Below are 144179 nucleotides of genomic sequence, written 5' to 3' on the forward strand. Positions count from 1 at the left end.
AGCTTGTAGCATCTTACCCAAGAAGACTCGAGGCTATAGTCTCTGCCAAAGGAGCTTCAGCAAAGTACTGAGTAAAGGGTCTGAATACTTATGTAAATGTGATATTTCAGTTTTTTATTTAGAATACATTAGCAAAAATGTATAAAAAACTGTTTTTGCTTTGTAATTTATTTGGTATTGTGTGTAGATTGATGAGGGGGAAAAAAACAATTTAATACATTTTAGAATAAGACTGTAACGTTAACAAAATGTGGAAAAAGTCAAGGGGTTTGAATACTTTCCGAATGCATTGTAAGTGCATGTTATGTTTGACTGAGTAGATGATGCAGTGTGTGTGTGTGAGTATGAAGGACCCTGTGAGTGGGCATAGAGACCCCCAAAAAACCCACAAATGTCAGAGTTAAAGCAGTTCTGCATGCAAGAGTGGTACAAAATTCATCAACAGCGATGTGAGAGACTGATCAACAACTACAGGAAGCAATTGGTTGCGGTCATTGTAGCCAAAGGTGGCCAACCAGTTATTGCTTGTGAAGGGGACATTTACTTTTTCACACAGGGGAATTGGGTGTTGCATAACTTTGTTAATTTGTTAATTCAATTTAATAAGGTTCCCTTTATCTAATATTAGGTTTTGGTTGAAGAGCTGCTAACATTCAGTATCGAAAATATGCCAAAATTTGGGAAAATCAGGAAGGGGGCAAATACTTTTCACGGTACTGTACAAGGAAAGGGGAAGTGAGTGATAAAAGTGCTTAAGCTGTCATTTTGTTTTCATGAATTTCACAAATGTGATGTTATTGATGATATATAAAGCCTATACCATGTAAACACATATCAGTGAACAACAGACAATAAAGAACTATCTAATCTAACCACATGTAATAAATAAATGCAAATGGACTGGAATATAGCTGGATGAATGAATTATACATTTACATCTGCAATTGTTAGTTAAGTAACCATTTGTAAGGACATCTCACTATACTGTTTGGCAGTTTTAAAAAAAACTTTTCATGCATCTCCTTGTGCCATCAGGTAACAGTGTGTCTTCTTTGGTTGTTTTCCTTTTTATTAATGTCCTTTTATAATCAGGCAACAGTGTGGTTGATGCTCATACTCTCACAGAAAAATAATTTGGATTACAGGACTGAAATAATGTGAGCTATGAGTGACAACAAGGTAAACAGGTTCGTACATTTATATGTTTCGAAGTACAACTGCTCTTTTTTTATTGTGTCTCTGTGTGATTATACTTGGCTCAAAAAACAGGGACTTTACTGCTAATTATTAGTCTCAACTCTTCCTCTCAGTTAGGTAACCTGTCAGTTCACAGGAAACTGTCAACTCTTCCTCTCAGTTAGGTAACCTGTCAGTTCACAGGAAACTCTCAACTCTTCCTCTCAGTTAGGTAACCTGTCAGTTCACAGGAAACTCTCAACTCTTCCTCTCAGTTGATTTAGGACTCAGATTGCACTTCCTATGGCTTCCACTAGATGTCAACAGTCTTAAGAAATTGTTTCAGGCTTGTATTCTGAAAAATGAGGGAGCAAGACCACTCTGAGTCAGTGGATAGTGGAAAGTCCCCAGACCTGTTTGCCGCGCACGACCGAGAGCGCGCCTTTCTTGTTTTTCTTTTATATTGTCCGGTTGAAATATTATTGATTATTATGACTAAAAACAACCTGAGGATTGATTATGAACATCGTTTTGACATGTTTCTGCGAACTTTACTGATACTTTTGGGATTTTTCGTCTGCATGTTGTGACCGCCTTAGAGCCATTGGATTACTGAACAAAACGTGCCAACAAAACTGAGGTTTTTGGATATAAAGAGGGACTTTATCGAACAAAACAAACATTTATTGTGTAACTGGGAGTCTTGTGAGTGCAACCATATGAAGATCATCAAAGGTAAGTGATTAATTTTATCGCTATTTCTGACTTTTGTTACTCCTTTACTTGTCTGGTTACTGTTTGTAATGTTTTGCGTGCTGAGCGCTGTCCTCAGATAATCGCATGGTTTGCTTTCGCCGTAAAGCCTTTTGAAATCTGTCACAGCGGCTGGATTAACAAGAAGTTCATCTTTAAGCTGATGTATAACACTTGTATGTTTTATACATTTTTATTATGAGTATTTCGTTTTTTGAATTTGGTGCTCTGCAATTTCACCGGATGTTGGCCAGGTGGGACGGTAGCGTCCCACATACCCTAGAGAGGTTTTAAGGCAGTTTATACAACATTACAATACATTCACAGATTTCACAACACACTGTGTGCCCTCAGGCCCCTACTCCACCACTACCACATATCTACAGTACTAAATCCACCACTACCACATATCTACAGTACTGTGTGTGTGTGTACGTATAATTCCTGGCTTGTTTTAAAGAATTCAAAGTTGGGCTGTACAACATGCAAGAAGGTAGGGCGCTTGGGTCTAGAAGCAAATGGAGGGAATAAACTAGCACAGTACAGTAAATTAAAATCCAATGCGGATCTCAAAGTGGAGTCTTACCATGACAGCTTCCTGACAAGATAACTCATCCAAAGAGCTCTGAGTGTGTGAACTTATACGGTTTATTTTTGAGTTTCCAAGGAAACAGTTTATTGTGATTACTGGAGTGACCCTGCACCTTGCTATTCTTGTAATAAATTAACAACATAAAAAGCTTTCTTCTTGAATACAGAGCAAGAGAACTGAACACTTCTTCTTCTGGTACCTGCACAGTGAGGTGTTGGGCTGCCAGTTCTGTTGTTAGCGTATGGCCATGGTGCTGGAGAACTACCTGCTGGGCTGTGGCCATGGTGCTGGAGGCCTCACCTGCTGGGCTGTGTCCGTGGTGCTGGAGGTTATGGTGCTGGGCTGTGGTGCTGGAGGGCCCTACTTGCTGATCTGTGGCCATGGTGCTGAAGGCCTATCTGCCTTGCTGTGTCCGTGGTGCTGGAGGCCTACCTGCTGGGCTGTGGCCGTGGTGCTGGAGTTCTACCTGCTGGGTCATCCAGTGGTGCTGGAAGCCTACCTCCTGGCTGTGCCTGGGGTGATGGAGGCCTACCTGCTGGGCTGTGGTCGTGGTGCTGGATGCCTACCTGCTGGATGTGGTGCTGGAGGTCTACCTGCTGGGCTGTTGTCGTGGTGCTGGAGGCCTACCTGTTGGCTGTGGTGCTGGAGGTCTACCTGCTGGGCTGTTGTCGTGGTGCTGGAGGCCTACCTGTTGGCTGTGGTGCTGGAGGCCTCACCTGCTGGGCTGTGGCCGTGGTGCTGGATACCTACCTGCTGGGCTGTGGCTGTGTTGCTCGAGCAATTTTTTTAATTTATTTCACCTTTATTTAATCAGGTAGTTTAGTTGAGAACAAGTTCTCATTTACAACTGTGACCTGGCCAAGATAAAGCAAAGCAGTGCGACAAAAACAACAACACAGAGTTACACGTGGGATAAACAAAGGTACAGTCAATAACACAATAGAAAATCTGTATACAGTGTGTGCAAATGGAGTAAGGAGGCAAGGCAATAAATAGGCCATTGTGGCGAAGTAATTACAATTTAGCAATTAACACTGGAGTGATGGATGTGCAGATGAGGATGTGCAAGTATAAATACTGGTATAAATATTGGTGTGCAAGAGAGCAGAAAAAAACCAAATATGGCGATGAGGTAGATAGTTGGTTGGATGGGCTATTTACAGATGGACTGTGTACAGCTGCAGCGATCGGTAAACTGCTCTGACAGCCGATGCTTGAAGATAGTGAGGGAGATATAAGACTCCAACTTCAGTGATTTTTGCAATTCGTTCCAGTCATTGGCAGTAGACATCTGGAAGGAAAGGCGGCTAAAGGGGGTGTTGGCTTTGGGGATGACCAGTGAAATATATCTGCTGGAGCGCGTGCTATGGGTGGGTGTTGCTATGGTGACCAGTGAGCTGAGATAAGGCGGAGCTTTACCTAGCAAAGACTTATAGATGACCTGGAGCCAGTAGGTTTGGCGATGAATATGTAGCGAGGACAGCCAACGAGAGCATACAGGTCGCAGTAGTGGGTAGTATATGGGGCTTTGGTGACAAAACGGATGGCACTGTGATAGGCTGCATCCAATTTGCTGAGTAGAGTGTTGGAGGCTATTTTGTAAATGACATCGCCGAAGGGATACCTGCTGGGCCATCCCGTGGTGCTGGAGGCCTACCTGCTGGGCTGTGGCCGTGGTGCTGGAGGCCTACCTGCTGGACTGTGGTAGTGGTGCTGGAGTTCTACCTGCTGGACTGTGGCCGTGGTGCTGGAGGCCTACCTGCTGGGCTGTGGCCGTGGTGCTGGAAGCCTACCTGCTGGGTCATCCCGTGGTGCTGGAATTATACCTCCTGGCTGTGCCTGGGGTGCTGGAGTTCTACCTGCTGGGCTGTGGCCATGGTGCAGGAGGCCTACCTGTTGGCTTTGGCCGTGGTGCTGGAGGCCTCACCTGCTGGCTGTGGTGCTGGAGGCCTACCTTCTGGCCGTGTTGCTGGAGGCCTCACCTGCTGGGCTGTTGTCGTGGTGCTGGAAGGCTACCTGCTGGGCTGTGGCCGTGTTGCTGGAGGACTACCAGCTGGGCCGTGGTGCTGGAGGCCTACCTGCTGGCTGTGGCCATGTTGCTGGAGCCCTACCTGTTGGGCTGTGACCATGGTGCTGGAGCTCTACCTGTTGGGCTGTGACCATGGTGCTGGAGCCCTACCTGTTGGGCTGTGACCATGGTGCTGGAGCCCTACCTGTTGGGCTGTAACCATGGTGCTGGAGGACTCACCTGCTGGGCTGTGACCATGGTGCTGGAGCCCTACCTGTTGGGCTGTGACCATGGTGCTGGAGAACTCACCTGCTGGGCTGTGACCATGGTGCTGGAGACCTACTTGCTGGTCTTTGACCGTGGTGCTGGAGGCCTACCTGCTGTGCTGTGGCCAGGTCATTCTGAGCAGCTTCATGACAGAGAGGTGCAGGCCGTGGAGGCTCTATGTGAGGTGGTCAAGAGACTACCTTGTCCCCCTGACAAGACTGACCTTCCATCCACAGGTGTGGTTCTGAAGTGTTTCTTATTTAATCATTAGTCCTTTTTGATGAACATTTGACTGATCATCTTGCATGTTAACTTTAGACATTTCACCAAATAATAATTCAAGGAATATTACTCAAAAAAATACTTAAATATTCAGTCTCCAATTGAATTGCACGGGTCACAATCATTGATGATGACTTGGTTATCGGTATTGGTAGATGCTAAGTGGGATCGTTGGGAATACCATGCCCTAAACCATAACCTAACCCTAAGTTTTTTGTACACTAGCTTCAAACAGCTGAAAATACAATATTTTTGGTTATTGAACATATACAGTACCAGTCAAAAAGTTTGGACACACCTACTGATTCCAGGTTTTTTCTTTATTTTTACTATTTTCTGCATTGTAGAATGATAGTGAAGACATCAATACTATGAAATAACACATATGGAATCATTTAGTAACCAAAAAAGTGTTATATCAAAATATATTTTATATTTGAGACTCTTCAAAGTATCCACCCTTTGCCTTGATGACAGCTTTGCACACTCTTGGAATTCTCTCAACCAGCCTCATGAGGTAGTCACCTGGAATGCAGTTAAATTAACAGGTGTGCCTTGTAAAAAGTTAATTTGTGGAATTTCTTTCCTTAATCCGTTTGAGCCAATCAGTTGTGTTGTGACAAGGTAGAGGTGGTATACAGAAGATAGCCCTATTTGGTAAATGACCAAGTCCATATTATGGCAAGAACAGCTCAAATAAGCAAAGAGAAACGACAGTCTATCATTACTCCAAGACATGAAGGTCAGTCAATTTTGAAAATGTCAAGAACTTTGAAAGTTTCTTCAAGCGCAGTCGCAAAAACCATCAAGCGCTATGATGGAACTGGCTCTCATGAGGACCGCCACAGGAATGGAAGACCTAGAGTTACCTCTGCTGCAGACGATAAGTTCATTAGAGTTACCAGCCTCCGAAATTGCAGCCCAAATAAATGCTTCATAGAGTTCAAGTAACAGACACATCTCAACATGAACTGTTCAGAGGAGACTCTGTGAATCAGGCCGTCATGGTTGAATTGTTGCAAAGAAACCACTACTAAAGGACACCAATAAGAATAAGAGTCTTGCTTGGGCCAAGAAACACGACCAATGGACATTAGGTGGAAATCTGTCCTTTGGTCTAATGAGTCCACATGTGAGATTTTTGGTTCCAATCGCGTGTCTTTGTGAGACGCAGAGTAGGTGAACGGATGATCTCTGCATATGTGGTTCCCACTGTGAAGCATGGAAGATGAGGTGGGGGTGTTTTGCTGGTGACACTGTCAGTGATTTATTTTGAATTCAAAGCACATTTAACCAGCATGGCTACCACAGCATTCTGCAGCGATACTCCATCCCATCTGGTTTGCGCTTAGTGGGACTATCATTTGTTTTTCAACAGGAAATTACCCAACACACTTCCAGGCTGTGTAAGGGCCATTTGACCAAGAAGGAGAGTGATGGAGTGCTGCATCAGATCACCTGGCCTCCACAATCACCCGACCTCAACCCAATTGAGATGGCTTGAGTTGGACCGCAGAGTGAAGGAAAAGCAGCCAACAAGTGCTCAGAATTTGTGGGAACTCCAAGACCGTTGGAAAAGCATTCCAGGTGAAGCTGGTTGAGAGAATGCCAAGAGTCAGCAAAGCTGTCATCAAGGCAAAGGGTGGCTACTTTGAAGAATCTCAAACATAAAATATATTTTGATTTGTTTAACACTGTTTTTGGTTACTACATGATTCCATGTGTTTTTTCATAGTTTTGATGTCTTCACTAATATTCTACAATGCAGAAAATAGTAAAAATAAAGAAGAACCCTGTAATGAGTAGGTGTGTCCAAACTTTTTACTGGTACTGTATTTCACAGCGGTTTAGATGGTTCAATGTTTCTCTACAGTAACTTGTTTTGTCACGTAAACTGAAATTAGGAAATGGTGGCGCGATTTCTGTATATTGCACCTTTAAATGTTGACTGTAAAGCAGGCCTAGCTGGAGGGCATTTGTTTTGCAAACTCTGCCATCACATGCCTATATTGTACAGTACAGAAATGGTCTGTTGCTCGGTGTGTAATTGAATTAATTTAAAGGGCAACTACACTGGGATAGAAGGATGAGATTCATGGTCCTCTTACTCACTTTTCTAATGTACATCAACAGGTGCAAATCAAATAGTATTTATCCATGGACATAGTAACTGAAGTTACTTTTTTGCTCGTGCATGTTTCAATAGCACAGAACAGGATGTAGACCAATTATACTGTGTATGAAGGATTAAAAAGACTACATAGCAATTATGGACCCTGCCATAACATTATTTTGGACAGCTTAAGTGGGTGAGATCTGTTTTTAATAACATCATTTCTATAGTATGTAATGGCTAGGTTGTTAGAATCTTCTCCATTTCTCTTGTCCAAGTAGCCTTTGCAAAATACCCTGAGTGCACTTTCATCTATGGCAAATTATCATGATAAATGTCCATTTACATCACTTTGTCAGAAGTGAATAATTGTAATAGTCAAGTCCCAGGAGTCTAAAGTAATTTGGCTTAACATCGAAAACCCTCACAAACTTTTACAGATGCACAATTGAAGCATCCTGTCGGGCTGTATCATTGCCTGGTACGGCAAATGCACCGCCCACAACCGCAAAGCTCGCCAGAGGGTGGTGCGGTCTGCCCAAAGCTTTACCAGTGGCAAACTTCCCACCCTCCTGGACACCTACAGCACCCGGTGACATAGGAAGGCCAAAAATATCATCAAGGACATCAACCACCCGAGCCACTGCCTGTTCATCCCGCTATCAACCAGAAGGCGAGGTCAGTACAGGTGCATCAAAGCTAGGACCAAGGGACTGAAAAACAGCTATCTCAAGGCCATCAGACTGCTAAACAGCCATCACTAGCACATCAGAGGTGTCTGCCTATAGACGGGGGGGGGGGGGGGGTATATGTATGTATGTCCATCTTCAATGTTGTGTTCTCTTGCAGAGAGGAACCCACTGCCAATGCCGACACCCATGCTGATGTATCTGCTGCAGTGGCCCGTGGCTAACCTGTTATGACACAGTGCAGCGCCCTCTGGTCCCCCAGGATGGGGGATACTGCAGGGGTAGAGAATGCCCCCAAATCACCCCACGTTTAGGAGGGAAATACTAACTGACACCAGCTCATAGGAATGCCCACTGGAGGCACCCCTCCACTTCCTCCTGATCCCAGTCTGACCTCTGTGAGAGACTTCCTCCTGATCTCAGTCTGACCTCTGTGAGAGACTTCCTCCTGATCTCAGTCTGACCTCTGTGAGAGACTTCCTCCTGATCTCAGTCTGACCTCTGTGAGAGACTTCCTCCTGATCTCAGTCTGACCTCTGTGAGAGACTTCCTCCTGATCTCAGTCTGACCTCTGTGAGAGACTTCTTCCTGATCTCAGTCTGACCTCTGTGAGAGACTTCCTCCTGATCTCAGTCTGACCTCTGTGAGAGACTTCCTCCTGATCTCAGTCTGACCTCTGTGAGAGACTTCCTCCTGATCTGTCTGACCTCTGTGAGAGACTTCCTCCTGATCTCAGTCTGACCTCTGTGAGAGCTCTGCAAGGGAGCGGAGACACATGTATAGGAGATGGAGATGGATACAGACAGTCAGAGAGAGAGTGTGAAAGGACACATTAACTTGAACTATTGTTAATATAGGGGACATAATATATGTCTCATAACATATGAGACAAAAATGTCTCCTCTATTGGAAATAACATAATGATCAGCAAACATCTATCCTGTCTATTGAGACACTAAATATATAGGCATACATTTCTTTGGCGACTATAGAGACTCATTTTGGTTTGGACTATTGCTGATCTTTTGATTTAGCCAACTTTCCCTCTCTCTACTCGCCTCTCTTCTGTCTCCATTTTACAGGGATGTAAAAGATGCTGCCTGGGATCTGCGACATTTGCCCTTTCCCAGCGTGACTGATTTCCTCTGGTGTTCAGAGTGGACTGGGGTTTTCTAGCACCATTTGAAGTCAATTGTGTTGAAAGACATGGCACCTCGTCAGGCAAGATTCGGAGAGGCCTCAGCCATCAAACCGTTCTATAGGAGCTCATGTTATGACAACTCTTCCTAGGGCTAGATGTTCAAATGAATTTACATGTCTTACATTCATTTAAATGGTTTACAGTGCAGTCAACATTTGCATTTTCCTGTTTTATATATGTTTCCACATTATGAAGTTGGAATAACACTGTGAAATTGTAAAAAAAAAAAGATGCCCTTTTAGTGTAAGAGCTGTTTGAAAAGACCACCTGAAATTTCTGCCTGTTTTGGTGGGATGTAGTTTTGGCCTGCCTGGTAACATCACCAGGCTGTAAATTAGCTAAAAGACCAATAAGAGTTCAAAACATCTCTGCCAATATCAGCTTGTTTTTATTTTTCACCTCCCCACTCAGACCGCTCCCAAACAGGCATAGCTAAATTCTTGCTTGAGAAATTGCTCTCGCTAAGAAGCTATTTTTGTATCTTTTTGACCATTTCGATTGAAAACAATTACAGTAAGGTACTTAATTGTTACCCAGAAATGATTTGATATTGAGATAGAAACCGCTGCCTTGGCCCTTTAACGTCTCAACAATTTTGAAGTGGAAAATGAAAACGGAGGGGGTCAAAGCAGAGGGTTTGTGCATGTGAGAGTCTGCATATTTATTTTGTAATAACCTGACTGATTTTATTTCTTTTTTCTTCAATTTGAGGAATACAATGGTGGTATTGACTGCATGTTGTGTTTTTCTTCCAATATGCAGTCCTGTATGTGTTCTATTATATTCTGTCCGGTCCCTGTATGTGGTTCAGGTTCTCACTCAGCCTGTCAGATCACTTTCTCACCCCCCCCTCTATTGACATCTCTCACGAATGCATTTTTTCTGTTACCCTTTGACTAGTGATTGGTTTGGGATTAACAGGGCTGGATTGGGCGCACAGTCTGCGGGTAAATAAGTAGACTGGAACACAGATGGTCTTTCTGGAAATGAGAGAGAATTATTGAGATTCAGGAGAGCGTTTGTCTTCTCTTCCAAAAAAGGGAACCAGGTGCTCCCTGCTGCCTAGCAACCATCACCTCTCTGTGGGTGTCGCAAGAACCCGCTGCCCCTGTAGTGACGGGACCCTGTGGAACTGTTGAGAGAGGAAGTGTCCCTACACTGATCACTGGTGTGAAACGGAGGCGTTTCTCTGATTCCTGTGAAAGAAACCCGGCAGCAATCTGCCCACGCACTAACACAGCCCCACACAGCAGCTGTCATCACCGAATCCAATTGGTAAGGCCAAATCACCCCTATTTCATTTGATAATAAGCACAGGGTTGAATGGGAACAGAACAGCCAAGGATTTGATTCCTGCAGAAGGGAGAGATGAGGGAGTGCGTGATCTCATGCATGATCACTGTGATGTTTATCTTTGTTGCTGTTACCCTGGGTATTTATAGATTACTGACAGATGGATTTGAAATGTCGTAAAATATCGAATAAATTCAACCAAATACAAATGATATGGTGGACTCCACCCCTGTGCCTGTTCAGCTTCACTGTCGATATGAGCACACAGATGTCCTGACAGATGTCCTGGGGGGCAAGGCACAGCCCATCTGAACCAGACACTGCGGCTGACACTGAGCAGGACTACTGGATTTGTGTGTTTCTTTGGGTTTACATGAGTGTGGATACTGTATGTATGAAAGGCTGCACATGTATTGGAACCATATGCATAGTGTGTGGACGTTAAACATATGTTATACCTGTTTATACCTGTAATACCTGCTATACCTGTTATACCTGTTTATACCTGTTTATACCTGCTGTTATACCTGTTATACCTGATATACCTGTTTATACCTGTTTATACCTGTTATACCTGATATACCTGTTTATACCTGATATACCTGATATACCTGTAATACCTGATATACCTGCTATACCTGTTATACCTGATATACCTGATATACCTGTTATACCTGGTTATACCTGATATACCTGTTTATACCTGTTATACCTGTTATACCTGTTATACCTGCTATACCTGCTATACCTGTTATACCTGATATACCTGTTATACCTGTTTATACCTGTTTATACCTGTTTATACCTGATATACCTGTTTATACCTGATATACCTGAAATACCTGTTATACCTGGTTATACCTGATATACCTGTTTATACCTGTTTATACCTGCTATACCTGTTATACCTGATATACCTGATATACCTGTTATACCTGGTTATACCTGATATACCTGTTTATACCTGATATACCTGTTATACCTGTTATACCTGATATACCTGTTTATACCTGATATACCTGTTATACCTGCTATACCTGATATACCTGATATACCTGTTTATACCTGTTATACCTGCTATACCTGTTATACCTGTTTATACCTGTTTATACCTGTTATACCTGATATACCTGTTATACCTGTTATACCTGTTTATACCTGTTATACCTGCTATACCTGCTATACCTGTTTATACCTGTTTATACCTGATATACCTGATATACCTGTTTATACCTGTAATACCTGCTATACCTGTTTGTTTATACCTGTTTATACCTGTTATACCTGATATACCTGTTATACCTGTTATACCTGTTATACCTGTGTATACCTGTTATACCTGTAATACCTGTTATACCTGTTATACCTGTTTATACCTGATATACCTGTTATACCTGATATACCTGTTATACCTGTTATACCTGATATACCTGCTATACCTGTAATACCTGTTTATACCTGTTATACCTGTTTATACCTGATATACCTGTTTATACCTGTTATACCTGATATACCTGATATACCTGCTATACCTGTTATACCTGTTATACCTGTTTATACCTGATATACCTGATATACCTGTTATACCTGTTATACCTGTTTATACCTGATATACCTGTTATACCTGATATACCTGTTATACCTGTTATACCTGATATACCTGCTATACCTGCTATACCTGTTTATACCTGTTATACCTGTTTATACCTGATATACCTGATATACCTGTTATACCTGTTATACCTGTTATACCTGATATACCTGTTATACCTGTTTATACCTGTTTATACCTGATATACCTGATATACCTGATATACCTGTTATACCTGTTATACCTGTTTATACCTGATATACCTGTTATACCTGGTTATACCTGTTTATACCTGATATACCTGTTATACCTGTTAATACCTGATATACCTGTTATACCTGTTATACCTGTTTATACCTGATATACCTGATATACCTGTTTATACCTGATATACCTGATATACCTGATATACCTGTTATACCTGTTTATACCTGTTTATACCTGATATACCTGATATATCTGATATACCTGTTATACCTGTTTATACCTGATATACCTGATATACCTGTAATACCTGATATACCTGATATACCTGATATACCTGTAATACCTGATATACCTGCTATACCTGCTATACCTGCTATACCTGATATACCTGTTATACCTGCTATACCGGTTATACCGGTTATACCTGTTATACTTGCTATACCTGTTATACCTGTTATACCTGTTTATACCTGTTTATACCTGATATACCTGTTATACCTGTTTATACCTGTTATACCTGTTTATACCTGTTTATACCTGATATACCTGTTATACCTGTGTATACCTGTTATACCTGTTTATACCTCTTTATACCTGTTTATACCTGTAATACCTGTTATACCTGATATACCTGTTTATACCTGATATACCTGTTATACCTGTAATACCTGTTATACCTGTTATACCTGATATACCTGTTTATACCTGTTTATACCTGTTTATACCTGATATACCTGATATACCTGATATACCTGATATACCTGTTATACCTGTTTATACCTGGTTATACCTGGTTATACCTGATATACCTGTTATACCTGATATACCTGTTTATACCTGTTTATACCTGGTTATACCTGGTTATACCTGATATACCTGATATACCTGGTTATACCTGATATACCTGATATACCTGGTTATACCTGATATACCTGATATACCTGTTATACCTGTTATACCTGATATACCTGTTATACCTGTAATACCTGTTTATACCTGGTTATACCTGTTATACCTGCTATACCGGTTATACCTGTTATACCTGATATACCTGATATACCTGATATACCTGTTATACCTGTTATACCTGATATACCTGCTATACCTGATATACCTGATATACCTGATATACCTGTTATACCTGATATACCTGTTATACCTGTTATACCTGTTATACCTGTTATACCTGATATACCTGGTTATACCTGATATACCTGCTATACCTGTTATACCTGATATACCTGATATACCTGTTATACCTGTTATACCTGTTACACCTGTTTATACCTGTTATACCTGTTATACCTGTTATACCTGTTATACCTGATATACCTGCTATACCTGTTATACCTGATATACCTGCTATACCTGTTATACCTGCTATACCTGTTATACCTGTTATACCTGATATACCTGTTATACCTGTTATACCTGTTATACCTGATATACCTGTTATACCTGTTATACCTGTTATACCTTAAATACCTCGTTATACCTGATATACCTGTTATACCTGTTATACCTGTAATACCTGTTTATACCTGGTTATACCTGATATACCTGTTATACCTGTTATACCTGATATACCTGTTATACCTGTTATACCTGTTATACCTGTTATACCTGATATACCTGCTATACCTGTTATACCTGATATACCTGATATACCTGTTTATACCTGATATACCTGTTATACCTGTTTATACCTGATATACCTGATATACCTGGTTATACCTGATATACCTGATATACCTGTTATACCTGTTATACCTGATATACCTGTTATACCTGTAATACCTGTTTATACCTGGTTATACCTGATATACCTGATATACCTGGTTATACCTGATATACCTGATATACCTGTTATACCTGTTATACCTGATATACCTGTTATACCTGTAATACCTGTTTATACCTGGTTATACCTGATATACCTGATATACCTGGTTATACCTGATATACCTGATATACCTGTTATACCTGTTATACCTGATATACCTGTTATACCTGTAATACCTGTTTATACCTGGTTATACCTGATATACCTGATATACCTGGTTATACCTGATATACCTGATATACCTGTTATACCTGTTATACCTGATATACCTGTTATACCTGTAATACCTGTTTATACCTGGTTATACCTGATATACCTGTTATACCTGGTTATACCTGATATACCTGGTATACCTGTTATACCTGTTATACCTGATATACCTGTTATACCTGTAATACCTGTTTATACCTGGTTATACCTGATATACCTGATATACCTGGTTATACCTGATATACCTGATATACCTGTTATACCTGTTATACCTGATATACCTGATATACCTGTTATACCTGTAATACCTGTTTATACCTGGTTATACCTGATATACCTGTTATACCTGGTTATACCTGATATACCTGGTATACCTGTTACAGTGAGGGAAAAAAGTATTTGATCCACTGCTGATTTTGTACGTTTGCCCACTGACAAAGAAATGATCAGTCTATAATTTTAATGGTAAGTTTATTTGAACAGTGAGAGACAGAATAACAACAAAAAAATCAAGAAAAACTTCCCTGTGGCTCAGTTGGTAGAGCATGGTGTTTGCAACGCCAGCATGGTGTGTGCAATGCCAGGGTTGTGGGTTTGATTCCCACGGGGGCCCAGAAAAAAAAAAAAAAACAAGGTATGAAATGTATGTATTCAATACTGTAAGTCGCTCTGGATAAGAGTGTCTTCCAAATGACTAAAATGTAAATGTCAAAAATGTTATAAATTGATTTGCATTTTAATGACGGAAATAAGTATTTGACCCCTCTGCAAAACATGACTTAGTACTTGGTGGCAAAACCCTTGTTGGCAATCACAGAGCTCAGACGTTTCTTCTTCATTTATCTCTGTGGGTATCGGATAATCAATACAACACAGCAGTTTTACATAATATCGGCATTATAATTGGATGGAAGCATTATAATTGGATGGAAGCATTATAATTGTGATGCACAGTGTGTGTGTGTGTGTGTGATCAGCTGCTGTCTCTGTGTAGGCTGTTCGGGAAGGAGACAGCAGCTGATCACACACACACACACACACACACACTGTGCATCACAATTATAATGCTTCCATCCAATTATAATGCTTCCATCCAATTATAATGCTTCCATCCAATTATAATGCTTCCATCCAATTATAATGGCGATATTATGTAAAACTGGGAAGGAGACACCTCCAGTCCACACAGCCTCACCCACCAGGTACACACCACTAATGGGGCACATGGGAGGTACAGGAACTGTTTGTTATAGCTAACGGTTGTAGCTAACTGCCTGGGTGAAAGGTAGCCTAGTGGTTTTTTACTTAAGGAACAAAAACTTGAATGTAGATTTTTGGGGTATCTGTACTTTACTTAACTATTTATATTTTTGACAACTTTTACTTTTATTTCACTACATTACTAAATAAAATGATGTACTTTTTAATTCATACGTTTTCCCTGACACCCAAAAGTAGTTTTTACATTTTGAATGCTTAGCAGGACAGGAAAATGGTCTAATTCACACACTTATCAAGAGAACATCCCTGGTCATCCCTACTGCCTCTGATCTGGTGGACTCACTAAACACATGGTTCGTTTGTAAATTATGTCTGAGTGTTGGAGCGTGCCCCTGGCTTTCCGAAAATAAAATAAAATCTCTGGTTTACTTAATATAAGGAATTTGAAATGATTTATACTTTTACTTTTACTGTTAATACTTAAGTATATTTAAAACCAAATACTTTTAGACTTTTACTCATATAGGATTTTACTGGGTGACTTTCCATTTTATTTGAGTCATTTTCAATTAAGGTATCTTTACTTTTATTCAAGTTTGACGGTTAGGTACTTTTCCACCACTGGTTATTCGTATTGTAACAAAATCCCATTGTCAGTGAAATGTGTGTGTAATGGGACAAATCTTCCACTAGAGGGCAGTCTCAGATTATTGAGAGGATTCTGGTTGAGTTGAACTTCATCTGCCAGAAGCCTTCCCTTTAATATGACGAGCAGTACCAAAGATGTTTATAACTAAACCAAGAAAGACGACAGCTTGTCGTTTTCAAATGGGAACAAATGAGTCATAGTGGGCAGAACAAGGAAGGAGGTGGGCAGAACCAAGCACGCGCTAGCGATATCCTATTGTTGCGTTCCAGTATACATCAGCATTTTCCCGTTAGGGAACGCTTACTCTGTGAAGTACGCGTGTGTAATAACTAAATTCGCCTTTGCGCTCCTTCTAAACTTTTGCCAAGTGTAAAGTCGACACAATTTTGCCCGTTCTGTTCATAACATATTGTAATTTTGGGAACAGAAACTGTATTGAGATCAAATGTTTAATTTCATGAGAAGATTTGCAGAATATCAGCCAAAATCCATCTCGCTCCATCTTCTCCCACTGCCAGCCACTGGGCTTCCTATCATCACCATATTTGGTAGTGAGTGGAAACGCCAACCGGATGCTTCACATTTATACATCCAGTGAAATATTTGTCTCATTGTTTTATCTGTGGCAGTACTTTCCTACAAAATTGTATTTTGGTCATTTCTGTTAAGAGTTTTAAAAAGTCATTGTTTTATTTGTGACAATCTGTATTATTCTTTGAGTTTGTCATTAGAAGTGGCACATTCATTTAATCCTTCAGTGCCCAAAATAACAATGACAGTATTTATCAATCAAAATCCCCATATAGTCAAAAGTTGGACACACCTACTCATTCCAGAGTTTTTCTTTATTTTTAGTATTTTCTACATTGTAGAATAATAGAAGACATCACAACTATGAAATAACACATATGGAATCATGTAGTAACCAAAAAAGTGGTAAACAAATCAAAATATTTTATATTTGACATTAGACCAGTGGAAATCTGTCCTTATTTGAGCTGTTCTTGCCATAATATATACTTGGTATTTTGCCTAATAGGGCTATCTTCTATATACCGCCCCTACCTTGTCACAACACAACACACAGCTCAAACGCATTAAGAAGGAAAGAAATTCCACACCTGTTAATTGAAATTCATTCCTGGTGACTACCTCATGAAGCTGGTTGAGAGAATGCCCAGAGTGTGCAAAGCTGTCATCAAGGCAAAGGGTGGCTACTTTGAAGAATTTAAATGTAAAATATTTTGATTTGTTTAACACTTTTTTGGTTACTACATGATTCCATATGTGTTATTTCATAGTTGTGATGTCTTCACTATTATCCTACAATGTGGAAAATAGTAAAAATAAAGAAAAAACCTTGAGTGAGTAGCTGTGTTCAAACTTTTGACTAGTACTGTATACAGCATGTGTGTGCTTATATGGTTGGACGTGGAAGAGTGTGTGAGTGTGTTTGTGCATCCATGGTCTGGAACCTGAAACATGTAAACTCTGCTCTCTCCAGTGACCCCCTGACCTTTGTTATACACACATCATTGAATCCTACTACACACTGGTCCGGTTCTCACGGAGACGGGGCCTCACTAAAGACCAGGGCCCTGATTGTTGGTATGCAGGCCCACAGGTCTAACACATTAAACACTGTCTGATTACAGTCAAACACGATCAGTATGAAAACAAGATACTCTAGATTTCACAACGGTTCATTTTCCCTTTTCATGGCCATGCACCAATCACCTGGACTCCTCCCACAGGTGTTTTTCTAGCAGGTTGATGTTTATTGTCATGAGTCTTGCCCTTGAGGCAGAAATGAAACCCTGAAACCCTACCTCGTCAAAGGGTATCTTAAATAATCCCACAGCATCTCCCTCCCATCCCCTTCTCACCCCAAAATAAAAACTAATGCCTTTCGTGAACTAACACTCTGTCATACGTTTCGTCTTCTGATGAAGAGTACGAAATATTGGACCAATACGCAGCGTGGTAAGTGTCCATACTTACATTTTTATTCATACGTGAACACTGAACCAAAACAAGGCCACGCACACCAGTCCTGTAAGGTAACCTTGCCTATACATAGAACAATCACCCACAAACAAGAGGAAAATAAACCCATATAAATATGGCCCCCAATTAGAAGCAACGACAACCAGCTGCTTCTAATTGGAGGTCGTTCCCAAAACTAACATAGAAATACAAATACTAGAAATACGAACATAGAAATACAAAACATAGAACAATACCCCCCAAAAAAACGACAACACAAAACAAACACACCCCTGCCACGTCCTGACCAAACTACAATAACAAATAACCCCTTATACTGGTCCGGACGTGACTCACTCACACTAAAAATGAGGTTTTTGGTCTTAATTTAAAGTTAGGCATAAGGGAAGCAGTGTTGTTAGGGTTAAGGTTATTTGAGGTTAGGGTTAGCAGTGTGGTTAAAGTTATGGTTATTTAAGGTTATGGTTAGGCATTAGGGTCAGCAGTGTGGTTAAGATTAAGCTTAGTGTTAGGTTTAAAATCTGATGTTATACTATTGTGGCTGTTCCAGCTAGTGACCACTTTGCAGAGCTACCTCCAGTACATGACTCATCCCAATAAATGCCAACCTGCTTTTTTCTCCCAGAGTATAGCTCTGTGAAATTACAGCCTCAAAACCTACAATTTAACATCCCTCTGAACCTGGAACAGGAAGGGAGAGGGAAAGCCAGAGGGATGGCGGGAGGGGGGCGTGTGTGAGGCCATCCATTGTTCATTAACTACTGCCACTGACTACATGGAAGTGTGGAATTCCGACCAGGAAAGCCCTGAGCCCCAGAATCCTTAAAAGACCCTAGATAATACGAGAAAAATAATACATTTTACAGTCCAATGGATTATGTATGGAGTTTGTCTCCTTCGGAGAGAGTTATACATGTTACACCAAAAGAGCAACTTGACCCTCACAAACAAATGTTAAACAGTGAAGTTCCAAAGGTATTGGGGCCGTTGTTTTGGCTCTGTACTCCAGCATTTTGGATTTGAAATGATACAATAACAATGAGGTTAAAGCTTAAAGTTGAGGGTATTTTCATCTATATCGGGTGAACTGTTTAGAAATTATAGCACTTCTTGTACGTAGTCCTCCCATTTTAGGGGACCAAAAGTATTTGTGTATTAAAGTAGTAGAAAGATAAGTATTTAGTGCCAAATTCATAGCACACAATAACTGCATCAAGCTTATGAATATGTTTCTAAACACTTCTACATGAATTCAGGATTATCCATAATCATGGTAGCATCCACATTAATGTAAAAGTGTTTAGAAACATATTCTATTCTGATTTACAATAAAAGGGACTCCAAAATGGCACTATACATTATTTACCATTGATTTCTGTTGGGCACAAAATAATCTGAAACACAACCAAAACAAACAGCTAATTTGTAGAGTTTGTCGAGTTACAAGCTTGATGTAGTCATTGCTTGCTATGAATATGGGACTAAATACTTAACTTTTGACTACTATAATACACATATAAGTGAATTTGTCCCAATACTTTTGGTCCTCTAAAATGGGGGGACTATGTACAAAAAGTGCTGTAACTTCTAAACGGTTCACCCTTTTGGATGATAATACCCTTAAATTAAAGCGGACAGTCTCCAATCACATTTTATTTGTCACATGCGCCGAATACAACAGGTGTAGACCTTACAGTGAAATGCTTAATTACAAGCCCTTAACCAACAATGCAGTTTTAAGAAAATACCCCCCCAAAAAGTAAGAGTAAGAGACAAGAATAAGAAATGATTAAAGAGCAGCAATAAATAACAATAGCGAGGCTATATACATGAGGTACGGGTACAGAGTCAATGTGCGGATGCACCGGTGTCGAGGTAATTGAGGTAATATGTACATGTAGGCAGAGTTATTAAAGTGACTATGTATAGATAATAACAGAGGGTATCAGCAGCGTTCCAGTTGGGGGGGGCAATGGGTAGCCATTTGATTTGCTGTTCAAGAGTCTTATGGATTGGGGGTAGAAGCTGTTTAGGAGCCTCTTAGACCTAGACTTGGTGCTCCGGTACCAATAGCCGTGCGGTAGCAGAGAGAACAGTCTATGACTGGGGTGACTGGAGTCTTTGACAATTTTTAGGACCTTCCTCTGTCACCACCTGATATAGAGGTCCTGGATGGCAGGACGCTTGGCCCCAGTGATGTACTGGTCCGTACACATTATCCTCTGTAGTGCCTTGCGGTCAGAGGCCGAGCAGTTGCCATACCAGGCAGTGATGCAACCAGTCAGGATGCTCTCGATGGTGCAGCTGTAGAACCTTTTGAGGATCTGAGGACCATTGCCAAATCTTTTCAGTCTCCTGAGGGGGAATAGGTTTTGTCATGCCCTCTTTTGCTTGTAAGCAGGAATCAGGAGGATAGAATTATGGTCAGATTTGCCAAATGGAGGGCGAGGGAGAGCTTTGTACGCGTCTCTGTGTGTGGAGTAAAAGTGGTCTAGATTTTTTCCCTCTGGTTGCACATGTTACATGCTGATAGAAATTAGGTAAAACTGATTTAAGTTTCCCTGTATTAAAGTCCCGGCCACTAGGAGCATCGCCTCTGTGATGAGTGTTTTCCTGTTTGCTTATGGCGGTATACAGCTCATTGAGTGGGGTTTTAGTGCCAGCATCAGTCTGTTGTGGTATGTAGACAGCTACGAAAAAATAGGTAGATGGTGTGGTCTACAGCTTATCATGAGATACTCTACATCAGGCGATTAAAACCTTGAGACTTCTTTAGATATCGTGCACCAGCTCTTGTTTACATAAATGCATAGGCCCTCGCCCCGTGTCTTACCAGAGGCTGCAGTTCTGTCCTGCCGATAGAGTGTTCTTAATGTTGTCGTTCAGCCACGACTCGGTGAAACATAAGATATTACAATTTTTAATGTCCGTTGGTAGGATAAACATGCTTTCAGTTCGTCCCATTTATTTTCCAGCGATTGAACGTTAGCTAGCAGGACGGAAGGCATGGACAGATTAGCCACTCGTAGCCTGATCCTCACAAGGCACCCTGATCTCTTTCCGCAAAATCTGTGTTTCCTTCTCCAGCGAATCACGGGGATCTGGGCCTGGTCGGGGGACTGTGTTATATCCCTCCCGTCTGACTCATTGAAGAAGAACTCTTCGTCCAGTTTGAGGTGAACAATCTCAGTTCTGATGTCCAGAAGCTCTTTTCGGTCGTAAGAGACGGTAGCAGCAACATTATGAACAAAACAAGTTACGAACAACGCGAAAAAACTAACAAAATAGCATGGTTGGTCAAGATCCGGTAAAACAGCAGCCTTCCCCTGCGGCGCCATCACCCATAGTCATTGTATCATTTCAAATCCAAAAGTGCTGAAGTTCAGAGCCAAAATAACAAAAAATGTCTCGCTGTCCCAATACTTTTGGAGCTCACTGTAATCATAGATTCCATCCATTCTTTGCCATTACCTGTCACATTAATTATAACAGCCACTGGTCCAGCTCTCTCTCTCTCGGACAGACTCGCTGCTGTGGTGTTGGTGTCATGATGACAGAATCTTCTAGTGGGAGGGAATGCTGGGGCAGGAACTGTATTTTCTGTGATGGGGACAACTCCAATCCCGATACAATAAATCAATACAGTAATGAACAGCAAACTACATATTAGATCCACCACAGTAGCCATACTCCTACCCCCACACAGCATCACCCCCTTAAACAAGAGACTGCCGTCTTGTTCCGTTGCTTGGCAGACATCTGTATCTGGGGGGTTTATCTGCCAGGCAGATGTTGCTGGCATCAGATTATGAGTGTGTTGATGACTTTGGTCAACATCATTCTATACATATGTTAATGTACCTCCATAACAAAAGGCCCAGCAGAACCTACAACAGGCTTACATGAACACACAAAAAAAAGTTCAGAAATTACCTGTAACTTTATTAAGAAGTATTAAGGGAAATTAACTAGGCTTACCACTCCATCTTATAGGCTTACCACTCCATCTTGTAGGCTTACCACTCCATCTTGTAGGCTTACCACTCCATCTTGTAGGCTTACCACTCCATCTTATAGGCTTACCACTCCATCTTATAGGCTTACCACTCCATCTTGTAGGCTTACCACTCCATCTTGTAGGCTTACCACTCCATCTTGTAGGCTTACCACTCCATCTTGTAGGCTTACCACTCCATCTTGTAGGCTTACCACTCCATCTTATAGGCTTACCACTCCATCTTATAGGCTTACCACTCCATCTTATAGGCGTACCACTCCATCTTGTTTCCATTTCTAACCCTTATCTGATCCCACATTTGTAACGACTGGGCAGACACCTGTCCTGAGTCACTGGGGAGGAGTGGGAAATGAATGTTTTGTAAGATTACAGACCAAAAGGCAAATGGAAAAGGAGCAAGTGATTAATTAGTGAAATAACAGTAGTCTAGCTGTAGTTATGGGGCATTACAGTGTGAATCAAACAAACTGAGCCCTTCTTCCTCCAAGTTCAGCTTTGATCTCCCGCACATGAAGGTACAATTCTGTCATCATCTACCAGGCTGTAGGCCAGTCAGTATAGCGTCGCTGTGATGACTACACCTAGCAGAAACCTACCTTGCACCTATATTCTGATAAGCTCTGCTTTCGACTCCTCCCCCCTTTTCTGTACAGGACTGCAGGACAGGCAGTCACCAGAGACTGTACACATGACTCACACATGTGGTCGAGGCGAGCGAGGGAGCAGAGACAGTGGATCAGAGAAGTTGTGAACAGGTGAGGCTGCTGTACTTTTTTACCTTTCGTTTTATCTGTAGTATTAAACTTCACTACACTCTTTTCTTCTCTAACATGTATCGGACATGTATTATAATAACAAATAATTGCTGTTGTGTAGGCTAAACCATTATCCTGACCTGTGTGTTTGCAGAATCAGTCTAATAAACGTGTGGCTAGAGTTATGTGCGTCTACATGCAGATGGGCAGTAGGCACTAGCTTAAAGCACAACAAATAAAGTGATTCAGTTTACTGCAGATAATCAGATATTGTCAATCAGGATCTGTAGTGTTATCTCCTCATCTGTGGTGAAATATTATCCTAGAAGGAACTGGGAGGAAAATAAAGGGAGAAATACTGGTACGCTCCAGCTCTCAATCCCTGGTCTAGTTGGCTGATATTTTAGTAAAGGGAACAGGAGAAATTGAAAAATTAAAGATGACATTTTTGGGGGGTAATTAGTTATGTGTATAATGACATTCATTTAACCTTTTACTGCAGCGGGCTAAGTCATGGTCACACAGAGTGTTTCTTGATGGTCTTAAACAAAAATACTTTGAAACTAAAGTGTACACCTCACACACATGGTTATGGGTTTAAAACAAAGAAGACACTTGTACCATGTCAGATATAGAGATGTATTTAGCCTCATCATTCAGCCTCAGCTCTCCACCCAGTGTGTCAGCACCTGCTGCCTTTGCCTGTTCTACTCTGGGCCGATATTCATAAAACATCTCGGAGTTGGAATGCTGATCTAGCATCTGTCCATATAATCTAAAAAGGCAAATCTGATCCTAGATCAACACTCCTACTCTGAGAGGCTTTGTGTATCCGGGCCCTGGTCTGAGGAGTGAGGTACGGTCGGGTGTGGAGAAGAGGGGCCCCTTCCAAAGCCACAAAACAATAATGTATCTTTGATATTTTATTCTCTATGGGGGGGTTTTCAGACTCACACTCTTGATTGAAATCAGCGCCTTGTTTCGTCCTGACATGGGACTTATTAGTGATTCCCCATTCCCCATTACACCTGGCTTCGGCTTACAGTATGATTCCTGACAGATGTTCAGCTACATTGTAAAGGCATACTTGAAGATCAGAATGTAATGTGACTGAAGAACCCTGGGTCAAATAATGTGAGTGAAGAACCCTGGGTCAAATAATGTGAGTGAAGAACCCTGGGTCAAATAATGTGAGTGAAGAACCCTGGGTCAAATAATGTGAGTGAAGAACCCTGGGTCAAATAATGTGAGTGAAGAACCCTGGGTCAAATAATGCGATTGAAGAACCCTGGGTCAAATAATGTGATTAATGTTGTCTGATTCACAGTTGAGGAGTAGTCTCTCTTTGTGTATTTCAAATGTATTTCTAATCAAAATACGGAAAGTGTAATCTTAACTCTTTGATAAAGTGATCTTCAGGAAATCCATTTAATTATCAGCAAAGTCACAAACCACCCACCCTCTGACGATCTGAGCTGATGCTAATGTTCGGGGAAATGCCTGATTGCATCTGAAATTTATCTCACTAATAACAGGAAACCATTTCAACTTGCGGTAGCACACAGAAATGTATCCTGTTCTCTCCTGTTATTCCCTCCGGTACTTCCCTCCGGTACTTCCCTCCTGTTCTTCCCTCCTGTTCTTCTCTCCTGTTGTTCTCTCCTGTTGTTCTCTCCTGTTCTTCTCTCCTGTTCTTCTCTCCTGTTCTTCTCTCCTGTTCTTCTCTCCTGTTCTTCTCTCCTGTTCTTCTCTCCTGTTCTTCTCTCCTGTTCTTCTCTCCTGTTCTCTCCATTTCTTCTCTCCTGTTCTCTCCAGTTCTTCTCTCCTGTTCTCTCCAGTTCTTCTCTCCTGTTCTCTCCAGTTCTTCTCTCCAGTTCTTCTCTCCAGTTCTTCTCTCCTGTTCTCTCCAGTTCTTCTCTCCTGTTCTCTCCAGTTCTTCTCTCCTGTTCTCTCCAGTTCTTCTCTTGTTCTTTCCCATTCTTCTCTCCTGTTCTTCTCTCCTGCTCCAATTTCACTTCGGTACCGCTCAGTCATGAGCTCTGCCCATGCTCTGCCTAGCATGTTTGATTCCCTTCATCACTGTTCTTTTCATTCTGTTGTATGTATTTAGGTTACCCCACCACTAATATGCAGAGATGTTGAAATGAGTCGACCAAGAAATAGGTTGCAGCCTGTGTAATTGATGACAAGACAGCACATGAGCACATGCTGCAGCAACAGAGATGTTTTGGTTTCTATCCAGGCTATTGTTAATAAACAAAAGGAGTCTAAGTTTGCTACAGTGCTAAAGTTATCTATCAACTGTAAAATGTGAGCGCAACAGAGCCAGTTACGACTGAAGTATCTGATCATTAATAGATTAGAGAAAAGGCTATTTGTTTTTTAACACGGTGACCACATAGCCTATCAGCTACAGTGAGGGAAAAAAGTATTTGATCCCCTGCTTATTTTGTACGTTTGCCCACTGATAAAGAAATGATCAGTCTATAATTTTAATGGTAGGTTTATTTGAACAGTGAGAGACAGAATAGCAACAAAAAAATCCAGAAAAACGCATGTCAAAAATGTTATAAATTGATTTGCATTTTAATGAGGGAAATAAGTATTTGACCCCTCTGCAAAACATGACTTAGTACTTGGTGGCAAAACCCTTGTTGGCAATCCCAGAGGTCAGACGTTTCTTGTAGTTGGCCACCAGGTTTGCACACATCTCAGGAGGGATTTTGTCCCACTCCTCTTTGCAGATCTTTTCCAAGTCATTAAGGTTTCGAGGCTGACGTTTGGCAACTCGAACCTTCAGCTCCCTCCACAGATGTTCTATGGGATTAAGGTCTGGAGACTGGCTAGGCCACTCCATGACCTTAATGTGCTTCTTCTTGAGCCACTCCTTTGTTGCCTTGGCCGTGTGTTTTGGGTCATTGTCATGCTGGAATACCCATCCACGACCCATTTTCAATGCCCTGGCTGAGGGAAGGAGGTTCTCACCCAAGATTTGACGGAACATGGCCCCGTCCATCGTCCCTTTGATGCGGTGAAGTTGTCCTGTCCCCTTAGCAGAAAAACACCCCCAAAGCATAATGTTTCCACCTCCATGTTTGACGGTAGGGAGGGTGTTCTTGGGGTCATAGGCAGCATTCCTCCTCCTCCAAACACAGCGAGTTGAGTTAATGCCAAAGAGCTCCATTTTGGTCTCATCTGACCACAACACTTTCACCCAGTTGTTCTCTGAATCATTCAGATGTTCATTCGCAAACTTCAGACAGGCATGTATATGTGATTTCTTGAGCAGGGGGACCTTGCGGGCGCTGCAGGATTTCAGTCCTTCACGGCGTAGTGTGTTACCAATTGTTTTCTTGGTGACTATGGTCCCAGCTGCCTTGAGATCATTGACAAGATCCTCCCGTGTAGTTCTGGGCTGATTCCTCACCGTTCTCATGATCATTGCAACTCCACGAGGTGAGATCTTGCATGGAGCCCCAGGCCGAGGGAGATTGACAGTTCTTTTGTGTTTCTTCCATTTGCGAATAATCGCACCAAATGTTGTCACCTTCTCACCAAGCTGCTTGGCGATGGTCTTGTAGCCCATTCCAGCCTTGTGTAGGTCTACAATCTTGTCCCTGACATCCTTGGAGAGCTCTTTGGTCTTGGCCATGGTGGAGAGTTTGGAATCTGATTGATTGATTGCTTGCTTCTGTGGACAGGTGTCTTTTATACAGGTAACAAACTGAGATTAGGAGCACTCCCTTTAAGAGTGTGCTCCTAATCTCAGCTCGTTACCTGTAGAAAAGGGGTCAAATACTTATTTCCCTCATTAAAATGCAAATCAATTTATGATATTTTTGACATGCGTTTTTCTGGATTTTTTTGTTGTTATTCTGTCTCTCACTGTTCAAATAAACCTACCATTAAAATTATAGACTGATCATTTCTTTGTCAGTGGGCAAACGTACAAAATCAGCAGGGGATCAAATACTTTTTTCCCTTACTGTAGGTACACTACATGGCCAAAAGTATGTGGACACCTGCTAGTCAAACATATAATTCCAAAATCATGGGCATTAACATGGAGTTGGTCCCCCCTTTGCTGTTATATAGCCTCCACTCTTCTGGGAAGGCTTTCCACCAGATGTTGGAACATTGCTGTGGGGATTTGCTTTTATTCAGCAACAAGAGCATTAGTGAGGTCGGGCACTGATGTTGGGCGATTAGGCCTGGCTCGTAGTCGGCGTTCCACTTCATCTCAAAAGTGGCCGATGGGGTTGAGGTCAGGGCTCTGTGCAGGCCAGTCAAGTTCTTCCACACCAATATCTCAACAAACCATTTCTGTATAGACCTCACTTTGTACACGGTGGTACTGTCATGCTGAAACAGGAAAGGGCCTGTTGCCACAAAGTTTAAAGCACAGAATCGTGTAGAATGTAGCGTTAAGATTTCCTTTCACTGGAACTAGGGGGCTTAGCCAGAACCATGAAAAACAGCCCAAGACCATTATTCCTCCTCCACCAAACGTTACAGTTGGCACAATGCATTGGGGCAGGTAGCATTCTCCTGGCATGCACCAAACCCATATTCGTCTGTCGGACTGCCAGATGGTGAAGCGTGATTCATCACTCCAGAGAACACGTTTCCACTGCTCAAGAGTCCAATGGTGGCGAGCTTTACACCCCTCCAGCCGGCGCTTGGCATTGCGCATGGTGATCTTAGGCTTGTGTGCGGCTACTCGGCCATGGAAACCCATTTCATGAAGCTCCTGACGAACAGTTCTTGTGTTGACGTTGCTTCCAGAGGCAGTTTGGAATTCGGTAGTGAGTGTTGCAACCGAGAACAGATGATTTTTACACACTATGCGCTTCAGCACTCTGCAGCCCCGATCTGTTAGCTTGTGTGGCTTACCACACCACTGCTGAGCCGTTATTGCTCCTAGACGTTTCCACTTCAAAATAACAGCACTTACAGTTGACCCGGGCAGCTCTAGTAGGGCAGAAATTTGACAAACTGACATTGAAAGTCACTGAGGTCTTCAGTAAGGCCATTCTACAGCCAATGTTTGTCTATGGAGATTGCATGGCCGTGTGCTCGGTTTTATACGGTGTGGCTGAAATAATCAAATTTGAAAGGGTGTCCACATACTTTTGGCATTTGTGTTGGTCCTTGTTCAATAGCCTACAATGTTGTTGAAATCTTCAAGATTTTTATGATAGCCTACTTCAAACGTTATTGTGCATTAAGGCCATCTAGCCCCCCCATCTCCTAGCACACTTCTCGTTTTTTTTTTCCTATGAGTGATGAGAGATTTTTTTTGTGCGGAGTGGGGGTACGGATGTTGATCGCTGGAGCACAAAGGAGTGGGATTTCCAACCTAATCAACCTAATCATCTGTTAAAGAGGAGAAATGTGTGTTTTAAAAGTTTGAATTGGGTGCGCCAAAACCTTTTGTTGTATCTCCCGATAATATATTATCTTTCTGATCATACATGTAGTGATTAAAAGTTACAAGTACAATGTGATATTGTTTACTAATTACAACGTGAAGGTAGATCTTCAGAAATGGGTATGACTACCTTGTATTTCCTCATTTATTGAAGAGAGAATTGACTGGCTAATGTAGCGCGTTCAAGCGCATAGTTGATGAATGGTACGGATTGCGGGGTAGTAGCTAACCCTTGGGATATACATGTTCACATCCCCAAAGTATAGTTAATGCATTAAGCTTAAATTCAACAGGTTTAGGTTTAAGGTTTAGTACAGTTATTGAGATTTGTGCTGGTATATATATTCAACTATGTTTATGATCTGAAGATGTTTAGATTGTAATTCATTTCTTTTGAACGTTAAATTATCAGCGTGTGAATTGCCTTGTTTTCATTGGTCAAATGCATTATGGGTAGGTGTGTAAGAACTTTTGTATTCTCATTGTTTGAGAGATAGACAAGGTAAAGTGGGCATGCTGCCAGGTACAGGATGGAAGCCTTCGTTTTCCTTCGCCTTTATTTATCATCCTGTTTATTTGTTTATATTATGATCTTCACGTTTGGTCAGAAAAGTAAAGAACTACTGTTACCTCCTCACTGTAAAATCGGACCGCAACGTCAACTTCACAAGACCAAACTCAGATCACATCTGACAAAATGTATTTCATCTGTATAATTGCAATGAATTATGGCTCTAAAAATTACTACAACGAGTACAGTTTCATGCACACAATAATACAATTATTGTGAATAGTCAGATTTAATATAATAGTTTGATTTAAACGTTGACATGCTTTGCAAGAAGAACGATTTCCCTAATCCTGTTTACATGGACACATCTGAAATCGGGCTACCTGATGGGACTTTGATAAATGCAGAAAATCTTCAATCAAAATATACGGTCTACTGTACCACAGCGATCGTGTTATTTTGGTGAAGCCTACTTGATTCTGATTTCGGAGAAATATATATAAAGTTTGTATGAGAACTATTTCTAAAATGAACACTCTTAAGGTTTTTCCAAAATCACTTGACTCTTGCAAAATAAGGAAGCTTGCGCTGCTCATGCTAGCCCATGCGCAGATGTACTGCCAACGATTGCTCTGAAAACCAGGTGTTTTAATCGGCCTGTGCTCACTTCAATTATGACCTTACACCAATTAAGAAAAGAAGAGTAAGGTGTTTACATGACTACTGCCATAATCAGTTTAATATATCGAATTGTTGGTGTAGATGTATGAGATCGTATGAATCATTCTGTCTGTGGTAGTTGTGTTCTTGATGGGGCAGGTTAGCTCTAAGGTTCTCTACCTGGATACTGTACTGTTTGGTCTTGCCCTGAGGTGAGCACTTTGAAGACTTCAGGTGTCCTGGCGTGTTGGTTTAAAGATTTATTTATGTGATATTTTACCTGCAGCGGCTTAGTTAGCGTGCATGGAGACACTGAATCTAATACAGTTTGGGTGAATGAAAGGACACACACACACACACACTCACTTATACATACACTGTAGAGGGTAGCTGCTATGTACTGTAAGCAGGGGCGAAAATCTGATATCAACTTTGGAGGGGACAATTACATGAAATTTTCTCAAGAGCAATTCCTGCTGTAACACAGCCTACATTGTAATATGGTAAATGTATATTGAGGAACCAAAGAAATAAGGTGTTTGCCGTACTCCTAACTACCGGTACCCAAAACTACACAACTAATCACAACAGCAATACCATTGCCTTTAACAAATCTTAGTTCAGTCACCAGTTTAAGTTGAGAGTGGGGATATCCATGGCATTTTCCAATTATGTTCCTATTTTACAAGTCAAAAAAATTGAGAACCTTTCATAATGTTGCCAAACAAAGACTCAACAAACTTACCTGAGACTCCCTGTCTCTGCCAGTCTGTCCCTGCATATCTGTCCCCAACTCTGCTGTCTGTGTGCCATCTGTTGCCTGCTCTGCCTAATGACATCATTGTGAAACATTTCCATTAGAATTTCATTTCTTTCTTATGAACATTTTATCAACTAGTCTGAGATATTAGGCTACTAGGGTTCTTACTATGCGTTTTGGTGTATTGAAAAATACTCTGATGTCCGTCTTTTATTTTTCTGCCATTTTTCTACCTGGCTGGCTGGCTGGCTACACACACAGTGTGTAGGTTATTTACAGTAGGAGATGGGCTTCTATCATCTTCAATCATTCTATTTGGGCTTCGATCTAAAAGGTAGCTAGCAAATGTGAAACGGATTAAAATGACAAGAGTTGACAGCTGTATGAGTTCACCATTTACACAACATATGCTGCAACCTTTTGTAATTTTAATAGTTTGTTTCATATTGGCTGGCTTCCAACAATAGCTGAATTTGCAAAGCTAGCGAGCACCAATTCCGTTCCAGTGGTGTTTGCTATAATCTTTGCTACCTGGGTTAAATAAAGGTGAAATAAAATAAATAAATAAAAGTTAACTTGCGACAATTTAGCTTTTGCAACGAGACCATTAAATATATTTAAGACAATGGTAGAAGAGAGTGTAGTTCTGTTCAGTTTGGATTTCAGTTTATCGCTAACCTTATCACAGGGACTTTGAAGCACTAACTTACATCATCTGCATGCTGATTCCATCTTTGACGACGCCACATAAATGGAATAGGTACTAGCTAGCTTAATAGTTAATATTTGCGCGCTAGCTCTGCATATTCAGCTAGTGTGTGTGCGCGATTGACTGGATTAACCTCACGTCAGTTACGTGCATTGAGTGCCTTTCAGACAGTAGATACAAACCCTCTGTTACCTTGCCAGCTAAGGAACTGGCAGTGGATCAAACCATTGTGAGGCAAAGGGTGGGGGGGGTTGCAATCTTTTGAAACGTAAAAACGCGCTATTAAGTGTCTATAATCAGGACAATTGCTTTCATTGCGTATTATTAATATTATTTAAATTACATAGTTATGTTTCAGTGATATATTGCGGGGGACAAATCATATTTTTCCCAGGATGGGGGGGGGTCGTGTCCCCCCGTCCCCCCCGGGATTTCCGCCCCTGACTGTAAGTATGGCTGTCTCATTCTGTCTGCATCATTGAAGATCTGGTTCAGTTAGACTACTGCAGAGATCTGCACAGAAAGATATTTCAGATTATTCTGGATTTAAACCCGGACATGTCATTTCATTTCTTGAATGAAAATCCTTTCAGATATCAACGCCCTAACCCTAACCCCCTAACTATCTAACCCTAACCCCTAACCCCCTAACCCTAACCCAACCCCCTAACCCTAACCCCCTAACTATCTAACCCTAACCCCTAACCCTAACCCCCTAACTATCTAACCCTAACCCCTAACCCTAACCCCCTAACTATCTAACCCTAACCCCTAACCCAAACCCCTAACTATCTAACCCTAACTCCTAACTATCTAACCCTAACCCCTAACCCAAACCCCTAACCCAAACCCCTAACCATCTTACCCTAACCCCCTAACCCTAACCCCCAACCCCAAACCCAAACCCCTAATTATCTAACCCTAACCCCTAACCCAAACCCCCTACCCCTAACCCCTAACTATCTAACCCTAACCCAAACCCCTAACCCTACCCCCCTAACTATCTAACCCTATCCCCCTAACCCAAACCCATAACTATCTAACCCTAACCATCTAACCCTAACCCCTAACTATCTAACCCTAACCCCTAACTATCTAACCCTAACCCCTAACTATCTAACCCTAACCCTAACCTCCCTAACTATCTAACCCTAACCCCTAACTATCTAACCCTAGTCCCCTAAACCCTGACCCCCTAACTATCTAACCCTAACCCCTAACCCTGACCCCTAACCCCTCAACTATCTAACCCTGACCCCCTAACCCCTAACCCTACCCCCTAACTATCTAACCCTAACCCCTAACCCTACCCCTAACTATCTAACCCTAACCCAAACCCCTAACCATCTAACCCTAACCCTAACCCCTAACTATCTAACCCTAACCCCTAACCCCAAACCCTAACTATCTAACCCTAACCCCCAACTATCTAACCCTAACCCCCAACTATCTAACCCTAACCCCTAACCATCTAACCCCAACCCTCTAACCATCTAACCCCTAACCCCTAACCATAACCCCTAACCCCCTAACTATCTAACCCTAACCATCTAACCCTAACCCCTAACCCCTAACTATCTAACCCCCTAACCCTGACTATCTAACCCCCTAACTATCTAACCCTAACCCAAACCCCTAACTATCTAACCCTAACCATCTAACCCTAACCCCTAACCTTGACCCCCTAACCCTGACCCCTCAACCATCTAACCCTAACCCCTAACCCAAACTCCTAACCCTAACACCCTAACCATCTAACCCTAACCATCTAACCCTAACCCCCTAACCCAAACCCCTAACCCTAACCCCTAACCCTAACCCCCTAACTATCTAACCCTAACCCAAACCCCTAACCCTAACCCCATAACTATCTAACCCTAACCCCCTAACTATCTAACCCTAATGCCCTAAGCCAAACCCCTAACTATCTAACCCTAACCCTTAACCCCCTAACCCTGACCCCCAACCCTGACCCCCAACCATCTAATCCTGACCCCTAACTATCTAACCCCTAACTATCTAACCCTGACCCCTAACCCTTACTCTAACCCTAACCTCCCTAACCCTGACCCCCTAACCCCGATGCCCTAACTCCTGACCCCTAACTATCTAACCCAACCCCTAACCCCTAACTATCTAACCCTAACCCCTGACCCCTACCCCCTAACTGTCCTACCTAACCTGACCCTATTTCCCCTAACTGGCTAACCCTAACCCCCTAACTATCTAACCCTAACCCCTGACCCCCTAACTATCCTACCCTAACCCCCTGACCCCCTAACCCTGACCCCCTAACTAGCTAACCCTAACCCCCTAACTATCTAACCGTAACCCCCTAACCCTGACCCCCTGACCCCCTAACCCTAATGAAAGCACAATAGAATGTGGCATCCAGAGAGTACATGAAGATTTTGTGTCCTTTGACAGGGATGAGGCTACTGTATATCAGAAGTTCTCAGAGGATTATAAAGGGATTGAAGTGGGTTTTGAATCATTACATATAATATACAGTACCAGTCAATAGTTTGGACACACCTACTCATTCCAGGGTTTTTCTTTATTTTTATTATTTTCTACACTGTAGAATAATAGTGAAGACATCAAAACTAAGAAATAACACTTATAGAATTATGTAGTAACCACAAAAGTGTTAAACAAAGAATGCCAAGAGTGTGCAAAGCTGTCATCAAGGCAAAGGGTGGCTACTTTGAAGAATATCAAATCAAAATATATTTTAACACTTTTTTTTGGTTACTACTTTAGGTGGTCTCCTTCCCATCCATACTGAATCAAAAGGCCTATTTGATCAGGTGGAATCTAGACGAAATAGCGGACAGTTTTTACTTACAGTACAAAGAGTCGAAGTGCAGCAAGTACAAAAAGATTAACAATGACATACAATGTGTAGGCTACTAGTTTATTCAAAGGGCTCACAGAAGTATATTTGGGTGAGTGATGGATAGGAGCACTCAGTGTTAGCGACGGAACGGGGTTGAGATGTCCTAAGGATCATCCAGAGACTAAACATTTTGCTCTCACCAGTTACTCTTTACTTGTTAAAGTTGCATTGACGTTGTTGAATTTGGACCATCTTGTTTGTGGTGGGTTGCCACGCTGAGTCACGTGCCTTTACAAAAAAAAGAGAGAGACACTTCCATGATGATCTAAATGGAAGGTAGCAGCAGCCTGATGTTGTCAAGCTCTGTTATACCTGGCCTTTTACGCCTTTTGTCTGTCAGACATTGCCTCAGCCTGTCCCTCTACCTTTGGTTTGACGGCTGCATACACAATGGATTAGTCTTTGTCATTTATCAAGATCAGGTCAGTTAATAAGAAATAATCCGGATTGACAAAATTAATTCCTATTTTAGACTTTAACCTAAGACCTACTTTCTTTGAATTGTGCCTCATTGAACATTGACTCAGGACAGTGTTATTGAATGGTTGCCTGTAGACTGCTGCTTTTGAAAGGAGAGTATTATGATTTATACATCTCATTCAGTACTGTTCTGAAGCACTATTTGTCCATGAAAATAGTGCTTCAGAACAGCTGGTGTCAATACAAATTAAAATCCCTTTATTCTGTCTACATGATAGATTACGTACTTGTAACAGTGTGGCTTCCGTCCCTCTCCTTACCCCAACCTGGGCTTGAACCAGGGACCCTCTAAACACATGAACCACTGCCTTCCACGAAGCATCGTTAATCTATCGCTCCACAAAAGCCACGGCCATTGCAGAACAATGGAAACAACTACTTCAAGGTCTCAGAGCGAGTGAGTGACGTTACCGATTGAAACGCTACTAGTGCGCACGCTACTAGTGCGCACGCTAACTAGCGAGTCATTTCACACCAGTTACATACACAGTGGGTCTTGCACATACACTGAGTATACCAAACATTAAGAACAACTAATCGCTGTTTATCATCTATGCATAGTCACTTCACCCCTACCTACATTTACAAATTACCACGGCTAAACTGTACCCCCGCACATTGACTCGGTACCGGTACTGTATATAGCCTCTTTATTGTTATTTTAGTGTGTTACTTTTTATTATTTTTTAGTTTATTTGGTAATTATTTTCCTAACTCTTTCTTGAACTGCTCTGTTAGTTAAGGGCTTGTAAGTAAGCGTTTGACAGTAAGGTCTACACCTGTTATATTCGGATGTGACAAATAAAGTTTACATTTACATTCCTAATATTGAGTTGCACCCCCTCCTTTTGCCCTCAGAACAGCCTCAATTTGTCAGGGCATGGACTCAACAAGGTGTCAAAAGCATTCCATAGGAATGCGGGTCCATGTTGACTCCAAGGCTTCCCACAGTTATGTCAAGTTGGCTGGATGTACTTTGGGTGGTGGACCATTCTTGATAAACACGGGAAACTGTTCAACATGAAAAACCCAGCAGCATTGCAGTTCTTGACTCAAACCGATGCGCCTTGTACGTACTACCACACCCCGTTCAAAGGCACATCTTTTCTTTCCCATTCACCCTCTGAATGGCACACATACACAATCCATGTCTCAATGCTCTCAAGGCTTAAAAATCTTTCTTTAACCCGTCTCCTCCTCTTCATCTACACTAATTGAAGTGGATTTAACAAGTGACATCAATAATATGGATATGGAAGCAGGTATTGTTGTCTCCTCATGTTCCTCTATCTGTTATCTGACTTTTACTGAGGAAGCGTAGGGGTGAGCACTGGCCCAACAGCACTTCTCCATTCTATCAAGGGGGTGTGTACGTATGTACGTGCGTGCGTGCGTGCGGTACTCTGAACAGTATTGCCTAGATGTTCTTTTAAGAACCTCTACTTCTCTCCACTCAAATGTAGTCCTGGCCAGAGACCTGAATGTCCCTGTGAGGAACCGGATTAAAATGTCCCTGTGAGGTACCGGATTAAAATGTCCCTGTGAGGTACCGGATTAAAATGTCCCTGTGAGGTACCGGATTAAAATGTCCCTGTGAGGTAGCGGATTAAAATGTCCCTGTGAGGTAGCGGATTAAAATGTCCCTGTGAGGAACCGGATTAAAATGTCCCTGTGAGGTACTGGATTAAAATGTCCCTGTGAGGTACCGGATTAAAATGTCCCTGTGAGGTACCGGATTAAAATGTCCCTGTGTGGTACCGGATTAAAATATCCCTGTAAGGTACCGGATTAAAATATCCCTCTAAGGTACATTTACATCACTTAGCAGACGCTCTTATCCAGAGCGACTTACAAATTGGTGCATTCACCTTATGATATCCAGTGGAACAACCACTTTACAATAGTACATCTATATCTTTATTCCTTAAAGAGGTGGGGTTTCAGGTGTCTCCGGAAGGTGGTGATTGACTCCGCTGTCCTGGCGTCGTGAGGGAGCTTGTTCCACCATTGGGGTGCCAGAGGTGGATGAACGCAGTGCCCTTCTTTGGGTGTAGGGACTGATCAGAGCCTGAAGGTACGGAGGTGCCGTTCCCCTCACAGCTCCGTAGGCAAGCACCATGGTCTTGTAGCAGAACCGGATTAAAATGTCCCTGTGAGGTAGCAGCGGAAAGAATGTGTGGTTTGACGTATTTGATGTGTTTGACGTATTTGACGTGTTTGACCTACTTGGCGTGTTTGACGTACTTGACGTGTTTGACATATTTGACGTGTTGGACATATTTGACGTATTGGACAGTTTGGACATATTTGATGTGTTTGACGTGTGTATACATGTTGGACATATTTGACGTGTTGGACATATTTGACGTGTTGGACATATTTGACGTGTTGGACATATTTGACATGTGTATACATTTTTGATGAGTTTGACGTGTGTATACATTTGAGACGTGTTTGACGTGTTTGACGTGTTTGACGTGTGTATACATTTGACGAATTTGACTTGTTTGACATATTTGAAGTATTTGACGTGTGTATATATATATTTGACGTATCTACATATTTGACGTATTTAACATGTGTATACATATTTGACGTGTTTGACGTATTTGACGTGTTGGACATATTTGAGGTGTGTATACATACTTGACGTGTGTATACATTTGACGTGTTTGACGTATTTAACGTGTGTATACATATTTGACGTGTTTGACATGTTTGAAGTATTTGATGTGTGTATACATATTTGACATGTTTGACGTATTTGACGTATTTGAAGTGTTTGACGTGTATACATATTTGACATGTTTGACATATTTGATGTATTTGACCTGTGTATACATATTTGACGTGTTTGACGTGTTTGACATATTTGACGTATTTGACGTGTATACATATTTGACATGTTTGACGTATTTGATGTGTGTATACATTTTTGACGTATTGGACGTGTTTGACGTGTGTATACATATTTGGCGGATTTGACTTGTTTGACATATTTGAAGTATTTGACATGTTTGACGTGTGTATATATATTTGATGTGTTTGACGTGTATATACATATTTGACGTACTTGACGTGTGTATACATATTTGACGAACTTGACCTGTGTATACATATTTGACGTGTTTGACGGATTGGATGTGTTTGACATATTTGACGTGTTGGACACATTTTACTTATTTGAAGTGTTTGACGTGTGTATACATATTTGACGTCTTTGACATGTGTATACATATTTGACGTGTTTGACGTGTGTATACATATTTGACGGGTTTGACGTGTGTATACTTATTTGACGTGTGTATACTTATTTGACGTGTTTGCCGTATTTGCCGTATTGGACATATTTGAGGTGTGTATACATATTTGACGGGTTTGACGTGTCGGACATATTTGACGTGTGTATGCATATTTGACGTGTTTGACGTGTGTATACATGTTTGATGTGTGTATACATGTTTGACATGTTTGACTTGTTTGACATATTTGACGTGTGTATGCATATTTGACGTGTGTATACATATTTGACATTTTTGACGTGTATACATATTTGACCTGTTTGATGTGTTTGACTTGTGAATACATATTTGACGTGTTTGACGTATTTGATGTATTTGACGTGTTTGAATACATATTTGACGTGTTTAAAAAAAATTGTATTTCACCTTTATTTAACCAGGTAGGCCAGTTGAGAACAAGTTCTCATTTACAACTGTGACCTGGCCAAGATAAAGCAAAGCAGTGCGACAAAAACAACAGTGTTACACAAACAAAACGTACAGTCAATAACACAATAGAAAAAAATCTATGTACAGTGTATGGAAATGTAGGGAGGTAAAGGCAATAAATAGGTCATAGAGGTGAAATAATTACAATTTAGCATTAACACTGGAGTGATAGATAGACATATTTGACATGTGTATTTGACATATTTGACGGAAGGGAGAGTGAGGTCATGTATTGCTCTTCGGTTGACAACCATCATCTCTATCTGATAGGTCACAGATGTGTCTGACTATGAGGAATGTAATCTGTCTCAACTCTCAACCTCCACTCCAGGTTGTTGTTTGGCTGAGGGAGGGGAAATGCTTCCTCTGTCCAGGTTACGTTAGCTCCTCGATTGGGACTCCATCAGGTTACTATTATTTGAATGTCACACATACATTCACAGTGTGATTCATGTTTAAGATCATATTCAACTTGACCATGGCGACCTGTTTATGAGTTCCGTTGATTCTGAATATGTTGCGGTAGCCTTGTCACATGTCGTGCCCCACATTGGGCTCCACCTCAGTGCCCTTTCATAGAGCGGGTCAAAGGTCATGTAACCACAGAGCAGCAAATGTGAGGGCTGCTTTGTTCCGTCATGTGATTTCTGTGGTCTAGCTGGCTGACACACAACCTTACTGCCGGCTCTTACGGAAGTTGAATTATGGCACATGAGAGTCCCTCCCACTTTGTGCACGGAACTGAAAGGATTTCATATTATTGGAAACCTCCACAGTTTCTCTGACTTTGTTATATGTCCACATTATGCTAAAGTGATACAGTTCAACTTTTAAGGTTGCGGGGGCCTCCTGAGTGGTGCAGTGGTCTAAGGTACTGCATCGTAGTGCTAGCGGTGCCACTAGAGATCCTGGTTCGAGTCCAGGCTCTGTAGCAGCAGCCATGACCAGGAGACCCATTTGGCCCAGCGTTGTCCGGGTTAGGGGAGTGTTTGGCCGGCAGGGATGTTCTTGTCCCATTGCGCACTAGTGACTCCTGTGGTGGGCTGGGTGCAATGCACGCTGACATGGTCCCCAGGTGTTTCCTCCAACACATTTGTGCGGCTGGCTTCCGGGTTAACTGGGCATTGTGTCAAGAAGCAGTGCGGCTTGGCTGGGTTGTGTTTCGGAGGACGCACGGCTCTCGACCTTTGCGTCTCCCGAGTCCGTATTGGACAAGATGTAACTACCAATTGGATACCACGAAAAAGGGGTAAAATAAAAAGGTTCTTATTTCATCCAATAGAAATACAGAGAGCTTTAAGGTTCTGGGGCATTATGTGAATTTCGTTATCAATGTTCATAAACTTCAATTAATCTACTCAGTCTGCAACCCAGAGTTTGTAAGATTCTGGTTGAATGAAACAGACGAGAGTCCCAGCTTACAATAGTCAAAATGTTTATTCACGAGGGTACTCTGAATTTCATTATACAAAGACATCCATTTTATAGTTCACTTCCTACCTATGCACATACATCCACACAAACAGTAGATATTCTACGCACATACATACACACGAACAGTAGGTGAGTTGTATCCCTCCCCAGAGTTCTCACCACTGTGTATCACTATCCAGCGCTGTCAGTTACGTTCCCCCGAGATTAGAGGAACCTTGAAAATGACTCCCTGTCCTATCATAAGTTTCTCAGAGTTCTAGCCAGGTCGGGTAATTGTTCTCGGTATTTTCTTAGACACACACATTTATCTCCCTCCCAGTCCAACCTAGTTGGACTTATGTTTAATACTTTAATTATTCCTTATACATGCTACATAAACTATAATCCCTAATGGTTACGTTTCAGGGTAGAATAATTTAATCATTTTCTTTAAACATATACAATCTTTTATCAGGTATCTTCTTTTTTCATCCAATAGAAATACAGAGAGCTTTAAGGTTCTGAGGTATCTTCTTATTTCATCCAATAGAAATGCAGAGAGCTTTAAGGTTCTGAGGTATCTTCTTATTTCATCCAATAGAAATGCAGAGAGCTTTAAGGTTCTGGGGCATCTTCTTATTTCATCCAATAGAAATGCAGAGCGCTTTAAGGTTCTGGGGCATCTTCTTATTTCATCCAATAGAAATGCAGAGCGCTTTAAGGTTCTGGGGCATCTTCTTATTTCATCCAATAGAAATACAGAGCGCTTTAAGGTTCTGGGGCATCTTCTTATTTCATCCAATAGAAATACAGAGAGCTTTAAGGTTCTGGGGCATCTTCTTATTTCATCCAATAGAAATACAGAGAGCTTTAAGGTTCTGGGGCATCTTCTTATTTCATCCAATAGAAATGCAGAGAGCTTTAAGGTTCTGGGGCATCTTCTTATTTCATCCAATAGAAATACAGAGAGCTTTAAGGTTCTGGGGCATCTTCTTATTTCATCCAATAGAAATGCAGAGAGCTCAGGTTTTTTCTTCTTCTCTTGATGGAAGGCCCTGTGTTGTCGGTCTGGTGGTCAGATTGGGTGCTCCTCACTCTGGTGGCAGGTGGGGGGGGGGGGGGCTCTCCCTGCCTGGCTTGGGAAAATCCAACACAGCGCCTGAGGGACCCCACCCCTCCCTCCCTTCCTCCCTCCCTTCCTCCCTCTCTCCTTCCCTCCATCCGAACCCCTGCCCAGAAGAATGGGGCAGTGCATTCCGCCGGCCTAGAGACCATTTTCCCCTTTCAAATAGTGTCTCTCAGAGTGACAGATGAATTTGAATAAGAATCGCTGTACATTCACCCCACTGCCCCGATGACGAAGCCAGGGAGAGACTGGGTGGCCAGCCATACAACCATCTGATTGGCTGATATTATTCAGGCTGTTTTTACATCGCTACAGCCAGTTGTGCTTACAAGTTTTTTTTTAATACACACGCTGAACACACACTCACACACACACCCACAGACACTCTGGAACTGAACCGGCCTGCAGAAAGACTCTCACCAGAGAGGACTGAGTTAAGCTTGCGTGGCTGTGTGAGTACTTAGATCTTATTCATATTATTACTATCCCAGCTAGCACATTTGGTTCCTTGAAAGTTGTTGGAATGTACATTTTTTGGTGTCCCATTGGTTCTGGGAACGAAGCCATACGTCCCCTGACCGGTAAAACTGAACATTTTCGCCTGTTAATGGGAACCTAAATGTTTAGGTTGCAGGGAGGTTTGTTTTACTATGCTTCCCTGAAAGGTTTCCTGGGAGGTTTTATTAACATCCTGAGAACGGAAATTATTGTTTTTTTGAAGGTAATTAAATAACATTCATTTCTTTTTTTAATTTAACCTTCTATTTAACCAGGAAAAGCCCATTGAGACTTTCTGAGAAGATTCTGAGAACATTCTCTAAATTTTGTGAAAGTTTTGAACTAAATGTAAAGGTTATTTGGATGTTTTTGAATAACTTCCTTAAAACTTTCACTGAATGTTTCAGTAAGACTTAATAACACTACTAGCTTAGTTAGAGTTCTGTTTTGAACTCCAAGCACATCTAGGCACATGGACATTTATTTGCTTCAGCATTAATCATGCAAAAACATTAATTTTTCATCATGACACAGCATCAGTGAGACCCAAACCTAGAATCTTCTATTCTCTGTCCATGGAATTAGTCCACTGCGCCACCAGGATGGTGCTAGCATGCCATGTTTTCATAACTCATATAAAGCTGATCATTTTAATCTATTCAAACAGACCCCATTTCAAAGGAAACCAGCACTCATTAAGATCTGGTGTAGCTAATTAGTGGGTGTGGCCAACACACAACATGAGAGGATAGAGAGAATTTTGTTGAAGCTGAGAACGGAATCTATACGTTTTTAAATAACATTATTAGAACATCCTCTTAATGTTACTAATGTTCTCTTGTATTTTTTTATGGAAAGTTTTCTTAAAAGTGAACTATGCAGAAGTCGCGCCACCATTTCCTGGTTGTTAAAATTCGAATAGTTCGCCTAATTTCAGTTTATGTGACAAAATATGCAAGTTATTGTAGAGAATCATTGTACCATCTAAACCGCTGTGAAATATATTTTCCATAACCACAAATATTGTATTTTCAGCTGTTTGAAGCTGGTGTACAAAACCGAAAGTAAAAGATGCAAAAATCAACTTATTTTTATTTAACTAGGCAAGTCAGTTAAGAATAAATTCTTATTTTCAATGATAACCCACTGTTCCTAGGCTAACTGCCTTGTTCAGGGGCAGAACGACAGATTTTTACCTTGTCGGCTCAGGGATTTGATCTTGCTACCTTTCGGTTGCTAGTCCAATGCTCTAACCACTAGACTGTCACCCCGAGAAGCATTGAAATAGTGCACATAAGAGATCTACTGCTTCTTAGACTTGCTTTCAATAAGAATGACAGATCTATAACTCACATTTCAATATGCATTTGGTCAGGTTGCCCAAAAAGTCTGCTTTAATGTTCTGAGAATGGAATTATTCTGTTTTTATTTTTTGTCGTTCCTTAAATATGCTGAGAATATTCCAAAACCAAGGAACTGTTCTGCACCATTCCCAGAACGTTGTGGGAAGGTAGTATGTAAAATAACAACAGGACAGCCTCGCTCTCACCAAACTCAAAACAAAAACATATGGTTCTCAGAACGTTATGTGCTAGCTGGGATGTCTAGATAAATCACTTTTCAGAAGTTTGACCTAACAGATGTGTTGTGTCTGATTGTCTGAAAAGGTTTTAGAACTTTGTCTTTGTGAGTTAACATCTGTGCTACCAGCATGTTACACCCTTTTGCTTTTTTGAAATAGTTGTATGAGTATTTTTTGCATACAGGCACTTTTAGTAAACACATCCTGTCAGACATTTGTATTATTATGTTGTTGAAATGGTGAATTTGAAGGACTTGAGATACTTTTATGGTAGATTTGTTGGACTTTGTGAGATACTGAATTGGCGTTCTGTGATAGTTAAGTGTGTCCTCTGGTAAACTGGTAGATTTCTGTGGCATGTTGTTGTCTTGGTTTTTGTGGTAAACTGTCAGCTGACTTAAATTGACATGATTTTCTGTAAACTGTTCTCCCTGTGGTTGTTTTATGTTGGTGGGAAACTGTGGTGGTGGCATTGTGTTGCAGAGCTGTCCCAGTGTAGGACACTTCAGCAGGGTACAGTGGCTGCAGAGAGGGGCCCCAATCCTCAAGGGTTTCTACCCACAGAGAGACCCACCAGCCAGGCTCCTGCCAGCCAGCCTGCCCCCAGCCCTCAGCCAGCCAGCCCCCCCAGCCCTCAGCCCCCAGCCATTAGCCCCCAGCCAGCCTGCCCTCAGCCCATCTGGCCCAAGCCTGCAGTAGGTAGCGAACCAAGCATCGTACGCTCCCAACAACTGAATGGGTAAACCCAACCTGTTGTTTAAAGTTGAAACAGATTTTTTCCCAGTTCAGTAGCATGCATTTTCTCGTCTTATTCTGCATAGTCACATTATGGAAGAGCCATGCAGGTTTGGTCATTGGCCTTATGAGAACAGCAGAAAGTGGAGTTAACTCTCCCTGTAAAAAGGATATGACATCACTGTGTGATATCAGCGTCCCTCTTCCTCACTGCTTGGCACTTGTTAATCTGTAACAGAGGTAAATGTACAGTTTTGAAGGTTTGTTTGAAGGAATGTTGCCCACTGGGCACAGACGTCACTTCAACGTCTCATTTTGATTTACATTTGGATTTGTTGTCAACTAACGTGAATTCAACGTGAAATTAAAAAATATATATAATCATTGGATTGAGGTTAAAAGTTGGGTAAAAAAATATGAAATGCTCTTACGTTGATGTCTTTTTGCAAATCCAATCAGTTTTCCACATTGATTCAACATCACATACAGTGCATTCGGAAAGTATTCAGACCCCTTGACTTTTTCCACATTAAAGTCTTGGATATGACACTACAAGCTTGGCACACCTGTATTTGGGGAGTTTCTCCCATTCTTCTCTGCAGATCCTCTCAAGCTCTGTCAGGTTGGATGGGTAGCGTTGCTGCACAGCTATTTTCAGGTCTCTCCTGAGATGTTCGATCGGGTTCAAGTCCGGGTTCTGGCTGGGCCACTCAAGAACATTCAGAGACTTGTCCCAAAGCCATTCCTGTGTTGTCTTGGCTGTGTGGTTAGGGTTGTTGTCCTGTTGGAAGGTGAACCTTCGCCCCAGTCTGAGGTCTTGAGCGTTCTGGAGAAGGTTTTCATCAAGGATCTCTCTGTAATTCATCTTTCCCTCGATCCTGACTAGTCTCCCAGTCCCTGCTGCTGAAAAACATCCCCACAGCATGATGTTGCCACCACCATGCTTTACCATAGGGATGGTGCCAGGTTTGCTCCAGATGTGACGCTTGGCTTTCAGGCCAAAGAGTTCAATCTTGGTTTCATCAGACCAGAGAATCTTGCCTTTTGGCAAACTCCAAGCGGGCTGTCATGTGCCTTTTACTGATAAGTAGCTTCCGTCTGGCCACTCTACCATAAAGGCCTGATTGGTGGAGTGCTGCAGAGATGGTTGTCTTTCTGGAAGGTTCTCCCATCTCTACAGAGGCACTCTGGAGCTCTGTCAGAGTGACCATCGGGTTCTTGGTCACCTCCCTGACCAAGGCCCTTGTCGTGGAAATTCAGTACTGAGAGAGACTTGGTCTTGGTCATTTCTTCAAACAATCATCTTTATTTAATATCGATTAATTATTGCAATAATGAGACCGTCAGCCCACCAGTCTTGACTGACAGTTAGGCTGAGAGTCTAGCCTTTACAGACGATGCACGGTTTTTATATAGCTGATACCAAGATTGCTTAGTCAGTCACTTCTAACCTTCCCATAAGCCACCTTGGTTATCTACACAGGATGGTCTTTTACTTAGTTTCCCAGATGCCAGGAAGATGAGACAATGAGGCATTGTTTTTAACTCTTCCAGGCTCTCTCTCGAGTCACACACACCACATCTTGTCTATAGAATGCTAGCTTTTAATCACCAACACAAGTCAATTGTCAGCTTCAAGCCATCTCTAGTAGAACCCATGTCCTCAACAACCAGACTAGCTGCAGGGTGCTAGAGTGGAGATCATCAAACACAGCATTAGCAGGACAGAAATATCTTAATGTTCGTTAAGTAAATAATTGTTACATATCCAACAAATAAGGTGAATACATAATTTTTCCCTCACACCCTTCTCCCCCGATTGCTCAGTTTGTCTGGGCGGCCAGCTCTAGGAAGAGTCTGGGTGGTTCCAAACTTCTTCCATTTAACAATGATGGAGGCCACTGTGTTCTTGGGGACCTTCAATGCTGCAGAAATGTTTTGGTACCCTTCCCCAGATCTGTGCCTCGACACAATCCTGTCTCGGAGCTCTACAGACAATTCCTTTGACCTCATGGCTTGGTTATTGCTCTGACATGCACTGTCAACTGTGGAACTTATATAGACAGGTATGTGCCTTTCCAAATAATATCCAATCAATTGAATTTATCACACGTCAACGCCGATCAAGTTGTAGCTCAATTTCGAGTCTCAAAGCAAAGGGTCTGAATTCTTATGTAAATAAGTTATTTCTGTTTTTTATTTTGCATGAATTTGCAACAATTTCTAAAAACCTGTTTTTGCTTTGTCCTTATGGGGTATTGTGTGTAGATTGAGGAGGACAAATATGTATTTAATCCATTTTACAATAATGTTGTAAAATAACAAAATGTGGAAGAAGTAAAGGGGTCTGAAAACTTTTTGAATGCACTGTAGATTGTTTTGGTTGAAACAACGTTGACTTAACCAGTTTTTTCTCAGTTGGTGGTGAGATTACTGTATGTTAGATTATTTTGCCATGGTAAACCATATTGACAAAAAGTCTTAGAAATGACTTCATTATCATTGGTTGGATTTGGTACTATTTGACAACTTTCATTTGTTTGAGACAAGTCAGATTAGAATAGTTGGACATCACTAATCTGTCTTCCCACGCACACATCTGAAGGAACACATGCTCTGACCCATTTAGCACTTAAAGCTGTGTCTGTGTAGACTGTGTACACACATCTCCTTTCTCTCCACAGTCACATGACACGGTCACAGAGGCACCTCTCTGACCTCTAGGACATCCCATGACTCCCAGAGAGCCAGTGGGTGGAGGGTCACCAGCACGTAGAGACATTTCCAAATAGATATAGGTTACTCCCCGACAAAGGTCATCCTGTCACGATCGTCTAAAGGAGTAGACCAAGGCGCAGCGTGCTTAGAATTCAGCCTTCCCTGTAGCTCAGTTGGTAGAGCATGGTGTTTGCAACACCAGGGTTGTGGGTTCGATTCCCACGGGGGGCCAGCACAGAAAAAAAAATCTATGAAATGTATGCATTCACTGCTGTAAGTCGCTCTGGATAAGAGCGTCTGCTAAAATGACTAAAAATGTAAAAAAATGTAAAAATGTAGAATTCCACATGTTTAATAAATATGAAACTCACCAAACAATACAGACGAAGCGTGACGTTCTGGGCTGCTCACAGGCAGCTACACAAACACAAGATCCCACAAAGCACAGGTGGGAAAAGGCTGCCTAAGTATGATTCCTAATCAGAGACAACGATAGACAGCTGCCTCTGATTAGGAACCCTACTCGGCCCAAAACAAAGAAATACAAAAACATAGAAAAAGGAACATAGAACGCCCACCCATGTAACACCCTGGCCTAACCAAAATAAAGAACAAAAAACCCCTCTCTATGGCCAGGGCGTTACACATCCTGACAAAATGTGTCAGAATTGTAAAAGCTTTGTTCCATTGAACATGCGGAAAACATGTAAAGAATAAAATAAAGCAATTGTCATTATATGAGGAGTGTCTTAGTCCTGCTTGTTGTTTTACTGATATAAATGGCTGGGCCCTCCAGTGTTTCAATGGAGGATCATTGTGGATTATGCTGCAAATTTATTACAACTTTGAAGACCAATTGATGATATTTCACTTTCACAGAGATATTTGTTTGTCTTACTCACTCAAAACGCACACACTCTCTCCCACTCTGTGTTTCAGCCTTCCGGATGACCTTCTGTCAAGGTATACTGACATCCGCCATGGCTGCATATCTGGGCTTCTTCATTTTGGGTGAGTGTAAGTTTCAGTTTTATCCTGCTCTTTGTAAACATTAAGTTTACTGTATTACAGTCTGTTTCTATGGTGATGTATTCTGTCCTCTCACCACTCCCATCCAGAATCACAACACTCTCAGCACAAAAACACTCACATGATGTTAGTGTTTGTCACTCAGAATCAGCTGCTTCCCCTAAACAACAGGATAAATCTCACTATGGGCATATTATGCCACAGAATCCCACACTGGAGGACTATAGTAGTTTGAGGCATCTGGTTTTTGAAAACAGGCCAGGCTTTGATGACCTTGTCTATGGTAGAGCCCCACAACAACTCACTGTTTTCTCTGTTCCTCCATTCTCACTAACCTCTGACCTAACCTAGTCTGTCTCGCTCTGAACCCTGTGTTTCTGGTCCTCGCTCTCACTTGTATCACCCTGGTTCTCAGTCCAAGATCCTAAGGATTTAGCGTTCCTTCATTTGCTGTTCACGCTTAATTTTTTCTGCCAAACATTCTTGGTGAGATTCTATTTCCCAAACAGAAATATTGCTTTTTTGGTTCCCTCTCTCCAGGGCTGGATTGATATCAGACAGTTTAGACCCTGTGGTCTGGAAAATGCTAGTGCACCCTGACATTAAAGTTTGAAGGATTTGATTAATTAACATCCCATATTTATGCAGCCAAACATCAAGGAAGGAAGGGAAAGTAGAAGCGACGGGGTAAGGAGGGTATAACAGGGAAGAGAGGAGGGTATAACAGGGAAGAGAGGAGGGGGACACAGGGAAGAGAGGAGGGGAACACGGAAGAGAGGAGGGGAACACGGAAGAGAGGAGGGGAACACAGGGAAGAGAGGAGGGGAACACAGGGAAGAGAGGAGGGGAATACGGAAGAGAGGAGGGGAACACGGAAGAGAGGAGGGGAACACAGGGAAGAGAGGAGGGGAACACAGGGAAGAGAGGAGGGGGACACAGGGAAGAGAGGAGGGGGACACAGGGAAGAGAGGAGGGGAACACGGAAGAGATAAGAGGAACACAGGGGAGAGATGAGGGGAACACAGGGGAGCGAGGAGGGGAACACAGGGGAGAGAGGAGGGGAAAACAAGGAAGAGAGGAGGGGAACACAGGGGAGAGAGGAGGGGAACACAAGGAAGAGAGGAGGGGAACACAGGGGATGTGAGGAGGAGGGGGAAAACAAGGAAGAGATGAGGGGAAAAACAAGGAAGAGAGGAGGGGAACACAGGGGAAGAGAGGAGGGGAAACACAGGGAAGAGAGGAGGGGAACACAGGGAAGAGAGGAGGGGAACACAGGGAAACAGGGAGAGGAGGGGAACACAGGGAAGAGAGGAGGGGAACACAGGGAAGAGAGGAGGGGAACACAGGGAAGAGAGGAGGGGAACACAGGGAAGAGAGGAGGGGAACACAGGGAAGAGATGAGGGGAAAACAAGGAAGAGATGAGGGGAAAACAAGGAAGAGAGGAGGGGAACACGGGGGAGAGAGGAGGGGAAAAAGAGAGGAGGGTAAATTTATGGAAGAGAGGAGGGGAAAGCCAGGGGAGAGAGGAGGGGACTGAAGAGAGAGGTCAGTCATTTAGTGATGACATGGAGTGAAGAATGAGCAAAGCAAGGGCGTGAGACGAAAAAAAGCTCATTAGTGTCCATATTGGACAGAATGGGCTGATAGAGAAAAAGAGGGTATTAGAGCACAGCTTCATTACCAGCAGTGTGAGAAAGCAGAGAGAGACCTGAGAAGGCAGTCTCTGTGCCCTGCAGCACTTGCACACACAGACATCTGATGCACAAATTTCCTCAGAGGTTACAGGTTATGGCCATGACTGTTCAAACATGTTTTACAGTTGCTGGTCAGTTCTGTTGAAGTCGGATGATTACATATTTCGAAAGCACACTGTAAAACATCCCGCAGTGACACTTTGTCAAATTCCATGGCAAAGGTCCATGGCAAAGGTGCGGGCAGTAATGTAATACTGTGTGCAATGTGTTTGGTTTTGTCACATTGTCTCAGGGTAAAGACTGAGGAGGAGAGTCCATGGGTGTGACTGGCACAGCGACAGCTTCCTTAGAGAGGAGACAGACACAAACCCCACACTTCCCTTCCTCCCCATCACATGATGTTGTTTTACTAGTGTGTTGTAAGGAAGGAGAATCATCTCTCTCTCTCTCTCTCTCTCTCTCTCTCTCTCTCTCTCTCTCTCTCTCTCTCTCTCTCTCTCTCTCTCTCTCTCTCTCTCTCTCTCTCTCTCTCTCTCTCTCTCTCTCTCTCTCTCTCTCTCTCTCTCTTTGTTTATTTCTCCATTTCATACACCATAATCACTGTCTTCCCTCCTAAACCACAGATGTGTGAATGAGGGCAGGTTGGCAGGGCAGGTTGGCAGGGCAGGTTGGCAGGGCAGGTTGGCAGGGCAGGTTGGGTGCAGTGCAGACAGGGGATTGCTTTACTGTGTTGACACCATCGAGCTGCTGGCTGATGATCCTGACTCTGATCTTTCATCAGTCTCTTACTACCAAAGAGGATCCACTCCTCAGACTGTTGTTCAGTCTCTTCCTACCAAAGAGGATCCACTCCTCAGACTGTTGTTCAGTCTCTTCCTACCAAAGAGGATCCACTCCTCAGACTGTTGTTCAGTCTCTAACTACCAAAGAGGATCCACTCCTCAGACTGTTGTTCAGTCTCTTCCTACCAAAGAGGATCCACTCCTCAGACTGTTGTTCAGTCTCTTACTACCAAAGAGGATCCACTCCTCAGACTGTTGTTCAGTCTCTTCCTACCAAAGAGGATCCACTCCTCAGACTGTTGTTCAGTCTCTAACACCAAAGAGGTCCACTCCTCAGACTGTTGTTCAGTCTCTTCCTACCAAAGAGGATCCACTCCTCAGACTGCTGTTCAGTCTCTTACTACCAAAGAGGATCCACTCCTCAGACTGTTGTTCAGTCTCTTCCTACCAAAGAGGATCCACTCCTCAGACTGTTGTTCAGTCTCTTCCTACCAAAGAGGATCCACTCCTCAGACTGCTGTTCAGTCTCTTACTGCCAAAGAGGATCCACTCCTCAGACTGTTGTTCAGTCTCTTACTACCAAAGAGGATCCACTCCTCAGACTGCTGTTCAGTCTCTTACTACCAAAGAGGATCCACTCCTCAGACTGTTGTTCAGGCGAGATCTGATGCAGTTCTATATAGCTTTGCAGCTCCTCTCCCTGGTTTCCGTAACAATATATGAGATAATTGCTTTACAACACACCAGAGAATGGAACCTGAGAATGACAGAATTCTGGTTGATGTCCCTCTGTATGATTGGGTTCCACAACCACAATCTTAAGGATCAGTGTCGCGCTAGAGGGACAACTTCCTGTGAAAGCGTAATTCAAATAAATTCTGATGGTTATTATAGCGGTTAAACATTTAGGTACATATAAGTGTCTTATATCGGCTGAAAGCTTAAATTCTTGTTAATCTAACTGCACTGTCCAATTTACAGTAGCTATTACAGCGAAACATGCCATGCGATTGTTTGAGAATGGCGCCCCACATCATAAAATGTTTTCCCCTGTCACAGGTTTCATACATTCACTGTCACGTCCTGACCAATATTTAGGTATTATTTCTATTATATTTGGTCAGGACGTGGCAGAGGTATATTTGTTTTGAATTATGGGGTTTTGTGTGTGGTGTAGTGGGGTGTATTAGTTTGGTATAGGTTCTAGGTTTGTTTTTCTATGTGTAGTTTTGGGTGCTGGACTCTCAATTGGAGGCAGGTGTTTCTAGTTGCCTCTGATTGGGAGTCCCATAAGTAGGTGTGTGTTTGTTTGGTTTTGGTGGGTAGTTGTTTTTGCACTGCGTGTTGTGTGCCTGCAAAACTGTTCCTGTCGTGTATATGGTTTTCCAGTGGATGCGTTACTCCTTTTTTGAATTAAATCATGAGCATCCATATTCCCGCTGCAGTTTGGTCTATTCAACACGGCTCTTTTTGTGACATTCACATCCCAAAAAATCTGTTTAGGTGGCGCCATCGATTTGAGTAATCCACCTTTCAGAGAAAGGAATCCGAAAATCTACCCCTAAACTTTGTTTCAACAAGTCAAAATATGTTTGTATTCCTCAGACACCCTAAAATGTAATCAAACTATAATAGGAAACCGATTTTAACAGGTGCGCAACTTCATCATGGCGCACCATGACACGGATTTCCAAGACTGTGTCCTCATACAAAGACATATTTCTTATTCGTTTTTGAAGTTGCAAGCCTGAAACTTTGAACATAGACTGCTGATACCCTGTGGAAGCCATAGGAATCGCATCCTGGGAGCTATTTTACAATATGAGCTTTCTCTTGCAAATCTAAGAGGATGGTCTCTCTCAAAAAAACTATTTGGGTTGGTTTTCTTTGGATTTTCTCCTACCATATCTATTGTGTTATATTCTCCTACATTATTTTAACATGTCTACAAACTTCAAAGTGTTTTCTTTCCAATGGTACCAATTATGGGCTTCACCGCAACTGTCGTGCAACAAGCACGTCACCGGACGTGCTTGTTGCACCCTCGACAACTACTATGATTATTATTATTTGACCATCCTGGTCATCTATGAACATTTTAACATCTTGACCATGTTCTGTTATAATATCCACCCGGCACAGCCAGAAGAGGACTGGCCACCCCTCATAGCCTGGTTCCTCTCTAGGTTTCTTCCTAGGTTTTGGCCTTTCTAGGGAGTTTTTCCTAGCCGCCGTGCTTCTTTCACATGCATTGCTTGCTGTTTGGGGTTTTAGGCTGGGTTTCTGTACAGCACTTTGAGATATCAGCTGATGTACGAAGGGCTATATAAATACATTTGATTTGATTTGATTTATATGCATATCCTGTCTTCAGGGCCTGAGCTACAGGCAGTTTGCTTTGGGCACGTCATTCAGGCGGAAATGGAGGAAAAGGGGCCTGATCCCTAAGAAGTATTTAAGATGCCAGAACAATGAGCGCTGAAAGCTTGTTAACCTCTCTAGTCATACAGCACAAGCTTATTATATTAGGTAATCTCGCAGAATAAACGCTAGCTACTTACATCTTTGAAGATTCAGTTGAAAATCTGTTATTTAAATCCAACACAATTTAGGGTATTTCTGGAATGTCTTGCGATCGATGGGTAACGAGCAGCAGCTCTAGTCTCTGTAGGATTGTCAGAATGGGCCTCTGCAGGGCTAATTGGTGACTGAGGTGACACACACACACACACACACACACACACACACACACACACACACACACACACACACACACATCATATGCAACCAGTGAGGTATGAAGTGTGTTCAGCGGACTACTGCCTGTCTGTCCCCCCAGCCCAGGACCCAGGCAGCTGCCCTACTCTCCTCCCCCACCTGGTTGTAATCGTAGCTTTCCCAGGAACTCAGCTCTAATCCAGTTAAAGACAGATTACTGGGTCTCGTGATTTCCTTAAACCCTCCCTCTTCCTCCTTCCCTGGGCGACACTGGCAAAAAGTATAGGTTGCTTGATATTCTGGAATATGTGCCCTTCTCTCATTCACCTGCAGTCTGGAATCTAGGTCATGTTCTCTATGATTGAACATTCACTTCTGTTGTGTGGAAGTGTTACCTTTCACCTTCCATCTGTATCAACTGGTGCATTGCTATGTGCTCTCCTACTGTACAATTAATACAGAACTGAATGGAGACAGTGTTCCTGTTAAACGTTAACCATCAGTGACAATGTTATCTGATTGATTCCATCACACAGTCTGTTGTTATTGGATAAGGGTCAACACTGACAGCTATGAGGGCAGTGATGGGACCCACCATAGACTAGCCTAGGGAGAGATTATCTCAGGGGCAGTGGACCCACCATAGACTAGCCTAGGGAGAGATTATCTCAGGGGCAGTGGACCCACCATAGACTAGCCTAGGGAGAGATTATCTCAGGGGCAGTGGACCCACCATAGACTAGCCTAGGGAGAGATTATCTCAGGGGCAGTGGACCCACCATAGACTAGCCTAGGGAGAGATTATCTCAGGGGCAGTGGACCCACCATAGACTAGCCTAGGGAGAGATTATCTCAGGGCAGTGGACCCACCATAGACTAGCCTAGGGAGAGATTATCTCAGGGGCAGTGGACCCACCATAGACTAGCCTAGGGAGAGATTATCTCAGGGGCAGTGGACCCACCATAGACTAGCCTAGGGAGAGATTATCTCAGGGGCAGTGGACCCACCATAGACTAGCCTAGGGAGAGATTATCTCAGGGGCAGTGGACCCACCATAGACTAGCCTAGGGAGAGATTATCTCAGGGGCAGTGGACCCACCATAGACTAGCCTAGGGAGAGATTATCTCAGGGGCAGTGGACCCACCATAGACTAGCCTAGGGAGAGATTATCTCAGGGCAGTGGACCCACCATAGACTAGCCTAGGGAGAGATTATCTCAGGGCAGTGGACCCACCATAGACTAGCCTAGGGAGAGATTATCTCAGGGGCAGTGGACCCACCATAGACTAGCCTAGGGAGAGATTATCTCAGGGGCAGTGGACCCACCATAGACTAGCCTAGGGAGAGATTATCTCAGGGGCAGTGGACCCACCATAGACTAGCCTAGGGAGAGATTATCTCAGGGCAGTGGACCCACCATAGACTAGCCTAGGGAGAGATTATCTCAGGGCAGTGGACCCACCATAGACTAGCCTAGGGAGAGATTATCTCAGGGCAGTGGACCCACCATAGACTAGCCTAGGGAGAGATTATCTCAGGGGCAGTGGACCCACCATAGACTAGCCTAGGGAGAGATTATCTCAGGGCAGTGGACCCACCATAGACTAGCCTAGGGAGAGATTATCTCAGGGCAGTGAACCCACCATAGACTAGCCTAGGGAGAGATTATCTCAGGGCAGTAAACTGGGTAAATCCAGTAAAAGCAGCATGGGTTGATGAGGCCTAGCTGCTCTGACTGTGTATTCACTGCTGTGCTCAGCTCTCCAGTCCTAGGGCAGAAAACGTCTCAGGAGTTGGATGAAGGCTTGACCTCCAGACGAAAGACAGTTGCGGTGAAGCCCAGGATCCATCGTGCTGTCCAACCCTGTCAGCCTGACAGCCTGAGCCTGGTGCTTCTTTCCCCATGCCAGCCTGCATAGAGATCAGCAGCATGGTGCATGTATGGACGGGCCCTCTACACTCCAACACACACATTCCACCTCCGCACAGGGGCATTGTGGGAGGGGGCGGACTGTTTGGAACTGTCCGTGTCCAACACCTGGAATGTTTTTCTTAATGAATAACATTTTCCCCTTGCGCAGTCTCCCTGCATTCTTGCCATAGCCCCCTGTTCTGAAGAGAGATGGGGCGTGTGTGTGTGTGTGTGTGTGTGTGTGTGTGTGTGTGTGTGTGTGTGTGTGTGTGTGTGTGTGTGTGTGTGTGTGTGTGTGTGTCTCAGTTGGCGGGCAGCGTACAGACACGTGCTTGACCAACGCTCTAATCAGACCGCAAAACCAGCTGGTGTCAACAGCCGTTTTAAAGCCTACAAAAGCCCTGTGTTTTTGTTTCCACACTGGAGTACATTAGCATTAGGACCTGACCTAAAGTAACGTTCTCTAACATGCCAACATGAATTGATATATTCATATATGATACATGTACATTTCATCAGTGATTTTCGGGAGCAGCTGTTCTATAACCTTGTCTACCCTGGGTTCCTAGGTAGGATTTGAAATGTTCTTTGAAATGTGTATCGTTGTTAGTAGATGCTATAACAGAGTAGGTGAAAGCAAGCCCTGTGGTGATTTTACTAGGGCCCTATCCAAATATACTCTTACAAATCACACACACACACACACACACACACACACACACACACACACACACACACACACACACACACACACACACACACACACACACACACACACACACACACACAAAGAGACACTCACAGATGTGGGTGCACACACACACACAAAGCACCGGTCTGCAGTGGTGCCTTGTCATTACCAGCCAAAACCAGGTACATTTCAACATCAGGGAGAAAATAGAACAGCCATCTGATGAGAGGATAGACCTCCAACATAATTTCATTACAGTGAACCATAGTGAGGTGGACAATTCAACACAGTCTGGCCATGGTTCAACCACACAGGGGCTGAGATACACCGGAGACCTGACCGTGTGGTACAAGGACAACAACCTCTCCCTCAACGTAATCAAGACAAAGGAGATGATTGTGGACTACAGGAAAAGGATGGCCGAGCACGCACCCATTCTCATCGACAGGGCTGCAGGGGAGCAGGTTGAGAGCTTCAAGTTCCTTGGCGTCCACATCACCTTGGCATGGGTCTTCAGATCCTCAAAAGGTTCTACAGCTGCACCATCGAGAGCATCCTGAGTGGTTGCATCACTGCCTGGTATGGCAACTGCTTGGCCTCCGACCGCACGGCACTACAGAGGGTAGTGCGACCCAGTACATCACCGGGGCCGGGGCTTCCTGCCATCCAGGACCTCTATACCAGGCGGTGTCAGAGGAAGGCCCTAAAAATTGACAAAGACTCCAGCCACCCCAGTCATCGACTGTTCTCTCTGCTACCACATGGCAAGCAGTACCGGAGCGCCAAGTCTAGGTCCAAAAGAAATCTTAACAGCTTCTATCCCCTAGCCATAAGACTCCTGAACAGCTAACCAAATGGCTACCCAGACTATTTGCTTTGCACCCCCCTCCCCTTCTACGCTGCTGCTACTCTCTGTTGTTATCTATGCATAGTCACTTTAATAACTCTACCTACATGTACATATTACCTCAATTACCTCGACTAACCGGTGCCCCCTCACATTGACTCTGTATCGGTACTCCCAGTATATAGCCTCGCTATTGTTATTTTACTACTGCTCTTTAATTATTTGTTACTTTTATTTCATACATTTTTGGGGGTATTTTCTTAAAACTGCATTGTTGGTAAAGGGCTTGTAAGTAAGCATTCCACTGTAAGGTCTACACCTGTTGTATTCAGCGCATGTGACAATAGGATTTGATTTGATTTGACTAGATCGTCCACTCATGCAACATACACATTGCATCTTAGAAAAGCCATTAGGCGCTGTATCACTGTCAGAGCTAATGCGTACCGGAGAGGGGCCCTAGGAGTCACAACTACAGTCACCCCCACCCCACATCGTTGTCCTTCATCTCTGGCGAGCCACTGGTGTCTCCTGTATGCTTATCATTCTGTTTGCCCAGGGAGAGTCGGATCGGAAGTCTGTTCAGATCAATACTCCAAAGATCAGCCTTTGATTTAACCTGCAGGTTTACTGTACCTGTACTCAGGTGTGTGAGTGGCTGGATGCATCCTACTGGTCTCAGGTGTGTGAGTGGCTGGATGCATCCTACTGGTCTCAGGTGTGTGAGTGGCTGGATGTATCCTACTGGTCTCAGGTGTGTGAGTGGCTGGATGCATCCTACTGGTCTCAGGTGTGTGAGTGGCTGGATGTATCCTACTGGTCTCAGGTGTGTGAGTGGCTGGATGTATCCTACTGGTCTCAGGTGTGTGAGTGGCTGGATGTATCCTACTGGTCTCAGGTGTGTGAGTGGCTGGATGTATCCTACTGGTCTCAGGTGTGTGAGTGGCTGGATGTATCCTACTGGTCTCAGGTGTGTGAGTGGCTGGATGCATCCTACTGATCTCAGGTGTGTGAGTGGCTTGATGTATCCTACTGGTCTCAGGTGTGTGAGTGGCTGGATGTATCCTACTGGTCTCAGGTGTGTGAGTGGCTGGATGCATCCTACTGGTCTCAGGTGTGTGAGTGGCTGGATGTATCCTACTGGTCTCAGGTGTGTGAGTGGCTGGATGCATCCTACTGGTCTCAGGTGTGTGAGTGGCTGGATGTATCCTACTGGTCTCAGGTGTGTGAGTGGCTGGATGTATCCTACTGGTCTCAGGTGTGTGAGTGGCTGGATGTATCCTACTGGTCTCAGGTGTGTGAGTGGCTGGATGTATCCTACTGGTCTCAGGTGTGTGAGTGGCTGGATGTATCCTACTGGTCTCAGGTGTGTGAGTGGCTGGATGTATCCTACTGGTCTCAGGTGTGTGAGTGGCTGGATGTATCCTACTGGTCTCAGGTGTGTGAGTGGCTGGATGTATCCTACTGGTCTCAGGTTAAGGCTCAGTGGTTCACTGCTCCTTCACTGGAATTCAGGGAATCTGCTTCAGTTAAATATTTTACTTGAGCAAGGGCCAAGTCATGTTATATGATCTGTGTATATTTATCGATTAGCCAACGGTACAGGACAAAAGGACATGGTTTCCATTACAGCCTTGCACAATAGCAGCCTGTGAAGCAAGCCAAGGCAAGGCACGCTCGTTAATCTGTCTGTGAAGCAAGCCAAGGCAAGGCACGCTCGTTAATCTGTCTGTGAAGCAAGCCAAGGCAAGGCACGCTCGTTAATCTGTCTGTGAAGCAAGCCAAGGCAAGGCACGCTCGTTAATCTGTCTGTGGATTGGAGCGTGTTTTTATGTGTTCAATTAGAAAAGCTTTGTTGAGCTCTATGTGTTGTCGTCCGCTGATCTAGTGGCCCTATGTTTACTTAGTTCTCTTATAGTGTAACTGACATTTAATAAACATGCCCTAATGACTAGGTGTCTATGGGAAATATGACTATTTCATTTCTCATGGGTAACACAGACTGTTTTTCAATCCACAATCCACATACACTTTCCACCTCCGTCGTGTCCCAACATGCTGTGTGTTTGCTGTTCCTTGGTCCTCTGATGTTGAAAGAGGCCCCAGTGATCTCTGCATCTCTTTCCTCTTCTCTAGCTGCCTCTCTTTCTCCCGCTCTTCTCTAGCTGCCTCTCTCTTTCTCCCGCTCTTCTCTAGCTGCCTCTCTCTTTCTCCCGCTCTTCTCTAGCTGCCTCTCTCGTTCTCCTGCTTTTCAGAAAGTAATCAGTCCCCCTCTTTCTTTTCAGCCCTTTCTGCCTCTTCTCTTTCTCTCTGCCTTGTTTTTATTCTCCTCCCTCAACCACTCTCCTCTCCTCTCCTCCCTCAATCACTCTCCCCTCCTCCCTCAATCACTCTCCCCTCCTCCCTCAATCACTCTCCCCTTCTCCCTCAATCACTCTCCCCTTCTCCCTCAACCACTCTCCCCTTCTCCCTCAACCACTCTCCCCTTCTCCCTCAACCACTCTCCCCTTCTCCCTCAATCACTCTCCCCTTCTCCCTCAATCTCACTCTCCCCTTCTCCCTCAATCACTCTCCCCTTCTCCCTCAATCACTCTCCCCTTCTCCCTCAATCACTCTCCCCTTCTCCCTCAATCACTCTCCCCTTCTCCCTCAACCACTCTCCCCTCCTCCCTCAACTCACTCTCCCCTTCTCCCTCAATCACTCTCCCCTTCTCCCTCAATCACTCTCCCCTCCTCCCTCAATCACTCTCCCCTCCTCCCTCAACCACTCTCCCCTTCTCCCTCAACTACTCTCCCCTTCTCCCTCAATCACTCTCCCCTTCTCCCTCAACCACTCTCCCCTTCTCCCTCAACCATGATGATGTCTTGGTTATTCAGAGTCACTGATGTGGAGAGAACATTTACGTGGGTGAGTGGGACAACAAGGTATAACACTCAAGGCCAAAATAGGGTACAATAGGGCTGTTCTGCAGTGTCCCATGTCACCCTGAACACCCACCTTGAACACGAGGGTCTCCTCCGGGTGCTGAGGTAGCTGTCCACTTCATCATTCACAGATTATGACAGTGCTTCAAAGATGAGGTCACAACAGCTCTATTTATTTATTGTCTAGAACCACTAGAATGTCATAAAGACCAGCTCCAACTTCAGCCTAACGGGACCAGTGATTTCTTTATCTCAATGTTCACCTCTGACTCCTGGGCCTGATCCCTGGCCTGACCCCTGGCCTGACCCCTGGCCTGACCCCTGGCCTGACCCCTGGCCTGAGGACAGTAAAGCAACCTGACCCTTGTCACGTGTCCTATGTAACCTGTTCTGATACCATTATGACCTGTCCTGTGTAACCTGATCTGATACCATTATGACCTGTCCTGTGTAACCTGTTCTGATACCATTATGACCTGTCCTGTGTAACCTGATCTGATACCATTATGACCTGTCCTGTGTAACCTGATCTGATACCATTATGACCTGTCCTGTGTAACCTGATCTGATACCATTATGACCTGTCCTGTGTAACCTGATATGATACCATTATGACCTGTCCTGTGTAACCTGTTCTGATACCATTATGACCTGTCTTTACCTAATCTGATACCATTATGACCTGTCCTGTGTAACCTGATCTGATACCATTATGACCTGTCCTGTGTAACCTGATCTGATACCATTATGACCTGTCCTGTGTAACCTGATCTGACACCATTATGACCTGTCCTGTGTAACCTGATCTGATACCGTGATTAGTTGAACTTGACACTGATTCTATCTGCATTGTCTGTCATGACAATTACTACAGATCTGTAATGGAATACAGTTACTGTTACGCGTTTGCATTGAAAACATGTTATTTCATTACGTGTTGGTCCTTACTCCCCAATGCTGGTAGTAACCCAGTAACCTCTGTAGAATTGTGTACGATGGAAAGGTTTTCCTGTGATATCCCAGTCGTGGTGGTAGCGTAGTGTACGTTGGGTAGCTTACTGGAGTGTCTGTATGCAGAGTGAGCTCATCCTCTGGGCTGACTGAACACTGTGAACACTCTTAGTAAAACAGACATCTGCTCCCGTAGAAAGATAAGCCCATTGCCTTCAATCAAAGAGCAGGAAGTCATGACCTTTAAGTTCTCCTTACAGACGACAAATATAGCATGATACCTGCAAGTATAACTGTGTATAACCTAAGGAATTGTTTCTACTTTATGTCATTTGTCCATGTCTCTTCATCCAGTCTGCATATTATTGAACTATTCGATCCATAATGTTTTTATAAATGATGGAATAACTAATCGTCAGGTATTCTGTGTTCTCTTCCATCCGCTTTCCCCTAAGCTCTCAGTGTGTTGGGACAGAAGCTCCCTTCAAGCCCGCATGGCTGCATGGAGGGAAGCTGTTACCCGGCAACAGGCAACCTGCTGGTTGGCCGAGCCATGAATCTGACCGCTACCTCCACTTGTGGTCTTCATGGGCCAGAACACTACTGTATAGTCAGCCACCTGCAGGTGAGAACACACACAAACACACACACACAAACACACACACACACACACACACACACACACACACACACACACACACACACACACACACACACACACACACACACACAATTGGACTTGAAACTGAACTGTTCAATTTCAGTCCCAGGTATACAGCGCACCCCACCTCCCTCCCTACCTCCATCCTTCCTCTCTCTTCCCACCCCTCCCTCCCTATCTTCATGCTTCCTCTCTCTTCCCACCCCTCCCTCCCTATCTCCATCCTTCCTCTCTCTTCCCACCCCTCCCTCCCTATCTCCATCCTTCCACCCTCTTCCCAACCCTCCCTCCCTCCATCCTTCCTCTCTCTTCCCACCCCTCCCTCCCTCCCTCCATCCTTCCTCTCTCTTCCCACCCCTCCCTCCCCTATCTCCATCCTTCCTCCCTCTTCCCACCCCTCCCTCCCTCCATCCTTCCTCTCTCTTCCCACCCCTCCCTCCCTATCTCCATCCTTCCTCCCTCTTCCCACCCCTCCCTCCCTACCTCCATCCTTCCTCTCTCTTTTCCCACCCCTCCCTCCCTATCTTCATGCTTCCTCTCTCTTCCCACCCCTCCCTCCCTACCTCCATCCTTCCTCTCTCTTCCCACCCCTCCCTCCCTATCTCCATCCTTCCTCTCTCTTCCCACCCCTCCCTCCCTACCTCCATCCTTCCTCTCTCTTCCCACCCCTCCCTCCCTATCTCCATCCTTCCTCTCTCTTCCCACCCCCCTCCCTCCCTCCCTCCATCCTTCCTCTCTCTTCCCACCCCTCCCTCCCTATCTCCATCCTTCCTCCCTCTTCCCACCCCTCCCCTACCTCCATCCTTCCTCTCTCTTCCCACCCCTCCCTCCCCTCCCTCCATCCTTCCTCTCTCTTCCCACCCCTCCCTCCCTCCATCCTTCCTCTCTCTTCCCACCCCTCCCTCCCTATCTCCATCCTTCCTCCCTCTTCCCACCCCTCTCTCCCTCCATCCTTCCTCTCTCTTCCCACCCCTCCCTCCCTATCTCCATCCTTCCTCCCTCTTCCCACCCCTCCCTCCCTACCCCATCATTAAATCCCTCTCCCAACCATTCCTCCCTACCTCCATCCTTCCTTCCTCCCTCCCCCCTCCCTCCCTGACACATGTTGACTTGATGCTCTGCCTGCCAGCGTGTAGGCTATGTGTTCTACCTCATTGCTAACCTGTGGGGAGGAGATAACGCAGCACATCGTTGAGTATAAGGTAACATGATTGACAGGTGGTGACTGTGGAATGGCTCTTAGCTAGCGCAGGGCGGGACATGGTGACTGACAGCCAGTGTAAGGGGCTGGGCCAGGCCCAGGGCCAAAGGCTGATCAGGCCCAGGGCCAAAGGCTGATCTGCAGTAATCTTCCTATGGGCTGTTTGTTGTGACGCTATGTCAGAGGGGCTGGACTGGAACTAAAACTGTAACGCTAGCCCAGCTCTCACTGGGACGAGGACGGGAGGTGGAGTGGAAGAATGGGGGAGGATGTTCCTGTGTCAGTGAAGATCAGTCAACTCTTAGATGAGTGCTGATGTTGCACTGGAAATGCTCAGTTGTAATCTGAGGTTCCTCCATGCTTGACTAATGAGAGATAGATACGTCTGAGATGTGAGGAGAGGGAGAGAGGTTTGTTGATGGAGGATCAGTTTAAGATGGTGGTAACCTAAGCATGAAGAGAGGAATGCCCTTATAAGTCTAGGTCCTGAATGAGGGTGTGAAAAAGAGATTTAGGGGGAGAGTTGGTGTGGCAGGCATGCATGTGTGCCCCAACTAACTATACTGATACTGTACACACTATACAGATACTGAACACACTATCCAGATACTGTGCACACTATACTGATAATGTACACACTATACTGATACTGTACACACTATACTGATACTGTACACACTATACTGATACTGTACACACTATCCAGATACTGTGCACACTATACTGATACTGTACACACTATACTGATACTGTACACACTATACTGATACTGTACACACTATACTGATACTGTACACACTATCCAGATACTGTGCACACTATACTGATACTGTACACACTATACTGATACTGTACACACTATACAGATACTGTACACACTATACAGATACTGTGCACACTATACTGATACTGTACACACTATACTGATACTGTACACACTATACTGATACTGTACACACTATACAGATACTGTACACACTTTACTGATACTGTACACACTATCCAGATACTGTGCACACTATACTGATACTGTACACACTATACTGATACTGTACACACTATACTGTACACACTATACTGATACTGTACACACTATATTGATACTGTACACACTATACAGATACTGTACACACTATACTGATACTGTACACACTATACTGATACTGTACACACTATACAGATACTGTACACACTATACTGATACTGTACACACTACCCGGATACTGTGCACACTATACTGATACTGTACACACTATACTGTACACACTATACTGATACTGTACACACTATCCAGATACTGTACACACTATCCGGATACTGTGCACACTATACCGATAATGTACACACTATACTGTACACACCATACTGATACTGTACACACTATACTGATACTGTACACACTATCCAGATACTGTACACACTATCCGGATACTGTGCACACTATACCGATAATGTACACACTATACTGTACACACCATACTGATACTGTACACACTATACTGATACTGTACACACTATACTGTACACACTATACTGATACTGTACACACTATACTCAAATCAAATGTTATTAGTCACATGCGCCTAATACAACAGGTGTAGACCTTACACTGAAATAATTACTTACGAGCCCCTAACCAACAATGCAGTTTAAAAAAATATGAATAAGAATTAAAAGTAACAAGTAATTAAAGAGCAGCAGTAAAATAACAATAGTGAGACTATATACTGAGGGGTACCGATACAGAGTCAATGTATGGGGGCACCGGTTAGTTGAGGTAATATGTACATGTAGGTAGAGTTATTAAAGTGACTATGCATAGATGATAACAACAGAGAGAAGCAGCGGTGTAAAAGAGGGTGGGTTGGGGGAGTGGGGGTGCAATGCAAATAGTCTGGGTATCCATTTGATTAGATGTTCAGGAGTCTTATGGCTTGGAGGTAGAAGCTGTTTAGAAGCCTCTTGAGTCTGACAATTTTTAGGGCCTTCCTCTGACACCGCCTGGTATAGAGGTCCTGGATGGCAGGAAGCCCGGCCCCGGTGATGTACTGGGTCGCACTACCCTCTGTAGTGCCTTGCAGTTGCCATACCAGGCAGTGATGCAACCAGTCAGGATGCTCTTGATGGTGCAGCTCTAGAATCTTTTGAGGATCTGAGGACCGATGCCAAATCTTTTCAGTCTCCTGAGGGGGAATAGGTTTTATCGTGCCCTCATCACAACTGTCTTGGTGTGTTTGGACCATGTTAGTTTGTTGGTGATGTGGACGCCAAGGAACTTGAAGCGTTCAACCTGCTCCACTGCAGTCCCGTTGATGAGAATGTGGACGTGCTCGGTCCTCTTTTTCCTGTAGTCCACAATCATCTCCTTTGTCTTGATCACGTTGAGGGAGAGGTTGTTGTCCTGGCACCACACGGCCAGGTCTCTGACCTCATCCCTATAGGCTGTCCCATCGTTGTCGGTGATCAGGCCTACCACTGTTGTGTCATTGGCAAGCTTAATGATGGTTTTGGAGTTGTGCCTGGCCGTGCAGTCATAAGTGAACAGGGAGTACAGGAGGGGACTGAGCACGCACCCCTGAGGGGCCCCTGTGTTGAGGATCAGTGTGGCGGATGTGTTGTTACCTACCCTTACCACTTGGGGGGCGGCCCGTGAGGAAGTCCAAGATCCAGTTGCAGAGGGAGGTGTTTAGTCCCAGGGTACTTTGCTTATTGATAAGCGTGGAGGGCACTATGGTATTTAACGCTGAGCTGTAGTCAATGTTGTTGTTGTTGGAGGCTCAACCTAGTTAAGAAACCTGCTCTGGAGTTCCCTGCCAAACCTCCCCTCGTGATATATACCTACTGCTTCTGTCTCCCTGTAGGAATCAGACAAGTGTTTTGCGTGTAACTCTCAGCATCCTTATGACCCGTACAACCACAAAAACAGTCACCGCGTGAAGAACGTCATCCAACTCAAGGACAGCGACGAGGACCTCACCTGGTGGCAGTCTGTCAACGGTGTGTGTGTGTGCGTGTTTATGTGTGTGTGCGTGTTTATGTGTGTGTGTGTGTGCGTGTTTATGTGTGTGTGTGTGCGTGTTAATGTGTGTGTGTGTGCGTTTTTATGTGTGTGCGTGTGTGTGTGTGTGTGTGTGTGTGTGTGTGTGTGTGTGTGTGTGTGTGTGTGTGTGTGTGTGTGTGTGTGTGTGTGTGTGTGTGTGTGTGTGTGTGTGCGTTATGTGTGTGTGTGTGTGTGTGTGCGTTTGTGTGTTTATGTGTGTGTCTGTATGTATGTGTGTATCATCTGCAATAATTCCTCATTGTGTGATTTATTCACTACAGGAGAGGAGGGTGTCAGTATCAGACTGAATCTGGAGGCAGAATTCCACTTCACTCACCTCATCATGAAGTTTAAGGTGAGAGCTGTCTGATGGCTGCTCAGGTATTTGTTGAGTAATATCAAAGAGACACGAATTCAAACTATCTACAAACATTATTACCAATAAAACAGACATGCAGTAAACATCACAGAAATGACTGTGAAAAAGTCCCAGACGTTACTGAATATTGTTCCCGCTACCTTTCCATAGACCTTCCGACCTGCCGCCATGCTGATAGAGCGTTCGGCTGATTTCGGTCGCTCCTGGAGACCATACCGTTATTTTGCCTACAACTGCTCCAAGACGTTCCCCAGAGTGCCCTCCCACGCCCTCCACCATATCAATGATATCATCTGCGAGGAGAGATACTCTGACATCGAGCCCTCCACGGAAGGAGAGGTGATGACATAGACGGAAACTATACCACTATGAGTTATACTCCTTTTTATGAATGTACGATTACAACGATCTGTTCATGAACAGTTAGTTTAAACTCTTCGTTACTTTTTCATCTCTTTCAGGTTATTTATAAAGTGCTCGACCCTGCCATACATGTGAAAGACCCATACAGTCTGGAGATTCAAGGTGAGACGAAATACTTGGGAAATGAGATCAATTCAGAGAACAAGTCAGAGGAAGACTGAAAGTAACCTATAAACTATCAATTCTGTGACACATTGATGTTAACATACCCGTTTGTTGTGTAGAGCTGTTGCGGATCACCAACCTGCGGATCAACTTCACCAAGCTGCACACCCTGGGAGATAACCTGCTGGACCGGCGCTCTGACGTTCTGCAGAAGTACTACTACTCCCTGTATGAGCTGGTGGTGAGGGGCAGCTGCTTCTGCTACGGACACGCCTCCGAGTGTGCCCCCGTACCAGGGGTGGACGCCAGGGACAATGGCATGGTGGGTGGGACATAGGCAGCTCTTTTCACACCATGGTTTATGTCACATGTACCTGTGTGGGAGCCCTTGGTCATTGCATATGAAGATGACTGTGAACAAAATGTCCAAAAGACAATGATAACTGTCATGTTTTCTTTCTGTGCTGTGATTGGTTAGATCCATGGGCAATGTGTTTGTAAACACAACACTGAGGGGTTGAACTGTGAGCACTGCAGAGACCGCCACAACGACCTGCCCTGGAGCCCAGCCGAGGCCGACAACCCTCACACATGCAGAGGTGAGACTACACTCTACTCAGCTGTAGTAGGAAAACAACCCACACTCACTTGTTGATGTAAAGATCCAACACATTGCCATGTGGAGAATTAACACTACACACACAGCTGCAGAAACAACATGGAGGACCATTTCTGATGATTGTTATTTTTTTGCTTCTTTACCCAGAATGCAACTGTAACGGTCACTCCAACCAGTGTCACTTTGACATGGCGGTGTACCTGGCCACAGGCAATGCCAGCGGTGGCGTCTGTGACGACTGTCTCCACAACACCATGGGACGCACCTGTGAGATGTGTAAACCCTTCTATTACCTGAACCCCAGCAGGGACATCAGAGATCCAGGAGTCTGTAGTGGTGAGTAGAGGGGGTCTGGAATAAAATACATCAGAGACCCAGGAGTCTGTAGTGGTGAGTAGAGGGGGTCTGGAATAAAATACATCAGAGATCCAGGAGTCTGTAGTGGTGAGTAGAGGGGGTCTGGAATAAAATACATCAGAGACCCAGGAGTCTGTAGTGGTGAGTAGAGGGGGTCTGGAATAAAATACATCAGAGATCCAGGAGTCTGTAGTGGTGAGTAGAGGGGGTCTGGAATAAAATACATCAGAGACCCAGGAGTCTGTAGTGGTGAGTAGAGGGGGTCTGGAATAAAATACATCAGAGATCCAGGAGTCTGTAGTGGTGAGTAGAGGGGGTCTGGAATAAAATACATCAGAGACCCAGGAGTCTGTAGTGGTGAGTAGAGGGGGTCTGGAATAAAATACATCAGAGATCCAGGAGTCTGTAGTGGTGAGTAGAGGGGGTCTGGAATAAAATACATCAGAGACCCAGGAGTCTGTAGTGGTGAGTAGAGGGGGTCTGGAATAAAATACATCAGAGACCCAGGAGTCTGTAGTGGTGAGTAGAGGGGGTCTGGAATAAAATACATCAGAGACCCAGGAGTCTGTAGTGGTGAGTAGAGGGGGTCTGGAATAAAATACATCAGAGACCCAGGAGTCTGTAGTGGTGAGTAGAGGGGGTCTGGAATAAAATACATCAGAGACCCAGGAGTCTGTAGTGGTGAGTAGAGGGGGTCTGGAATAAAATACATCAGAGATCCAGGAGTCTGTAGTGGTGAGTAGAGGGGGTCTGGAATAAAATACATCAGAGACCCAGGAGTCTGTAGTGGTGAGTAGAGGGGGTCTGGAATAAAATACATCAGAGATCCAGGAGTCTGTAGTGGTGAGTAGAGGGGGTCTGGAATAAAATACATCAGAGACCCAGGAGTCTGTAGTGGTGAGTAGAGGGGGTCTGGAATAAAATACATCAGAGATCCAGGAGTCTGTAGTGGTGAGTAGAGGGGGTCTGGAATAAAATACATCAGAGACCCAGGAGTCTGTAGTGGTGAGTAGAGGGGGTCTGGAATAAAATACATCAGAGATCCAGGAGTCTGTAGTGGTGAGTAGAGGGGGTCTGGAATAAAATACATCAGAGATCCAGGAGTCTGTAGTGGTGAGTAGAGGGGGTCTGGAATAAAATACATCAGAGATCCAGGAGTCTGTAGTGGTGAGTAGAGGGGGTCTGGAATAAAATACATCAGAGACCCAGGAGTCTGTAGTGGTGAGTAGAGGGGGTCTGGAATAAAATACATCAGAGATCCAGGAGTCTGTAGTGGTGAGTAGAGGGGGTCTGGAATAAAATACATCAGAGACCCAGGAGTCTGTAGTGGTGAGTAGAGTGGGTCTGGAATAAAATACATCAGAGATCCAGGAGTCTGTAGTGGTGAGTAGAGGGGGTCTGGAATAAAATACATCAGAGACCCAGGAGTCTGTAGTGGTGAGTAGAGGGGGTCTGGAATAAAATACATCAGAGATCCAGGAGTCTGTAGTGGTGAGTAGAGGGGGTCTGGAATAAAATACATCAGAGACCCAGGAGTCTGTAGTGGTGAGTAGAGGGGGGTCTGGAATAAAATACATCAGAGATCCAGGAGTCTGTAGTGGTGAGTAGAGGGGGTCTGGAATAAAATACATCAGAGATCCAGGAGTCTGTAGTGGTGAGTAGAGGGGGTCTGGAATAAAATACATCAGAGATCCAGGAGTCTGTAGTGGTGAGTAGAGGGGGTCTGGAATAAAATACATCAGAGATCCAGGAGTCTGTAGTGGTGAGTAGAGGGGGTCTGGAATAAAATACATCAGAGACCCAGGAGTCTGTAGTGGTGAGTAGAGGGGGTCTGGAATAAAATACATCAGAGACCCAGGAGTCTGTAGTGGTGAGTAGAGGGGGTCTGGAATAAAATACATCAGAGATCCAGGAGTCTGTAGTGGTGAGTAGAGGGGGTCTGGAATAAAATACATCAGAGACCCAGGAGTCTGTAGTGGTGAGTAGAGGGGGTCTGGAATAAAATACATCAGAGACCCAGGAGTCTGTAGTGGTGAGTAGAGGGGGTCTGGAATAAAATACATCAGAGACCCAGGAGTCTGTAGTGGTGAGTAGAGGGGGTCTGGAATAAAATACATCAGAGACCCAGGAGTCTGTAGTGGTGAGTAGAGGGGGTCTGGAATAAAATACATCAGAGATCCAGGAGTCTGTAGTGGTGAGTAGAGGGGGTCTGGAATAAAATACATCAGAGATCCAGGAGTCTGTAGTGGTGAGTAGAGGGGGTCTGGAATAAAATACATCAGAGACCCAGGAGTCTGTAGTGGTGAGTAGAGGGGGTCTGGAATAAAATACATCAGAGACCCAGGAGTCTGTAGTGGTGAGTAGAGGGGGTCTGGAATAAAATACATCAGAGATCCAGGAGTCTGTAGTGGTGAGTAGAGGGGGGTCTGGAATAAAATACATCAGAGATCCAGGAGTCTGTAGTGGTGAGTAGAGGGGGTCTGGAATAAAATACATCAGAGACCCAGGAGTCTGTAGTGGTGAGTAGAGGGGGTCTGGAATAAAATACATCAGAGATCCAGGAGTCTGTAGTGGTGAGTAGAGGGGGTCTGGAATAAAATACATCAGAGATCCAGGAGTCTGTAGTGGTGAGTAGAGGGGGTCTGGAATAAAATACATCAGAGATCCAGGAGTCTGTAGTGGTGAGTAGAGGGGGTCTGGAATAAAATACATCAGAGACCCAGGAGTCTGTAGTGGTGAGTAGAGGGGGTCTGGAATAAAATACATCAGAGATCCAGGAGTCTGTAGTGGTGAGTAGAGGGGGTCTGGAATAAAATACATCAGAGACCCAGGAGTCTGTAGTGGTGAGTAGAGGGGGTCTGGAATAAAATACATCAGAGATCCAGGAGTCTGTAGTGGTGAGTAGAGGGGGTCTGGAATAAAATACATCAGAGATCCAGGAGTCTGTAGTGGTGAGTAGAGGGGGTCTGGAATAAAATACATCAGAGACCCAGGAGTCTGTAGTGGTGAGTAGAGGGGGTCTGGAATAAAATACATCAGAGACCCAGGAGTCTGTAGTGGTGAGTAGAGGGGGTCTGGAATAAAATACATCAGAGATCCAGGAGTCTGTAATGGTGAGTAGAGGGGGTCTGGAATAAAATACATCAGAGACCCAGGAGTCTGTAATGGTGAGTAGAGGGGGTCTGGAATAAAATACATCAGAGTCCCAGGAGTCTGTAGTGGTGAGTAGAGGGGGTCTGGAATAAAATACATCAGAGATCCAGGAGTCTGTAGTGGTGAGTAGAGGGGGTCTGGAATAAAATATATCAGAGACCCAGGAGTCTGTAGTGGTGAGTAGAGGGGGGTCTGGAATAAAATACATCAGAGATCCAGGAGTCTGTAGTGGTGAGTAGAGGGGGTCTGGAATAAAATACATCAGAGACCCAGGAGTCTGTAGTGGTGAGTAGAGGGGGTCTGGAATAAAATACATCAGAGATCCAGGAGTCTGTAGTGGTGAGTAGAGGGGGTCTGGAATAAAATACATCAGAGACCCAGGAGTCTGTAGTGGTGAGTAGAGAGGGGGTCTGGAATAAAATACATCAGAGATCCAGGAGTCTGTAGTGGTGAGTAGAGGGGGTCTGGAATAAAATACATCAGAGACCCAGGAGTCTGTAGTGGTGAGTAGAGGGGGTCTGGAATAAAATACATCAGAGATCCAGGAGTCTGTAGTGGTGAGTAGAGGGGGTCTGGAATAAAATACATCAGAGACCCAGGAGTCTGTAGTGGTGAGTAGAGGGGGTCTGGAATAAAATACATCAGAGATCCAGGAGTCTGTAGTGGTGAGTAGAGGGGGTCTGGAATAAAATACATCAGAGATCCAGGAGTCTGTAGTGGTGAGTAGAGGGGTCTGGAATAAAATACATCAGAGATCCAGGAGTCTGTAGTGGTGAGTAGAGGGGGTCTGGAATAAAATACATCAGAGATCCAGGAGTCTGTAGTGGTGAGTAGAGGGGGTCTGGAATAAAATACATCAGAGACCCAGGAGTCTGTAGTGGTGAGTAGAGGGGGTCTGGAATAAAATACATCAGAGATCCAGGAGTCTGTAGTGGTGAGTAGAGGGGGTCTGGAATAAAATACATCAGAGATCCAGGAGTCTGTAGTGGTGAGTAGAGGGGGTCTGGAATAAAATACATCAGAGATCCAGGAGTCTGTAGTGGTGAGTAGAGGGGGTCTGGAATAAAATACATCAGAGATCCAGGAGTCTGTAGTGGTGAGTAGAGGGGGTCTGGAATAAAATACATCAGAGATCCAGGAGTCTGTAGTGGTGAGTAGAGGGGGTCTGGAATAAAATACATCAGAGATCCAGGAGTCTGTAGTGGTGAGTAGAGGGGGTCTGGAATAAAATACATCAGAGACCCAGGAGTCTGTAGTGGTGAGTAGAGGGGGTCTGGAATAAAATACATCAGAGAACCAGGAGTCTGTAGTGGTGAGTAGAGGGGGTCTGGAATAAAATACATCAGATATCCAGGAGTCTGTAGTGGTGAGTAGAGGGGGTCTGGAATAAAATACATCAGAGACCCAGGAGTCTGTAGTGGTGAGTAGAGGGGGTCTGGAATAAAATACATCAGAGACCCAGGAGTCTGTAGTGGTGAGTAGAGGGGGTCTGGAATAAAATACATCAGAGACCCAGGAGTCTGTAGTGGTGAGTAGAGGGGGTCTGGAATAAAATACATCAGAGACCCAGGAGTCTGTAGTGGTGAGTAGAGGGGGTCTGGAATAAAATACATCAGAGATCCTGGAGTCTGTAGTGGTGAGTAGAGGGGTCTGGAATAAAATACATCAGAGACCCAGGAGTCTGTAGTGGTGAGTAGAGGGGGTCTGGAATAAAATACATCAGAGATCCAGGAGTCTGTAGTGGTGAGTAGAGGGGGTCTGGAATAAAATACATCAGAGACCCAGGAGTCTGTAGTGGTGAGTAGAGGGGGTCTGGAATAAAATACATCAGAGACCCAGGAGTCTGTAGTGGTGAGTAGAGGGGGTCTGGAATAAAATACATCAGAGATCCAGGAGTCTGTAGTGGTGAGTAGAGGGGGTCTGGAATAAAATACATCAGAGATCCAGGAGTCTGTAGTGGTGAGTAGAGGGGGTCTGGAATAAAATACATCAGAGATCCAGGAGTCTGTAGTGGTGAGTAGAGGGGGTCTGGAATAAAATACATCAGAGATCCAGGAGTCTGTAGTGGTGAGTAGAGGGGGTCTGGAATAAAATACATCAGAGATCCAGGAGTCTGTAGTGGTGAGTAGAGGGGGTCTGGAATAAAATACATCAGAGATCCAGGAGTCTGTAGTGGTGAGTAGAGGGGGTCTGGAATAAAATACATCAGAGATCCAGGAGTCTGTAGTGGTGAGTAGAGGGGGTCTGGAATAAAATACATCAGAGATCCAGGAGTCTGTAGTGGTGAGTAGAGGGGGTCTGGAAAAAAATACATCAGAGATCCAGGAGTCTGTAGTGGTAGGTAGAGGGGGTCTGGAATAAAATACATCAGAGATCCAGGAGTCTGTAGTGGTTAGTAGAGGGGGTCTGGAATAAAATACATCAGAGATCCAGGAGTCTGTAGTGGTGAGTAGAGGGGGTCTGGAATAAAATACATCAGAGACCCAGGAGTCTGTAGTGGTGAGTAGAGGGGGTCTGGAATAAAATACATCAGAGATCCAGGAGTCTGTAGTGGTGAGTAGAGGGCGTCTGGAATAAAATACATCAGAGATCCAGGAGTCTGTAGTGGTGAGTAGAGGGGGTCTGGAATAAAATACATCAGAGACCCAGGAGTCTGTAGTGGTGAGTAGAGGGGGTCTGGAATAAAATACATCAGAGATCCAGGAGTCTGTAGTGGTGAGTAGAGGGGGTCTGGAATAAAATACATCAGAGACCCAGGAGTCTGTAGTGGTGAGTAGAGGGGTCTGGAATAAAATACATCAGAGATCCAGGAGTCTGTAGTGGTGAGTAGAGGGGGTCTGGAATAAAATACATCAGAGATCCAGGAGTCTGTAGTGGTGAGTAGAGGGGGTCTGGAATAAAATACATCAGAGATCCAGGAGTCTGTAGTGGTGAGTAGAGGGGGTCTGGAATAAAATACATCAGAGATCCAGGAGTCTGTAGTGGTGAGTAGAGGGGGTCTGGAATAAAATACATCAGAGACCCAGGAGTCTGTAGTGGTGAGTAGAGGGGGTCTGGAATAAAATACATCAGAGATCCAGGAGTCTGTAGTGGTGAGTAGAGGGGGGTCTGGAATAAAATACATCAGAGATCCAGGAGTCTGTAGTGGTGAGTAGAGGGGGTCTGGAATAAAATACATCAGAGATCCAGGAGTCTGTAGTGGTGAGTAGAGGGGGTCTGGAATAAAATACATCAGAGACCCAGGAGTCTGTAGTGGTGAGTAGAGGGGGTCTGGAATAAAATACATCAGAGATCCAGGAGTCTGTAGTGGTGAGTAGAGGGGGTCTGGAATAAAATACATCAGAGATCCAGGAGTCTGTAGTGGTGAGTAGAGGGGGTCTGGAATAAAATACATCAGAGATCCAGGAGTCTGTAGTGGTGAGTAGAGGGGGTCTGGAATAAAATACATCAGAGATCCAGGAGTCTGTAGTGGTGAGTAGAGGGGGTCTGGAATAAAATACATCAGAGATCCAGGAGTCTGTAGTGGTGAGTAGAGGGGGTCTGGAATAAAATACATCAGAGACCCAGGAGTCTGTAGTGGTGAGTAGAGGGGGTCTGGAATAAAATACATCAGAGATCCAGGAGTCTGTAATGGTGAGTAGAGGGGGTCTGGAATAAAATACATCAGAGACCCAGGAGTCTGTAATGGTGAGTAGAGGGGGTCTGGAATAAAATACATCAGAGATCCAGGAGTCTGTAGTGGTGAGTAGAGGGGGTCTGGAATAAAATACATCAGAGACCCAGGAGTCTGTAGTGATGAGTAGAGGGGGTCTGGAATAAAATACATCAGAGATCCAGGAGTCTGTAGTGGTGTGTAGAGGGGGTCTGGAATAAAATACATCAGAGACCCAGGAGTCTGTAGTGATGAGTAGAGGGGGTCTGGAATAAAATACATCAGAGATCCAGGAGTCTGTAGTGGTGAGTAGAGGGGGTCTGGAATAAAATACATCAGAGACCCAGGAGTCTGTAGTGGTGAGTAGAGGGGGTCTGTAATAAAATACATCAGAGATCCAGGAGTCTGTAGTGGTGAGTAGAGGGGGTCTGGAATAAAATACATCAGAGATCCAGGAGTCTGTAGTGGTGAGTAGAGGGGGTCTGGAATAAAATACATCAGAGATCCAGGAGTCTGTAGTGGTGAGTAGAGGGGGTCTGGAATGAAATACATCAGAGACCCATGAGTCTGTAGTGGTGAGTAGAGGGGGTCTGGAATAAAATACATCAGAGACCCAGGAGTCTGTAGTGGTGAGTAGAGGGGGTCTGGAATAAAATACATCAGAGATCCAGGAGTCTGTAGTGGTGAGTAGAGGGGGTCTGGAATAAAATACATCTGTGTAGTGTTCTATTATTATCTGACCATGCTGGTCATCTATTAACATTTGAACATCTTGTCCATGTGCTGTTATAATCTCCACCCGGCACAGCCAGAAGAGGACTGGCCACCCCTCATAGCCTGGTTCCTCTCTAGGTTTCTTCCTAGGTTCTGGCCTTTCTAGGGAGTTTTTCCTAGTCACCGTGCTTCTACACCTGCATTGCTTGCTGTTTGGGGTTTTAGGCTGGGTTTCTGTACAGCACTTTGAGATATCAGCTGATGTAAGAAGGGCTTTATAAATACATTTGATTTGATTTGATTTGTTCTGCTGTCTGCATACTTCTATGGATACCGCTATCGTGTGTTGTTGGTTAAACAGTGTAGATGGAATACTCACTCTACACCCATCTTGGCCTCTCATCTTCCTATTCACCCTCTTGATCTATCTCTCTGTCTCCAGCGTGCGACTGTGATCCTGTGGGTTCCATGGCGGGAGGTGTGTGTGACAGCCACACAGACCAGGACATGAGTATGATCGCGGGGCAGTGCCGCTGTAAGCTGAACGTGAAGGGCACCCGCTGTGACTATTGCAAGGAGGGATACTATGGTCTGAGCCAGAACGACCCACAGGGATGCCAACGTAAGTGTGTGTGTGCGCGCTTGTGTGTTTGTGTTTTTTATACACTACCAGTCAAAAGTTTGGACACACCTACTCATTCCAGGGTTTTCTTTATTTGTACTATTTTCTACATTGTAGAATAATATTGAAGACATATTGAATCATGTAGTAACCAAAAAAGTGTTAAAGAAATCAAAATATATTTTATATTTTACATTATTCAAAGTAGCCACCCTTTGCCTTGATGACAGCTTTGCACACTTTAGGCATTCTCTTAACCAGCTTCACCTGGAATGCTTTCCAACAGTCTTGAAGGACACAGTCTTGAAGAATTCAACATACTTTAAAATGATTAAAACCAAATCTAAACTGTGTATAAATCATGGATCTTCATTCATACAGTTTATTGACTGGGTCCAGCTCACTAATAATCACTACATTCATACAGTTTATTGACTGGGTCCAGCTCACTAATAATCACTACATTCATACAGTTTATTGACTGGGTCCAGCTCACTAATAATCACTACATTCATACAGTTTATTGACTGGGTCCAGCTCACTAATAATCACTACATTCATACAGTTTATTGACTGGGTCCAGCTCACTAATAATCACTACATTCATACAGTTTATTGACTGGGTCCAGCTCACTAATAATCACTACATTCATACAGTTTATTGACTGGGTCCAGCTCACTAATAATCACTACATTCATACAGTTTATTGACTGGGTCCAGCTCACTAATAATCACTACATTCATACCGTTTATTGACTGGGTCCAGCTCACTAATAATCACTACATTCATACAGTTTATTGACTGGGTCCAGCTCACTAATAATCACTGAAATGAACTCTAGACAGTCAGGGAGCACAGAAAATTCAATTCCAAAAATGATATAAAACATTTTCAGTGTGGCCCTCCGGATCTCGTTGAAGACTGAATGCGGCCCCCAGGGCAAAATTTGTTTGACACCCCTGGTGTAAACAATGTGTGTGTGTTGTAGCAGACAGTGTAAAACGTGTGTGTGTGTGTGTGTGTGTTTGTTACCCTCAGCGTGTAACTGTGACCCTCGTGGGATTATAATGCTGGCAGCACCATGTGATCAGATAAGTGGGAACTGCTCCTGTAAGAGATATATCACAGGCCGCTACTGCAACCAGTGTCTGGTAAGACTGGCCCTGTGCTCTTTATAGACCTTCTCACACACCGTTTGTCCTATGTTATACACTAGTCCTTTCAGATGTTGTCCACAGCGTTTGTCCTATGTTATACACTAGTCCTTTCAGATGCCTCATCTCGCAATTATTGTATTGGAAGTTCTGAGGCTGTGGTCATGATGTTGTGTGTGGGTGTCCTGTCCCCCTTAGCCAGAGTACTGGGGCCTCAGTAATGACCTAGCAGGCTGCAGAGCATGTGACTGTGACTTTGGTGGAGCCTACAGCAACAGGTATGCCTGACGTTGCAGGAGAATTGTTTATCTCTTGTATGTGTGTTTGATTAATGGCACTGAACAGGAAACTGTTCTTTATTATTAGGTGTTACATTAAATCAAATGATCATACTGCACATGTCTACATTTCTTAACTGTTTGTTGACTCATGAGTTGTAAATTATTATTATCATTTTTAAAATATTTTTTATTTTACCTTTATTTAACTAGGCAAGTCGGTTAAGAACAAATTCTTATTTTCAATGATGGTCTAGGAACAATGTGTTAACTGCCTTGTTCAGGGGCAGAACGAGCGATACTATGACGTCTGTGTGTGTGTGTGTGTGTGTGTGTGTCTGTGTATATGCAGGTGTATGGTTGAAAATGGCCAGTGTGACTGTCGGAGGAACCTGACTGGTCGACAGTGTTCTGACGTGGAGCCTGGATACTTCTGTGCCCCGCTGGACTACTACAAATACGAGGCAGAGGACGCCGTTGGCCACTCACCTAGTGACCAAAACCTACCGGTGAGCATACACAGTACTGAGCATACACAGTACAAACAGCTGTCCACTAGGGCACTGTTCATACTGTAGATGACATGTCAGTATAGTCTAGTGTGAATTTAGTCTTAACAAGTATACCAGTGTTTTCTGATCACAGCTCCCACCTGCCACATTGATGAATCTAGAATCCTTAGAAGATGTTTAATCTTTCTCTGCTGATAGTTCAGGACTGTGAAAGGTCTTTCTGTTATCTCCTGTGCTTTAAATAATGTGTCTGAGTAAGCACCTTTCACTGATATACTATACGACTGTGCCATTCTTTATTTAAGAGATGTTTGGTTTCAGACTAAACTTTTCCATGTTTGATCTGGGACACAGGTTGATAACTTCAGGTCATTTCACTGTATTCCTTCCCATTCAAGGTCATTCTCAGTGGATTTGAAACTGTATGTCTGCTTATTCTCTGTGTAGAACTGTATCTGAGGCCTTTCTCTGTACCTGGGTCCTGTTGTGGTGTTAGACTGGGTTTATCTGTACCTGGGTCCTGTTGTGTTTAGACTGGGTTTATCTGTACCTGGGTCCTGTGGTGTTTGACTGGGTTTATCTGTACCTGGGTCCTGTTGTGGTGTTTGACTGGGTTTATCTGTACCTGGGTCCTGTTGTGGTGTTAGACTGGGTTTATCTGTACCTGGGTCCTGTTGTGGTGTTAGACTGGGTTTATCTGTAGAGATGGGTAGCAGACCAGGAGAATGTGGCTCTGTGTGGGCAGAGCCACAGCTCGAGAGAGAGAGAGAGAGAGAGAGAGAGAGAGAGAGAGAGAGAGAGAGAGAGAGAGAGAGAGAGAGAGAGAGAGAGAGAGAGAGAGAGGCTCTCAGATGTAAAGAGGTTTACACTCCTCTCTGTCCCCCAACCCAGGTAAAGAGGTTAACACTCCTCTCTGTCCTCCAACCCAGGTAAAGAGGTTAACACTCCTCTCTGTCCCCTAACCCAGGTAAAGAGGTTAACACTCCTCTCTGTCCCCTAACCCAGGTAAAGAGGTTAACACTCCTCTCTGTCCCCCTAACCCAGGTAAAGGGGTTTACACTCCTCTCTGTCCCCTAACCCAGGTAAAGGGGTTAACTGTCCCCCAACCCAGGTAAAGGGGTTTACACTCCTCTCTGTCCCCCAACCCAGGTAAAGGGGTTTACACTCCTCTCTGTCCCCCAACCCAGGTAAAGGGGTTTACACTCCTCTCTGTCCCCCAACCCAGGTAAAGGGGTTAACACTCCTCTCTGTCCCCCAACCCAGGTAAAGGGGTTTACACTCCTCTCTGTCCCCCAACCCAGGTAAAGGGGTTTACACTCCTCTCTGTCCCCCAACCCAGGTACTGAGGTTAACACTCCTCTCTGTCCTCTAACCCAGGTAAAGGGGTTAACACTCCTCTCTGTCCCCCAACCCAGGTAAAGGGGTTTACACTCCTCTCTGTCCCCCAACCCAGGTAGGGTTCCTCTGCCCCCAACCCAGGTAAAGGGGTTTACACTCTTATCTGTCCCCCAACCCAGGTAAAGGGGTTAACACTCCTCTCTGTCCCCTAACCCAGGTAAAGGGGTTAACTGTCCCCCAACCCAGGTAAAGGGGTTTACACTCCTCTCTGTCCCCTAACCCAGGTAAAGGGGTTAACACTCCTCTCTGTCCCCTAACCCAGGTAAAGGGGTTAACACTCCTCTCTGTCCCCTAACCCAGGTAAAGAGGTTTACACTCCTCTCTGTCCCCTAACACAGGTAAAGGGGTTAACACTCCTCTCTGTCCTCCAACCCAGGTAAAGAGGTTTACACTCCTCTCTGTCCCCCAACCCAGGTAAAGGGGTTTACGCTCCTCTCTGTCCCCTAACCCAGGTAGAGGGTCCTGTCCCCAACCAGGTAAAGGGGTTAACACTCCTCTCTGTCCTCCAACCCAGGTAAAGGGGTTAACACTCCTCTCTGTCCTCCAACCCAGGTAAAGAGGTTAACACTCCTCTCTGTCCCCCAACCCAGGTACTGAGGTTAACACTCCTCTCTGTCCCCCAACCCAGGTAAAGGGGTTTACACTCCTCTCTGTCCCCCAACCCAGGTAAAGAGGTTTACACTCCTCTCTGTCCCCCAACCCATTTGAAAGTAAGATTACTCAATCAGTTTACCTGCTGCATGCATGGTGCTAGAACAGAACAGAACAGAACAGAACGGACACGGACACAACAACAGACACGGAGACAACGGCAGCAGCCCTTTGTTACATTACCTCCTATCTCTTCAACATCCTCTACACAAGGCCACATTAAAAAGAAATGTGAACGCATGAGACGTGCATAAGAGGGTTGTTGGGCTGTGTTGTGTGAAAACATTACAGGGTCAGCTGGGATGGTGGGTCATGCTGTAGCTGGGGTCAAAGGTTAATGTGTTGTCACTTTCAAAATGTTGCACGTTTGAAAACTTGATTTCTGATACTATGGTGTCAAGGGTTATGTGGTGGTCAGGTGGTGCAATCGATCATAATCATATCACTCATGATCATAATGACATCAGTTTTAATTCTAATCATATCAATCATGATCATAATGATATCAATCATAATCCTCATCATATCATTCATGATCATGATGGTATCAATCCTAATCCTAATCATATCATTCATGATCATGATGATATCCATCCTAATTCTAATCATATCATTCATGATCATAATGATATCAATCCCGATGCTAATCATATCAATCATGATCATAATGATATCAATCCTAATCCTAATTATATCATTCATGATCATAATGATATCAATCCTAATCCTAATCATATCAATCAAGATCATAATGATATCAATCCTAATCCTAATCATATCAATCCTAATCCTAATCATATCAATGATAATCATAATGATATCAATCATAATTGTATCTAGCACCACTTTCCCCTCTCTGTCTCTCAAGCTAACAACACTGATTCTACTTCCTCATTTCCTGGAGTAATATCTAACAAGTAATCTAACAAATTCACAACGACTACCTTGTACACACAATGTAAAGGGATGGAATAAGAATATGTACATATAAATATATTGATGGGCGATGGCCGTGCGGCATAGGCAATATGCAATAGATGGTATAAAATACAGTATATACATATGAGATGAGTAATGTAGGATATGTAAACATTATTAAAGTGCCATTATTTAAAGTGACTAGTGAAACCATTATTAAATCCATTTATTGGTGACCAGTGATTTATGACCAGTGATTTGAGTCAGTATGTTGGCAGCAGCCTCCCTATGTTAGGGATGGCTGTTTAACAGTCTGATGGCCTTGAGATAGAAGCTGTTTTTCAGTCTCTCGGTCCCAGCTTTGATGCATCTGTACTGACCTCACCTTCTGGATGATAGCAGGGTGAACAGGCAGTGGCTTGGGTGGTTGTTGTCCTTGATTATCTTTTTGGCCTTCCTGGAGAGCCTTGCGGTTGAGGGCGGTGCAGTTGCCATACAAGCAGCCCGACAGGATGCTCTCGATTGTGCATCTGTAAAAGTTTGTGTGTTTTAGGTGACAAGCCAAATTTCTTCAGCCTCCTGAGGTTGAAGAGGCGCCTTCTTCACCACACTGTCTGTGTGGGTGGACCATTTCAGTTTGTCCGTGATTTGTACACCGAGGAACTTAAACCTTTCCACCTTCTCCACTACTGTCCCGTCGATGTGGATAGGGAGGTTCTCCCTCGGCTGTTTCCTGAAGTCCACGATCATTTCCTTTGTTTTGTTGACGTTGAGTGAGAGGTTATTTTCCTGACACCACACTCCGAGGGCCCTCACCTCCTCCCTGTAGGCTGTCTCGTTGTTGCTGGTAGGCAAGCCTACCATTGTAGTGTCGTCTGCGAACTTGATGATTGAGTTGGAAGCGTGCATGGCATGGTGAACAGGGAGTACAGGAGAGGGCTGAGAACGCACCCTTGTGGGGCCCCAGTGTTGAGGATCAGTGGGGTGGAGATGTTGTTTTCCTACCTTCACCACCTGGGGGCGGACCGTCAGAAAGTCCAGGACCCAGTTGCACAGGGCGGGGTTGAGACCCAGGGTCTCAAGCTTAATGATGAGCTTGGAGGGTGCTATGGTGTTGAATGCTGAGCTGTAGTCAATGAACAGCATTCTTACATAGGTATTCCTCTTGTCCAGATGGGATAGGGCAGTGTGCAGTATGATGGCGATTGCATTGTCTGTGGACCTACTGCGGTAAGCAAATTGAAGTGGGTCTAGGGTATCAGGTAGGGTGGAGGTGATACAATCCTTGACTAGTCTCTCGAAGCATTTCATGATGACAGAAGTGAGTGCTACGGGGCGGTAGTCATTTAGTTCAGTTACCTTAGCTTTCAAGGGAAAAATGGTGGCAATCTTGAAGAATGTTGGGACAACAGACTGGGATAGAGATTGATTGAATATGTCCGTAAACACACAAGCCAGCTGGTCTTCGCATGCTCTGAGGACGCGGTAAGGATGCCATCTGGGCCGGCAGCCTTGCGAGGGTTAACACGTTTAAATGTTTAACTCACGTCGGCCACGGAGAAGGAGAGTCCACAGTCTTTGGTAGCGGGCCGTGTCTGTGGCACTGTATTGTCCTCAAAGCGCGCAAAGAAGTTGTTTAATTTGTTTGTGAGCAAGACGTCGATGTCCACGACGGGGCTGGTTTTCTTTTTGTAATCCGTGATTAGCTGTAGACCCTGCCACATACGTCTCGTGTTTGAGCCTTTGCATTTTGACTCTACTTTGTCTCTATACTGAAGCTTTGCTTGTTTGATTGCCTTGCGGAGGGAATAACTGCACTGTTTGTGTTCGGTCATGTTTCCAGTCACCTTGCCATGATTAAATGCGGTAGTTCGCGCTTTCAGCTTGCGTGAATGCTGCCATCAATCCACGGTTTCTGGTTATTGACAGTTTTAATAGTCCCAGTGGGTACAACATCTCCAATGCACTTCCTAATTAACTTACTCACCGAGTCAGCGTATACGTTGATGTTATTGTCTGAGGCTACCCGGAACATATCCCAGTCCACGTGATCGAAGCAATCTTGAAGCGTGGAATCCGATTGGTCAGACCAGCGTGTGTGTGTGTGTGTCTCTCTGTCTCTCTCTCTCTCTGTCGCTCTCTCTCTCTCTCTCTCTCTGTCGCTCTCTCTCTCTCTCTCTCTCTCTCTCTCTCTCTCTCTCTCTCTCTCTCTCTGAATGTGTTCGTGTGATTTCCTCACTTTCAGCCCAGTCAACGAACACGTGCAGTTGTTCTACTCCAAGCAAGGAAGGGAACACTTCGCCTATTAGTCGGCAGTCAGCAAATCAGTTGACCTAGTCCTCTCCTCCACCTCTCCCCAGGGCAAGGCCAGGCCCCAGGCTGAGGTCGACTGTGTGGAGCACCTCAACAACCAGCTGAGGAGACACAGGCGACATCAACGTATCGCCAACGCCCAGCAGCAGAGGGCAGCACTGAGACGCATCCGCCAGCTGCAGCAAACAGTAACACACTATCTGTTCCTTCCCTCCATAGAAATAAATACATAGAAATAGAATGTATTCATATAATTCTATAATATTCTAATCTATTCATTATATTTCTATGAACAAATATGTTACTGACATCTATGGTTCCCTCTGTCTTCCGTTGCCTTGAACCACGGTTGTGGGCTGTGGGCTGTAGGCTGGGCTGTAGGCTATGGAGTGGGCTGTAGGCTGTGGGCTGTAGGCTGTGGGCTGTAGGCTTTCTGGGTGGGCTGTGGGCTGTAGGCTATGGGGTGGGCTGTAGGCTGTGCTGTGGGCTATGGGGTGTGCTTTGGGCTGGGCTGTGGGGTGGGCTGTGGGCTATGGGGTTTGCTGTGGGCTTTGGGATGGGCTGTAGGCTGTGTGCTGTGGGCTATGGGGTGTGCTTTGGGGTGGGATGTGGGCTGTAGGCTGTGGGCTGTGGGTTGTGGGGTGGGCTATGGGCTGTAGGAAATGGGGTGGGCTGTAGGCTTTGGGGCAGCAGGTAGCCTAGTGGTTAGAGCATTGGGCCAGTAACCAAAAGGTTCAAATCTGTCATTCTGCCCCTGAACAAGGCAGTTAACTGTTCGTAGGCCGTCATTGTAAATAAGAATTTGTTCTTAACTGACTTGCCTAGTTAAATAAAGGTTAAATAAAATAAAAATGGGGTAGGTTGTACTGTAGGCTATGGGGCGGGCTGTGGGGTGGGTTGTGGGTGTGTGTATGTGATGTGTTTAGTATGTTTAGTGTGTTTAGTGTGTTTTGTGTGTCTGTGATGTGTTTTTAGTGTTTTAGTGCGTCTCGTGTGTTTAGTGCGTCTGACGTGTTTAGTGTGTCTGACGTGTTTAGTGTGTCTGTGACGTGTTTTTAGTATGTTTAGTGTGTTTGTTTTTAGTGTGTCGTGCTCATGGGTCTTCCTCTGTGTGTGTTTCAGCCTGATGTGAGGAGTGTCCACAGGGAGCGATCCCAGGGTCACATGATCACTTGGACTGGACCTGGTTTTGCCCAGGTCAAAGACGGAGCTGGACTGGTCTTCACCATAGACAACATCCCCCATGCCATGGACTATGACATCATGATCCGCTATGAGCCAGAGGTACAGTACGCTTCACTCCCTCCAGTCCTCCATGTCTCCCCGCGCATTGTACTACTACTGTAAAACCAGGCAAACCCCACGGACGGTATTACACTTTGGAAGACCCTTAAATAAGTCTGTGTTTGTAACACATTGACGATCACAGAAATGTAAATGTTGTCACTCTCCTCGCTGTCTCTGCCGGAGAGTTGGACATGTGATAACAGTGTGAAACCAATGCCTTTAACACCCTTTAAAACACTGCCTGTTGTGTGTGTGTGTGTGTGTGTGTGTGTGTGTGTAGTCGACAGAGGACTGGGAGGCCATAGTGACTGTCACCTCCCTGCTGCTATCCTCTAGCTCCCGCTGTGGCAACCTGCTGCCTACTGAACAGCTGTATACAGTCACCCTGCCACACCACAGGAGGTACTACTGATAGAACCAATCCTAACCCTAACCCTAACCCTAAACCCAACCCTAACCCCAACCCTAACCCTGAAAGTCCAACCCCAACCCAAACCTCAATCCTAAATCTAACCCCAACCCTAACCCCAACCCTGATAGACTAACCCCAACCCTAACCCTAACCCCAACCCTGATAGACTAACCCCAACCCTAAACCTAAACCTAAACCGAACCCCAACCCTAACCCTAAACCTAAACCTAACCCCAACCCTAACCCCAACCCAACCCCAACCCTAACCCTGATAGACTAACCCCAACCCTAACCCTGATAGACTAACCCCAACCCTAACCCCAACCCCAACCCAACCCCAACCCTAACCCTGATAGACCAACCCTAACCCTGATAGACTAACCCCAACCCTAACCCCAACCCTAACCCCAACCCAACCCCAACCCTGATAGACCAACCCTAACCCCAACCCCAACCCTGATAGACCAACCCTAACCCTGATAGACTAACCCCAACCCTAACCCCAACCCTAACCCCAACCCAACCCCAACCCTGATAGAACCAACCCTAACCCCAACCCTAACCCTGATAGAACCAACCCCAACCCCAACCCTGATAGAACCAACCCCCCAACCCTATCCCCAACCCTGATAGAACCAACCCCAACCCCAACCCTAACCCTGATAGACCAACCCTAACCCCAACCCCAACCCTGATAGACCGACCCTAACCCCAACCCCAACCCTGATAGACCAACCCTAACCCCAACCCCTGATAGAACAACCCTAACCCCAACCCTGATAGAACCAACCCCAACCCTAACCCTGATAGAACCAACCCTAACCCCAACCCTGATAGAACCAACCCCAACCCTAACCCCAACCCTGATAGAACCAACCCCAACCCTAACCCCAACCCTGATAGAACCAACCCCAACCTAACCCCAACCCTGATAGAACCAACCCTAACCCCAACCCTAACCCTGATAGAACCAACCCCAACCCTAACCCTGATAGAACCAACCCTAACCCCAACCCCAACCCTAACCCCAACCCTGATAGAACCAACCCCAACCCCAACCCTGATAGAACCAACCCTAACCCCAACCCCAACCCCAACCCTGATAGAACCAACCCCAACCCCAACCCTAACCCTGACAGAACCAACCCCCCAACCCTATCCCCAACCCTAACCTGCTGCCTACTTAACAGACCACAGGAGTGTGTGTGTGTCTGTGTCTGTGTCTGTGTGTGTGTGTGTGTGTGTGTGTGTGTGTGTGTGTGTGTGTGTGTGTGTGTGTGTGTGTGTGTGTGTGTGTGTGTGTGTGTGTGTGTGTGTGTACCAACCTGTATGTCAGTATGTGTGTGGTCTCTGGAATAATCCCAGGTATAAATCTAACAGTGACTCATATTATATTATCAACCCCTCTACTCTAGCAATATTTACTAACCAACTAAGGATTTATGACATTCTTAAAATGTGTTGGATTTCCCCCTGTTATTATATGATACAGGAATAGAAGCCAGTGTACTGTAGCTTAATTCTGGGTGTGAGAGAACATTCTCCAGATAAGGTCGATAGATAGCGTGTTGACATTGAGAAACCGTGACAACAACCAGTCTAAGGGAGAGAAAGTTACTGTAGGTTAATTGGGTTTGTTTTAGATTGATTGTTATGAGAACATGTACTTTCATTACAGGTTATCTACAATGTTTGCTGTCAACAGTAAACATGTTGTGCTCTTTTCCTTTAACTTTGCTCTGAGAAACACTAATCCTGCCGACAGTCCTCTTTCCAAGGTGTTACTGAGAAACACTAATCCTGCCGACACAGTCCTCTTTACAAGGTGTTACTGAGAAACACTAATCCTGCCGCCACAGTCCTCTTTACAAAGTGTTACTGAGAAACACTAATCATGCTGCCACAGTCCTCTTTACAAGGTGTTACTGAGAAACACTAATCCTGCCGCCACAGTCCTCTTTACAAAGTGTTACTGAGAAACACTAATCCTGCCGCCACAGTCCTCTTTCCAAAGTGTTACTGAGAAACACTAATCCTGCCGACACGGTCCTCTTTACAAAGTGTTACTGAGAAACACTAATCATGCCGCCACAGTCCTCTTTACAAGGTGTTACTGAGAAACACTAGTCCTGCCACCATAGTCCTCTTTACAAGGTGTTACTGAGAAACACTAATCCTGCCGCTTCAGTCCTCTTTACAAGGTGTTACTGAGAAACACTAATCCTGCCGCCACAGTCCTCTTTCCAAGGTGTTACTGAGAAACACTAATCCTGCCGCCACAGTCCTCTTTACAAGGTGTTACTGAGAAACACTAATCCTGCCGCCACAGTCCTCTTTACAAAGTGTTACTGAGAAACATTAATCATGCCGCCACAGTCCTCTTTACAAGGTGTTACTGAGAAACACTAATCCTGCCGCCACAGTCCTCTTTACAAAGTGTTACTGAGAAACACTAATCCTACCGCCACAGTCCTCTTTCGAAAGTGTTACTGAGAAACACTAATCCTGCCGACACAGTCCTCTTTACAAAGTGTTACTGAGAAACACTAATCATGCCGCCACAGTCCTCTTTACAAGGTGTTACTGAGAAACACTAGTCCTGCCACCATAGTCCTCTTTACAAGGTGTTACTGAGAAACACTAATCCTGCCGCTTCAGTCCTCTTTACAAGGTGTTACTGAGAAACACTAGTCCTGCCACCATAGTCCTCTTTCCAAGGTGTTACTGAGAAACACTAATCCTGCCGACACAGTCCTCTTTACAAGGTGTTACTGAGAAACACTAATCCTGCCGCCACAGTCCTCTTTACAAGGTGTTACTGAGAAACACTAGTCCTGCCACCATAGTCCTCTTTCCAAGGTGTTACTGAGAAACACTAATCCTGCCACTTCAGTCCTCTTTACAAGGTGTTACTGAGAAACACTAATCCTGCCGCCATAGTCCTCTTTACAAGGTGTTACTGAGAAACACTAATCCTGCCGCCACAGTCCTCTTTACAAGGTGTTACTGAGAAACACTAATCCTGCCGCCACCGTCCTCTTTCCAAGGTGTTACTGAGAAACACTAGTCCTGCCGCCACAGTCCTCTTTACAAGGTGTTACCTGTTGTGTGTTTGTCCTGCAGCACACTCATTCTCTCACACTGTCAACTATCACTGTGGAGACTTGCCAGCATAAACCTTCCCATCTTTTTCCACCATGCCTACTGATGACTGCCTAGTACAGTCTGTACCCAGGCTATTCTCTGGTCAACCAACCTACACATGTGAAGAAACTTCCCTAGGAAGGAACTTGTGTGTAACAAAGAGTTCCAACGGGCCCAGCCCGGATCTGACTGGTTCACTGGACCCTAGCTCCCCCTGCTGTTCTGTACTGCTCTGTGATTGGTGTCTCAGGCAGAACCAATTAGCAAAGCAACCAACAATACACACAGCGAGTCAGATGTCAGACAGGATGCCAGGGCAGAGGGAGCACACAAGGAGGGCACCAGGCATACAATGACTGTAGACTGGATCACACTCTTCACAATGGCTGTAGACTGGATCACACCCTTCACAATGGCTGTAGACTGGATCACACTCTTTACAATGGCTGTAGACTGGATCACACTCTTTACAATGGCTGTAGACTGGATCACACTCTTTACAATGGCTGTAGACTGGATCACACTCCACTCTTTACAATGGCCAGAGACTGGATCACACTCTTCACAATGGCTGTAGACTAGATCAGACTCTTTACAATGACTGTAGACTGGATCACACTCCTTACAATGGCTGTAGACTGGATCACACTCTTTACAATGGTTGTAGACTAGATCACACTCTTTACAATGACTGTAGACTGGATCACACTCTTCACAATGACTGTAGACTGGATCACACTCTTTACAATGACTGTAGACTGGATCACACTCTTCACAATGGCTGTAGACTGGATCACACTCTTTACAATGACTGTAGACTGGATCACACTCTTTACAATGACTGTAGACTGGATCACACTCTTTACAATGACTGTAGACTGGATCACACTCTTTACAATGACTGTAGACTGGATCACACCCTTCACAATGACTGTAGACTGGATCACACTCTTCACAATGACTGTAGACTGGATCACACTCTTTACAATGACTGTAGACTGGATCACACTCTTTACAATGGCTGTAGACTGGATCACACTCTTTAAAATGGCTGTAGACTGGATCACACTCTATACAACGACTGTAGACTGGATCACACTCTTCACAATGACTGTAGACTGGATCACACTCTTTACAATGACTGTAGACTGGATCACACTCTTTACAATGACTGTAGACTGGATCACATTCTTTACAATGACTGTAGACTGGATCATACTCTTCACAATGACTGTAGACTGGATCACACTCTTCACAATGGCTGTAGACTGGATCACACTCTTTACAATGGCTGTAGACTGGATCACACTCTTTACAATGGCTGTAGACTGGATCACACTCTTCACAATGGCTGTAGACCGGATCACACTCTTTACAATGGCTGTAGACTGGATCACACTCTTTACAATGGCTGTAGACTGGATCACACTCTTCACAATGGCTGTAGACTGGATCACACTCTTTACAATGGCTGTAGACTGGATCACACTCTTCACAATGGCTGTAGACTGGATCACACTCTTCACAATGGCTGTAGACTGGATCACACTCTTTACAATGGCTGTAGACTGGATCACACTCTTCACAATGACTGTAGACTGGATCACACTCTTTACAATGGCTGTAGACTGGATCACACTCTTTACAAATGCTGTAGACTGGATCACACTGTTTGTTGAGAGTAGTGAGACTGGAGAGGTGGCAGAAAGCCTTCCTTCATTTTCTCAAAGACCTGTTAGAAATTAGTTTTGGAATGCAGCCTGTCTAGAAAAATACACAATGGATTGTTGTGTACACACATTTTAGATTATGAATTGTGGTACTGCGTGTGTGTGTGCGTGCGTGTGTGTGTGTGTGTGTGCCTGTCCACCGTTCAGTCTGTTGCCTGTATTGGAGAGCAGAAAGAAAAAGGCCTGGTTCACCTGTTTCTGTTCCAGTCAGACCTGGTTCACCTGTTTCTGTTCCAGTCAGACCTGGTTCACCTGTCTCTGTTCCAGTCAGACCTGGTTCACCTGTCTCTGTTCCAGTCAGACCCGGTTCACCTGTCTCTGTTCCAGTCAGACCTGGTTCACCTGTCTCTGTTCCAGTCAGACCCGGTTCACCTGTCTCTGTTCCAGTCAGACCTGGTTCACCTGTCTCTGTTCCAGTCAGACCTGGTTCACCTGTCTCTGTTCCAGTCAGACCTGGTTCACCTGTCTCTGTTCCAGTCAGACCTGGTTCACCTGTCTCTGTTCCAGTCAGACCTGGTTCACCTGTCTCTGTTCCAGTCAGACCTGGTTCACCTGTCTCTGTTCCAGTCAGACCTGGTTCACCTGTCTCTGTTCCAGTCAGACCTGGTTCACCTGTCTCTGTTCCAGTCAGACCTGGTTCACCTGTCTCTGTTCCAGTCAGACCTGGTTCACCTGTCTCTGTTCCAGTCAGACCCGGTTCACCTGTCTCTGTTCCAGTCAGACCTGGTTCACCTGTCTCTGTTCCAGTCAGACCCGGTTCACCTGTCTCTGTTCCAGTCAGACCCGGTTCACCTGTCTCTGTTCCAGTCAGACCCGGTTCACCTGTCTCTGTTCCAGTCAGACCTGGTTCACCTGTCTCTGTTCCAGTCAGACCTGGTTCACCTGTCTCTGTTCCAGTCAGACCTGGTTCACCTGTCTCTGTTCCAGTCAGACCTGGTTCACCTGTCTCTGTTCCAGTCAGACCTGGTTCACCTGTCTCTGTTCCAGTCAGACCTGGTTCACCTGTCTCTGTTCCAGTCAGACCTGGTTCACCTGTCTCTGTTCCAGTCAGACCTGGTTCACCTGTCTCTGTTCCAGTCAGACCTGGTTCACCTGTCTCTGTTCCAGTCAGACCTGGTTCACCTGTCTCTGTTCCAGTCAGACCTGGTTCACCTGTCTCTGTTCCAGTCAGACCTGGTTCACCTGTCTCTGTTCCAGTCAGACCCGGTTCACCTGTCTCTGTTCCAGTCAGACCTGGTTCACCTGTCTCTGTTCCAGTCAGACCTGGTTCACCTGTCTCTGTTCCAGTCAGACCTGGTTCACCTGTCTCTGTTCCAGTCAGACCTGGTTCACCTGTCTCTGTTCCAGTCAGACCTGGTTCACCTGTCTCTGTTCCAGTCAGACCCGGTTCACCTCTCTCTGTTCCAGTCAGGGGCCCTCTGACAGATATCCGGTTCACCTCTCTCTGTTCCAGTCAGGGGCCCTCTGACAGATATCCGGTTCACCTCTCTCTGTTCCAGTCAGGGGCCCTCTGACAGATATCCGGTTCACCTCTCTCTGTTCCAGTCAGGGATTCCCAGACCTCCATGTTTCATCATGTCCCTGTGTCTGTTCAGCTTTTTGACTGGAGGTGTCTATGCTGGTTTGTGTCTGGGCCAGTGAGGCTCTTCACTCTGTGCGTCATTTGGGGGAAAGGTTTGATTTCTTCCACTTGTATTTTGCTGGTTTCATTTCATTTTAACCTTATAGGGCCATAAGGCTTTCCAACAACGTCATATCAGAATGTTTGACCCAACAGGTTCGTTCAGATGCCCAGTCCTTTCTGCTTTGAGCCCAGTAACCGTTATGTCGTGGCCATCAGACTCCAGCGTCACGGAGTGTCCCAGAGACACCTGACTGCTTTCATCCTTGTAGACTCGGTGAGTCAATCAACTTATTAAACCTGACAGGGCTCTGGAGTACCAACTCTACATAAGAGGGAGTTGAGTTAAAACAGAAAGGCAAACTGACCTTCTCAATGAACTATATATATATATTTTTTTTTTTGTTATTTATTGAACCTTTATTTTAACTAGGCAAGTCAGTTAAAAACAAATTCTTATTTACAAAGACAGCCTACACCGGCCAAACCCGGACGACGCTGGGCCAATTGTGCGCCGCATTATGGGACTCCCAATCACAGCCGGTTGTGATACAGCCTGGAATCGAACCAGGGTGTCTGTAGTGACGCCTCTAGCCCTGAGATGCAGTGCCTTAGACCGCTGTGCCACTCTCAACAGCAATGTGATAACAACTGTTGACCAGATACCACCACCTAGTGGTCCGAAACAAAAGTGCATTTAGGTACCAAATTCACTTTACATTTCAATTCTTTCCACCTCTCACTCACTTTGTTTTACTCCCTCCATTCCTCCTTCCCAGCTGGTGCTGACCCCAAAGTACATGGAGCTGCCTGGTTTCCAGGGTCACGACCCGGCAGCAGAGGAGCGTCGTGATGAGATGGTACGTTACATGTGCCTGGAGTCCTTCTTGGCCACGCCAACGCCCCTGCTGGCAGAGATGTGCACTAAGCTCATCTGCAGCATCTCTGCCATCCTGCACGACGGAGCACTGCGTGAGTCTACCATACGTCATTCACTAGGGGATCAGGGGATCAACGGTCAAAGCCTCCATTAATGCCTTGTTATCCAAAACTGGGTGTCAAATACTTCCTGGTCCAACTATTGAATCATTTTACTTAGCAATAAACTCTAGCAAGCTGCGCTATGATCAGTAATGCATGGTATGAGTTGGATGGAATTGTTACACTCTGTCGTCACCATAGGATATCCTCCGTGACTTGTTTGATTGAAGACTCTCATTTTCCCTGTAGAATGTCAGTGTGACCCCCAGGGGTCTCTCAGTGCTGACTGTGACAGGGTCGGAGGTCAGTGCCGCTGTAAACCTAGCGTGATTGGAAGACGGTGTGACCAGTGTGCACCTGACACTTACGGCTTCGGACCATATGGATGTACTGGTGAATGGGCGCTGGCATCTTTCAGCCAGTCATCACATCTTTATTTCATTGACATTATATAGCAGGTGTGTCATACACTGCGTGACCTCACAAACCCCATCCTAAATACTATCTCCCATGCTCTCTCTCTCTTTCTACCTTCCTCCTTTTATCTCTCTCTCTTCCTCCTCCTCCCTGCCCAGTCTGTGACTGCCACTCCCAGGGCTCTCTTGGAGACCAGTGTGACCCGGTGACGGGGCAGTGCCCGTGCAGACAGGGGGCCAGCGGGCGCCAGTGCTCAGACTGCCAGCCTGGCCAGTGGGGCTTCCCCAGCTGCAGGCCATGCCAGTGTAACGGGCACGCTGATGGCTGCAACCCACAGACAGGGGAGTGCCAGGCCTGCAGGGACTACACTGATGGACAGTTCTGTGAAAGGTGGGCAGGGGGATAAACAGTGATTGGTAAATGGTGTGGGTGACAGCGTTTTGGTGAGTGTTTTGGTGTTGTTGGATCAGCTAGTGATCTCTGATAGTCACAGTAGATAATACTGTGATCGGTGCCGTAATGAAAGAGATGAAATATGTTCTTTCTCTCCCTGCCCAGGTGTGTAAATGGGTTCTTTGGAAACCCAGTGCTGGGGTCTGGGGATCACTGTCGACATTGTCCCTGTCCTGGTAACGCAGAAAGTGGACACTCCAACGGACACTCCTGTCATGCTGACAGCTCATCCAATCAAATCCTATGCAACTGTAAACAGGGCTACATAGGTATAGTCCCAATGATACAGTTTAGCTCACTAAAAAGGAAATCCTTGCTACACTTATTGGCATTTTAACTTCTCAGCTTAAGCCTGACCGCTTTCACTCTCTTTTCCCCACCCTAGGGCCTCGCTGTGATCGGTGTGCCCCTGGTTACTACGGCAACCCCAAGCATCCAGGTGGGCAGTGCCGCCCGTGCCAGTGCAGTGGCAACATCGACACCCAGGACCCCGAGTCATGTGACCCCACGACCGGCCGATGCCTGAGCTGCCTATACAACACGGATGGGCCCTCCTGCTCTGACTGTAAACGTGGTTACTACGGCAACGCCCTGGCCCAGGACTGCAGGCGTGAGTTTCTACGTCGTGATGGCTGGTTGGAATCTCTAATGAGTTCTGTCTCTGGTGATGCCCACTTTAGACAAACTATTGGCATTTGTGATGATATGTGTCACGTTGGACATTGGCTCAATTATATAGCGTGACAGTCTAAGGCACTGCATCTCAGCGCAAGAGGCGTCACTACAGTCCCTGGTTCGAATCCAGGCTGTATCATATCCGCCTGAGATTGGGAGTCCCATAGGGTGGCGCACAATTGGCCCAGCGTTGTCCGGCTTTGGCCGGATTAGGCCGTCATTGGAAATAAGAATTTGTTCTTAACTGACTTGCCTAGTTAAGTAAAGGTTACATTTTTAAAAGAAATGTAAATGACATTCTTGTCTATCTCTGCTGTGTGTGTGGGTGTGTACCGTATGGCGTCTGACAGGTTGATGTTATTCCATCTGTAGGTTGCACATGTGTAACAGCAGGAACACAACAGTCCTCATGCAGCGATGGCCATTGTCACTGTGACAGACAGACAGGAGCATGCCCGTGTCGGGACAACGTGGTCGGGTACAGCTGTGACCAGTGTGCCCCCGACCACTGGAACTATGGCACGGACAGAGGCTGTGAGCAGTGTGGCTGCCACCCTCAGCACGCCAGGGGATCCCACTGCAACATGGTAGGCCTCATAGTTGTGAAAGGCTTTTGTTCAGTGTACTTTTCCTACAGTATGTTAACTACAGTATGTTAACTACAGTATGTTTTAACTGCAGTATATATTAACTACAGTATGTATTAACTGCAGTATGTTTTAACTGCAGTATGTATTAACTACAGTATGTTTTAACTGCAGTATATATTAACTACAGTATGTATTAACTGCAGTATGTTTTAACTGCAGTATGTATTAACTACAGTATGTTTTAACTGCAGTATGTTTTAACTGCAGTATGTATTAACTGCAGTATGTATTAACTACAGTATGTTTTAACTACAGTAGGTATTAACTTGTCTGTCTGTCTGTCTGTCTGTCTGTCTGTCTGTCTGTCTGTCTGTCTGTCTGTCTGTCTGTCTGTCTGTCCCCCTGTCTGTCCCCCCGTCTGTCCACCCGTCTGTCCCCCCGTCTGTCTGTCTGTCTGTCTGTCTGTCTGTCTGTCTGTCTGTCTGTCTGTCTGTCTGTCTGTCTGTCTGTCTGTCTGTCCCCCTGTCCCTCTGTCTGTCCCCCTGTCCCTCTGTCTGTCCCCCTGTCCCTCTGTCTGTCCCCTGTCTCTCTGTCTGTCTGTCTGTCTGTCTGTCTGTCTGTCTGTCTGTCTGTCTGTCTGTCTGTCTGTCTGTCTGTCTGTCTGTCTGTCTGTCTGTCCCTCTGTCTGTGCCTCTGTCCCTCTGTCTGTCCCCCTGTCCCTCTGTCTGTCCCTCTGTCTGTCCCTCTGTCCCCATGTCCCTCTGTCTGTCTGTCTGTCTGTCTGTCTGTCTGTCTGTCTGTCTGTCTGTCTGTCTGTCTGTCTGTCTGTCTGTCTGTCTGTCTGTCTGTCTGTCTGTCTGTAGTTCAGTGGACAGTGTCACTGTCGGCAAGGCTTTGGGGGAAGGCAGTGCACTGAGTGTGAGCAGTTCCATTGGGGAGATCCACGAGTGCAGTGTGAAGGTAATAACATTTTAAAGCCAAGCCTATCTTTAACCTCCCTGGGCCAGTGGGACGCTTGCGTCCCACCTAGTCAACAGCCAGTGGAATCGCGTGGCGCGAAATACAAATACCTCATAAATGCTATAACTTCAATTTCTCAAACATATGACTATTTTACACCATTTTAAAGACAAGACTCTCGTTAATCTAAACACATTGTCCGATTTCAAAAAGGCTTTACAGCGAAAGCAAAACATTAGATTATGTCAGGAGAGTACCCTGCCAAAAATAATCACACAGCCATTTTCAAAGCAAGCATATATGTCACAAAAACCAAAACCACAGCTAAATGCAGCACTAACCTTTGATGATCTTCATCAGATGACACTCCTAGGACATTATGTTATACAATACATGCATGTTTTGTTCAATCAAGTTCATATTTATATAAAAAAACAGCTTTTTACATTAGCATGTGATGTTCAGAACTAGCATACCCACCGCAAACGTCCGGTGAATTTACTTAATTACTCACGATTAACGTTCACAAAATACATAACAATTATTTTAAGAATTATAGATACAGAACTCCTTTATGCAATCGCGGTGTCAGATTTTAAAATAGCTTTTCGGCGAAAGCACATTTTGCAATATTCTGAGTAGATAGCCCGGCCATCACGGCTAGCTAATTTGACACCCACCAAGTTTGGCCCTCACCAAACTCAGATTTACTATAACAAAAATTGGATTACCTTTGCTGTTCTTCGTCAGAATGCACTCCCAGGACTTCTACTTCAACAACAAATGTTGTTTTGGTTCCAAATAATCCATAGTTATATTCAAATAGCTCCGTTTTGTTCGTGCGTTCAGGTCAGTATCCGAAGGGTGACGCGCGAGTGCATTTCGTGACAAAAAAAATCCTAATATTCCATTACCGTACTTCGAAGCATGTCAAACGCTGTTTAAAATAAATTTTGATGCGATTTTTCTCGTAAAATAGCGATAATATTCCGACCGGGCGATGTTGTATTCATTCAAAGAGATAAAGAAAAACATGGAGAATTCACATGAACGCGCATCTCCAGTGTCACTGTTCTCAGCCTGACCACTCACAAAATCTCCTGCTGTTTTTCGCCCAGAGACTGGAGAGACGTCATTCCACTTCCTTGCGCCTTCTGAGAGCCAATGGAAGCCTGTATTTTCGATAGAGATGCCACAGAAGGAGAACAAATTGTCAGACAGGGCATTTCCTGTATGGAATCTTCTCAGGTTTTGGCCTGCCATATGAGTTCTGTTATACTCACAGACACCATTCAAACAGTTTTAGAAACTTTAGAGTGTTTTCTATCCAAATCTACTAATTCTATGCATATTCTCGTTTCTGGGCAAGAGTAGTAACCAGTTTAAATCGGGTATGTTTTTTATCCGGCCGTGCAAATACTGCCCCCTAGCCCCAACAGGTTAAGTGGAACAGGTTGAGAGCTTCAAGTTCCTTGTTGTCCACATCTGTCACGTCCTGACCAGTATAAGGGTTAATTGTTATTGTAGTTTGGTCAGGACGTGGCAGAGGGTATTTGTTTTATGTGGTTCGGGGTGGTGGTTGATTTAGTAGGGCATTTGATTTATGTATTCCGGGGGTTTTGGGCACTGTGTTATGTTTATGTATTTCTATGTTTAGTCTAGTGAATCTGTTTCTATGTTTAGTTAATTGGGGTAGGGACTCTCAATTGAAGGCAGGTGTTGTCTATTTGCCTTTGATTGAGAGTCCTATATATTAGGGTGTGTTTGTAGTTGTGGGAGATTGTTTCTTGTTTAGCGTGTGTGAGCATGACAAGACTGTTTTGTTGATCGTGAGTTCGTTGTGTTTATTATTTTGGTGTTCACTTTTGAGTTAAAATAAACTTCAAGATGAGCATCCACAATCCTGCTGCATTTTGGTCCTCCTTTCCCGACGACAATCTTGACAACATCACCAACAAACTATCATGGTCCAAACACACCAAGACAGTCGTGAAGAGGGCACGACAAACCATATTCCCCCTCAGGAGACTGAAAAGATTTGGCATAGGTCCTTACATCCTCAAAAATTTCTACAGCTGCACCATCAAGAGCATCCTGACTGGTTGCATCACCGCCTGGTATGGCAACTGCTCGGCCTCCGACTACAAAGACTAGTGCGTACGGTCCAGTACATCACCGAGGCCAAGCTTCCTGCCATCTAGGACCTCTATACCAGGCGGTGTCAGAAGAAGGCCCAAAAACATTCCAAAGACTCGGCTACCCTAGTCATAAACTGTTATCTCTGCTACCCCACGGCAAGCTGTACCGGAGTGCCAAGTCTAGGTCCAAAAGGCTTCTTAACAACTTCTACCCCCAAGCCATAAGACTCCTGAACAGCTAATCAAATGGCTACCCGGACTATTTGCATTGTCCCCACCCCACCCCCCATTTTTACGCTGCTGCTATTCTCTGTTTATTATCTATACATAGTCACTTTACCTCTACCTACATGTACATATTACCTCGACTAACCGGTGCCCCCTCACATTGACTCTGTACCGGTACCCTCTGTATAAAGCCTCGCTACTGTTATTTTATTGTTGCTCCTTCATTATAATTTGTTTTTATTTAAATGTTTTTATATATTTTTTACTTCAGTTGATTTCAGTAAATACTTTCTTACCACTTTTTGGTCTTAAAACTGCATTGTTGGTTAAGGCCTTGTAAGTAAGCATTTCACTGTAAGGTCTACACCTGTTGTATTCGGCGCATGTGACAAATAACATTTGATTTAAATTATATGTTCAAAATGACCATCTATACTTTATTAATGTGACCGTCATATCCACTAACTTCATGTGTACCCCCTCTCCATCTCTCTCCATCTCTCTCCCCCTCTCCATCTGTCTCCACCTCTCCATCTCTCTCCCCCTTTCCATCTCTCTCCCTCTCTCCATCTCTCTCCACCTCTCCATCTCTCTCCACCTCTCCATCTCTCTCCATCTCTCCCCATCTCCACCTCTATCTCTCTCCCCCTCTCCATCTCTCTCCATCTCTCTCCCCCATCTCCCCCTCTCCATCTTTCTCCCCCATCTCCCCCTCTCTCTCCCCCATTTCCCCCTCTCTATCTCTCTCCCCATCTCCATCTCTCCCCCCTCTCTATCACTCTCTCCATCTCTCTCCCCCTCTCTATCTCACTCCATCTTTCTCCTTCTCTCTCCATCTCTCTCCCCCTCTCCATCTCTCTCTCCATCTCTATCCCCCTCTCCATCTCTCTCCCCCCTCTCCATCTCTCTATCCCCCTCTCCATCTCTCTCCCCCCTCTCCATCTCTCTCCCCCTCTCCATCTCTCTCGCCCCATCTCCCCCTCTCCATCATCTCCATCTCTCTCCACCTCTCTCCCCCATCTCTCCATCTCTCTCCACCTCTCCATCTCTCTCCCCCATCTCCCCCTCTCCATCTCTCTCCCCATCTCCATCTCTTTCCACCTCTCTCTCCCATCTCCATCTCTCTCCACCTCTCTCCCCCATCTCCCCCTCTCCATCTCTCTCCACCTCTCCATCTCTCTCCCCATCTCCACCTCTCTATCTCTCTCCCCCTCTCCATCTCTCTCCATCTCTCTCCCCCATCTCCCCCTCTCCATCTTTCTCCTCCATCTCCCCCTCTCCATCTCTCTCTCCCCATCTCCCCCTCTCTCTCCCCCATTTCCCCCTCTCTATCTCTCCCCATCTCCATCTCTCCCGCTCTCACTCTCCCATCTCCATCTCTCTCCCCCTCTCTATCTCTCTCCCCCATCTCCTCTCACCATCTCACTCCATCTTTCTCCTTCTCTCTCTTCACCTCCATTCTCTCCTCCCCCTCCATCTCTCTCCCCCTCTCCATCTCTCTCCCCCTCCATCTTTCTCCCCCATCTCCCCCTCTCAATCTCTCTCCCACTCTCAATCGCTCTCCCCCATCTCCCCCTCTCCATCTTCCGTCAGAGTGTAAGTGTGAGCTGCTGGGCTCGGAGATGGCTCAGTGTGACCGTGTGACGGGGGCGTGTGAGTGCAGGGAGGGGACGGCGGGACGGCGGTGTGACGAGTGTGCCCACGGCTTCACCGGGGCCTTCCCTAAGTGTGTCCGGTGCCACCCCTGCTTCGAGCTGTGGGACGACGCGGTGTGTATGATCCGCCGGGACCTGGACCACATCCGTTACGACCTCCAGAGGATCCTGGAGAGCGGAGAGACGCCCGGCGTGGGAGACAAACACACCCATGAGCTGGAGAATAAACTGGCCCAGGTACAGGACCTGATCCTAGACGGAGACCGGGACAGACTACACCAGCTGATTGGCCAGTCCATCGATGACCTGAGGTAACAGCATCATACTAGAGAGTGTTCATTCACCTAAAATATAATCATAATGTATGACATTTAACAGATGCTTTTATGCGTGCATATATTATGTACATATGAGTGGTCCGGGGAATTGAAACCACTATCCTGGTGTTACAAGAGCCATGCTCTACCAACTGAGCTACAGAGGAGCAGTGTAGAACAGCTAAACCCTCTTATGCACATTTTTCAAGAGGGGCAGCTGTGCTTATTGAAACCCAGTCATACAGCAATTATACACATAGAACAGGACAGTGTGTGAAATAACAATACACACTGAGAATTGTACTTAGAGGTCTCTCGTGCTTCTCTGTGGTGTATCCAGGGTGGAGATAGCTCTGACTGACGGCCGTCTGATGGGTGTGACCCACGAGCTGAATTGGACAGCAGTGCAAGACGAGGTACTGAGGAGGAACCTGACCCAGATGGACCGAGAACTCAGGGACCTTAACACCACCCTGGTGCACCGACACCAAGAACGGATGAACAACCTCAGCTTCAGATTCCAAGGTAGCACCCCCCCCTCCTTCACACATTTGTTTTGCCCTGGTCCTCCTCTCCATCCCAGATCAGTTTGACAATGTGAATAAGTTCTACCGTGGGTCCCAGGAGGCTCACCAGAAGTGCAGCGCCTCAGTGTCAGGTCCCTTCAGCCCCGTCGATGAGTCTAAAGCCACACGCTCACACACTGAGGACCTTCTGAACAAGAGGAGGGATGAGTTCCTGCGCACGGCGGCAGCCCAGAAGAAATCACTGTCAGAGCTACAGGACAAAGCCCAGGATGTAGACGAGAAAGTCCACCACCTGAGCCACCAGGTATAAAGGGGCATGTAGGGGGCAATGTAGGGGGCATGTAGGGGACAATGTAGGGGGCATGTAGGGGGCATGTAGGGGGCAATGTAGGGGGCAATATAGGGGGCAATATAGGGTGCATGTAGGGGGCAATATAGGGGGCATGTAGGGGGCAATATAGGGGGCATTATAGGGGGCAATGTAGGGGGCAATATAGGGGGGCAATATAGGGGGGCATGTAGGGGGCAATATAGGGGGCATGTAGGGGGCAATATAAGGGGCATGTAGGGGGCATGTAGGGGGGCAATGTAGGGGGGCAATGTAGGGGGCATGTAGGGGGCAATGTAGGGGTCAATATAGGGGGCATATAGGGGGCATGTAGGGGGCAATAAAGGGGGCATTATAGGGGGCATGTAGGGGGCAATATAGGGGGCATGTAGGGGGCATGTAGGGGGGCAATGTAGGGGGCAATGTAGGGGGGCATGTAGGGGGGCAATATAGGGGGCATGTAGGGGGGCTTGTAGGGGGCAATATAAGGGGCATGTAGGGGGGCATGTAGGGGGCAATATAGGGGGCATGTAGGGGGCAATATAGGGGGCAATGTAGGGGGCAATATAGGGGGCATGTAGGGGGCAATATAGGGGGCATTATAGGGGGCATTATAGGGGGCATGTAGGGGGCAATATAGGGGGCAATATAGGGGGCATGTAGGGGGCAATATAGGGGGCATGTAGGGGGCATTATAGGGGGCATGTAGGGGGCATGTAGGGGGCAATATAAGGGGCATGTAGGGGGCAATATAGGGGGCATGTAGGGGGCATTATAGGGGGCAAATAAGGGGCATGTAGGGGGCATGTAGGGGGCAATATAGGGGGCAATATAGGGGGCAATATGGTGGGGTCTTCTCTGTATTCTTAAGGGAAGCTTGTTTTGGGTCTGAGTAGTTATAGATAGTGCTGATGGCTGCGAGGACAACGCCTAACAGTCAGCAGGAACAATTATCTTGGCTGTGTTGTGTGGTAAAGGGCTGGTTTTATTTTTAAAAAGTATTAGCAAGATGGTCATTCCTGTCTGACGTCTAGTTCTAACTGACAGACATACATGTCGTGATGTGTTGATTTCACCTGTAAATAAATGTTACAGCATCGCTGCCCTGGATGTGTGACCCGTAGCCCTCTGTCTGTGTCGGACACTGACCCTACCTGTTTTATGTGTTTTTCCTCCAAGGTATGTGGTGGCCATTCCAACACCAGCTCCAATGGCACATGTCATGACAGCCCGTGTGGGGGTGCTGGTTGTCGTGACGATAGCGGTCAGCAGGTGTGTGGAGGGGACGGGTGTAAGGGGACTGTGAGCGTCTCCCTAAAGGGACTGAAACACGCCAGTGATGTCACTGACAACCTGACGGCTGTCAGTGAAGACCTCCGGGGCCTGGTGAAGAAGGTATGTCTGCCACTCTCTTTATATGCACTAACTATACCTCTGCATGCATGTGCCTCAGTATAAGCTAAATCACTGACCTGCTGTTCAAGTTACCTGAAAGGGGTTATATTATATATTTGTCAGTGTCTTTGTGAGTCTAAACACAGCATGCTTTGTATTAAAGTGTTCCATATGCAGTGTGTTTTTCAGTAATCCTCTGTGTTATGTTTCCAGCTCCATGACATAGCTATGCTGACCCAGGACGTTGAAAGTCAAGCCATGGACAACTTGGAAAAAGCCAAGAAGAATAAGGACTTCTTTGAAAACTCTAATAAGAAACTCAAGGAATTCATTCAGAAGATCAAAGATTTCCTGACTGGTTTGTTAATTCCATTTTAACCTTCCAGAAAACTTTTCATTAAAACAAAATACATATTTATCTCTCTCTCTCTCTCTCTCTCTCTTGGACACTTCTTATGATATTAATTTGATCATGGTGTGTTGTGTACAGAGGAGGGTGCGGACCCAGAGAGTATAGAGAAGGTGGCTCAGCAGGTGCTGGCTATATCTATGCCTCTGAACAGAACCACTCTGGACACTGTTGTCCAGCAGATCAAAGACAACATCAGCAACCTGACAGATGTACAGGGGATCTTCAACCACACCTCCCAGCAAATCCACCGGGCCAAGGAGCTGCTCAACAGAGCTAAGGATGCCAAGTAAGACAGAGGGAGAAAGAGACAGGAGGCATATTAGACGAAGACATATAGGGCTCCATTTTAACAAACCTAATGCAATAGTAAATCTTAGCGCAGGTGGTAGCAGTATAGATTCTGGGGTGTGTCCGAAAAAAAAAATAAAAATTCACAACCGGAATTATTACCACAGTAGCTGGCGGTGGTGTGAAAGGGCTGGGTTTTGATGAGTAAACAAGTTGTGGGTGTGGTCAATGCTTCGTCCCTCACAGGCCAATCAGAACGTTCTCCATGGCTAAATATGCGGTTGCTTCAAGTTGTACACTAGTGGTCAAAAGTTTTAGAACACATACTCATTCAAGGGTTTTTCTTTATTTTGGCTATTTTCTACATTGTAGAATGATAGTGAAGACATCAAAACTATGAAATATCACATATGGAATAATGTAGTAAACAAAAAAGTGTTAAACAAATCTAAATATATTTTATATTTGAGATTCTTCAAAGTAGCCACCCTTTGCCTTGATGACAGCTTTGCACACTCTTTGCATTCTCTCAACCAGCTTCATGAGGTAGTCACCTGGAATGCATTTCAATTAACAGTTGTGCCTTCTTTAAAGTCAATTTGTGGAATTTCTTCCCTTCTTAATGTGTTTGGGGTGGTATACAGAAGATAGCCCTATTTGGTAAATGACCAAGTCCATATTTTGGCAAGAACAGCTCAAATAAGCAGAGAAATGACAGTTCATCATTCATTTAAGACATGAAGGTCAGTCAATACGAAAAATCTCAAGAATTTCAAGTTTCTTCAAGTGCAGTCGCAAAACCCATCAAGCGCTATGATGAAACTGGCTCTTATAAGGACCGCCACAGGAATGGAAGAACCAGAGTTACCTCTGCTGCAGAGGATAAGTTCATTAGAGTTACCAGCCTCAGAATTTGCAGCCCAAATAAATGCTTCACAGAGTTCAAGTAACAGACACATCTCAACATCAACTGTTCAGAGGAGACTGTGTGAATCAGGCCTTCATGGTCGAATTGCTGCAAGGAAACCACTACTAAAGGACACCAATAAGAAGAAAAGACTTGCTTGGGCCAAGAAACATGAGGAATGGACATTCGATCGGTGGAAATTTGTCCTTTGGTCTGGAATCCAAATTGGAGATCTTTTGTTCCAACCGCTGTCTTTGTGAGCCACGGTGTGGGTGAACAGATGATCTCCACATGTGTATTTCCCACCAATGAAGCATGGAGGAGGAGGTGTGATGGTGTGGGGGTGCTTTGCTGGTGACACTGTCTGTGATTTATTTAGAATTCAAGGCACACTTAACCAGCATGGCTACCGCTAAACGTAGTCAATAAGCAAGATTAAATTCACTACAGGCTATTAATTAGTCCTAAAAATACAGTGTAAAATTAAGCAATAAGGCCCCAGGAGGTGTGGTACATGGCCAATATATCACGGCTAAGGGCTGTTCTTATGCACGTCGCAACCCGGAGTGCCTGAACACAGCCCTTAGTCGTGGTATATTGGCCATATACCACAAACCCCTGAGGTGCCTTATTGCTATTACAAACTGGTTACCAATGTAATTAGAGCAGTAAAAATAAATGTTTTGTCATACGCGTGGTATACAGTCTGAAATATCATGGCTTTCAGCCAATCAGAATCCAGGGCTCGACCCTCCCAGTGTATAAAAATGAAACAACTTGTCTACATCCAGTTTCAGGAACCATAATGGCTCCCCGTGGGCGTCTAATACAGACAAGACAACTTAGTCTACATCCAGTTTCAGGAACCATAATGGCTCCCCGTGGGCGTCTAATACAGACAAGACAACTTAGTCTACATCCAGTTTCAGGAACCATAATGGCTCCCCGTGGGCGTCTAATACAGACAAGACAACTTAGTCTACATCCAGTTTCAGGAACCATAATGGCTCCCCGTGGGCGTCTAATACAGACAAGACAACTTAGTCTACATCCAGTTTCAGGAACCATAATGGCTCCCCGTGGGCGTCTAATACAGACAAGACAACTTAGTCTACGAAGGCTTTTCCACGCATCTAAACTGTTCACAGGAGCTAAAGATCCAATATCAAGACAAAAGGGGAATGTCCACTCACCATTATACTGCTTGCAAATGTGATGTTTTCCGAACATGATTGAACCATAAATAAAGGTGAAAATATATATATATATATATATATATATATATATATATATATATAAATAAACCATTTTACAGATAATATTCTCCGGAAATAGCAGACGAAATTACATTGCATTCGAGCCATGAACGTTCTCACCATAAACCCACGGATGGTGAGACTTTCAAATAATAATAAAAAAATTAAAAAAAACAGTCAATATATTTTTTAAACCAACAACAATATTTCGAAATATGATCAGGTCAGAAGAATGATATCATAAATCTCTTGTTCCATGAGCACAAGCATCTTGTTTTTTTTATTGGCTTCAACATTGAGATGATCATCTACAGTACACACATTGCATTCACATTCTGAAAATGCACTGCATGTTCGAGCCATGGACTATTGGACATTGCCCAAACGTTATAATAAGATTAGCTATATCGTCGCCTGTTAGTGACTTTGCCACGTGAAAGGTAAACAAACGAACAGGAAAATGTACTAATCTACAAGCGGATTCAGAGCCGATCGGGCAGTTAGGTCCAACAGATGAAAGTGTGAGATGCATTTTCTTTTACAAAATGATAGAGGTAAAACAATAAACAGTAATTGTAATAACTTAATGTTCCTAAACAGACTTCCTACAGTCACTGACACCTTTCATTTGATGGCCATCGTAGATAGGCCTAATGAATCTAAACTTTTCACAGAAGCTTCATGAACAAAAATAATGGCCAATATAAAGAAAAACTGGACTGTCTGTTGACGGTTTTGCTGTTTGTGATATTTTTACAAAACGTTGGTTATAGGTTACTGATTTGGCTAGTATGCGTGCCTCCGCTGGCAAAATCGATGCCATAACCAATTCCGTTACCGCTAAAACCAGCTTTTGGTGAGTCTAAAATATCACCAGTAGCCCTGCTTGAAATTGGCACATTGGCGCATGTTTTTAAGGACACGCCTCAAATATTTCCACCCTTCCCACCTCAGTGCAAGCAAGCTGATATAAAACAGGTAAATTACCAACCCTGGCGCAAGGGTTGTAAAATAGCAGAGCGCTGGCTTTTACTAGTCGGAATTCTGCGCGTTTGACACTAGAGCCCATTGACTTATGTAAATTATACTTCCGATCTTTGTCTTCTGTTCACTGGTAGTTACTCTGTGACATAAAATGGAAGACAGGAAATGCACAGAGAGAGAATCATGGCAAAGATTGTACAGTAACAGTACAGTATGAAAGTCTAAATCTCCAATAGAAATACCAGATCACTTGTAGGCGATGTCATAGCAACATTAAATATAATGAACAAAAATATAAATGCAACTGAAATAAATTCATATGACCTTATTCTATGGGTTTCACATGACTGGGCAGGGGCGCAGTTTGTGGGGAAAAACTCATTCTGATTGGCTGGGCCTGGCTCCCCAGTGGGTGGGCCTGGCTCCCAAGTGGATGGGCCTATGCCAGGCCCACCCACTGGGGAGCCAGGCCCAGCCAATCAGAATGAGTTTTTCTCCACAAAAGTGCCTTATTAAAGACAGAAATACTCCTCAGCCCATTGTTGTCCCCAGCACAAGGTACACCTGTGTTATGATCATGCTGTTAAATCAGCTTCTTGATATGCCACACTTGTCAAGTGGATGGATTATCTTGACAAAGGATAAAATGATTACTAACAAGGATGTAAACAAATTTGTGCACGACATTTACGAGAAATAAGCTTTTTGTGCGTATGGACCATTTCGGGGATCTTTTATTTCGGCTCATAAAACGTGGGACCAACACTTTACATGTTGCGTTTATATTTTTGTTCAGTGTAGCTAAGCTCATGTATAGAAACACATCATTGGTGTAACGGGCGTCTCGCGCCGACCTGCACATGTGTAGCCCATCAACTAACTCAAAGGCACTCCTTCCATATAAACCTGTTTTTGACGAAAATGAATACGTTTCAGTTTTTCACTTTCATGTGATTGGAGTAATAACATATTAAACTAATTAAGACATTGGCTCCAGTCTAGGTTCTACCTTTACATTTCGAGAAAATGAACAACTAAGGAAGAATTGTTCACTTCTCTCATTGAATTTTCAAACTCCAAATCCTAGCCTGGTCTGTTTGATCTGTTTTGCAAGCATTCCCGGAAGCTTCGCGATGTTGCGCCTCTGGGTTTAGAAACTCTGTGGTCATAGCCTTTCAGTATGTTTTTGTAGCAGAGCAGAGCTCTAAGTCTACTACACACACACACACACACACACACACACACACACACACACACACACACACACACACACACACACACACACACACACACACACACACTTTTCACTTGTCCTGTGTGTGTTTGTAGGACACGAGCAGAAGGAGTGAAGGACACAGCCAACAGGACTAAGCAGGCATTGGATGCGTCTGAGAAAGCCATTCAGAAAGCAACCAAAGCCCTGGACCATGCCCTAAACAACCTCAACAGCACCAGGAATGCCACCGCAACGGTACTGTACACAGCTCTCCACAGCCACATCGCAGTGTGTGTGTGTGTGTGTGTGTGTGTGTGTGTGTGTGTGTGTGTGTGTGTGTGTGTGTGTGTTTCTCAGTCTGATATGTCCCTTGTTGTGTGCCTTTCCCACTTCTCAGGTGGAAGAGAACCTTAAGGATCTGGAGACCAATCAAAATGGTGCTATGATGCGACTGGTCAACCTGTCCATGAGGGTGGAGGCACTACAGGACAAGTTAGATCAAAACAGGGAGATGGCCCAACATGTCAAGAACCAGGCCACAAATGCCACCCATGCAGCATTGGGACTGGAGCAGGTGTGTGTGTGTGTGTGTGTGTGTGTGTGTGTGTGTGTGTGTGTGTGTGTGTGTGTGTGTGTGTGTGTGTGTGTGTGTGTGTGTGTGTGTGTGTGTGTGTGTGTGTGTGTGTGTGTGTGTGTGTGCGCATAAGCATAAGCATGTGTCTATCGATGAGTGTGTCTCTTTCCTAGTTGTGCTACAATATGTTGTGTGTGTGGTTGTTTATGTGTAGTTGTTGATGTGTAGTTGTTGATGTGTAGTTGTTGATGTGTAGTTGTTGATGTGTAGTTGTGTGTGTAGTTGTTGATGTGTAGTTGTGTGTGTAGTTGTTGATGTGTAGTTGTTGATGTGTAGTTGTGTGTGTAGTTGTTGATGTGTAGTTGTTGATGTGTAGTTGTTGGTGTGTGGTTTTGTGTGTCTGGTTGTAGCTGTGTGTGTAGTTGTTGATGTGTAGTTGTATTTAAAGCCTAACAACAGGGGCGGGGCATGTGTGTGTGATTGTTGATGTGTAGTTGTGTGTGTCTGGTTGTTGATTTGTAGCTGGGGGTTTGGTTGTTGATGTATAGCTGTGTGTGTCTCTGTGTTGTGATCCAGAGGCTGAATGAGACGGAGGATCTGTACAAAGACCTGCAGATGAAGGTGGACTCTCTGGGTGGGGCCTCTGGGGACCTGGGGAACGTCAACCAGAGGGCCAAGGAGATCAAGAAGGAGGCTGAAGACCTGCTCACTAAGGCCGACAAGGGCATAGAAAACCTACGGAGTGTGTACCATCCTGCCCTCTGAAACCTGACATATGAGATGCTATAAGTAGTCAACATAGAGCCGTATGGAACCATAAAGTGAAGTCATGGCTGTAATGTATTCCATGAACACGGGATATCAGCATGGTGTCTTTGGTTTTGAATGTAGATGTGCCTGTAAGTGTGAACTGGAAGTTCTCTACATATAACAACAGTTTTGACCAGGGCACGTTGGGCTCGGCACCAAAGCAGTGCATTATATAGGGAACAGGGCGTCATTTGGGACGCATCTTTTTAATGAATGTCCCTGTTGTCTTCCTATAATGAGTTCTCTGCTGTTCTGTTTCAGAGCTTGAGAGGAAGTTCCGTAATAATGAGCAGAGAATGCTGGACCAGCACACCGAGCTAGGAGAGCTGGAGAAGAACGCCACAGACGCACGGGAGGCCATACGAAAGCAGGTGCAGACATACAACAACTGCAACTGATATTGTGTTATTAAACGATGTAGGGTAGAAAAAACTATATTCCACTGGTGCTTTATTCCCGTTCTCCCTCTGTAAAATGTGAAATGATTGAATAAAAAAAAAAAATGTTTGACAAAATAAAATAAGTACAGCAAATGTTAGTGAGGGAAAGACGGTAATGTGTACTATACTCCTATAGTCCATTAGAACTCAGCAGCTCCTTCTGATCGAAGAGCCAGGGTTCCGGTCTCAAAGCACAATTTCGACGGCTCCGACAGTCTTGCTTCGGTACTGCCGTTAAACCAACGTCTGGCCCAGAAAGACAATTTCCATAGATTTCAAGCATTTGAAATCAGTCAAAAGTTTGGACACACCTTCTCATTCAAGGTTTTTTCTTAATTTTTTATTATTTTCTACATTGTAGAATAAGAGTGAAGATGTCAAAACTATGACATAACACATATGGAATCATGTAATAGCCAAAAAAAGTGTATATTTTATATTTGAGATTCTTCAAAGTAGCCACCCTTTGCCTTGATGAAGCTGGCTGAGAGAATGCCATGCCAAGAGTGTACAAAGCTATCATCAAGGCAAAATGCTAAATTCTCCACCCCAGACATCCTCACGTACTTTGTGCCCTCTCGGATTTTTGGGCTGCATGACGCCCCTGCTCAAAGCTGTGTGAAAACCCCCCTTAGTCATTTTGAAGCTGCAAAAGTGATCTACTCTAATGTTGAGGTGATTCCATGTTCCTCATGTAGTTAATTATAGGCTACAGGCTATGTTAAGATTCATATCTAAGAGCTCTCCAAACCATGTGCTTATGATCATATATTTAGACTCATTCAACTAACTGTTTTGTTTCTTCATTAAAAAATTACTGAGTTACACTTCATATAAGAAAATAAGTAAATTGAAATATATTCAATAGGTCCTAATCTATGGACTTCACATGACTGGGAATACAGATATGCATCTGTTGGTCACAGATATCTTTTTTTTTAAAAGGTAGGGGCTTGTATCAGAAAACCAGTCAGTATCTGGTATGACCACCATTTGCCTTATGCAGAGCGACAGATTACCTTCGCATAGAGTTAATCAGGCTGTTGATTGTGGCCTGTGGAATGTTGTCCCACTCCTCCTCAATGGCTGTTCGAAGTTGCTGGATTTTGGCGTGAACTGGAACACACTGTTGTACACATCGATCCAGAGCATCCCAAACATGCTCAATGGGTGACATGTCTGGTGATTATGCAGGCCATGGAAGAACTGTGACATTTTCAGCTTCCAGGAATTGTGTACAGATGTTTGACACATGGGGCCATGCATTATCATGCTGAAACATGAGGTGATGGAGGCGGATGAATGGCACGACCAATGGGCCTCAGGATCTCGTCACGGTATCTCTGTGCATTCAAATTGCCATCAATAAAATGTAATTGTGTTCCTTGTCCGTAGCTTATGCCTGCTCATACCATAACCCCACCATCACCATTGGGCACTCTGTTCACAATTTTGACATCAGCAAACCGCTCGCCCACACGACGCCATACACGTTGTCTGCCATCTGCCCGGTACAGTTTAAACCGGGATTAATCCATGAAGAGCACACTTCTCTAGCATGCCAGTGGTCATCAAAGGTGAGCATTTGCTGACTGAAGTCGGTTACGACGCCGAACTGCAGTCAGGTCAAGACCCTGGTGAGGACGACGAGCACGCAGATGAGATTCCCTGAGACGGTTTCTGACAGTTTGTGCAGAAATTCTTTATTTGTGCAAACCCACAGTTTCATCAACTGTCTGGGTGGCTGGTCTCAGATGATCCCGCAGGTGAAGAAGACGGATGTGGAGGACCTGGACTGGTGTGGTTACATATGGTCTGCAGTTGTGAAGCCGGTTGGACGTACTGCCAAATTCTCTAAAATGACGTTGGAGGTGGCTTATGGTAGAGAAATTAACATGAATTACTCTGGCAACAGCTCTGGCGGACATTCCTGCAGTCAGCATGCCAAATGCACACTCCCTCAAAACTTGAGGCATCTGTGGCATTGTGTTGTGTGACAAAACTTCACATTTTACAGTTGCTTTATATTGCACCTGTGATGATCCTGTTGTTAAATTAATCAGCTTCTTGATATGTCACACCTGTCAGGTGGATCTGGGATGTTTTATTTCAGCGCATGAAACATGGGACAAACACTTTACATGTTTACTGTATATTTGACTACCTCGAGTATTTGAAAAGTTTTCAAATAAACTACAAAATACAACTATTTTCTGCCCAGGTCTGCACTACATAGGTCATCTGTGCCTGTCTGTCAACGCCCAGTGTAACTCCCTGTTCATTAATTTAATGTTTTTTATACATGCTATCTGCACCAGTTTGGTGTGTATTGCTCAAGGTGACAACTGTATAGGAACCAATTAAGTTTTGGTTTTGTGTTCCAAGATAGATCGACTTTTGAATTGAAAATAGAAAATTGTCGCAAGATTTCTGAGATACAGAGAGGATGTTAAGAAAGTAATTTGTTTTTATAAATTGAATGTCCTTTCTGGAATATTTGCTGTTTTTATTTGACTACAGTAGGATACTATGTCAAATATGACATTCGTATTGAAAAAGTAATGTTTGATACCGAGGAATGACAGATGTTACAGTTTATATTTTTTTGTAAGCAAAAATGGTATTGATGCAAAAAATACTTGTTTGTCACGCATATACAGTACACACAAAAACAAATACTCACACACGGTCGCTCACACAAACAAGTCTTTTTTTTATGTGAATTTCACCCCTACTGATGTATAATTGACACAGACATCTATGAAAAATAAATATACATTTGATATTATGTTGACGTTTTTTTAAAGTAGTTATTTGCCTCACACTTGAGGTCTATTTCATGTTGTCCTTTACCTCTAATGTTAGAATTGATCTGATTTGCCTCAAATCAGAAATCAGAAAAAAGTAACATAAAATAATCACACCATTGGGGGGCGCTACAGAGTCAACTTTGATAGAGAAGTTTTACTACCTTTTACTACCTTGGAGAATAACGCGACTACCTTCCTCAACGCGTGTGTGTGTGTGTGCCCGTGCGTGTGTGTGTTCCTTAACATTAAGTGTGTGCTTTGAGAAAACGTCCTCTCCCTCCTCCTGTCTCCTGTTCAGACTGGAAAGTCATCGTCTCAGAATTATCCTCTCACTGACTGCATGTCATATTTCTTGCCATTTTACTCACAAGTGTGTGTGTGTGTGTGTGTGTGTGTGTGTGTGTGTGTGTGTGTGTGTGTGTGTGTGTGTGTGTGTGTGTGTGTGTGTGTGTGTGTGTGTGTGTGTGTGTGTGTGGAGAGAGAGAGAGTACATAAACAAGAGGGATAGCGCAATTCACCAGTCATAATTTGAAATAACCGTATAATAATAATAACCATAACAATTATTCTCCACTGTGGTGCAGGTTGACGGGCTGAAACAAAGACTGTCTGTCCACAGCCACAGAGAGGGAACGCGTAAAATCAAAAGTTAACAATATATCAGGAGGGTCTTAATCTAGAGTTAACAATATATCAAGAGGGTCTTAATCTAGAGTTAACAATATATCAGGAGGGTCTTAATCTAGAGTTAACAATATATCAAGAGGGTCTTAATCTAGAGTTAACAATATATCAAGAGGGTCTTAATCTAGAGTTAACAATATATCAGGAGGGTCTTAATCTAGAGTTAACAATATATCAAGAGGGTCTTAATCTAGAGTTAACAATATATCAAGAGGGTCTTAATCTAGAGTTAACAATATATCAAGAGGGTCTTAATCTAGAGTTAACAATATATCAAGAGGGTCTTAATCTAGAGTTAACAATATATCAAGAGGGTCTTAATCTAGAGTTAACAATATATCAAGAGGGTCTTAATCTAGAGTTAACAATATATCAAGAGGGTCTTAATCTAGAGTTAACAATATATCAAGAGGGTCTTAATCTAGAGTTAACAATATATCAAGAGGGTCTTAATCTAGAGTTAACAATATATCAGGAGGGTCTTAATCTAGAGTTAACAATATATCAGGAGGGTCTTAATCTAGAGTTAACAATATATCAGGAGGGTCTTAATCTAGAGTTAACAATATATCAGGAGGGTCTTAATCTAGAGTTAACAATATATCAGGAGGGTCTTAATCTAGAGTTAACAATATATCAGGAGGTTCTTAATCTAGAGTTAACAATATATCAAGAGGGTCTTAATCTAGAGTTAACAATATATCAAGAGGGTCTTAATCTAGAGTTAACAATATATCAAGAGGGTCTTAATCTAGAGTTAACAATATATCAAGAGGGTCTTAATCTAGAGTTAACAATATATCAAGAGGGTCTTAATCTAGAGTTAACAATATATCAGGAGGGTCTTAATCTAGAGTTAACAATATATCAAGAGGGTCTTAATCTAGAGTTAACAATATATCAAGAGGGTCTTAATCTAGAGTTAACAATATATCAGGAGGGTCTTAATCTAGAGTTAACAATATATCAAGAGGGTCTTAATCTAGAGTTAACAATATATCAGGAGGGTCTTTCAGGAGGCAATAGCATTATTATGTACACCATATTGTGTAACCGTTATGAACACTCTACAGCCTACTTGGAGATCTGTAACATGTAAAATGGTAACATGTTCAAAATAATTAACTTTTATATATGCCTTCCTACTGAATGGGAATTATTCTAACCACCTGTTGTTGGGAAGGAGTATGGTTTGGTGATGGTAGATAGGTGGTGTGTACGGGTGCGAAGCACGGATTGTTCACTGAAGCAGTAAAACGGAGCCCGATCCGCTCTCTCCAGAGCGCGCATTCCTGTTACCAACACGAGCATCTATTCTCCGACAGACATGAGGGTCTTCCTGAAAACATGTGGTGGAGTTTACACTGTCACTGTCAATAATTAACTTTCACCCAAACTTCTTCAAGGGTTCTCGCTTGGCAATCACAAACAAATGTGTCTGTGGTCATGTATGTGTATCAGTCATGCCCAAATTATTATCTGTATCTTCAGCCCACTGTTTTGATATGATCAAAGTCACAAATCTATGCTTTGGTACCTGTATTAGCAATGTGTGTGTTGATTAAAAGTCATAAAACCAGCTCAGCTGCTAGAAAGAACCATTCTAGTTTTATATGTACATACAGTACCAGTCAAAAGTTTGAACACACCTACTGTACTCATTCCAGGGTTTTTCTTTATTTTGTATTATTTTCTACATTGTAGAATAATAGTGAAGACCTAAAAACTATTAAATAAACTCATTAAAAAAAGAAACGTCCTCTCACTGTAAACTGCTTTTATTTTCAGCAAACTTAACATGTGTAAATATTTGTATGAATAAAACAAGATTCAACAACTGAGACATAAACTGAACAAGTTCCACAGACATGTGACTAACAGAAATGGAATAATGTGTCCCTGAACAAAGGGGGGGTCAAAATCAAAAGTAACAGTTAGTATCTGGTGTGGCCACCAGCTGCATTAAGTACTACAGTGCATCTCCTCCTCATGAACTGTACCAGATTTGCCAATTCTTGCTGTGAGATGTTACCCCACTCTTCCACCAAGGCATCTGCAAGTTCACGGACATTTCTGGGGGGAATGGCCCTAGCCCTCACCCTCCGATCCAACAGGTCCCAGACGTGCTCAATGGGATTGATATCCGGGCTCTTCGCTGGCCATGGCAGAACACTGACATTCCGGTCTTGCAGGAAATCCCACACAGAACGAGCAGTATGGCTGGTGCCATTATCATGCTTGAGGGTCATGTCAGGATGAGCCTGCAGGAAGGGTACCACATGGGGAAAGAGAATGTCTTCCTTGTAACGCACAGCGTTGAGATTGCCTGCAATGACAATAAGCTCAGTCCGATGATGCTGTGACACACCGCCCCAGACCATGACGGACCCTCCACCTCCAAATCGATCCCGCTGCAGAGTACAGGCCTCGGTGTAACGCTCATTCCGACGATAAACGCGAATCCGACCACCACCCCTGGTAAGACAAAACTGCGACTCGTCAGTGAAGAGCACTTTTTGCCAGTCCTGTCTGGTCCAGCGACGGTGGGTTTGTGCCCATAGGCAACGTTGTTGCCGGTGATGTCTGGTGAGGACCAGCCTTACAACAGGCCTACAAGCCCTCAGTCCAGCCTCTCTCAGCCTATTGTGGACAGTCAGAGCACTGATGGAGGGATTGTGCGTTCCTAGTGTAACTCGGCAGTTGTTGTTGCCAGCCTGTACCTGTCCCAAAGGTGTGATGTTCGGATGTACCGATCCTGTGCAGGTGTTGTTACACGTGGTCTGCCACTGCGAGGACGATCAGCTGTCCATCCTGTCTCCCTGTAGCGCAGTCTTAGGCGTCTCACTGTATGGACATTGCAATTTATTGTCCTGGCCACATCTGCAGTCCTCATGCCTCCTTCCAGCATGCCTAAGGCACGATCACGCAAAATGTTTTATTGATTTTTATTTTTATTTTTCACCTTTATTTAACCAGGTAGGCAAGTTGAGAACAAGTTCTCATTTACAATTGCGACCTGGCCAAGATAAAGCAAAGCAGTTCGACACATACAACAACACAGAGTTGCACATGGAGTAAAACAAACATACAGTCAATAATACATTAGAAAAATAAGTCTATATGCAATGTGAGCAAATGAGGTGAGATAAGGGAGGTAAAGGCCAAAAAAAGCCATGGTGGCAAAGTAAATACAATATAGAAAGTAAAACACTGGAATGGTAGATTTGTAGTGGTAGAAAGTGCAAAGTAGAAATAATGGGGTGCAAAGGAACAAAATAAATAAATACAGTAGGGGAAGAGGTAGTTGTATGGGCTAAATTATAGATGGGCTATGTACAGGTGCAGTGATCTGTGAGCTGCTCTGACAGCTGGTGCTTAAAGCTAGTGAGGGAGATAAGTGTTTCCAGTTTCAGAGATTTTTGTAGTTCGTTCGAGTCATTGGCAGCAGAGAACTGGAAGGAGAGACGGCCAAAGGAGGAATTGGCAATGAGGGTGACCAGAGAGATATACCTGCTGGAGCGCGTGCTACAGGTGGGTGCTGCTATGGTGACCAGTGAGCGGAGATAAGGGGGGACTTTACCTAGCAGGGTCTTGTAGATGACCTGGAGCCAGTGGGTTTGGCAACGAGTATGAAGCGAGGGCCAGCCAACGAGAGCGTGCAGGTCGCAGTGGTGGGTAATATATGGGGCTTTGGTGACAAAACGGATGAGACTGTGATAGACTGCATCCAGTTTATTGAGTAGGGTATTGGAGGCTATTTTGTAAACCACATCGCCAAAGTCGAGGATCGGTAGGATGGTCAGTTTTACGAGGGTATGTTTGGCAGCATGAGTGAAGGATGCTTTGTTGCGAAATAGGAAGCCAAATGAGCAGGGACCCTGGGCATCTTTCTTTTGGTGTTTTTCAGAGTCAGTAGAAAGGCCTCTTTAGTGTCCTAAGTTGTCATAACTGTGACCTTAATTGCCTACTGTCTGTAAGCTGTTAGTGTCTTAATGACCGTTCCACAGGTGCATGTTTATTAATTGTTTATGATGCATTGAACAAGAATGGGAAACTGTGTTTAAACCCTTTACAATGAAGATCTGTGAAGTTATTTGGATTTTTACAAATTATCTTTGAAAGACAAGGTCCTGAAAAAGGGACATTTATTTTTTTGCTGAGTTTAACACGTGGAATCATGTAGTAACCAAAACAGTGTTAAACAAATCTAAATATATTTTAGATTTAAAAAATATAGTAGTAGCCACCTTTTGCCTTGATGACAGCTTTGCACACTCTTGGCATTCTCTCAACCAGATTCATGACATAGTCACCTGGAATGTATTTCAATTAACAGGTGTGCCTTGTTAAAAGTACATTTGTAGAATATCTTCCCTTCCTTTGAGCAAATCAGTTGTGTTGTGACAAGGTAGGGGTGGTATATAGAAGATAGCCCTATTTGGTAAAATACCAGTCCATATTATGGCAAGAACAGCTCAAATAAGCAAAGAGAAATGACAGTCCATCATTACTTTAAGACATGAAGGTCAGTCAATACGGAACATTTCAATAACTTTGAAAGTTTCTTCAAGAGCACTCATAAAAACAATCAAGCTCTATGATGAAACTGGCTCTCATGAGGACCAACATAGGAAAGGAAGACCCAGAGTTACCTCTGCTGCAGAGGATAAGTTCATTAGAGTTAACTGCACCTCAGCTTGCAGCCCAAATAAATATTCAAAGTTCAAATAACAGGAACATCTCAACATCAACTGTTCAGAGGAGACTGGGTGAATCAAGCCTTCATGGTCGAATAGCTGCAAAGAAACCACTACTAGAGGACACCAATAAGAAGAGACTTGCTTGGGCCAAGAAACACCAGCAATGGACATTAGACTGGTGGAAATCTGTCCTTTGCTCTGATGAGTCCAAATTTGAGATTTTTGGTTTCAACTGCCTTGTCTTTGTGAGACGCAGAGTAGGTGAACGGATGTGTAGTTCCCACCATGAAGCATGGAGGTGGAGGTGTGATGGTGCGTTGGTGGTGACACTGTCGGTGATATATTTAGAATTCAAGGCACACTTAACCAACATGGCTACCACAGCATTCCGCAGCGATACGCTATCCCATGTGGTTTGTGCTTAGTGGGACTATCATTTGTTTTTCAACAGGACAATGACCCAACACACCTCCAGGGTGTGTAAGGGCTATTTGACCAAGAAGGAGAGTGATGGACTGCTGCATCAGATGACCTGGCCTCCACAATCACCTGACCTCAACCCAATTGAGATGGTTTGGGATGAGTTGGACAGCAGAGTGAAAGAAAAGCAGCCAACAAGTGCTCAGCATATGTGGGAACTCCTTCAAGACTGCTGGAAAAGCATTCCAGGTGAAGCTGGTTGAGAGAATGCCAAGAATGTACAAAGCTGTCATCAAGGCAAAGGGTGGCTACTTTGAAGAATCTCAAATATAAAATATACACTTTTTGGTTTACTACATGATTCCATATGTGTTATTTCATAGTTTGACTTCTTCACTATTATTCTACAATGTAGAAAATAGTACAAATAAAGAAAAACCCTTGACTGAGTATGTGTGTCCAAACTTTTGACTGGTACTGTATATATAACCATAATGAATGTTAAACCATTGTGTGGTGTTTGGGTCTGTGGGACCCATTTTCAATGTTAACAAAAATAAAATAAAAATCAACCTGAGTGTGTGTGTAGGTGAAACAATGAAACATTTAACAAAAAGGTTTGCTGTGTGCCTTCACGCTGTCTTCCTCCTCCCTGGTCCTGCTGTTTCAATATACAGTAGCACCAATAACCTGTTTGTCTCCCACTTTTTTCACACTCTTTACCCTTTGTAGTGTGTGAAACTACACAATGTATTGCGGGAACCTGCACAATGTTATTACAGTACATTCTTTTGATACATTATTTCAATACATTGTAAAAAAAAAAAAATCTTTATTTTCCCACAATCTACCCCAGCCAGGTACACAGTGGGGGAGGAACACAACAAATAAATAGCTTTGCATGTTTGGCTCCTTACCACAATTAATCAGTATGGCAAAAACAATCTCTGCTCAGAGGCCCTTAGAAATAAGTCTTCCACTTTGGAAGATGAAGGCTTTTCCGAATATGAGGATCATGTCTCTGTCAATTTGGAGTCTGACTGTGAGTTTGAGGAAGAGGATGAGATTGACCCTCAGCCAGCCCAAGGATCAGCCCGTCAGCAACTAGCTCATCAGCAGCCTGCAGGAGGAGAAATAGGAGTGTCAAAAAATTGTGAAATTGGATAATCTTCTTGCCCAAGGAATGAGCCACCCCACATGGCTGCCACTGTGATAAGGATGCAACCAGGGCCGACGCGGATGCAGGACATAAAGTCTTCTTTTGAACTGTTCATCCCAGACACCATCCACAAAATCATTCTGGACTGCACTAATTTGGAGGAAAGGCGTGTTTTTGAAGAGAGATGGTAGGTGGTGGGCCAAATTCATTTACATGCATTTTTGGGGGTTCTTGTCCTTGCTGTTTTTTTTTTCAGATCCATTGGGGAATATACAGAATCCCTGTGGGATGCAAAAATTGGCAGAACTTTTTCGTGCAACAATGTCTCTGGAAAACTTCTACATTATTTCCAGGATTATCCGCTTCGATAACCGAGACACCAGACCAGCTCGGCGGCAGAGAGACAAGCTAGCTGCAGTCTGGTCAGTGTGGGACAAGTAGGTGGACCGCCTCCCATGTTTTACAACGCTGGGCCCAACGTTACTGTTGATGAGCAGCTTATGCCGTTTAGGGGCCGCTGCCCCTTTAGGCAGTACATACCGTCTAAACCCACAAAATATGGAATGAAGATCTGGGCTGCCTGTGATGCCGCTTCATCATATGTCTGGAACTTGCAAGTGTATACGGAGAAGCCAGATAGAGGAGGCTCTGAGAAGAACCAAGGGATGTGGGTTGTCCTGGACGTGACAAAGGGACTTCATGGCCACAACATCACATGCGATAACATTTTTACTTCGCACAAGCTGGGACAGGAGCTCCTCAAGAGGAAGCTGACGATGTTAGCTGTTGAATACACGGAACAGGCCTATCAATTTCTCTAAGTTTGTGTTCACGGCCGACACATCCCTAGTGTCCTACGTGCCAAAGAAAGGCAAAAATGTGCTACTCATGAGAACGCTGCATAGGGATGGGAGAATCTGTGGCCAGGAACAGCAAAAATCTAAATCATAATGGATTATAATGCCAAAAAAGGAGGGGTGGACAATTTAGACAAGATGGTGACTGGCTACAGCTGCAAAAGAAGAGACCTATGCTGGCCACCTGTGATATTCTTCAACATCTTGGACATCTCAGCGTACAACGCGTTTGTCATCTGGATGGCGTTGAATCCAGATTGGAACAGAGGGAAGCTCCAGAGGAGACAGCTCTTTCTCGAGGAGCTGGGCAAGGCATTGGTAAGACCTCAAATCCAGAGGAGGCAACATATCCCAAGGACCCCAGCTTCTGCAGCCATCGTGAGGAGGATTCAGGAGGAGGATGCTGGTGCCCCATCCGCCCGACCCACAGAACCAACAACTCCAATAGTAAGTGTGAGTGATGTTGTTGTCTGTGTGTGTGTGACTCTCCTACCTCGGCCTGCTGTAACTATATATGTGAGTGAGTGAGTGAGTGAGTGAGTGAGTGAGTGAGTGAGTGAGTGAGTGAGTGAGTGAGTGAGTGTGTGAGTGAGTGAGTGAGTGAGTGAGTGAGTGAGTGAGTGAGTGAGTGAGTGAGTGAGTGAGTGAGTGAGTGAGTGAGTGAGTGAGTGAGTGAGTGAGTGAGTGAGTGAGTGAGTGAGATGTTAGTCAAATTTCTGAACTAAGTGTTTTCATCATTCTGGACTGCAGCCGGTAGCAACAAGAAGAAACGTTGCGATGTGTGTGGACCCAAGAAGGACAGGAAGACACAGTACACATGCATCAAGTGAAAGAAATTCATTTGCAACACACACACAGTAAAACTCTGTCCCTCATGTGGTGTGTAGAACGGCCTTAATTTGTGTTCAATGGGGCTCATTTATCATTTCCATAAAATACTGTATGTAAAGTTTGTTCTTCCAATTTGTTCAGTTCAAAGCAATAAACATCAATAGTGATGAAAACCTTGTTTCATTTATATTTGTTCAAGATAAACATGATTTATTCCACGCATGTATTGATTATAATTGATTTTTACTGACAAAAATCACATTTTAATTAAAATAATGAATAGCGCTTTTATTGATAAATGTGATCTAGCAGAGGTAAATGGCATATATTAACCAAATATTAGCTAAGTATTAAGTATGACATATTTTACGTCAATTGTTATGGCTGTATTGTTTTAAAAACCCAATAATGTTGTACGTCCATCATACCCGCGAACATTGGGTAAAAAACAAAAACATGAACACCCCACAAGGGTTAAACCGTTTTATAAGTGGATTTTTGTTTCGGCGTTATTACACTACAATAAACATATGCAACCCCCCAGTCAGACGTGATCAGAACTCGAGTAGCCAGAAGTGCGAGTCCATTCCTACGAAAGAAGATCCGCTGCGGAGTTTCCATCAAACGAGACTCAGGACAGAACTTTGGAGAGTGGTCGCCAGACTTCAGATCACACTGCTAACTCTGCTCAACCTCGCATTCAATTTAACAGGGGGACTCGCAGCATTCGAGTTGATTTAAAATACGGGGATCAAACCTACTGATATAAAGGGTGTAAGTTTTATTTTTAATCTCTCTGAAATAATTTATTACAGTTGAATAACGTTGTTATATTACAGTAAACCTTCCAACCTGGAACCTATACATTCTAATGCCGTACTAGTTTATCATAGTGTTTTTCTTTTGAAATACGTGTGGAATCAAAACGTTCTGTCGGATCTTCATTGATTGCGTTGACGTGTAAAATGATTCATACCAGACTATGTCTATGTAACATTTTCAGTCTGAATCTACACTTCAAAGGGGATTGATTGACTGATGACCATAAAGCCATGCACGTGACACTGGTCATTTTCATCTGCGGTAAGTAGCGTTTGCGCTGAGCGCTTTGAAGGCAATTAACATTTTCCTATGCCAACCAACGGCCTAATGATGCAAGGAAAACGGTATGAGTTGTAAACTGCTCAGTGGTTCTGTCATTTATACTGTTGAATATATGTGTTGTGAACTTGCGATGTAGAATTTAAAGGTTAAAATCACAGCAAAATGTGGGTACCTGAAGCATCCAGAATGAAAACAAATGGACAGAAACCTGTACAGATCTCCTATAGCCTACATGGCTGAAGGACAGGACAGAGGGAGGCAGAGGCTTGTGTTTACTGTCTCCAGCTCTGAGACAAGATGCCGTGTTTTTTGGGGGGGATCCCCATTCCCCTCCTCAGGGGTCACTTCTCAGTTCACAGTTGGGCCACTGTCCTTGGTGCTAAATTCCCCTGTCTTCCTGGGTGGTGTTGGAGAGGTGTCGGGGTGGGACTTTGTGCTTTGGGGAGGCTAACCATCAACTCTGTTTGTTGTTTATGGTTCTCCTAAAACAGCCCAGCTGAATCCGCAAATGGAGCCAGTCCACCCCACCAACGATGTTGTTGTTACAGCATCACAGGGTGTGTGGGTTGGGGGGGGGTATTTAATCCGAGGCTGAGGACTGGGCTTTGTTAGAGGGTTCTACTTGTGAGTGTAGTCTACCCAGCAGTCTGTCATTATAGAGATACAGAGTGATCTCTTCAGAACCCTGACGCCTCTGTGTGTGACCTCTGGAGGTCAGGGGTCATTTCCATCTCCACACATCATTGGGCCAGACTAGGTTAATTACTTTTCGTGTGTGGGTGAAAGGGACTGGCTGATCAGATGGACAAAGCTCAGCTCTTCTCTCTCTCCTCTCCCTTTCACTTTGCTCCTCTCCTCCTCCTCCTCCTCCTCCTCCTCCTCCTCCTCCTCCTCCTCCTCAGAAGATGTTAGAGGATGAGAGGGCTGGGGATTTTAAAGAGCAGTACGGGGGGAGGGGGGGTGTCTCTATTTTCAATAGATCGTTGACAGCTGAGGCTCCTGTCTCACACTCCAAATGTAACTGGTCTTCATTGGGTCATTTGTGTCACAGTGGTCTCCACCCAGTCATTCTGAAAAGCCTTGCAGGTGATTCTGCACGTGAACCCCCATTGTAGCGATTAGTAGACGGGGAACAGCAGCTGTGTTAAGAAAGACCGTGAACAGGGACCTTCTTTACTGTGGAGTGAAAGGAGAGAAGAAAAGGCTGAACAAACTGTTCTTTTGTGAATAAATCTCCCTTTGAAAGAATGTAGGTTGGTGACGAGTGTTCAGGCTTACATGAAAGAGGACAGAAGCATTCCTTATAGAACTAAAGCCTCTGTTACATAGTTTCTCCTAGTCTCCTGGAGCACCGGGGTGGGTTTTGTGTGCAGGTGAAGGACAGGTACAGGCTGGTGCCCAGTGTTGGGAGCCCCTCTGTGGGCGAGACTCCGGATCTCGTGGATTCAAGAACAATGGGCCAGTTAAAGCCAACCGCAGAAACCAGGAGGAGAGGGGGAGAGAGAGAGGGGGGGGGGTTATGAGAGAGAAGAAGGGTGGTGGGCAGGGACTTTTCTCTGCGAAAAAAGGAGGATGAGGAAGATGAGGAGGATGATGAGGGGGAGGACGATGAGGAGGAGGGCAATGAGGTGGGGGGGGGTGATGAGGAGGAGGAGATGTTCTCTCTAAGATCAAGAGGGTGACTGTCACTGTTGGTATCATGTTTAACCTGACCCCAGTGTACTTGATAAGGTCATATATCTTAGGATAACACAGTACCTATTGTGAACTGTGTTTCGGGGCTTGTACTTCATCGATAGTGAATGGTTGTCAGGGTCAAGTTGAGGTTGTGTATAACAAAGTAAGTGCACTTGAAGTTTAGAGTGAAAACACAATGCGTCAGGTAAAAGTTGGGATTGTTTCCTACCAGTTGTCACTTGAAACAGTGGGTGTATGAATGAAGGTTACAATATATAATTTTTTCTATCTCAGCCTTTTTGTCTCCGCTGATTGATGGCCATAGCCCTGTCTTGCTGTGGTCTTACATGTTAAAACCATATGAGATCATACATTCTCCTCAAGCTTTAACCACAGTTGAACCCCCTCCCACAGTGTTCCAATTAGCTGTTCCTCTACTGTCTACCTGTCTTCTTGGAAAGATGGGCTGCTTTCTGGTCTACTCCCACTCTTAAGAAATGTAACAGACAAGGCCCAGGGGGGGGAGGAGAAAGCCTGGACTGTGTGGCCCCTCCAGGCCTGCCCAGCTTCTGCCTCTTCATCTCACTGCTGTATGCATCTACAACCAAGCTCTATTGTATGATGATAGGCTCTGTCATACGTCTTAAATACACCTGCATTTAAGAGTGGACATGACGTTCATTATGGAGCCTGAGGGGGATGGTCAGTCCACTATTGTTTCACTGAGACCCTCCCCTGCCCTCCTTCTCCCTGCACAGTCTCCAGACTCCACTGCCTCAGTTATAATATCAAGGGACAGATGGTTGCCTAGTAAAAAAAACACTCACCTTTAAACCCTAACTAGCTGTTTCATGTGGTCATAAAGACAGGTCAGTGCTCACCTGTAATTGACTGGTATATAGATACACCCATAGGGATACCCCCATAGGGATACCCCCATAGGGATACCCCATAGGGAGAGCTAAGACGGCTGATTTAGTTTGGTATTACAGGTGAAGAGTTTCATTCCAAAACACTATATATCCATTTTCAGAAATGTTGGTAAATTAGCATTTTTTTTTAAAGAACTTATGAAAGAGATTGGTGTGTTTTCACTATTTAATCATTGCATGGGATTGTTCAATGACAGACATGTATTTGTTCAAAATCCATCACTTGATGGTTTCATTTCAGAGAGACAAATAATCATGTTATTTTGCAAAATGCTATACATCTCCCTCACTCTTAGAGAAAGCAGTAGTGCTTGATTTTACACATTAAATTGTAACATACATTTTTTTTACAAATGATACATTTCTCACATGATACATTTCTCACATGTGCTATTTCCTAGATTTGATGTCTTCACTATTATTCTACAATGTAGAAAATAGTAAAAAAAAATAAAGAAAAACCCTTGAATGAGTAGGTGTGTCCAAACTTTTGACTGATACTGTATATATATATTTTAATAATTCAATACAGTAATATGAGATCTGTATGTAAAACATTTCAAATGTTTTTGTCATTTAGCAGATGTTCTCATCAAGAGTTACTTACAGGAAGTGTATTCATCTTAAAGGAGAAGTTCATCCAAAATCCAGAAACTCCAAAGTGATTCCATACATTGAAACTATTTTCACTGGAATTTACACTCTGCCCCTCTCTCTCCCTGTAGTGCCCTACTGAAAGAGCTGCAAAAAACGGATCATGTAACTCGTAACATTGCTGGATGCAGGCGTCACTCTGCTCCCGTTGCCAGTGAATTCATGATTCAGAAATCTGCGAATTGTGGACAAATTCATTGTTTTATTGAAAGCATACGGGCCGAATTTGCTATTTTTGTCAAAGTACTATTGGTTATGAGTCAGGAAATGTGTACGTTTCCACCTTTAACAGTTGCGGTTTATTTCATGTCATTATCCCATGTAGCCGACTACCACAGCAGTGGAGATGGGTAACAACTGAGCATGTGCGCCCTCGTGGGGAAAAACCGTGCTACATAGAAACGTCACAATATGCCCTTATATGGAACTTGAAGTCAATATGTAAATTCTCCTGAAGCCAACCTTACTTCACTGTGTGTGTGTGTGTAGTAAGCACTTCAGAAACAATGCATGTGAACAAGATATGCAATCTGAAATTACAAACAGTTCTTGTGCTGACATTGCTCCCAGAGTCAGTTTGGAACTCGGTAGGGAGTGTTGCAACCGAGGACAGACGGTTTTTATACGCTTCAGCACCCGGCGGGCCCGTTCTGTGAGCTTGTGTGGCCTACCACTTCGCAGCTGCTCCTAGACGTTTCCACTTCACAATAACAGCACTTACAGTTGACCGGGGCAGCTTTAGCAGGGCAGAAATTTGACAAACTGACTTGTTAGAAAGGTGGCATCTTATGACAGTGTCACGTTGAAAGTCACTGAGCTCTTCAGTAAGTCCATTCTACAGCCAATGTTTGTCTATGGAGATTGCATGGCTGTGTGCTCGATTTTATACACCTGTCATCAACGGGCGTGACTGAAATTGCCGAATTCACTCATTTGAAGGGGAGTCCACATACTTTTGTATATATAGTGTATGTAGCCTAGCCTGATTCTTGAAGTTGGAGGTGCTCTTATTATGTTATTACGATTGCACCTTGACATGTAGACAAAGAGCCCGAGATACTCTACAGGTTAGCACATGGACCCTCTGTATTTATGATGGGGTGGTGGGTTAAATAAAAGGTTAGATCACTCGTTAGATAACTGTCCGTTTGGCCCAGCTGGAACAGGGGTTTGTCTCCAATTCATTTTTGGAATACCGATTTTTTTTCTCTCTCAGGAAACCAGAGTTGTGATGTAATTCCCGTAATATTTATGAAGGACATTGTAAACAAGGACGGTAAAATTGTGTCACACAAGCATGTAACAGTGTATGGAGGTGTATTCTCAATACAAAATTATAAAAAAACGGCTCTGCCATAAAATTGGAAGAATAGACTAATTAGTCTATCTGCCACCCATTGAAAATCCTTATGGCTTAAAATGATTAGTATAAATCTAAAAATATATCAGTTTTACTTAAAGTAAAATGGTTTGACAGCAATGGCTTATAAAATTAAAGTTTGATGTCCCACTACCTTGGCATCGGGTCTTTGAACTGAAATATAAACAATTGACACATCAATCCGTTCATTTCAATTTAAGCTATTATATAAAATACTTGCAACAAAAATAATTCTCAATATATGGGGTATATAACAGTCAGCCCTGTGCAGACTGCCACTAGGAAACAGAATCTATAGAACATATTTTCTGGTATTGTCCATCGGTGGCTCGCTTTTGGAGTCCAGGAATGGTTGTTACGTCATAATGTCCGGTTTCAGATTGACCTGCAAACTGTGTTGTTAGGGGATCTGAAAAACCACCATCAGTCAATGGGATATATCATTATACTCTTGGCTAAAGCATTTATTTTTAGGGCAATATCACTAGACATTTTACAAATAGGAAGGTTCAGGACCTTTGTAAGACATCACAGTAAAATGGAGTGATGTGTTGCAAAATAAAATAGTAAAATGTCATTATACTTGGAAAGATGTGTTAATCTGTGAACATCAGAGGTAAGATCACAATGAATAGTGGATTGGCCACTGTGGGTGAAAATTCAGCACTTACAGAAAGAGTAAAATCCAGCTATTGCGAAAAGTAGGAATATATGTCTAATTATGTAACTAGATGCACTGTACATGTGAGCAAAAATAGCTGTAACAAGCAGTAGAAGTATTGTTGTCCGTTAGTTTACTCCAATCAGGGTAGAGATGGTAGGGTTGGGGAAAAAATATATATACATAAAAATGCAGACAATTCAATTGATAGAACCCTGTACTTGTCCTGGATGGTTGGAGCTGTCTGGCTGGTGTTGGTGAGGCAGGAAGCAGAAGACCCAGCGCAGGGTTTTTATTTTAAGGCTCTTGGAGCCAATGCAGGTATTTACAAAATATACAAATCATCCAACAAAATGCTGGACCAGGCTGAAAATAAATAATAAACTGAAAGTAAATAATGCACTTTTTTTTTTTAAACTAGTCAAATGACTATAAAGACTGAAGATCAGTCTGGCGAGCCCCTTAGGGCTCAGAACAACCCTAACTAACCCACCATGCAGAGCCAGACGGCCATCTTCCACTCCCATAAAGCTCTACACCTGAGTATACAGTATATACCCTGGCAGAGACCAGGTGACAGGAAACACTTGTATTAATAGAAAACACTTTGTCAAACTAAGCCAATAAACACTTAGCAAAGTAAACAACAATACAATAACAGTGTAGATACTATAACCTGTACGATACAGACATATATAGAATACCTTTAAAAGAGCTGGACTAGAGCAGAAACTCTTTCCCCCCCGATTAGTACCCCAATTAGTAACGGAATGTCCCTTAATGAGCAGACAATGGTCACCTGTGCGCTTGGTGGCCACGCCCCTCCACATGCTACAAGAGAACTCTCACACAAACATTTGTAAGTGCTGCTTCAGACTGGCAAACAGTACTGCTTCAGAGTGGCAAATAGTACTGCTTAGACTGGCAAATAGTACAGATTCAGACTGGCAAATAGTACTGCTTTAAACTGACAAATAGTACAGATTCAGACTGGCAAATAGTACCGCTTTAAACTAACAAATAGTACAGATTTAAACTGACAAATAGTACTGCTTTAGACTGGCAAATAGTACTGCATTAAACTGACAAATAGTACTGCTTTAAACTGACAAATAGTACTGCTTTAGACTGACAAATAGTACAGATTTAGACTGACAAATACTACAGATTTAGACTGACAAATAGTACAGATTTAGACTGACAAATAGTACAGATTTAGACTGACAAATAGTACAGATTTAGACTGACAAATAGTACAGATTTAAACTGACAAATAGTACAGCTTTAAACTGGCAAATAGTACTGCTTTAGACTGGCAAATAGTACTGCTTTAAACTGGCAAATAGTACTGCTTTAGACTGGCAAATAGTACTTTAGACAAGCAACATAACCAACAGACTTTCTAATTTACTTCTCATGTCTTCAGTCATTTATATTCAATGTTTATAAATGATTTAGAATAGATCAAGTATAGGTAACAAAGTGAGGTGACGAAGCAATTATATCTCCAGGTATACTGTGAAAATGGGACTAGTGCGTGCAGTTTGAAGGATGTTGCTAACTAACGCTAGCACAATTGCTAAGACTTCCAGTCATTGCCCTTGCGAAACTACCTCTAACTTCCTTCATACTAGACAACAGAGACATACAAATGGTATCCTAAATTGACTCTGGGGAAGTAGATAAAGGATCTCATTGCCAAAATCCCAAAGTATCCCTTTAAAATAGCTAGGTGAGACAACCACAAAAAACTGTAAAATATAGAGAGTGCGAACATTCCATTCCAGCTAAACAATAGATATAGCGTTTAGCAAAAAACACATTTTCATACACATCTAAAACATTTAAATAAAACATCTGGCAACGGTAATACTTTACAAACACATGAAGGTACCCATAAGCAATCATTTCTGATGAAAAAACACAAATGTGAAAAATTGGTGGATGTAGCGTTTTGGAAATAAACTCTTTATGTGGATGTAGGTTGTGTGAAATTGTGAACATGTGGCCAGAAGGTGTATGTCTTCCTTAGGGGTTTAAGGTATGTTGCAGCCATCTGTAAGTGAGATTTCTTACCTCTTCCTTGTTTCATTACTCATCTCTAGTGATACCTGGAGAGAAATGACAGGAAGTGTCTGGCTTACCCAGGTCATCTCTCTGTGTCCCAAGGGACAGGAAGGGTCAGCTGCTGGTCTTGGTTCAACTGAAATGGAAAGAAAAATGACTTCCTACCATCACACATATGAACGGAGGCATGTTCAGGCTCAGTCATACACAGTACACACACACGCACACACACACACACACACACACACACACACACACACACACACACACACACACACACACACACACACACACACACACACACGTATTTCCATTTAAAATCATATTTTCCCAACCCCTAACCCTAAATCTTACCCTAGCCTTAACCCGTAACCCTAACCTAATTTCAACCCTAATTGTAACCTTAAAATAGCCTTTGTCCTCAAATACAAATACCTCATAAATACTATAACTTCAATTTCTCAAACATATGACTATTTTACACCATTTTAAAGACAAGACTCTCGTTAATCTAACCACACTGTCCGATTTCAAAAAGGCTTTACAGCGAAAGCAAAACATTAGATTATGTCAGGAGAGTACCCTGCCAAAAACAATCACACAGCCATTTTCAAAGCATGCATATATGTCACAAAAACCAAAACCACAGCTAAATGCAGCACTAACCTTTGATGATCTTCATCAGATGACACTCCTAGGACATTATGTTATACAATACATGCATGTTTTGTTCAATCAAGTTCATATTTACATCAAAAAACAGCTTTTTACATTAGCATGTGATGTTCAGAACTAGCATACCCACCGCAAACTTCCGGTGAATTTACTAAATTACTCACGATAAACGTTGACAAAATACATAACAATTATTTTAAGAATTATAGATACAGAACTCCGTTATGCAATCGCGGTGTCAGATTTTAAAATAGCTTTTCGGGGGAAACCACATTTTGCAATATTCTGAGTAGATAGCTAATTTGACACCCACCAAGTTTGGCCCTCACCAAACTCAGATTTACAATAAGAAAAATTGGATTACCTTTGCTGTTCTTCGTCAGAATGCACTCCCAGGACTTCTACTTCAACAACAAATGTTGTTTTGGTTCTAAATAATCCATAGTTATATTGAAATATCTCAGTTTTGTTCATGCGTTCAGGTAACTATCCGAAGGGTGACGCGCGGGTGCATTTCGTGACAAAAAATTTCAAAATATTCCATTACCGTACTTCGAAGCATGTCAAACGCTGTTTCAAATACATTTTTATGAGATTTTTCTCATAAAATAGTGATAATATTCCAACCGGGCGACGTTGTATTCGTTCAAAGACTGAAAGAACAAAATGGAGAATTCACATGAACAGTGTCACTGTCCCCAGGCAGGCCAGTAAGAAACAGAGCTGCTGTACTTAGTCCAGAGACTGCAGAGCTTTCATTCCACTTTCTGGCGCCGTCTGAGAGCCAATGGAAGCCTTAGAAAATGTCACGTTACAGCAGAGATGCTGTATTTTTGATAGAGATAACCTAGAAGGACAACAAATTGTCAGACAGGGCACGTCCTGCATGGAATCTTCTCAGGTTTTGGCCTGCCATATGAGCTCTGTTATACTCACAGACACCATTCAAACAATTTTAGAAACTTTAGAGTGTTTTCTATCCAAATCTACTAATTATATGCATATTCTAGTTTCTGGGCAGGAGTAGTAACCAGATTAAATCGGGTACGTTTTTTATCCGGCCGTGCAAATACTGCCCCCTAGCCCCAACAGGTTAAATAAAAGTGATACTTTTTTCTTGCTAATGTCTGGCTCCAGTGGAGAATTTGAGTGATTCTCCATCCGTCACTCCAGCTAGTGAAAGGGCAAACGGAGAGCACTAGTCAGTAAATCAAACTCACAGCCACTTGACTGGCTGGCTGCAGCCAACATCTGCTGCACATGTGTGTCTGACTGCTCACGTAGACTTACACTGAATAATAGCATGGCCAGGGGCTGGTGACTGAGCAGGTCTGGGACTTGGGAGTACCAAAGAGCATAGGAGGTATGGCAAGGGTCCGGGGCTGTAACAGGACTCTGGAGACCGGAGTGGAAGAGCCAGGGTGATTTACACCCAGCAGGAGCAGATGCTTCTCTGTGGCAGGCCCCGTTACTCTTAACAACTGGGTAAGTAACTAGGCAGGGCTCTCTCAGCGCAGCACTACGGTAACAAGGGTCACTCAGGAGTTCTGCTTTACATCCCTACTTGGACAATCTGCCCCCCCCCCCGGGGAATCACCATCTACATGGAGATTCCCAGGATTCCATGCTGGAAGGGAGGAGAGGAAGGAGGAGAGAGGCGCTTTACTCTGGATGTGGGAGTGGATGGCTCATTAGAAGAGACCAGAGAGAGAGGGGAGGGAGGAGAGAGAGAGACCAGAGAGAGAGGCGATGGAGGAGAGACAAAGACCAGAGAGAAAGGCGAGGGATAAGAGAGAGAGCCCAGATAGAGAGTGGAGGGAGGACAGAGAGAGACCATAGAGAGAGGGGAGGGAGGAGAGAGAGACCATAGAGAGAGGGGAGGGAGGAGAGAGAGACCATAGAGAGAGGGGAGGGAGGAGAGAGAGACCATAGAGAGAGGGGAGGGAGGAGAAAAAGAGAGAGAGAGGGGAGGAAGGAGAGAGAGACCAGAGAGAGAGAGGGGAGGGAGGAGTAAATATAAACTAATTAGTGGGAGGGATTAAAATCAAAGGCTATTGACTTTCTGCTGCCCTGTGGAGGCTAGTTTGACTTTCTCCTGCCCTGTGGAGGCTAGTTTGACTTTCTGCTGCCCTGTGGAGGCTATTTTGACTTTCTCCTGCCCTGTGGAGGCTAGTTTGACTTTCTGCTGCCCTGTGGAGGCTAGTTTGACTTTCTCCTGCCCTGTGGAGGCTAGTTTGACTCTCTCCTCCCCTGTGGAGTCTAGTTTGCTCTGTGGAGGCTAGTTTGACTTTCTCCTCCCCTGTGGAGTCTAGTTTGCTCTGTGGAGGCTAGTTTGACTTTCTCCTGCCCTGTGGAGGCTAGTTTGACTTTCTCCTCCCCTGTGGAGTCTAGTTTGCTCTGTGGAGGCTAGTTTGACTTTCTCCTGCACTGTGGAGGCTAGTTTGACTTTCTCCTCCCCTGTGGAGGCTAGTTTGACTTTCTCCTGCCCTGTGGAGGCTAGTTTGACTTTCTCCTCCCCTGTGGAGGCTAGTTTGAGTTTCTCCTCCCCTGTGGAGGCTAGTTTGACTTTCTCCTCCCCTGTGGAGGCTAGTTTGACTTTCTCCTGTGCTAGTTTTCTCCCCCTGTGGAGGCTAGTTTGACTTTCTCCTCCCCTGTGGAGGCTAGTTTGAGTTTCTCCTCCCCTGTGGAGGCTAGTTTGACTTTCTCCTCCCCTGTGGAGGCTAGTTTGACTTTCTGCTGCCCTGTGTAGGCTAGTTTCCTCTGTGGAGCCTAGTTTCCTCTGTGGAGCCTAGTTTCCTCTGTGTAGCCTAGTTTGCTCTGTGGAGCCTAGTTTCCTCTGTGGAGCCTAGTTTGCTCTGTGGAGCCTAGTTTGCTCTGTGGAGGCTAGTTTGCTCTGTGGAGGCTAGTTTGACTTTCTCCTGCCCTGTGGAGGCTAGTTTGCTCTGTGGAGGCTAGTTTGACTTTCTCCTCCCCTGCGGAGGCTAGTTTGACTTTCTGTTGCCCTGTGGAGGCTAGTTTGCTCTGTGGAGGCTAGTTTGCTCTGTGGAGCCTAGTTTGCTCTGTGCCAGTTCTATACTTCCCTGTGCTTACTCAAAGCCACACCCACATTCAGGTCAGGAACAGCATGCCAAGCAGGGACGTTTGTCTGTCTGCAGCGTTACTCTAATTCGTTTACTCACTTCCCACGCAAGCTGTGCCAAGAGCTCCAAATGCTGCCATCAACTATCTAAAAACAAGTGTTCTAGATGTACTGTAGCATCACCTCCATAGCTGTCTCTTTGGAGGGGTGCATTCTCCCTTTCATATTTTATGACTGTCTGTCTGTGTATGCGTGTACTGTATGTGATTGTGTTTGTCTTGGTGATTGGTTCCAGTGTTTACACCCAGGAAGGTGCTGACAGCAGATTCCTTTTCGTCTTTGTCACCCAGTCAGATTGGAATGTTTCTTCTTGATGTCACATCGCCATCCGCCCCCTGTCTGTCTCCAAACACAACCCAGTGACATGTCAAAGAGATCAGGTCCCTGCTGCTCTCACCGTGGAGACAACGACTGGAGGTTTTTATTCTTTACACTCCCTCACCAGCTGACAGGCACAGCCGTCTCTCCAGAGAGTGCCAGGACAGGCAATGGGGTTTAGCGTAGAAGACGATTACTGTACAGAGAGAGAGAGAGAGAGATGAGGTGAGAAAAGCCCATCTGGTCCAGGCCATTACAGGCAGATTAGCCTGGGCAAGGCCGACTGCAGACCAGAGAGAGTGCTGGGAGCTGTTCAGTCTAAACTAATTACACTTGTTTTCGGAAGAGGTGGAAATAACTATTATTATACACATAATATACCACATTAGCAGTGCAGAGTACATGTGCAGTTCAGTATAGTCCAAAGCAGATGAGAGGAAACAATCACTGAAATGTCCTGTTGACTGAGAATTATAATGATGTTCAGAGCACATTACATTTTTATGGATTTGATCTCTTTAATTCTGCCAAATTTCTCATTCAATCGTGTAAGTGGCAGATGTTTCTACTTGATAGCACCTAGCTCAACAGTAGGACTTGTTCTTCTGGTCTGTGGCTAATGCTAAGCTAGGCTAATAGCTCAATGACAGGTCTTGTATCTCAACCTCTCCTAATCTGTGGCTAGGCTAGCTCAACAGAAGGACGTCTGGTCTGTGGCTAATACTAGGCTAGGCTAATAGCTCAAAAACAGGGCTTGTATCTCAACCTCGACTGGTCTGTGGGTAGGCTATACAACAGCACTATCTCCTAGTAGTGGGCTCCCAAGTAGCGCAGCGGTCTAAGGCACTGCATCTCAGTGCTAGAGGCGTCACTACAGACACCCTGGTTCGATTTCAGGATGTATCACAACCGGCAGTGATTGGGAGTCCTATAGGGCGGCACACAATTGGCCCAGCATCGTCCGGGTTTGGCAGGTGTAGGCCGTCATTGTAAATAATAAATGACTTGCCTAGTTAAATAAAGGTTCAGTAAATAAATAAAAAGTAGTCTGGGGCTAGAATATAGCAGTACTTTCTTAGCTCTGAGATACGCCTCCTTCTCAGCTGTCAGCCTGGCCTGCATTCCTCCCTGGCCCTGCCTGTCCATGTATGGGTAGGAGGAGAAAATGGCAGAGAGCTGCTGAGATGAGAAACCAACACTGCTGCCTAGTCAACCGTCAACCATTTAACTCACACTGCTGCCTAGTCAACCATTTAACTCACTCTGCTGCCTAGTCAACCATTTAACTCACACTGCTGCCTAGTCAACCATTTAACTCACTCTGCTGCCTAGTCAACCATTTAACTCACACTGCTGCCTAGTCAACCATTTAACTCACACTGCTGCCTAGTCAACCATTTAACTCACACTGCTGCCTAGTCAACCATTTAACTCACTCTGCTGCCTAATCAACCATTTAACTCACACTGCTGCCTAGTCAACCATTTAACTCACACTGCTGCCTAGTCAACCATTTAACTCACACTGCTGCCTAGTCAACCATTTAACTCACACTGCTGCCTAGTCAACCATTTAACTCACACTGCTGCCTAGTCAACCATTTAACTCACACTGCTGCCTAGTCAACCATTTAACTCACACTGCTGCCTAGTCAACCATTTAACTCACACTGCTGCCTAGTCAACCATCAACCATTTAACTCACACTGCTGCCTAGTCAACCATTTAACTCACACTGCTGCCTAGTCAACCATAATTAACTCACACTGCTGCCTAGTCAACCATTTAACTCACACTGCTGCCTAGTCAACCATTTAACTCACACTGCTGCCTAGTCAACCATTTAACTCACACTGCTGCCTAGTCAACCATCATTAACTCACACTGCTGCCTAGTCAACCATTTAACTCACACTGCTGCCTAGTCAACCATTTAACTCACACTGCTGCCTAGTCAACCATTTAACTCACACTGCTGCCTAGTCAACCATTTAACTCACACTGCTGCCTAGTCAACCATTTAACTCACACTGCTGCCTAGTCAACCATTTAACTCACACTGCTGCCTAGTCAACCATTTCACTCACACTGCTGCCTAGTCAACCATCAACCATTTAACTCACACTGCTGCCTAGTCAACCATTTAACTCACTCTGCTGCCTAATCAACCATTTAACTCACACTGCTGCCTAGTCAACCATCAACCATTTAACTCACACTGCTGCCTAGTCAACCATTTAACTCACACTGCTGCCTAGTCAACCATCAACCATTTAACTCACACTGCTGCCTAGTCAACCATTTAACTCACACTGCTGCCTAGTCAACCATTTAACTCACACTGCTGCCTAGTCAACCATCAACCATTTAACTCACACTGCTGCCTAGTCAACCATTTAACTCACTCTGCTGCCTAGTCAACCATTTAACTCACACTGCTGCCTAGTCAACCATCAACCATTTAACTCACACTGCTGCCTAGTCAACCATTTAACTCACACTGCTGCCTAGTCAACCATTTAACTCACACTGCTGCCTAGTCAACCGTCAACCATTTAACTCACACTGCTGCCTAGTCAACCATTTAACTCACACTGCTGCCTAGTCAACCGTCAACCATTTAACTCACACTGCTGCCTAGTCAACCATTTAACTCACACTGCTGCCTAGTCAACCATTTAACTCACACTGCTGCCTAGTCAACCATCAACCATTTAACTCACACTGCTGCCTAGTCAACCATTTAACTCACTCTGCTGCCTAATCAACCATTTAACTCACACTGCTGCCTAGTCAACCATCAACCATTTAACTCACACTGCTGCCTAGTCAACCATTTAACTCACACTGCTGCCTAGTCAACCATCAACCATTTAACTCACACTGCTGCCTAGTCAACCATTTAACTCACACTGCTGCCTAGTCAACCATTTAACTCACACTGCTGCCTAGTCAACCATTTAACTCACACTGCTGCCTGGTCAACCATCAACCATTTAACTCACACTGCTGCCTAGTCAACCATTTAACTCACACTGCTGCCTAGTCAACCATCAACCATTTAACTCACACTGCTGCCTAGTCAACCATTTAACTCACTCTGCTGCCTAGTCAACCATTTAACACACACTGCTGCCTAGTCAACCATCAACCATTTAACTCACACTGCTGCCTAGTCAACCATTTAACTCACACTGCTGCCTAGTCAACCATCAACCATTTAACTCACACTGCTGCCTAGTCAACCATTTAACTCACACTGCTGCCTAGTCAACCATTTAACTCACACTGCTGCCTAGTCAACCATTTAACTCACACTGCTGCCTGGTCAACCATCCAACCATTTAACTCACACTGCTGCCTAGTCAACCATTTAACTCACTCTGCTGCCTAGTCAACCATTTAACTCACACTGCTGCCTAGTCAACCATCAACCATTTAACTCACACTGCTGCCTAGTCAACCATTTAACTCACACTGCTGCCTAATCAACCATTTAACTCACACTGCTGCCTAGTCAACCATTTAACTCACTCTGCTGCCTAGTCAACCATCAACCATTTAACTCACTCTGCTGCCTAGTCAACCATTTAACTCACACTGCTGCCTAGTCAACCATCAACCATTTAACTCACACTGCTGCCTAGTCAACCATTTAACTCACACTGCTGCCTAGTCAACCATTTAACTCACACTGCTGCCTAGTCAACCATTTAACTCACACTGCTGCCTAGTCAACCATTTAACTCACTCTGCTGCCTAGTCAACCATTTAACTCACACTGCTGCCTAGTCAACCATTTAACTCACACTGCTGCCTAGTCAACCATTTAACTCACACTGCTGCCTAGTCAACCATTTAACTCACACTGCTGCCTAGTCAACCATTTAACTCACACTGCTGCCTAGTCAACCATTTAACTCACACTGCTGCCTAGTCAACCATTTAACTCACTCTGCTGCCTAGTCAACCATTTAACTCACACTGCTGCCTAGTCAACCATTTAACTCACACTGCTGCCTAGTCAACCATTTAACTCACACTGCTGCCTAGTCAACCATTTAACTCACACTGCTGCCTAATCAACCATTTAAATCACACTGCTGCCTAGTCAACCATTTAACTCACACTGCTGCCTAGTCAACCATCAACCATTTAACTCACGCTGCTGCCTAGTCAACCATTTAACTCACACTGCTGCCTAGTCAACCATTTAACTCACACTGCTGCCTAGTCAACCATTTAACTCACACTGCTGCCTAGTCAACCATCAACCATTTAACTCACACTGCTGCCTAGTCAACCATTTAACTCACACTGCTGCCTAGTCAACCATTTAACTCACACTGCTGCCTAGTCAACCATCAACCATTTCACTCACACTGCTGCCTTGTCAACCATCAACCATTTAACTCACACTGCTGCCTAGTCAACCATTTAACTCACTCTGCTGCCTAGTCAACCATTTAACTCACACTGCTGCCTAGTCAACCATTTAACTCACACTGCTGCCTAGTCAACCATTTAACTCACACTGCTGCCTAGTCAACCATTTAACTCACTCTGCTGCCTAGTCAACCATTTAACTCACACTGCTGCCTAGTCTAACCATTTAACTCACACTGCTGCCTAGTCAACCATTTAACTCACACTGCTGCCTAGTCAACCATTTAACTCACTCTGCTGCCTAGTCAACCATTTAACTCACACTGCTGCCTAGTCAACCATTTAACTCACACTGCTGCCTAGTCAACCATTTAACTCACACTGCTGCCTAGTCAACCATTTAACTCACTCTGCTGCCTAGTCAACCATTTAACTCACACTGCTGCCTAGTCAACCATCAACCATTTAACTCACACTGCTGCCTAGTCAACCATCAACCATTTAACACACACTGCTGCCTAGTCAACCATTTAACTCACTCTGCTGCCTAATCAACCATTTAACTCACTCTGCTGCCTAGTCAACCATTTAACTCACACTGCTGCCTAGTCAACCATTTAACTCACACTGCTGCCTAGTCAACCATTTAACTCACACTGCTGCCTAGTCAACCATTTAACTCACGCTGCTGCCTAGTCAACCATCAACCATTTAACTCACACTGCTGCCTAGTCAACCATTTCACTCACACTGCTGCCTAGTCAACCATTTAACTCACACTGCTGCCTAGTCAACCATTTCACTCACACTGCTGCCTAGTCAACCATTTCACTCACACTGCTGCCTTGTCAACCATCAACCATTTAACTCACACTGCTGCCTAGTCAACCATTTAACTCACTCTGCTGCCTAGTCAACCATTTAACTCACACTGCTGCCTAGTCAACCATCATTTAACTCACACTGCTGCCTAGTCAACCATTTAACTCACACTGCTGCCTAGTCAACCATTTCACTCACACTGCTGCCTAGTCAACCATTTAACTCACTCTGCTGCCTAGTCAACCATTTAACTCACACTGCTGCCTAGTTAACCATTTAACTCACACTGCTGCCTAGTTAACCATTTCACTCACACTGCTGCCTAGTCAACCATTTAACTCACACTGCTGCCTAGTCAACCATTTCACTCACACTGCTGCCTAGTCAACCATTTCACTCACACTGCTGCCTTGTCAACCATCAACCATTTAACTCACACTGCTGCCTAGTCAACCATTTAACTCACTCTGCTGCCTAGTCAACCATTTAACTCACACTGCTGCCTAGTCAACCATTTAACTCACTCTGCTGCCTAGTCAACCATTTAACTCACACTGCTGCCTAGTCAACCATCAACCATTTAACTCACACTGCTGCCTAGTCAACCATTTAACTCACTCTGCTGCCTAGTCAACCATCAACCATTTAACACACACTGCTGCCTAGTCAACCATTTAACTCACTCTGCTGCCTAATCAACCATTTAACTCACTCTGCTGCCTAATCAACCATTTAACTCACTCTGCTGCCTAGTCAACCATTTAACTCACACTGCTGCCTAGTCAACCATTTAACTCACACTGCTGCCTAGTCAACCATCAACCATTTAACTCACACTGCTGCCTAGTCAACCATTTAACTCACACTGCTGCCTAGTCAACCATCAACCATTTAACACACACTGCTGCCTAGTCAACCATTTAACTCACTCTGCTGCCTAATCAACCATTTAACTCACACTGCTGCCTAGTCAACCATTTAACTCACTCTGCTGCCTAATCAACCATTTAACTCACACTGCTGCCTAGTCAACCGTCAACCCATTTCCACCAGTATGTTATTATAGCATCAAGTGGGATTTTTCATTTTGACTTATTTCCCTATGACAGAAAGAGATTAATGCTTACTCATCTCATACAGGTCCTCTTCTCACACACTGTGCTTTGATCAAAATAACTCTCACCCTGGAGAAACAGATACTGAAATTAAAAAGTATTTCAGTTGGAGGACGGTTAAACAGTATATAACCCGGTGAGCCAATGTTGTTGTGTTCTGGAGGGACTATGACATCAACTCCCCTCGGTCTCTGTCCAGGGACTGGGACATGGGTGTTGGATGTCTGGGAAAGCTCTCCAACACAGACAGACAGACAGACAGACAGACAGACAGACAGACAGACAGACAGACAGACAGACAGACAGACAGACAGACAGACAGACAGACAGACAGACAGACAGACAGACAGACAGACAGACAGAGACAGACAGACAGACAGACAGACAGAGACAGGATAAAACAGTTTAGGAGAGGCCCTGAAATTATAGGCTGTACATTAGTCTATCCCCCCACTCCCATCTCCCCTCTTCTTAGACAATACACACACGCTTGAGTGTGTGCCAACAACCAAAATAGATATCATGTTGAGCCTGGATGAGTTCTCTCCATGTCTCTACAAACACTTTGTATTAGGCTTTATCTCCATCTCTCTCTCTCCCTCTCTCGCTCTCCATCTCTCTTTCTCTCCATCTCTCTCCATCTCTCTCCATCTCTGTCTCTCTCCATCTCTGTCTCTCTCCATCTCTCTCATCTCTCTCTATCTCTCCATCTCTCTCCATCTCTCTCCATCTCTCTCTCCCTCTCTCTCTCTCATCTCTTTCTCTCCATCTCTCTCTCTCATCTCTTTCTCTCCATCTCTCTCTCTCATCTCTCCATCTCTCTCTCTCCCTATCTCTCTCTATTGCTCTCCATCTCTCTCTCTCTTTACTTCTCATGACCAGAGACTGTAGCCTTTTCACCAGAGGAAGGAAAAGTTTATCGTTGCAGTCAGGCCATTTAGTTTGTTGTTGCTCTTGTTTTAAGCAACAGGAAAGGGCATTTTGATAACATTGCTACATCATTACGATAACAACAACAAAGAAAGGTGTTTAACTTATTCCCATCATTGTCTGTGTACACAAATGCACTGTTTGCATAGGAAACATATGATCTTGACTTTTTCTCAGGTACAGTCATTATGATGTGTTGAGTAAATGCCAAGTGTATCACTGTGGTGTGTGTGTGTGTGTGTGTGTGTGTGTGTGTGTGTGTGTGTGTGTGTGTGTGTGTGTGTGTGTGTGTGTGTGTGTGTGTGTGTGTGTGTGTGTGTGTGTGTGTGTGTGTGTGTGTGTGTGTGTTCGGTGCCTGGCAGTAGCACCAGTGTGAGACTTGTCTGATTGCCAGGTTTCCTCTCGACTAGAGAGTGTTTCAGTTGAAATCTCCTCAGGACTTTTCCCAGGAGACTCACAGTCCAAAGCAGTCATAAAACTGTCACAGTATGCAGCATACTGAATACTGAATGTAGATTCTTCATGTGCATGTTTATCTCTGTGTGTGCTGCATGTTTTTGCTTCCTGTAACTATAGAGCACATTAGAAGCACCTGTTACAGACAGACAGATTCAGGTCAGTAAGACCCTGCCAGACCTCCTCCCTGGCCCTTCTCGTCAGACTGTGGGCCTTCAGGTCCCACTAGTGCTTCACTAGGAATTTATTTTAGGATGTTGACGGCTGTTGGGTGTCATAAAAGTTTATTTTCAATCACCCCACACCAGGGTTTCCGTGGTGTGGCGCCAGACAATGTGACCGGAAAGATTTTAATTTACCGACCATTTGAGAAATTTACCGGACACATATGCAATGAGTGCGTAACCCATTAGGCTGCTCATAATGACATCACAGAAATCACATTTGGATTATGGTAATTGAAAGAGAGATAGAGAGAGAGATATCTAGCCAAACTAAACTTAATTTCTTCACTCTAAGCGACTTTCTGCTATAACGCCCAGCTGTGATGTCATTTCCTGTCCTTTGTTAATCCCCTCTCCTTCTTCTTTATTCTCCAGCCCTGGCCTATGCCACCGCCCAGGGGCCCGACCACGCCCACGGCTGTACCCATGGCAGCTGTTACCCCGCAACGGGAGACCTGTTGGTAGGCCGTGAGAAGAGCCTGAAGGCCTCGTCTACCTGCGGCTCCAGGAAGAAAGAGCCTTACTGTATTGTCAGTCATCTACAGGCAAGTGATGTTTCTTTGTGTGTGTGTGTGTGACCCAACATCCTCTCACCTACCATCTCACCTCCTTCTGTCCCGAGCTTCTGTTTGACCCCTGACCTGTGTCACCTCTGACCCCTAACCTCTGACCCCGATTGTGCTTTTTTGTTCGTTTATTTGTGTTGTTTGCAACTTATTTTTTTTAACTTATTTTGTACATAATGTTGCCGCTACCGTCTTTTATGACCGAAAATAACTTCTGGATATCAGGACTGCGATTACTCACCACGGACTGGCAGAAACCTTTTTTTCCTTTAACGAGTCTGACGAGGCCGACGTGAACGATATACTGCTTTCTTGGGAACAGGCCCAGATCCCCGTGATTTGTGTGAAGAGGAGGTGGAGAAAACAGGGGCCGGTGGGCGGGCTGCCTGATGAGAATTCGTAGGTGATCGAATAAACCCCCACTTCCTTCCATTCTGCTAGCTAACTTGCAATCTTTGGACAATAAAATAGATGACCTAAGCGGAAGATTAAACTATCAACGGGACATTCAAAACTGTAATAGCTTATGCTTCACGGAGACGTGGCTGAACGACGACACTATCAACATACAATTGGCTGGTTATACGCTGTACCGGCAGGATAGAACAGCGGCGTCTGGTAAGACAAGGGGCGGCGGACTATGTATTTTTGTAAATAACAGCTGGTGCACAATATCTAAGGAAGTCTCGAGCTATTGCTCACCTGAGGTAGAGTATCTCATGATATACTGTAGACCACACTACCTACCTAGAGAGTTTTCATCTGTATTTTTCGTAGCTGTTTACATGCCACCACGGACAGAGGCTGGCACTAAGACAGCATTGAATGAGCTGTATTCTGCCATAAGCAAACAAGAAAACACTCACCCAGAGGCGACGCTCCTAGTAGCCTGGGACTTTAATGCAGGGAAACTTAAATCCGTTTTACCAAATTTCTATCAGCATGTTAAATATGCAACCAGAGGGAAAAAACTCTGGACCACCCTTACTCCACACACAGAGACGCATACAAAGCTCTCCCTCACCCTTCATTTGGCAAATCTGACCATAATTCTATCCTCCTGATTCCTGCTTACAAGCTAAAATTAAAGCAGGAAACACCAGTGACTGGATCAATAAATAAGTGGTCAGATGATGCAGATGCTAAGCTACAGGACTGTTTTACTAGCACAGACTGGAATATGTTACGGGATTCATCCGATGGCATTGAGGAGTACACCACATCAGTCATTGGCTTCATCAATAAGTGCATCGATGACGTCGTCCCCACAGTGATCGTACGTACATACCCCAACTAGAAGCCATGGATTACACGCAACATCCGCACTGAGCTAAAGGCTAGAACTGCCGCTTTCAAAGAGCAGGACTCTAACCTGGAAGCTTATAAGAAATCCCGCTATACCCTCCGACGAACCATCAAACAGGCAAAGCGTCAATACAGGACTAAGATCAAATCGTACTACACCGGCTCTGACGCTCGTCGGATGTGGCAGGGCCTGCAAACCATTACAGACTACAAAGGGAAGCACAGCCAAGAGCTGCCCAGTGACACGAGCGTACCAGATGAACTAAACTACTTCTATGCTCGCTTCGAGGCAAATAACACTGAAACATGCATGAGAGCACCAGCTGTTCTGGAAGACTGTGTGATCACGCTCTCTGCAGCCGATGTGAGTAAGACCTTTAAACAGGTCAACATTCACAAATCCGCAGGGCCAGACGGATTACCAGTACGTGTACTGCGAGCATGCGCTGACCAACTGGCAAGTGTCTTCACTGACATTTTCAACCTCTCCCTGTCCGAATCTGTAATACCAACATGTTTTAAGCAGACCACCATAGTGCCTGTGCCCAAGAACACTAAGGTAACCTGCCTAAACGACTATCGACCCCTGGCACTCACGTCTGTAGCCATGAAGTGCTTCGAAAGGCTGGTCATGGTTCACAACACCATTATCCCAGAAACCCTAGACCCACTCCAGTTTGCATAACGCCCCAACAGATCCACAGATGATGCCGTCTCTATTGCACTCCACACTGCCCTTTCCCACCTGGATGAAAGGAACACCTATGTGAGAATGCTATTCATTGACTACAGCTCAGCGTTCAACACCATAGTGCCCTCAAAGCTCATCAATAAGCTAAGGACCCTGGGACTAAACACCTCTCTCTGCAACTGGATCCTGGACTTCCTGATGGGCCGCCCCCAGATGGTAAGGGTAGATAACAACACATCCGCCACGCTGATCCTCAACACAGGGGCCCCTCAGGGGTGCGTGCTCAGTCCCCTCCTGTATTCCCTGTTCACTCATGACTGCACGGCCAGGCACGACTCCAACACCATCATTAAGTTTGTCGATGGTTCTACAGCTGCACCATCGAGAGCATCCTGACTGGTTGCATCACTGCCTGGTATGGCAACTGCTCGGCCTCCGACCGCACGGCACTACAGAGGGTAGTGCGAATGGCCCAGTACATCACTGAGGCTAAGCTTCCTGCCATCCAGGACCTCTATACCAGTCGGTGTCAGAGGAAGGCCCTAGAAATTGTCAAAGAATCCAGCCACCCTAGTCATAGACTGTTCTCTCTGCTATCGCACAGGAAGCGGTACCGGATCTCCAAGTCTGGGTCAAAGAGACTTCTAAACAGCTTCTACCCCCAAGCCATAAGACTCCTGAACACCTAATTAAATGTCTATCCTGTATATAGTCTCGCTATTGTTATTTTACTGTTGCTCTTTAATTGCTTGTAACTTTTATTTATTATTCTTATCCATATATATATTTTCTAACTGCATTGTTGGTTAGTAGCTCGTAAGTAAGCATTTCACTATAAGGTCTACACCTATTGTATTCTGCGCATGTGACTAATAAAATGTGATTGAATTTGTAGGATGAGAAGAAATGTTTCCAGTGTGACTCTCGCCGGCCATATGACCCATTCTACAATACCATCAGTCACCGCATTGAGAACGTTATCACAACGTTCAAACCACACCGCAAGAAGTCCTGGTGGCAGTCAGAGAATGGTGAGAATTGAGATTGTATTCATTGGGGTTTCAGTCACATCCATGTTTAAAGACATGCTCCAGAACTTTGGCGACTAGTAAATATTTTTTTAAACCTCCCGCTTCAACTTTTAAGGTTTATTCACCACGTGCACAGGATACAACAGGTGTAAAACAGCACAATGTTTACCGTCAGAGCTCTTTCCCAACAATATAGAGTTAATAATAATATAGATTATAATAGAACAAATTATAAACAAATGAAAGTACAAATATAAAAACCCCACAAGAACTACGATGAGAGTTAAATGAAACATTAGAATGCAAGTATATACAGGTCAGTACCAGTACCTTATTCAACATGCAGGGGTACTGGAGTGGTTGTATATACAGGTCAGTACCAGTACCTTATTCAACATGCAGGGGTCCTGGAGTGGTTGTATATACAGGTCAGTACCAGTACCTTATTCAATGTGTAGGGGTGCTAGAGTAGTTGAGGTGGGTTTGCTGTAGCAAACTGGCTCAAATTAAGATCTTACATCTGTAAAAAGTGACTGGTAGTAGGATATACCTGTACAGGGCTGAGAATTGACTGGTAGCAGGAATATATAAATACTCATGGTAATATACTAATGGTAATATATACAGTGAATTCTGAAAGTATTCAGACCCCTTCCCTTTTCCCACATTTTGTTACTTTACAGCCTTATTCTAAAATGGATTAAATAATACTTTTTTCTCATCAATCTACACACAACACCCCAAAATGACAAAGTGGAAACAGGTTTTTAGATTTTTTTTCAAATGTATTAAAAAAAATAAATACCGTATTTACAAAAGTATTCAGACACTTTGCTATGAGACTCAAAATTGAGCTCAGGTGCATCCTGTTTCCATTGATCATCCTTGAGATGTTTCTACAACTTGATTGGAGTCCACCTGTGGGAAATTCAAATGATTGGACATGATTTGGAAAGTCACACACCTGTCTATATAAGGTCCCACAGTTGACAGTGCATGTCAGAGCAAA

General features: G+C 44.3%; 2 protein-coding genes across 3 annotated transcripts in view; both read left to right on the forward strand.

Annotated features, from left to right (window-relative positions):
• Positions 1 to 22793: 22793 nt before the first annotated feature.
• Positions 22794 to 108404, forward strand: LOC106566484 (laminin subunit beta-1). 2 transcript variants are annotated; one of them, XM_045692942.1, is made up of 35 exons: positions 22794 to 22875; positions 47068 to 47139; positions 60136 to 60305; positions 64404 to 64539; positions 64864 to 64937; positions 65112 to 65300; positions 65423 to 65486; positions 65609 to 65811; positions 65968 to 66088; positions 66256 to 66444; positions 74427 to 74606; positions 75647 to 75759; positions 75961 to 76040; positions 76393 to 76549; positions 81880 to 82020; positions 82955 to 83116; positions 83400 to 83521; positions 90183 to 90303; positions 90806 to 90998; positions 91257 to 91400; positions 91583 to 91814; positions 91983 to 92146; positions 92263 to 92487; positions 92925 to 93139; positions 94006 to 94102; positions 98062 to 98434; positions 98781 to 98965; positions 99024 to 99271; positions 100475 to 100690; positions 100904 to 101048; positions 101181 to 101388; positions 105867 to 106008; positions 106151 to 106327; positions 106904 to 107069; positions 107399 to 108404. In XM_045692942.1, the coding sequence occupies exons 2-35, from the start codon at positions 47076 to 47078 to the stop codon at positions 107533 to 107535; spliced, it is 5553 nt and encodes a 1850-aa protein (XP_045548898.1). In that variant the 5' UTR covers positions 22794 to 22875; positions 47068 to 47075; the 3' UTR covers positions 107536 to 108404. The 2 variants fall into 2 exon arrangements, with proteins under 2 accessions (XP_045548898.1, XP_045548897.1); XM_045692941.1 differs by lacking the exon at positions 22794 to 22875 and adding an exon at positions 40933 to 41047.
• Positions 108405 to 119652: 11248 nt separating this feature from the next.
• Positions 119653 to 144179, forward strand: part of LOC106566459 (laminin subunit beta-2) — a 66925-nt gene continuing 42398 nt past the window's right edge. The window contains exons 1-4 of the mRNA XM_014134514.2: positions 119653 to 119812; positions 120042 to 120121; positions 139953 to 140122; positions 143035 to 143170. Coding sequence (XP_013989989.2) covers positions 120091 to 120121; positions 139953 to 140122; positions 143035 to 143170 — 337 coding nt within the window. The 5' untranslated portion in view covers positions 119653 to 119812; positions 120042 to 120090. The remainder of the gene's footprint in view (positions 119813 to 120041; positions 120122 to 139952; positions 140123 to 143034; positions 143171 to 144179) is intronic.

Source organism: Salmo salar, chromosome ssa13 (genome assembly GCF_905237065.1).
Source record: "Salmo salar chromosome ssa13, Ssal_v3.1, whole genome shotgun sequence".
NCBI classification, from domain to species: domain Eukaryota; kingdom Metazoa; phylum Chordata; class Actinopteri; order Salmoniformes; family Salmonidae; genus Salmo; species Salmo salar.

What these genes read in the sequence shown, in the direction of transcription:
- LOC106566484 (XM_045692942.1), top strand. Translation starts at nt 47,076, where the DNA reads ATGACCTTCTGTCAAGGTATACTGACATCCGCCATGGCTGCATATCTG. An exon ending in CTGTAAACAGGGCTACATAG is followed by an intron (nt 92,147 to 92,262) that starts GTATAGTCCCAA and finishes TCCCCACCCTAG; the next exon opens with GGCCTCGCTGTGATCGGTGT. An exon ending in GGGCATAGAAAACCTACGGA is followed by an intron (nt 107,070 to 107,398) that starts GTGTGTACCATC and finishes GTTCTGTTTCAG; the next exon opens with AGCTTGAGAGGAAGTTCCGT.